Source organism: Lates calcarifer, linkage group LG14 (assembly GCF_001640805.2).
Source record: "Lates calcarifer isolate ASB-BC8 linkage group LG14, TLL_Latcal_v3, whole genome shotgun sequence".
In the NCBI taxonomy this organism is placed as follows: Eukaryota; Metazoa; Chordata; class Actinopteri; family Centropomidae; genus Lates; species Lates calcarifer.
In genome coordinates this window covers 134486-278664 of record NC_066846.1, presented here as the reverse complement: position 1 = coordinate 278664, position 144179 = coordinate 134486, and the positions used below count along the sequence as shown (strand labels likewise).

The window sequence follows — 144179 nt, the reverse complement described above, 5'->3', positions numbered from 1 at the left end:
TCACAATTTCCTTATCACTTTCAATATGATGTGGTTATTTACAGCATAACAAGCAGTACAATTATGACTTGGCACTGTGTACCATAAAACAATATGATTTTTGTCTTCATTTGTTGAGTGCAGTTATTGTCATGTATCACTGTGATTGGTTCAGCTGTTTCAGAGCAATGAGATTAATGTGGCTGGCTGAGAGTATATTTATTGATCACCACAACCCTTGATCTGTTTTCCACTTTATCCAGTCCTTTTGCACATTGAGCTTTTGCACATACATGAACAACCAACAACAGATGAGGACCCAAGACCTGCAGTGCATTCAGAAAGTATTCAAATCCCTTCTTTTGTACATTTTCACAGGATATTTCTGTGCTTTGCTCAGTCCAGCTTTCCCTGAACCCTGACCAGTCTCCCTGTCCCTGCTGCGGCATTATGCTGCCTCCACCATGCTTCACTGCTCGGGTGGTGTTGGGCAGGTGATGAGCAGTGCCTGGTTCCATCCAGACATGATGCTTACAACTGAGGTCAAACAGTTCAACCTTGGTTTTATTAGACCAGAGAATCTTGTTTCTCACAGTCTGACAATCCTTTACGTGTTTTTTTTTTTTTTTTTGCAAAGTGGGCTTTAATGTGTCTTTCACTGGCCAATCCGCCATAAAGCCTGGATCTATGGAGTGTAGCAGTGATGGCTGTCCTTTGGGAAGTTTCTCCCATCTACACACAGGATCTCTGAAGCTCCGACAGTGACCATCAGGTTCTTGGTCACCCCTTTTACCAAGGCCATATCCCCTTATTACTCAGTTTAGCCAGATGACCAGCTCTAGGAACAGTCCCGGTTGTTCTAAACTTCTTTCTTGTAAGAATTATGGGAACTTTTTAAAGCAGCAGCAAGTTATTTGTAGCCCTCCCCAGACCTGTACCTCAACACAGTCCTGTCTCTGAGCTCTGCAGACAGTTCCTTGACTTCATGTCTTGGTTTTTGCTCTGATATGCACTGTCAGCTGTGAGACCTTATATAGACAGTTTGTGTCTCTTGAAATCATGTCCAATGTTTCTACACAAGGTGTAGAAACATCTCAAAGACAATCCAGAGAAAGGGGAGGAACCTGACCTAAATTTCAAGTGTTGTAGTAAAGGGTCTGAATACTTATGTAAATCTGATATTTCAGTTTTTCCTTTTTTATAAATTTGGAGGAAAAAAATCTTTATTCTGTTTTTGCTTTGTCACTATGGGGTATTGATTGTAGACTGATGAGAGAAAGATTAAATTACTTCAGCATAAAGCTGCATCAACTATAGAGGCTAAGATTTATACTGCAACATCACTTTTTTTGTGAAAAAATTGAAGGTGTCTGAATACTTTCTGAATGCACTGCACTTTCTTTGCAAAGGTCCCAGGGTGTTTTCAGAGGTTTTTTATTTGTGACACATTAAATTAAACCTGTACAGCTAGATCAAGCAATAAATCAGAAAAAACATGTTAAGCAATTAAACAAAAAACATACATTTCCACATGAGTTCAGCTTGACAACTCCTACCTGTTTAGTCATCTGCCACACACAGTCAATGAATTGAACAAAGATGGGTGATCTGTCCTGATCTGCATGGTTCTTGTCACCGTGACCTATCCTCTGCACACACACACATACACAAACAAACAAACAACAAAACAATTTTTTTTTAAACAATTTTTATCTGTCAACTGAGGGACTTCTTGTAAACTGAACGGTTTTAAAATCACTTTAAAATACAGGACAGTGGTGAATATGGAGTCATATCACAACACACAAAGCTGAAGTACATAATTCTGAAGGTATGGGTTGTAAAAATGTTACTTACTGAGGCAAATTTGTGCCCAAAGCTGATCCATTCCTTTTCAATCAGCACCTAAAGCAGCACAAAAAATATTCATTACATCAGGTTAATTGAAATCTTAATTTTAAGTATAGTAAAACCACTGCGAAGGTCCAACTGAAGCTTTGTGTTTTTGGTTTAAATTTAAGAACTCAACAACCATGTGTTGGAGGGGTTTCATAATCTTGTCTGTTCAGCTACTGACCTGGAATCCTCGCAGTGTGCGGTAATGACTGTCCAGCATCAGCATGGCCAGAGAGGTGAGCTGAGCAGTTCGGTCCCAGCCATCACTACAGTGAACCACCACTGAGTTTCCACTGGAAACCTTGTCTGCTACTTGGATGGCTCCTGACAACACCAGCTACAGAAACAGACAGGATTCAGACAAGACTTTTAGAAAATGAGTCATGAAAGTTTTTAGAAAGGTGCAACCTCAAATAAAAATATGATATGTTCACCTACATGAATTAACAGTTTTTATGTGTTTACAAACTCTTTACCTTAACATGTTCTAGCCAGTGCGTAGACTCTAGACTGGACAGCCAGTGTGATTCCTCCACATTAGGGTAGACAATGTCTTTGAGTTTCTTCAGAGATTCCCTCATGACGTGAATATTCTGGATGTCCAAGAACATGAGCTCTGCGTTTTGATACTCATCACCCTCATAACCTCCTCCGGTGGCCTGGCAATTGCAAAGATATGAATATAAAAAATGAGGCAAAATGAAATCTTGACTTTCAGTTCTATCACAGTAACATGAAATGTGTGCTCATTCATGCCACTCATAGAGGGCGGCTGTGGCTTAGGAGGTAGAGCAGTCGTCCACCAATCAGAAGGTCGGTGGTTCGATTCCCGGCTCCTCCAGTCTGCATGCCGAAGTATCCTTGGGCAAGATACTGAACCCCAAATTGCCTCCGATGTGTGTGTTTCACATCGGTGTGTGAATGTGTGTGAATGTGTTTAGAAAAAAGCACATTAAATATATAGAATATGTGCTGTATGAATGTGTGTGAATGGGGTGAATGTGATCTGTAGTGTAAAGCGCTTTGAGTGGTCGAAAAGACTAGAAAAGCGCTATATAAGTACAGTCCATTTAGAGGCATTACAGGAAAACATCTGGCCAACAAAAACACCAGGATTCATTGTCTAGAGGACTGACTTAGAACAAATTTATTAAAAGAGGTTTTAGAGAAACTTGTCTAGGAATCTTTTGGCCTGGTGTTGGTGCTACACAATGGTTGGCCATCAATATCATTAGGAATCATCCTCTGGGGACAATAAGTACCCATACAAATATCATGATGGTCTGGCCAGTGGTTGACACGATTATGATTTTGGCCGCCCACAATTGGATGAATGTGATCGAATATTTGCATTTAAAATATAATGTAATGTGCTGCACATCAAATCAGTCAGCCTCCATCAACAGGCCAGGCCATCATCCTTTTTTTGGAAGTATTTCTGATTTAGGAGTGAAGTTAATGTATGAAGGCCAAGCTGAATGATGTCACTACTATTACCTCACTGAATCCTTGTCCAGTGTTAAATAAAACCAATAATAATCTAGGCTTAGTCAAACCTGAAAATCACTAGCTGCTGCTCTAAGCTTTAATTTTGGGTGACTGAGCTGCCTCCCTCTGCTGAATGAAAAAGGGTTACAACAAAGGCTGCAACATTTTGGCCAAAATGATTATCACAATTATTTTTGATAAATATTGAGATCATGATTTTTAATTGTGATAATTCATTGATTTTGGGGACAAAATATATGTATTGCAATTCCACATTTAAATAAACAGCACTTCTTTCACTTCCATGTTGTGCTACATTCCTGCTGATGTACCCAAATCTTTCCATCAAATTATGACTGGTCCTTATTCATCTCCTAGAAGCAAAATATAAATAAAATTCTACCATAACTTTTTTTAAATCTAAAATTAAAACAACAGAGCATGCCTATACAGCACTGTTGTGAGGTAACATGAGTGATGTTATTTGTCTTGGCCTTCATGCATTCATCCTGCTGCAGTTTGCAGTGTTTTTTTCAGGTGGTTGAAAAAGCTGGTTGTGTCGCAGACAGAATTTTACACAACGATTTGTCCTGGTTTAACACCAATAAATCCAACATACTTCCAAACAAAGGATGATGATGTTTTGTCTGTCTGTTCTCTGCTGTTACTCTTCTCCTATGAACTGTCACTGCAGGGTGCACACACAGCAGCTTGACAGCTCTCTATAAGCAGAGCCCACATTATAAACATTAGCTGTTGACCATGTAAATTAAATTGTGGGAAGCCAAATCATGATTGAGATTAAAATTGGATTGACTGTGCAACCCAATCAGAAATGTCATTTTTGTAATAATGATTCATTCAGATTTGTCTGAAGTTTTGGATATTAAAAGATTTGTGCATACTTTGTTTATGACTAAAAGATGACTTATTCATGATCCTATTTATAATGTTGATATTACATAACAGAATCTGATGGTGGCAGGTGACAACACTGTCTTGTTGAATATTGTGATAAAAGTCGAGTTTCCATCCAAATGTAGCACAAACCTTAACTGAATTTCCAGAAAATCTGAATCTGAATATCTGTAATCTGAAAATTTGCAGATGAGTGCATTGAGATAAACGGGTGGTGGTGCTAATTCTCTGGTCAGATGCCATAGAATAAGAGGGCGCAACAAGATAATGTGAATGAAACACCAGTAAAATCTAAAAGACTACAAATGAATGTGGAAACTGTGGTGAAAACATGACATTTTGTGTTTGTTCTCATGTATCAATTTAAAGAATGTCTCAGTCACATCATCATCTAAATCATCATCAAATGATTTATATTGTCTGCAACTAAAAGAGAATAGTAGACAAGAAACCTTGCTCTGTTTCCAGTGTCTCTCTTTATTCTCTATCTATATATTGTAAACTGAATATGCTCAGGTCTCACAAAACAAGACATCTAAAGATGTTGTCTTTAGTTCTGAGAAATGGTGCTGGTCTTTTTTTTTTCCAATTTGTTTTCTAGCTGAACAGTTGACTGATAAAAAGGCAAATTAGTTGATAATGGAAATAATCCTCATTTGTAGCTCTATATCTCACCCTTTTAAAGGGGAAACCATCACACCATAATATCTACACCATTTCAGAACTATCAAATGTCTTGCATGCTAAAAGTAACTGAAAGCTTCCTCAAGGGTTAACATTTCACAGGAACATTACAGTCTCCATCTGCTAACACCATCTGCTTTCTATTTTCCTCTTATCACTGCTAACTACTATTTCAGATTAACTGATGCTGATGTGGTGTTGCACATGAGATGGTAACCTGCTCTACATCCTCCCCTGTCTGTCAAATCAACCATCTGACCCCTAACACTAGCTCCCTTTCCCCTCTGACCTTGTTGGCCACTGCGTTGACATTGGGCCTGGCATCATATATGGTGAGCTTGATAGTGTCGTTTGCCTCTCTGATCAGGTCCAGGTAGCGCTCATCATCCTTGTTCCTTTTACCAGACATGCCAACCAGAGGCTGACTGCAGCGGACTATCACTGCCTGGTTCTCCCTGTGGATCCATGATAGAACCTAGTGCACAAAGACAATGAAACATTTGCAGATGCCAGGCAGTACTGTAGGACATGGAGTCAGGGTCAGGTAGCTTTTAACGGCAACAAAGTCTTTCAGGGCAACAGTTGTGAAAAATTGAATAAAAACAAATAGCAAAGAAGGCAGCTTCATTCCAACTGGCACTAGGGCAACATGTAAACTCATTTTACAAGACAACAATGTCGGCAAGAAATTGTAGTAGTTCTGTAGTAACAGTTCAGTAATGATAGCCAAGAAAAAGAGGAAATGTCACACGACCACATTTCAAACCCTGTGTTACAACAGAGGGGAGTTTGACTCCTTCAGTTTATTTCTGCTCCATGCTTATTATTGCTTAATATTTTAGCATTTTAATATTTCTATGATGTAAAACACAATTCAATACATCTTACTCAGATGGATAATGCTAGTGTTATTATATATCTTTTCAAGAATTCCTATGAACAGACCAAAACATTAATGTATATATCCTTCTAACAAGTAATATCTGTGAATTCAAAGCCTGATGTGTCTTGTATCTCTATGCCAGAAGAATTTAAATGTTGTAATGATAATTAGACATTTTTGGTCAAACTGACAAATTCTATACTCATGCATAATATCAGTTTTCAGTTTTCTATAGATCAGTCTTGTGCTCACCGGTATGCGTCCTCTTGACCTGAAGGCAGCGACTCTCCTGAGGTCCTCCTCTTTACTTTTAAAAGGTACAGCCAGTACAGTGGGGTAGGTGTCACACAGCTCATAGTTCTTATTGATAAATGTAATACGCCACTTGTTATTGGGTAAGCCCTACAAAAGACAATAATCATCATTAGATACGGACTGAGACGCTGTAATGATCTTTTTGAAGGATTATTCAGATTCTACATTGAATTCTGAACCTCTACTGACTTCACCTAGTTCTGTTTACACAACACACCCACATTATACAATTATGTACAATAGTAGCAATAATAGCATGACAGGTATTGGTATCAAAAAGTAGCAGCAGTACTACAACGGTTAAGTGCTAACACTGTGCTTCTCCTCCTTACCTGGCGTCTGAACTCCTCTATGGGTTTGTAGACATTCCAGCCGTTCTCCTCGTACTTCTCTTGAGTCACATATGCAAACAGAAGCTGGACAGAGGGAAGAATGGGAGACTTATCATTTATGGAATACAATGATATTATAGCAGCAGCACAAACACATAGACACAAGCCTCTTTTAAACAGAGATCCTGCTACATTGCTCTTAAGAAGATCCAACAGCCAGCATAACACGGCCCCTGTGTGTGTGGTTTAAAGAAGAATGCAAGAATGCAAGCATGCCACGGGACATCATTTTATCGTGATCTAGACTGAACAGGTGTTCTTCGTCGTTTATCCAACCAATGAGGATCTATTTATCTCAGGGAAATGGGGCTTTAGCCAACTGAGCCAAAACTCACATCTACTTTTTTTCAAGACAGAAAACAGGCAGCCATCAGTCATTAGAAGGTGGTAGGAGTCAGAGGCTGACATACCAGACCATGTGAGAGGGGGAAGGCATGTCTGAAGAGGAGGTCAAAGATATCTCGTCTGCTGTGGCCCTCCTGCTTCAAGGCAAACCTCAAATTCCTCATGTCCTGAGGACAAAGAAAATCAACATATTTACTATCCATACACACACAGAAACACACACACACACACATACACATATACACAGATTTAGCATTGCACTTGTGTAGCACTTCTCTCACATATCCAGGTCTCTTTTAGTTTCCCTCCAATTTATTGGCTTCAAAATGAGCTTATGTACAATTAGTCAGTGTGAATTATTGAACACTGTTTTATAGTGGTATGGTTTTAGTTTTAAGGAAGACAAACATGAGGAGGGAAACATAACAACACCTCATTCTACACAAAACACACTTAACAAAAACTTGTAAAAAGTGTGTACATAGCAGTAAATGAAAAATAAATAGATATACAAGCAATGATTGACCAACTCGAGGCAGAGGGAGAGGAGTTAAACAGCTCTTGTTAATGTGCACGTGCAGTTGAATGGTTATACAGACAGTTTCAGGCTGATAACTTCTGTGGTATGTTGGGTTCAGGTTAATTAAAAGTTGCAAGTCAGCACCATCTCAGAAAATAGTACACAGCAACGATGATGTCATCATAACTGTCAATATGGTGACCCCTGACCTCCTCTCCATCTTGGGGAAGAGGTAGTAGTTTGTGGGGACAAACCAGGAGAATATCGCAGGCATTGGACAAGTTCAAATCCACATTTGCTTATTGACTGCACAAAGGCCAGTGTTGTCCAGAGCTGACAGCTTGACTCTGATGGTTTCTGTAAATAACTAAGTGACTATTGAATATATAATAAAATTCTCTCTCTCTCCCTCTCTCTCACACACACAAACATACACACACCTTGCAGGTGATATCCAGGCCATAGGAGTTTTCGCCTCTGCTTGATGCCCCGCCCATCTTTTCCACCCGACTGATGGCACCCAAAGGAACATCCAGTGTCACCGTCACATCCTACAACACACAGACCAAGCATGCTGTTGTACTCACACACAAAAAAGCACAAATGCTTACAACTACATCAGCCATTCAAATACTCTTATCAGTAAAATGCTTTGAATATTAACTAGAATTGTTCCCCTGCATGTGTTTTTGTGAGAAAAAAATACACAACTTTGGAACACCCTGGGAGCTAAACCCCAGATACCCTCAGAGCTACAAAACTGAACCAGTCTAACTCCTGCTTAATAGAGGAGTCACTGAAATGTTTTTTTGGTTAAAATTATGCCATCAACAATCAACATAGAGTGCTACAACGCTTCACTCTGGGTCCCTACTTTTTAGTCTGTGGATGTCCAATTCTAATTTCATTACCATGCAGCTCCTGATAATGTTGTGCACAGTTTGAAATCTGCATGTCTGCAAATGTGTCAAAGAGACAAAAAACATTCTGGTACCAAGCAAGTTTTGAATGTGTGAGGAAATTTAATGGTAAACTGCTGGTCTTCAATTACTTATAGGAATTCACATGGATAAAAAAAATCACACACATCACACACAAATCACATCCAGTCAAGTGCTGTAGCTCAAAACGACAAGCCCACTGTACACTACCTAGTCAGCACCAAATAGCTGACAGACTACCTGGTAAGGAAAGTAGAACATTTAGTAGATAACTAGCCAGATATGTTTCTCAGAAGTTGGTGGATACCAAAACAGAACTAGAAGGTGGAGAGAATATTGTACTTACATTGAAATGAACGTGTGTAAATGACAGCAAATGTTGCTGTGTGTGTGTGTGTATTATTAAGTCCCCCCCACTTAACCCAACCGGTCGAGGCAGATGGCCGCCCACCCTCCGGTTCTACTCGAGGTTTCTGCCTCTTAAAAGGAAGTTTTTCCTTGCCACTGTCTCCTAGTGCTGCTCTTGGTGGGATTTGTTGGGTCTCTCTCTGTAAATACCTATTTTAAAGAGTACGGTCTAGACCTGCTCTATATGAAAAGTGCCTTGAGATGACTATTGTTGTGATATGGCGCTATATAAATAACATTGAATTGAATTGAATTGAATTATCAACTTTATAGGTCAGTTTTGTGTTTACAGCTGAATAATTCCAAGGCAAACAGAGTGCTGGTGTTGGGGATATGTGGCAGTCCACAGAGAAAAAAAATCACTGTTCTACATTAATACATGTTACATGGGACACGTGGTACAGAACAAAGTACCATGTTAAAATCACCACTTGGGCTCACAGAGAGATGTGACACAGAGATGTTGTTGCTGTTGTTGTTTTGGACGATATGTTAACCCAGCTGCTGACAGATTAATGGCTTTCACCCGTCACATGTGCATACAGACGCACACATGGGCAGATGCACACACACACGCTCACACTCACAAACACACACACACACACACACACACACACACACACACTTCACTTACAGCATCTGAGCTCTTGAAGTAGAGTCTGTAGTTAGTGATCAACACTTTTCCTTTCACAGCTCCACTGAATGGACAGATGTATATTATGTCCTTATCTGAAAACAGATACATATAAACATTACTTTCATTACACATTGCTCACCCATCTTCTCTTATATCTGATCTTACCCAAGCCTTATTGGCTTAGAAGAGGTTCCCTTTTTCACATTAGTGCTCTAGTTCAGTTATTGTTATTGTAAGCAGTGAGTACTGTAAGGGAAGAAATCACCACAGGTGCAGAGAAGAGGAAGCAAAAAAACAGAAGAGAAATGTGCAGCAAAGGTAAACTATAAATACCATCTCCTCATGAGTATAAGAGACTAACAAGGACAGACCAAGTCAACACATATGTGTGACTGTGACAGGAAGCACCAGAAGATACTGATGAGCTAAGTCACGTGTAAAACTAAGTGACCAAAAAGGAGTAGAAAATGACCAGTAAACTTGTTCACAGTGGGAAGTTTGGGAATTTTCTCAGATGGAGGTTTTTTCCTCCAACCCCAGCATCATACTCTATTGCCTATACAGATATTCACTGGATTATTTTAGCTGCAGCAGCTGGTCAAATCTGTCACAGCAGGTAGCTGCCATTGCAACTCAAAGTATCAAGCACTTGTTGCCAAAAAATGGATAGAAAACCCATTTTAGCTGTCCACATTCCACAAAGTGTATGCAGTTCTCAGCAGTTGATCACTTTCTTCTAGACCACGCTTCAGTTCTTTGTTGTTATGGTTTATATACAGACATATAATATTTGGAGCCTATCCCAGCTGACATTGGGCGAGAGGCAGGGTACACCCTGGGCAGATCACCAGTCAACTGTAGGGGTCAACACATATAGACAAACAACCATTCACACTCACAGTCACACCTATGGGCAATTTATTCCGTCCATCTTGCTGACTGCTGATGATGGGATTTCTGATAGCACCACACCTTGTACTTTCCCGAGAGTTGGTAGCTGTCTGCTGAAGTACCTGACTATGATGTAGCATGTAGAAGCCATATGCCTTTTATCAAGCCACACCACATGTACAGCACTGCTTGAAAGTATGTGAATTTGATTGATTGATTTTCTCATTTTATCATCATGTAACTGCACAATGGGCACTTATCCCCCCTCCCAAACCACTGAGAGAGGTTGCAAGGGTATGGAAGGGTGTCATACACTGCCCAAATATCAAGGTGTAGGGTGATTATTACATTAACTCCACATACAAACATGGGAAGGAAAACCTTGGAAAATTAGTTAAATCATTTTACATATCAGCCTAACATGAGAAATAGACATTAACAGATTCCTTGATCGACAAGCATGTTGTGTCAGTTGTGTTAGTTCAGTTCAGTTCTTTATTGTGAAAGTTGATTTGCAGTAGGACAGTAGCAAGACATGAATGCAACATAACACACAAAAGGATATAGGACAATCACAGTAAAACAACCATGAGGATAAAAAGAATATGATCTTTCTGTTCAAGTCACTGTTCAAGTCGAGACTCAGTGCAAATTGTGTGCACAGTGTGACACACTCACCTATAATTCTGTCCTCTCCTGGCAGCAGACACACATCTGCTAACAGCTCCATCCTCAGAGACTCTCTGGAGGTCTACAAATACGCCGCATGCGCACGCGCGCACACAAACACACACACACACACGCACACACACACACACACAAAAAACAAAAAGTAATATATATATATATATATGCATATATATACATAAAAAATAAAACATAAATATAGCCACAAACTTTGATCAGGCAATTCTGGGTTTAATTACCTTTTGTGCTCAAAGAGCAGGAAGGTCCAATCGATGAACAATTTTGGAGTTGTAGGTTAGAGCTACTTTGAACTATCAAACATTCAACACAAACATTTTGAGTTTGTTTGTTTGAGTTCACAGGATGCATCTACTGATATGAACCAGGCCTCACAAATAAGAAATAGCAGAGGGCATCAATCAAGAACTGGTGATTTGCATAAAGCTGGAAAGGCTCACAAAGCAATCTGAAAAAGCCAGGATTGCTCCAAAGGCATAATGCAGAATTCTCAATGAGGTAAAGAAAGAGAGGACAGAAGAGGAGGAGCCAGTCTCTGGGCCTAGACAGGTTGTCATCATCTGATGGAAATGAATTCCCAGGTTTATCCAAGTATCCTACAGAATAATGTCCGGGTGTCTGTCCACCAGCTGAAGATCAGTATAAGTTGGGTGATGCAGCAGGACAATGACTGTAAACACTGCAGTAAATCTGACTACAGTAAAAGAAAATCCAAATTTTGGAGCAGCCCAGTTAGAGCCCAGACCATCACCCAAAAGAGATCCTGTAAAATGAGCTCAAGAAACCAGTTTACACCAGACATCCTTGAATACTGCTGAGCTAAAGCTACTCTGTAAGGATGAATGGTCCAAGATTCAACCTGAATGTTGCACAGGTCTGATCTGCTACTGAAAGGGCAAGTTACGTTTTCCACCAGCACTCTGAATGTTGTTCAATGTGTGTTCAAGACAAGATTCTAACTGATTGTGTGTTATTAGCTAGTTAGTGTTAGTTATAAGCACATTGTGTTTGTTTATACATGTGATTTTGATGAAAATCAGACCATATTTTACAGACAATAAATATATAAATATATATAAACATATACACATCAAATCAGATTTATTGGCCAAGTATGTTAACACACATGCAAGAAATTTAGTTCATGGCCTTAAACTTATGGCCCTTAACTTCCACCACAAGCTATCGTTAACCTTAAAATCAAATATTAACCCTCAAACAGCCCTTTGAGAGTTGTGAGGACTGGCCAAAATATCCTCACAATGGCCAGCTGTCTCTGCACCCTGAGCAACCACTGGACACTGCTAGTCCAGTAGTGATGGTGTGATCTCTTGCCATATAAATACTGAACCCCTGACTCTGCAGGAGTGTGAGAGTGCTTTTACCAGTATGCCCATGTAAGATTTGAATATTTCAGCCTTAACTGGCTGACACAAGTACATAGTCCCACTACAGACACACCTGATACAGAAACAGACAAAGCAGGTATATACATACAGTGACTTCAGAAAGTATTCTGACCCTCTCACCTTTTGCACACATTGAAAACTAGATTTTTGCAAATGATTGCAAATTTATTTAAAATCAAAAAGTGAAATCTCTCTTGAAAAAGTATTCAGACCATAGTCAGACCCTAAGTCCCCCTGGCAGCAATTACAGCTTTGAGTCTTTGCTGCTAAGAAGCTCCCCCACAGCATGATGCCACCACCACGGGCTGGTATTAGCCAGGTGATGAGCAGTGCCTGGTGGTCGCCAAAAATAGTGCTTGGAGTTCTGCCCAAAAGGTTCAAATTGTGTCTCATCAGACCAGGGAGATCTTTTTCCTTGTGCTCTTGGATTTGTTTCCTTCCTTCCTCCCTTCCTTTCCATCAAGCTACTCTATCATAAAGGCCAGATTGATGGAGCGCTGTTGAGATGGTCGTCCTTCAAGTGGGTTCTCACATCTCTGCAGAGGACTCCTGAAAACTCTGTTAGAGTGACTGTTTGGGTCTTGGTCGGACAACATTTTTATCACAGAGGTCTACAGCACTCCTTGGATTTCATGGCCTGGTTTTTGTCCTGACATACAGTGTGAATTGTGGGACCTTATATACACAGGTGTGTGCCTTTCTAGATTAGGCCCAATCAATCCAGTTTGCTTTAAATATCCTTGAGGAGTCCACTCTGTGGCAAACAGGATACACCTGACCACAATTTGGACCACATCAAAGGGCCTGATGAGCGGGTAAACGGAGATTTTAGTTTCTGATGTCTAATAAATTTGCAAAAATTTCCAAAAACATGTTTTTATTTTGACATTCTGGCTTACTGATTATAGACTGATGGAGGAAAATGCCCATCAATGGACAACACAAACCAGTGTGCAGGTAGTCTGAATGCTCAACTTGTCACTGTAAAGACACTTACACTGGAGATGTGTGTGTCCAAGGCACTGGAGTTGTAGACTGAGACTGGTGAGGCCATTGCTCAGGGAGGGGGCTTCCACAGGCTGAGAAAGAGATACAGAGACTGTTAACTGTCATTTATGGGCAGTCTAATTATGTTTCACCTGGGAGCGTCGACCCAGTCAAGTATGACATCTAGAGGTAAAATATGGTGTACTGGTCCATTCTGGAGTTTGGCTTAATATCAAACTGCTTTGAAATTTTTTACAGACCCAACCCTACTCCAGTGATTTAGCTTTGCACTTTCATGAGGTCAAGGGACTCACAAGAGACACATTTAAAGCTAAATAGTCAAAGTGAAAGCAGCAGAGGCCCACATGTCCTCACTGTTATAGGTCATTTCCTATAATGCAACTCCGTACCATCTTTTCCTGTTATCTTTCAAACTTGCATTTGATGACGAGTGTACTGCGTTATGTTGTCTTTTTATTACACTTGTGATGTGGGTCCAGCATTTCCCATACTTTAATTTATTTATGGCAGCTCTGATGGCATCTGTACTGATAATAATAATAATAATAATAATAATAAAGTTTCATTTATTATTATTATTATTATTATTATTATTATTATTACAATTATGTTCTTTTACTCAGGACAACATCCAGGTTGCTCTTGAGCATTTATAAAGAGTGGATGAAAGGGCTGAGATGAGAAAGGAGACAATGCTGCAGCATGGGGTCATGGAAAATTTTAATGATCTGCCATGAAACAAAGTTGCTGTAGTTCACATTAACACTGTCTAATCTGCTCCAATCTTCATGCCAATATTCAGGTATAGTCATAGCTTCTACTGGCAACAGGAAATTACAGTGGTGGAAAAACGTTTTCGGACACCCCATGCATTTGTGAAATATTGCATTAAGAATCACTCTTAGGTCTTCAAATGCAATTTCTTTGAGTACAGTCACAGCCAAAATACTAAACAAATCCTAAAAAAAGCCATTAAAAACTTAAAATTGATTGGTTCCATAAAAATACATAAGAAATTTTGAGTATTGGGTCATTTTGGTACCAGTGATCCACTAATGAAGGTTGTGCTTTTTATTAAAAGACACAATTTTTGTTGCCGTGCTTTGTGTGTATATAAAGCCAGCACATTTGAAAGTTCTTCAAAGACAAAAATGGCTAAAACAAGGAACCTAATGCAGGAAACACGCCTGAAGATACAGATTCTCAGTGAGGAAGGGTACAGCTGCCGCCAGATAGCCAGGAAGTGCAGATGCAGTCCTTCAGCAGTTGGATACACTCTGCAGAAATACAGACGAACCAACAGCTTGGAAGACAAACCAAGATCTGGGTGTTCAGCAAGAGATGACCACGTCCTGATCCGCATGTGCAGGGAAAACCGCCGAATGACATCACAAGAGCTTCAGCAGCAGTGGTCAAACCAAACTGGTGTCCAGTGTTCCACCCGCACTGTACGTGGCTGACTTTTAGATCATGGCTTAAGGTCCTACAAGGCTGCCCAGATGAGTCCAGCTTCCAGCTTTATCCTCCTCCTGATAATGTGAGGGTACGCAGAAGGCCAGGTGAAGCTTTATCTCCAGCATGTACAGTACCTACTGTCAAGCATGGTGGAGGCAGTATCATGGTTTGGGGATGCAGGAGTCATCTCACTGTCTGTGATGGCACATTGAACTCTGTATAAAGTATTGTGCCATTCTTGAAACCCACATGCTCCCTTCTGCACGTGCACTGTTCCATTGAGGTCAAAACTGGATGTTTCAACAAGATAATGCCCCTTGCCACATATCCAGGGCCAGGAGAACTTGGCTGCAGGAGCACTGTATCCAGGTCTTAGAGTGGCCAGTTCAATCCCTGGACATGAGCCCCATTGAAAATCTGTGGTGGATTATCAAAAGGTCTGTTTCAAAGCGTAAACCAAAGAATTTAGAAGAATTCAAAGCAGTAATTCAAGAAGAATGGGACAAGATTACCCCTCTTGTAAACAATAAACACAAAAATATCATTTGTATTTGTTTGTGTCTGTCTAATGCAGCCACACCTTTTGAAACACAAAAAAGATTTTTTCCCAAATATTTCATGATAATATTTGAGATCGTGTAAAATTAAAAAAAAAAAAAAATTCCACCACTGTATGTTTTATACTTTGATGTCCTTCTCCTAGCAAGTTGACCAGATCTACCTCAAATTTGGTCAGAAAAGTCTTGAGACCTTTGTGATGCCTTTACGTTGTCCAATCTGCCCCAAACTTCACATTTTATAAGAATCCCAGCCTGAAGATGTCAACGTGCCAATTTTCAGGCATACTCATAGCGTCATCTGCTGGCAATAAGAAGTAAGCCTCATCTGATAATCATCACTTAATTTACATGACATGGGCTTAATGCTACTTGCAACTTTAATTACTTTTATGTTAATCACCTAATTTATATACACTCATTTCATCTCCGTGTGAAAGTCTCTACTGCATTTTGTCGTCATTTTGCTCCCCAAATTTCTCCAGATTCAGTCAAAATTTGTGCTACATTTGGATGGAAACACACCTACTGAGAATCACTGTATCAGCTGAGAAAGCCTCATAAAATCCCATTAGTCCTGTCAAAGATTAGTCTGTTCAACTTCAGCACTGATGGCCAAATAGCCGCCACAAACATGTTGACCTGCACATCAGTAAGATCCCTTTGCTTGCTGGGGACAGGTGAGCAGTATCTGTAGGCAGCTGACCTGAGTGACTGGCTGTAAGAAGAACTGAACACCCTACTGTGACAGAGAAAGCTCAAACACAGAGGCATCAATACTCACATTAAAGACATGAAACTACCAGTAGTGAATACTTCCTCTTTCTGTGAAAGTCTATGACAGCAGGGTGCAGTGTGAAGACCTGTGTGTAATATTTATAGTCTTGTTTAACCGGGGTTTCACAGAAATAGAAAATTACCACCATATTACAGCTTCCTATATCTCAGGTTATTTTATTGGTGGGTATAAAACCTAAAGAATGTACCATCTTAGTAAGAAAAGCCAATGTTTGAAATGATAATTTACTGAGGAAAGATTAGTACTGAGGAATGATTAGTACTACAGTAAACAGGTAAACAATGTCCTTCCTGCTAACCTCACAAAAGACGAGACCAACACCCTTACCATGGTAACTACACATTAAAGAAGGCAACAGATGTCGCCATAGAATGCTTAAAAGAGGGTACAAAACTTAAGGAAGGAGACAAACCACTTAGAGAATCTTGACTAGAATAGTCTGTAACACCAAAGATGGCAGTTATATGACACATGTTCCGTCACTCCCCCAAAACAACCACCGTACATCGTAGCTGTATTTTGAGGCAAAACCTTTTTAACCTGGTTTTCTCAGGTTAGACTGGTGATTCTATACATGCAGTTTTTTACAACCTGGTGAGCTTTGAAAGTCAAGTTATGGCTCTCTCCCCATTCACAGGAGCCTGGTCTTGTCAGCCCACCATAACTGCTCAGATGGCTGCAGAGTGGTGAGACTTACAAGGTAATATGACAAAAATGACACTAAAGGTTAACTGACTAAAAGTTAACTGACAAAACTTTAGTTCAATTTGTTGACAGAAATTATTTTAAAACTAAACAGTGGTATGCCTCCACCATCCAGTTGTAGTTAATTAGCATGTGAATTCTTGAATTACAGCCAAAAATTTGTTTTGTGTGGTCAAAGTGACCATTACCTTTGACCACCAAAATCTACAATCTAGTACATCTTTGAGTCTACCTGAACATTTGTGCCACAGTTGAAGAAATACCCTCAAGGTGTTACTGAGATATTGTGTTCAGCAGGCGTTTTGTGAGGTCACAGTGACCTTAACCTTTGACCTTCAAATATTAACCAGATCATCCTTGATTTGAAGTGAATGTTTGTGCCAGATGTAAAGACATTCCCCATGAGCATTCCTGACATATCATGTTGACAAGAACACGAGGTCACCGTAACCTTGACCTTAGACGATCAAAACCTGATCAGTTCATCTTTGAGTCCAAGTGAACATTTGCATCAAATTTCAAGAAATTCCCTCACAATGTTACTGAGATATTGCGTTCACGAGAATGGTAGATATGGATGGACAATCCAAAAAACATAACATTTATAGCCATGGTTGTCACCAGGGCAAAGGCGTAACAAGTGTTCATCAAATAGTTAAAATGTGTCCAAAAATGGATGTACATTTTTATCAAAAGACAAAGACGAAATCAAAATGAGGTGTTCTGTACAGCAATGTCTAATAGTATATGCAGTAGATCTGTACTGGCTTATATGTGACAAACTAAAATTTGTCAATAATATTTACCATACTGATGTATCGATCTGGCTCCAGTAAACAGAAGCTGGCACAGTATCTAAGTGGTTTGCAAAGATGTTTGGCATTAATATATTATATAACTGTTCATCTACCGGCATATATCTCCCCAGTTTTATTGGAACAAGTGCACAAGGTTGTTCACCACCAGCTTTGTTTGACCAACTTGAGCACTGCCTCTGACCTGCTGACCTAAACATCAGTAGCTGAGCGGCGATGCTACATCTGTATGAAGCAACAAAGCAGGAACACTTTCACCTCGACAACAGAGTATGAGCAAATACTTGAGTTGTGAGCACAAAGGGATAAAATCATAATATCGCGTAAAACGACTGAGGAGCAGAGATTCCGCATATTTGTTCTATGTAAAAGTTATTAAAAGTCATGTTACAATTCATAATTCAGGGTGAACCGATTACCTAGTATTTTCCACAGACAAAACCTGACAGCTAAGGAGCAGTTTGCGGTGTGGACACCCAGCTCTAAGCTATGAATACACAGCCAAAGGGTGGCTTTCAGTCTTTTCACCATCGACGATACAAGCGTCTGGACCGGGTAGTATACATGACAAATTCTGAAAACACAAAACACTTACAACCGGGGTAGAGAAGAACAAAGGTCCTCCAAAACCCGTAAACTGAACTTTTCCAACTTGGCCATTCCAATAGGTACAGCTGTGGAGTTGCACCAGGAAATAGCGAAGGCCTTGACGGTACGGTAGCTTGTTCCACCCGAAATTCTGGCTATTCCTAAACCACAGTGCACAGAGTCCTCCAGCAACCAACCTCCAAGAACACTTACTGAGGACTCAGGGGACCTCGTCGGGGCCAAATGTCTTTACTTACCCGCAAACTGCGATTCTCCCGTGGCTGAATGTCGATCTGCTTCCCTCAAGCCACAGCAGGAACTTACTCTACATCACGTGCCAGGCTGTCATGGCGTGGATTGGCTGGTTGTCAAACTAGAGCTTGCAAGGAATGGAGGGAGATGTAGTCTTCAAAAGGGTTGTAGTTTTCCATGTGTGCCACATGAAGCAGTTTTTAGTGATTTTTTTCATATGACTATCTGCCATTTTTTGTAAGATTACACGTTGTAAGAAGGAATTTGCAATGGTCAAATGAGACCATGAGACACTAAATGGTACATGTGGCAGAAAAACAATACAGCTCACCATCCAATGAACACTATATCTATGGTAAAACACAGTGGGGTAGCATCCTGCTGGTCCTGGGGGTATCTCTCTGGGCCTGGGGCACTTGTCGGGCTAGAGGGGAAAATGCCAGAAAGCAGAAGACAATGACTCAAAGCTCACAGCCAAATTGTCCACACAGTGGCTGAAATAAAAGTCAAATCAAATTATTGGACATTTTTATTTTTTGCTACTTTTCACAGCTCTTGCTATGTTTTCTTTCAACTGTCATTTGCATTTATTAAATAGAGATGTAATAATTCAGATTTTTGTTTTTCCATTTCAGGCTGTGAAGCAACATATGAATGTTTTGAATGTTTATTTTTTATGCCCACTGTATACTGGTGTCAGTCTCTAAGTAAGAGATGTTTCAAGTAAGAGCTACCTAATGGCTTACTCTGCAGTTGATCCAAAAATGGTGCAGCACCATTACTGACAGGAACTAGGAAAAGAGACCATATTTCTCCTGTGTTAGCCTCTCTACATTGACTCCCAGTCAAATCCAGAGTAGAATTCAAAATCCTCCTCCTCACTTACAAAGCCCTTAATGGTCAGGCTCCATCTTACCTTAAAGATCTCATAGTCCCCTACAATCCCACCAGGACTCTGTGCTCCCAGAATGCTGGTTTACTGGTGGTTCCCAGAGTTTCCAAGAGTAGAATGGGAGGCAGAGCCTTCAGTTATCAGGCTCCTCTACTGTGGAACCTTCTCCCAGTTTCAGTCCAGGAGGCAGAAACACCCTCTGTACCTTTAAGAGTAGGCTTAAAACTTTCCTCTTTGATAAAGCTTATAGTTAGGGTTTGCTCAGGCTTGAACCATCCCTTAGTTATGCTGCTATAGGCCTAGACTGCCGGGAGATCTCCCATGATGCACTGAGCTCCTCTCTCTCTCTCTCTCTCTCTCTCCCCCCCTTCTCTCTCTCTCCACAGTATGTATTCATATCCCATAATTAACTCAATATGTCCCCTTTCCTGTAGTATTGTGCTCTCCCGTCTCTGTCTCCTCTTCTGTCTCTTTCTGCAGGTATTTCTGCCTCTGGAGCTGTAGAGTCTGATCTGTGATGACAAGTCTCCTGCTGCTCCTACAACTCCACTCAACACCTGCTGTTATATTCAATAGTTATAGTAGTATAGTAGTAGTATAGTACTACTTATAGAATTACTTGCTCATGGCAGGAACTGTTGGGTCTCTCTCTGTAATTATAAAAATCTAAAGAGTACTATAGAGAGCTCTATATGAAAAGTGAGTGAGATAACTTCTGTTTTGATTCTATGCTATAGAAATAAGATTTAATTGAATTATTTGGTAGTAATGCTGTTAAAAATATTGTCTAATTCATTATCAGTGCTTGCGAGATTCACCCTTTCTAAAAATCTCTTAAGTTTACAGTTAGTTACAGTTGTTAATGACTGGATTTGATCTGAACTCTCTCTTCTTCTCAGTAGTTCGCAACCTCCAGGTACGGAAAGCTTCAAGGGGTCACAAGATAAATCTGAGGATGATAAATCTGACTTTCCCTGATCTTTGCGCATCAGCATCACCAGACCCTTTTTATTGGGGCATGTGCCCCAGTATAAATGAGCTGTGTCCCAGTATAAATGAGCTGTGCCCCAGTATACATGAGCTGTGTCCCAGTATAAATGAGCTGTGTCCCAGTATAAATGAGCTGTGTCCCAGTATAAATGAGCTGTGTCCCAGTATACATGAGCTGTGCCCCAGTATACATGAGCTGTGTCCCAGTATAAATGAGCTGTGTCCCAGTATAAATGAGCTGTGCCCCAGTATAAATGCCATGATTATTTTTTACAACAATACATGTTTATAATTGCATTAATTCAGATAATTACAACATATTGGTGGGGAGAGAATAATGTATTTCTACTCAAATGTGTAGCAAGAGTGTCAACTCAAACAGGAAAACAGAAGTCATAAAAATAAAAGTGATGGTCTATACGCACACTGTGCTTTTGAGCAGCAGGTGAACTACAATACACACGCAGCTTCTGACACTGAGTGCAGTTTGAGCCCCCAGTAGAGCTTTATGCCAAGCAGCGCCTCTGTTGTTGACTCAGTTGAAATAACATCAGGAGTGAAATATGAAATCAGGTACTTATGATTAAGCACCTGTGAGGGATACTTTTATATATGTACCGATTTTAGAAACATTGAGGTTAATGTGCAGAAATCCAGACATTTGTGGTCTCCTAAATAAAGAGTGTAGATCAGAGCCTGATACTGACTTCTCTGCTGGAAGTTATTTTAAAAAATTCCCTTTGTTTTCAGCAAAAAGACATGTATTGCAAATTTAACTACACTAGGATGATTTTGAAACAGCCAATCTTCTTGGCTCCAAATGTGGAATTCACAAAACTGGATCTGGAGAGTATGGAGCTATATAAACCCTGAAAAAGTGTTGAAATCAACTCTGTGGGAATTAATTCAACACTGGACTTTTTGCTGTGTAAGACTGAGAATGTTCATGTATGTTAAAATGAATATGTTCATTCAGTCAGTAATATCTCTACATTTTTACTTTTACCAGCATTAGTTTCAGTAGGAGCTCTACAGTGCCCCAGTAGAGCTTAATGCCAAACAACACCCCGGTCTTTGTCTTTTTCTCTTGAAAAATTCTGGATGGTTTTATCTCTCCAGGCTTCTCACAGTTATTGAAAATCTCTGGGAATTTCCAGAGGAATATCACCTCTTGGTTGACCTGCTCACAATTCATTCAACTTTGCAAATAGGCACTGCTCTATTGTGAGAGGTCACCAGCCAAAAAGGTTGGAAATAGTTGATTACCAGTTCTTCCTGATGAAGTAGACAGCATAAAAGACAGCTGTTCTGCTCCAGGTGGACATTTTTTTTTCAAGCTGACAATCCAAACGTTTTCAATCATTTCTTTCAATGGCCATCTCCAGATTCACCAAGCCCCATGATCATCTTCACAGGATTTCAAGCTTGTTGGCAAGAAAACCCTCTGCAGTATTAAAGCCAAATTCAAAGTGAAACTTGTTTTTGCTAAGAAATCAGTATACTGCACAAACTAGCACCATTTTTACTTTTACCAGTAGTGGTTTCAGTAGGAGTCCTTGGTATTAGTTTTCTCTTCAGTTAGAAGTACACATAAGCTTACAGGCTGTTTTCTGACAGCTGTTACTGTATAACTGCAGAACTCTGGAAAATAAACAGATCAGTTCATTTGTGAAATTTTACAGCTGTGGTTGTCATGCTACTTTTAAAACTGACTTAAAAACTCACATTGATGATGCCAACAAATGAAATTCTTATTCTTATAGAATAATAATATGGCATTAAAATGATTATTTAACAATAACAATCTAAATTCTCCCTGTTTCTTTCTGACAAATCAACATGAATTGTCGCTGTTTGATACACATTAATAGTTTGTACATAATATTACATAATTTTAACATCTGGCCTCTGTTCAAGTTTTTCTTAACTTTTGTTGGAACATTTCTTCAAAACGATTCCCACCATTCTTTAAGGCCTGGGATCACAGCAGCCCCACCTCTTCCGGACGGTAATTTTTTAAATTTCCCAAAATGCTACGAGAAAGAAAAAATTAAGCACATGTTGTTATAACATGTATATTACACATGCCTGTCCTATTTGTATATCACCATCCTAGATTGATCATCACAGAGTGTTGCCCCTGTGGAGCTATAGGAGGACACAGTCCATGATGAAGGTATGGAATGATATTGTTTTAACCACACCAATCATTAATATCAAGGTGTCTTTCTGTTTCTCTTATTGTGTATGTACTGTTGTGTTCTACCATGTACAGAGAAGAAGGTTATTTAGGTTATTTCATAAAAATGAACTTTTGAACAATGAACAATGGAGCAATGGCAATGCCTCTCCATTGTACTGTATCTGGGAGGACATCTCCTGAGACACCATCCCAGCATGCCCAGACATTGTTGGGAGTCACATTATGAATTACTGTGATAAAATTCACACAAGTTGGATCAGCCTGTGGTTCAGGGCATTGGTTAGCTCCTGGACAATCTGTGGTGGTACTTGGTGGCATCAGATATACAGATACTGCCTGCTGGAGATCATTTAGGGTTCTGGTAGTGCTCCTTCTGCTCCTCCTTGCATAAAAGAGATACTGGTCCTGCTGCTAGGTTGATGCCCTTCTAAGGTCTTATCCAGCTCTCCTCGTGTAATGGCCAGTCTGGGGATGGAAACACATAGGCCTGTCACCAACTGCTCTAAATCACCTCTCATCTCAAAAAATATATTCATATGATTAAGCATAGACTGAGTGAATCAATGAGTGAACAAATAAATAATGGAGGTCAAATGCAGTGTAGCATTGAAAAGTTCATTTTTATGAGATAACCTAAATCAAAGTGATGACTGCAGGGATTAAATGAGGGACATGGATAGTGTTGCCCTGTCTTTGTACTGTTTATGCGGCCATGTTACTAGATTTGCTGTAAATTAGTGTAAAAGCAGGTAGGTCGGGGTACAGGATGACCACTGTGTTGTAGGTAAACACGATGCGTTCCATATCCCTTTGGGTTGTCTGCTGTTGATGGGCCACATTCCATTTTGAATTGCCCCCAGTCTGCTGCAGTCTAAAAACTACCATCTCTGTTAACAAATGCTAACCTGTAGCCTGTGACTGTAACATGAGAAATGGCTGATGGAAATTTCTGTTTTCAAGAGTTTGGTGGCATAGGCAATATTAAATCATTAAAGTGGACGCGCTGCTTCTCCCTAGCAAAAACACTGAGGGTTATGGGTATTGTTGAGTCCAAAACAAAACTGATATAAATCACAGAAATGTAAGACAGAAGTCACCAATAGAATCTACAGATGTAAACATACATTAAAAATACATTTTGTGTGACAAACACTTAAAAAATAGCAAACATATGAGAAAAAACAAAACAGTTTCCGTGCTGCAGAGTCCCAAGTAACAGAAAAAAATATGTGGCGAGGACAGGAAAGTTATTTCCAATTGAAATACATTAGTCTGAAAGTCGTGCTGAGAGGCACGAAAATAAAAGGTAAATTTGCGTCTGTGGGTGTGTAATCAATAGATTACAGTTTGTTACTATTTCACGAACTGCCCTGAGACCGGGTTGGATATTTTTCATCTGTAACTACATTTCTTTTTAATGTTGTAGGGACTGCTGCACTGCCTTCAAGGTCCTTGGGTCTCAGGAACATCTCTTGTGGGACTGCTGGAGGACCACAGAGGCTATTGTGGCAGAAGTGACCTCTGGACACCTGGTTAACAACAGTGCCTCAAGGACAAAGTTTAACAAGGACCTAGCTATCAAATGAGACCTGTTTCACTGAATGCAGAGCTTTACCAGAGTGTGTGTCTCAGAGCATCACCCTCTGTACAGCTCTTTCTGCCAGTGCCTCTCAGCAGCGTTTGTTGTGGTGGACCAGGGTGATCGCCAGCTCAAGGAGGCGTACACCTTTTGTGGAATCTTTCCTGCAAATCCCACCAAGCAGAATATAAGAGAACACTGTTGGACAAAGGTGCGTCAGCCCGGAGAACTGCTGCAGAGAGTAGAGGCTCTCTTGCATCATTTCTACCAGTTAAAGGATGTGAATGCCTTGCTCCTCTTTAAGCCCTCCATGCTAAAGGTGTGGAGAATCCAACGTGTCTGGCTGCCTGAGCGATCCTGTGGTGCAGGAAGGGATCCTTTATAGATATGGTGCAGCTTAATTACACCAAGTGCAAGGGAGCTGCTGTGCCTGTTTGGATTCCTATGAGAGGCACCTCTCAGCAGGAGGGATTCCACTTTCATTCCAGGCAAAGTGTGTGACTGGCAACTGGGTGTCTAATGAACTTTTCCAGGCCCAGGCCATGATGGGAGTGGTGCACTGGAACTTCCAGAGGCTGGTGGACCATCACAGTTTATAACATACATCACAGTTTACAACACGCTTGACACTCTGATTGGAATAAATTATAATCATTAATATTTTTCCATTAAGAATAATTACCATAATATAACTAGTTTATGCAAAATGTAAAAACTACTGAAAAGATGATGAATGTAACAAACTGAATCATTTATTTATAATTCCAAAACAATCTTTACATAGGCCAAATATATCACTTCAGCCTAAGATTTTCATTTGCCATGTGGCAGTATTATCATAATATAATTCCTCTGAAATTTGATGGGAAACAATATAATAAACATGTTTTATTCTTTTGACCTGAAAGTGATAGCTCTGCTGCCTACATCGTCGTCCCCCTGAGCCTATTAAGAATCCATGAGAGCTGTTATTGATGGTCCTCTGGTTAAACACTGTGGAGCTGTCTTCTCATAGATTGCTTGGTTTCTAGTGGTATTTTCATTGGTTGGTTGGTTTCTAGCTTCATTGTCATTGGTTGGTTTGTTCGCTCCTTTCTCTCTCTCTCTCTCTCTCTCTCTCTCTCCCTCTCTCTCTCTCTCTCTCCATCAGTATGGATTCATATCCCATGTTACATGTTACTAACTCAGTATCTTGTCTTTCCTGTAGTATTGTGCTCTCCCGTCTCTGTCTCCTCTTCTGTCTCTTTCTGCAGGTATTTCTGCCTCTGGAGCTGTAGAGTCTGATCTGTGATGACAAGTCTCCTGCTGCTCCTACAACTCCACTCAACACCTGCTGCTAGAATTAGAAATTACTTACACTGCTATTAGTTGTATTGCTGTGTTAGCAGTTAATACTTTAATTATCACTACTATCATTACTACTGCTGTATTACTGGCCTCACCTTACATCTGATATGGAACCTGTGTTATGCTATGTTCTTCTTTCGCCCCACCCCACCCTTCTTAACCCAACCGGTCGAGGCAGATGGCCGCCCACCCTGAGTCCGGTTCTGCTCGAGGTTTCTGCCTCTTAAAAGGAAGTTTTTCCTTGCCACTGTCGCCTAGTGCTGCTCATGGTGGGATTTGTTGGGTCTCTCTCTGTTAATACCTATTTTAAAGAGTACGGTCTAGACCTGCTCTATATGAAAAGTGCCTTGAGATGACTGTTGTTGTGATATGGCGCTATATAAATAAAAATTGAATTGAACTGAATTGTAGCTCTATTCTCATTGGTTGGTTCATCTGGAGTGTTGCTCTCATTGGTTGGTTGGTTGAATTGGTTGTAGCTTTATTCTCAATGGTTGATTGGTTTGCAACTGTATTCTCCTAGAGCAACCAGATCATTAGCAAAAAGACTCAAAAAAACAACAGGCTGAAAGGACAATTCATAAAATAAGGGACGAGATCATAAATCAAATACTTTAGGAGCCCAACAAGATTGAAACCAACTTTATGAACTATTATATAGAAATTTGCATAGCCAACCTCCATTTGCTGTTATTGACCACATGAAAGCTTTAGAGATACAGGATCTGCCAGCAAAAAAACAGAAAATCAGAATGATGACATCAAACCCACGATATCAGGTGAACCTTACACATCATTCAACATGTTAGACTGAAAAAGCATTTGATAGTGTTAATTGGACATTTTTGTATCAGATACTTGAGAAATCATCAAAACACTATCAAAGATGAGCTGCAAGGATAAAGATAAATGGCAACTTGTCAGATAGTATAACACTGGAAAAGTCTACTAGACAGGATTGTTGTCTTTCACTGATCTTGTTTGCAATTTTATTGAACACCTGGCCCAAGCAATTAGGAAATATAAAGATCTTAAAGGGATATAGCTTGGGAATGAAGCACTGATTTACTTGAGTTGTTTGGCTTCTATTCTGGTTATAGGTTGAATTTGACTAAAACACAGATTTTTAGCATTGAACCATCTCCCATCCAAAGATATTCAACAAAACTAAATTTTAAAAAAGTTGAATTGGAATTCATCAAAAATGAAGTACCCTGGGGTTACTACAACAAGGAAAGGGAGGAACTGTGCTAAAGCTAACTGCAGCAAAGTGGATCAGAACATTAGCAATGATATTGAGAGATGGACCTCACTGGACCGTATGAATAGATACCATAAAAGTGAATGTTCTCCCATGATTTCTCTACTTATGCCAGGCACTACCCATTGAGATACCTAAGAAACAATTCAGAATATGGGATAAATTTGTCTCAATGTTTATATGTGTGGCGAGTGGAGGGATGAAAGCGGGGAATGTGTTGCCCGACAACACCTGGGGAGTTTCACCCCAGGAAATAGATCAAGAATTATAGGTCGCGCCAGGTTCAAAAATCACCACAAGGCAAGAGATGGTTAAAAATGGGCTACACAAATCAAATTTATTCAACAAATAACAAAGAAAATATAGAAATGTACAAAATTCAATGGACCAAAATCAGGGGAAGAGGAGAAACTAAACTTAACCACCCGTGGCACCATACACTCACACACTGGATTGTGAAGAACCCACCACCAGGGATTGGGTCGCCGCCGTGGGCCCGCAGGACCTGTCCACAAAGAGGAGGATTAAAACTGGGCTCGGTGATCAGCACAGCTGACGTCACACACCTTCACACACATACATGGAGGCTCCCTCCCGCGCGCGCACACACACACACAAACAATATATAATAAGGAGCAAAAGACACAAAACGAATCAAATCACCAAACTAATATTAAACAAGAAAAGAAGAAAATAATAAAGAAAGAACTAATAGAAAAGGAATCAAAAACTTATTCCGCAGCTTCAGGTCGGCGGCAAACCGCAAATAGCCAAATGGCGCTGCGTGCCGGCAGCAAGAGGAAGCCAGAACTGCAGCGCCCCTTCAAAGGAGATGGCAGAGGACACAAGTAAGTCCTGGCGCCGCATCACACCGGGCCGTAATAGTAATAGTAATAATAGGCCAACACTATCAACTACTACTATCAACACTGCCGATTCAGAAATGCAAAGGGGGAATGGCATTGCCAGTATTTTCATGCAGCTCAAATTAGACCAATTATTTATTGGTGTGCTGAGGACTATGAAGCAAAATTAAAAAAAGAAATCAATGGATTCAATGGATAGCCAGTGACAGATATTTCATCCCAAACACTTTAGATCAGAGGTTTAAACAATGGATTCCAAGTGGTATAACAGCACTATGTACTATAATAAAAGATGGTAATGTCATGAGTTTCCAGGAATTGATTTAAAGAACCAAGACCACTTTAAATATCTACAGTTAAGGGACTACTATTAAAGAGAAATAAAGTATAACAGCATACATTTAAATAAAAATGGAATAATTAGAGTCACAATAGGAGTATATAATTCAAAGAAATACTGACTAACATATACACTATATCAACATGGGGTTGTACAGCTTTGGGAAAATGTTATTGTTAAAATTCTGGGCTATGATATACTGTATTAGGACAAGACTAATATTTACTGGAAATCTTATCAGGAGCTTGCAAAAAGGCCATCACAAGCAAATGGGGTAGGGCAGAATCACCAACACAAGACAAATGGATGAAAATTGTGAATGAAATACTTGTTGTGGAATCTCTGACTCATAGGATACGAACACAAGAGGAACAATGTCAAGAGAAATGGGAGAAATGGGCAATATTTACATGTCAATGAGAACATAATGATTGAAACAGAGAATGAGTAACAGATAATTATGTTTTATAGCAACAAAGCAATCCAGATCTTTTGTTATTGTTGTTAATGTTATTTTGTGTTTGTTATAGTAAAAAACAATTAAAATAGTTTAAATAATAACAATAATAATAATAATAATAATAATAATAATAATAAAGCTTCATTAACTTGTGTACTTATGACTTTTTAAGAATGCCTTACGCTAGTAAGTGATATAAATATAATGTGTAATAATTTTAATAATTCTATATAATTTATAAGAAGCTGGAAATTAGGTGTTTTGTAGCCTAATGGTTAGACACATTGTTATACCCTTCTCTCTAACCCCATATTTATCTATATTGCAAGATATCTGGTACAGACAAAATGCAAAAAAAACCAAAAAAAAAAAACAAAAACAAAAACAAAACAAAACAAAACAAAACAAAGCAAAACTGTGACCTAGGAGGTTACAAGCAGCCTATGATGGGAACTGGAAAAGCACCAATGAACTAAATTACTTTTTGAATCAATGTGAATCAGTGTAGTGGACAAGCATAGGCATTGATTCCTTGTATGGGAACATCTCTCCATGTAAATACATTACCTCACACAATAGTCCACTAGTGACACTCTGAGCTGTGTTATTAAACTGAGATACTATGCATTGCTGCTGTGCCACAGAAGACATTTTTTAAAAATGGTTTGCCTGTGGCAATAAACAGACTCACCTGCACTGAGACAAAACCAAGCTGCTGGGCCTCTGCTAGCCCTCCACTCTCTGAGTACTGTGTACAGTTTTTCTGTCTGGTCTTTATATTTAATACATGTGTTTAATTTGAAAAGTCCAGCCTTATTTTGTGTTTGCAGACCACATTAGAGAGCAAGAGCATTGAATTGTTTTGATTTTCTGGATTTGAGCTCATGCAGGGACAGATTTATAATGGATGGACAAGGCTCATGTAAATCCAAATAAATGTGTTTTTGCATCATCTAGTGCCCCCACATAAAGAGAGGCATGTTAAATGAGGCTACTGAGCCTGAGCAAGCATCAGACTATTTAAACAGTACATGGTGGTGACATTAAGTCCAACAAACCAGATGAATAACACTGGTAAACAATCAAGTTCATTTAAATGAGACAAGTACCCTAATTTGCAGTTTGTTAACTAGAACAGATTTGTGTAATTTGTGGCAGCTCTCATCCCTCACATTTTAATTGCTCTTGAGAGACCAGGAACTCTATAACACATAAATAGATTAAGAAACAATACTTCCTCCTTTCATTGCAGGTTAGAACAATACCACTTCCAAAGAAACAACTATAGGATAACTATATTTTTTTGTACACCTCAATCAATCTTCACTGCAACACCTCACACTTATGTAGACCTAAATGAAGCCCTAACCCCAGCCAGCAATATGGGACAGTGGTGGCAGTGACTCTTTTTTAGTAGAAAAAAGTTGAAATATCATTAATGCATTACATGTAATCAGTGTTTTTATGCAGCTGGTCAAGGTAGAGGTAATTTTGAGAACATTAGTATAATGATGTATTGGATTTTTCATATATGTTTCATTCATAAAATTGCAGAGTGCCTAGTTAGTAGATACATGTACAGATAAATGTACAAGATTAAAAGGTGCAGTATTCCCCACTGAAATGTAGTTGAATAGAAGCAGAAAATAGTGTGAAATGGAAAAACTCAAGAACCTCAAAAGTGTACTTAAGTGCAGTATTTGATTACTTAAGTAATTAAGTACTTTTCACCACTGCTCAGGCAAAGACCAATTCAAGGAGAAATCAAGTTTGCCACTGACTGGCAGAATGGAGTCAGTAACAAACATTATATTAAGTTAAGTTTCACCTTAGTCTTCTTTTCTATGTGTACACATCTGTTCTCTTGGATGATTATGGAGTCTTGATTGTGCCACTGATATATTTAAAAAATATATTTAAAATGTAATTAAAATGATTGTAACAGTTACACATGACATGTTTAAAATAATGAATAATTTGTTTACTGTTGTTGATATGTTGATTTCTAAATTTGCCTGCCCACCAGTTTCTATCTTTTGTGCCCTGCTTTAGCATTTCTAGTTTCCATTTAATTTGTAACAGTAACAGGAGCTCTGATTGGCCAGCTGTCACTTTTTGCTGTGAGCAGGAACAGGTGGCAGGATCCACGGGGTCAGAGAGCAACAGCTGGTCAGTTTTACATTGGTATCAATTAAAAATAGAACAAGTAAATGTAAGAATTAATTAGAAATTGCTATTTTTTTCTCCATGATTCTTGTTAGCATGTGCTTTTGTGTTTTGATTTGTAAATATAAAAATATTATAAATCACTGAAATGATCTATTTATTAATAAAGTCCAGGAAAACACTGAAAAAGCCAACACTGTCTCTGATGAGACACTCCAGGCTTCTCAAGACATTTGATCCCCCAGTTCATATTGTTCTATAAAGATTGTATTTTCCAACTTGAGGGTCTGATTCCAACCTGAGAGTCTTATCTTGAGTAAGAGAGTAAAATCATGGTACTACAATGGTAAACAAACTCACAGAAGCAAATTGAACAGGTCTCCCCAACAGAATTCCCTCTGTTGTCTGTGACAGAAGCCCTAAGGGCACCTACAGCTGCAACTCAGTCCTTGGTTCTTATCTTGCTGGACCAATCAGCAGCCTTTGACACAGTGAACTACTGACGGACGAACATCCTTTATCCCATCCCTTCCAAACAGGGGTGCCCCAATGATTAGTACTGGGGCCCCTTCTCAAAATATACAAAAATACACCCCCTCCCTGAGTCCAATTATCCACTTGCAATGCTTCTCATGTTACTGCCAAACAGACAAACACCCAACTAACCCCAACAGTCTCTGCATATATCCCAGCATGTCTCTCAGACATATCCAAATGCATGAAGGAATGACACCAGTCAAAACATTATGGCAGTAGACATACAGTAATAAAGCTTAATGGATATATGCAGGGGTAAAGGGTAAGCAACACAAAAGAAAGAATGAATCAACAAAAGTAGATGGTATTATACTTTTGAAACTGTTTCAGAGAGAAGAAGTATAATCAAAAACTTAGACGCAAGAGTATGACTGAAACCTAAACATAACTAATGAGTAGGCTCCTAGCAAATACTTATATTGAATTAAAATGCTCTTGTTAAGGTTTGTAGCATCATCAAACAATATTCCATCACAGCTGAATGCCTAACCCTAACCCAAAGCTAATTCTATTATATAACCCTAAAACCAAGCATTAACCCTCAAACCACTTTAAACTGTTTATTGTCCAGCATTTTGGACCCCATGAAGTATAGCAATACAGGCCCACACACACACACACACACACACACACACACACACACACACACACACTGATAGCGGAGGGGGAGGGCTGCAGTGATGCTGAGCCGCTCCAGTGAGTCCAGTACGATGGTTTGACGTAGGAACTGGGAGGGGCGGGGCTTGTGATTCGTATTGAGTCTCCAGTGAATCACCGACAGAGCCGGTCTGTCTTTCATTCATCACCGGAACTGTGCAGCTCGCACATCAGCCGTGACACCGTTCACCATCCTGTCTCCTCCGACCACCGACACCAAGGACACTACCACCGGTCATCATCCGCGGTAAGACCCGCACAGCATACGGTTGGAGAGCGTTAGATAGCGGATGGCTCGGTGCGGTCCTATAGGTTGTCTGAGGGAAAATTACCATCCTATATCATTATAGCGGCTACGGAGCGCGCGGTTCTCAGTGGAGCTTAGCAGGCCCTCTGGGTTCATTGTGACGTATCGGATTTTATGGTATTGTTTGAGTTTAATCTCCGATGGTGTTATGCAATATTATAAAAATGTGTTGTAGGCTTCTCCACAATGGCAGGATAGTGACCTTGTTGAATTATTTCAGCTCTGTTTTATCCTCCTCGCTCAGTTATCTCAGTGGTATCACTAATGACGACACACACCACTGCTGAGTATGTAGCTTAAACCTTAAAAAATTCTTACAGCGTGAGAAATGTTCTTTTAAAAAGCAGTTTTCCCGTCGTTGCCGTCTGAACTCACTGCTAAACATATAATACCTCATGACATGGCATAAAGGTCATTATGGTCATATTTCCCTCTGATCCATCCATCCTATTCGCTTAGCTATTCCTGATACAACATGACGGAATATGATCAGGTACACGCACAAACCGATTCAGCTCGAAACATAGAAAAGCTGACATGCAATATAATACTTGTAACAATGCAAAAAACGTGAAAAATAATTGTCTTTCTAGAGGTTCTACTATTTTTGTTTATTTCATCTTTGATATTTATTGTAATTGTGTTAGATAGGGGTCTATTACTGCTGCAGTGCCTTACATTGGATAAGGTCTTGTGTTTCTGTAATTTGGACTGGATGACAGAATTAATTAATCAAAAACAGATGAATTAATTCATTAATCTGATCAATCAGACCATTGATCAGATTAACCCATACTAATTTTGGATGGAGAAAATGAACTCAGCAGCTGTGTTACTAAATCACTTTTCAAGCAAAGATGTGAACCATCAGAACCAGAGTTGTAAATCTGTTTTCTGTTTTTACTAATACTCAGTATAATTAAAAGTTGCAGCCTTAATAATGCAATGATTATTTTTCACATTAATGCATTAATCACCAATCTTTACATTTAAAATAGTGGAAAATACCCATCACATTTCCCAAAGCTGGCACTTATGATTTTGACTTTGTGTGATGAATGTTCCAAAACTAAACCCAGAGGTATTCAGTTTACTGTGATAAAATACAGAAAAGCAGCAAATCCTCATATTAGAGAAGCTGTAAGGAGAATGTTTAGCATTTTGCTAGCTAAATTACTTGAACATCAAAAGTTGATTGCTTTTCTCTTGAAAGCATAAAACTTACAACTTGTTTTTGTTGATATAGCCCCCTGATTCCCTTATCACTGATGTCAGGTAATGACAATGCAGTCTGCAGTTATTTGGGATATTTTAAATCAGTCAGCCGAGACTCAGAGTAGGATCAACACCTATTTTGCAGGATTGGACATTCCTAAGTTAGGCTGTGAGCTAAATGTTATCTGGTTATTATTTTATCAGATTTATTGATGAATCATCCAGTCTATAAAATGTTGGTAGTGCCCAACCATTCCAAAAAAAATAATAAGATATCCAGATATCCTCCTTATTGTTTATTTTTTCCTGGAGAGAAGCAGCTAATCCCCATGTATTGAATAATTTGACTGCGTCACTGTCAGTTTGTATCAAAATAACAGAAACATCCATTATTGAGAGATGATAGTGATAGTCTACAACTATGTGAAATAATTTCAAGGCTCTCATTTACAAACTATATTAACCCAATCCAGAACCCCCCAGATTGGGATTGTTACCTGATGGGGCAGAATTTTCCAGCCCTGTCAAAGTAGGGCTGATTGTTCATTTTCTCTTGATTAACTGATTCATTTACTAATTCATTCATTGTTTCAAGCTCTAGACAATATAACACTTGTAACTAAATGCCATAACCACTCAATATTTTTATTCAGAGACACATACATTTTTTTTACATGTTTTGGTACAGTAAGGTTTTGATTGAGGCTGTAGTTTGGATTTGATCATATGTTGTGTTTATGACAATTTGGACAAAATAATAGAAATACTTAATGGTTGATGGCAGGCAAGGACAAAGCATACATCTGTTTGCAGTAATACAGTGTCTTTAGGGTTTTCCCTTTTAAAGGACCAGTATGTAACATTTATTGAGAGATCAATTGGCAGAAATGGAATATAATACAAATATACAAACATGTGTATTTATTAGTGTATAATCCCCTAGAAACTAATGATTGCCCAGGTGATTGTGCAGTCTTACAATAGCTATATTAAGAATGTAAGTAGATATATGAGACATTAACAGCCGTGAGCCCTATCTCGTTACTACCCCTGTAACTCTATCACTGTCTCAAAGTGCTCTTGACTGGGGGAGCAACAAGTGCCAGTGGTGTCAATCTGCAAGTTTGAATTGGGATGCCAGTTGCAGTAATGAACAACAGAAACTACTGTTGTAGGTATTGGAGTTATGAAGAACCTGTAGTCATTTGCCAAGTGCATTCATGGTATCTGCCATTGACATAATGCAGTAACTGTCAGGTGCTTATCATCAAGAATCAGTAACGTACTGTAATCCACTGCATGTGTGTAATATTTGCCGTCTGATTTGACATTTTTTACATATCATGACGATCATTGGCTACATCTCCAGTTGCAGTGAATTCTGGAAAAATTCTTCTTTCACTTGATGTGACTGAGCATGTGGAAATATGTAATTTAGTGGACAATCTGAAATTTACACTAGAATGCACAAAATGGAAGGACAGGGTAATCCCTGCCTCCTAGAAGTTGTGATGATATACTACTTAACTGGATTATGTTTAGAGACAACATTTTTTTTAATGAATGAAGCAAGCGTTAATACCTCTACTGTATTAATGGTATATAAAGCACACAACTGTCACAGCTAGAATCTAGGGTTTGCATTCATAGTTCTGTCTGTAGTAGCAGATGTATATAACAAAAGCACTTTGGTTAAGGTTTAGGGAAAGATCATGGTTTTGGCTAAATGTAAATAAAGTTGTTACATCTGAAGTCTCTGTGAACTTTTCTGTATTAAATCAGACCACAATCTCTCCCCAACCTTAACCAAGTGCTGTTAGCACTTAAATATGGCCACAAAAAGTCTAATGATATTGTAATTACTACTAGTGAATATTGTGCTATGAGATCAGATATTTTGGTGAAAAACGAAATGAACATTTAACTATTATGTTCAGTATCAACATATTTGTGACCTGCAAAATATGTAAATCAACAACATATCCTCATTACATTAACTGAAAATGTAACCTGGTAGAAATTATATTTCCTTCCAAATGTATTTTGCTGTTGCAAATAAGTTTTATATTGATGTCTCCAGGACATCAACAGGGTGGGTCAGGGCCAAGGACATATTGAGACAGGGCCAAGAAATGTCAGTACCAATACCTAGGTCATGAAAATGGATCTGTTTCAATGATAATCATCTCTGTAGAAAAGTATATCAACACAGATAAGAGACTTTTGACTTTTGCCTTATTTGTATTGAGATTAAACTAGAAAGTGACATTAATATAACATGATGTGACATTCAATGCATGGATGTTATGATAAGTCTCTTGATGTATGAATGTGTAGTTTTAGTTTGCATGCAGGCTGTAGCAGTGTGTTGGGAGCTGTAGTGTTTGTAGTTGCAATGGTTATTTACACATCCAGCAGCCCTGTGACAGACTGGTGACCTGTTCAGGTTATACCCCAGCCTCTCATCCAGTGTCAGCTGGGAAAGGCTCCAGCCCCCCATGACCCTTAAGGATGAGCACTATAGATAAAGGATGGATGGATGAACACATCCAGCAGACACAGAGCAACATGGCTCTCTTGTGATGTTTCTATCTGATGAATCCCAGCTGAGGTGAGAGCTGAGTACACCCTGGACATGTTGTCAGTCAGTCATAGGGCCAACATACAGAGGTGAGGAAGCATTCATGCTCAAATTCACACCTCATGGCTGAGAGGAAGCTGCAGCGCTGATGATGATTCTCTATGACTGTCATTATAAATTACCTCTTTAACATTACAGATAGCTATTTGATCCATTGTTAATATAAAACAATATTGAGTGCAGCTTTAAATAATAATGGAACAGATGTGTTGGTGATGATGATGATCCCCTATCATCACCATCATCATACTTATCCATCTTTCTTTACATGGTGACTCACAAATGAAATACTTTCTGTTGTCATGCTTGCTCTTATAGCTGCTGGAGGGAGAGAGAGTGAGAGAGAGAGGTAGAAAGACAGAGTGAGAGAAGTGTGGATGTGATCTGATGTCTTTTGACAGTTTGGTATTTCGAATTGAAAGCATAGAGGCATTATTGTATTAATCATGGAAGGGAGAGAAAAAATAGGAAAGCACAACATGGAGATCCTCTTCTTTCCACTTTTGTCAACACATTTACTCAGAGAGTCCAGTCTCTCTGTCTCCCTCTCCCCATGCAAACACTGTCAGGATAACAAGCAGCGGAAGTCTATGAAGACAGGGGACAAAGACATGGTTCTGTACATATTGTCTACATTTGGTGTAGTTTGTCATGTGTGTTGTCATGCACAATCCTAAAGTCTTATTGTGTCTCAACAGTATAAAAGTATTAAAAGCTTAATATACCTAGAAGTTTGAGGTGTTATCATGACTGATGCTTCCATACTTTTAGCTAAGGTGATCAGTTGGCTGATAAACATACGATATATACTTACTGAGCACTTTATTAGGAACACCACTCTAATACTGGATAGTTCCTGCCTTTGCTTTTAAAACAGACCTCAGTTCTTCATGGCATGGATTCCACAAGATGTTGGAAACATTCCTTTGAGATTCTGCTCCATGTTGTCATGACTGTATCACAACATTTCTGCAGATTTGTCTTTCATGCTGCCAATCTCCTGTCACATTGAAAAGGTTTTCCATTGCATTCAGATCTGGTGTTTGGGAGGCCACACAGAACTCATTGGCATGTTCATGAAACCAGTTTGAGAACTTTTGCTTTGGGGATGGGTAAACTGTAGCCATAAGGGATGTACATGGTCAGCAACAGTATGTAGATAGTGGCACTCAAACCAGGTACTCAGGTGTACCAAGAATACACTCTCCACACCATTAAACCACTACCACCCTCCTGAACTATTGACACAAGGCAGGTTGTGTCCATGCAGTTGATGACAAATGACCCTACCATCTGCTGCCTCAGCAGAAATACAGATCCATCAGACCAGGCTACGTGTTTCCAGTCCTCAACAGTCCTCAACAGTTTGGTGCCTGTGCCCACTGCAGCCTCAGATTTCTGCTCCTGGCTGACAGGAGAGGAACCTGATGTGGTCCTCTGCTGTTGTAGTCCACCCACCTCAAGGTTGGAGGTGTTGTTCATTCTGGGATGATTTTCTGTTAGCCACAGTTGTAAAGAGCTTATCTGAGTTACTCTAGCCATTCTGTCAGCTGCAGCACCAGTCTGACCATCCTCATCTGACCCTCAGACCTTACCTATGATGTTTTTCATTTTTGGCTCCATTCTGAGTAAAAACTCTAGAGACTGCTGTGGGTGAAAATCCCAGGGGATCAGCAGAAATACTCAAACCAGCCTGTCTGAAACCAACAACCATTTCAGTCAAAGTCACTGAGATCACATTATTTCCCCATTCTGATGTTTGATGTGAACATTAACTGAAGCTCCTGACTTGTCTCTGCATGATGTTATGCATTTCACTGCTCTCACATAATTAGCTGATTGTGGATAATTGCACGAATAAGCAGGTGTAGAGGTGTTCCTGATTAAGTGCTCAGTGAATGCATAATTTAAAATTCTGCACATGGAGGATGAGAAATAGAAATCCGCACCGATCAACTACCCATCGTTAATGACTTACTAACATTTATACCTGCAGACTTAGTTACTTGGATGGGGTCCCTCTGGTAACCCAAAAGTTATTTAAAGCCTCAACTGACCAGGTGGTTTAATGTTGTGGCTGATTGGTGTATGCCCACCACTTATAATATGTTATAAACCTTGTTATAAGTTGTGCATGAGTGGTACCCTATATCCTAATAAACACAATGACAGCAGTAAAACACACGTCTTCAGCTTGATTTGCAGGACAAGTGACAAAATAGAATTGAATTGTAGATTGTTTGAAGCCTACTTGTGTTAAGTTAGCAGCTGTCGTCAGGTTTACCCAGTGTGCCTTTTAGAGTTTGTCAGCACTAGAAATATTATACAGTATAACCTGCTATAACATGTTTTGGAGGAAGTCCACTCCTGACACATGAAATTAAGTCAAAAACATCTCAACATCTTCACTACAGAAATGCACCAGGGACACAATGGATTTTCAAACAGCCCAGAATTATCACTGAGGAGCTGAAAAGTTAGGAAATTATTCTGACCACTTTAAGACTCTCAGGATGACTGACAAGCTACACAAATATCTGATTTATATCCTTCTTCAATTGAAAGAAGAAGGACAGAGTCCTCATCTTCAAAGATGAGGACTCTGTGAGGAATGGTGGCAGTGTCACATTTTATAGATGACTGTCACTTGGAAATGGTCCTGCTGGACTCTCAGATGCTCATGCATGGGTCATGAGTATGGCATTAGAGAAACATTGACATTAACTTCAGATGAAATGATCTCATGCTTTAGATCATGGTTTGCATATTGCAGATTTGATGAAATTGACCCCTGGATAACAACTTGGGAAATAATACAAATCTTTTTTATTATGCAGAATTTCAGCATGAAACAAAAACTGACATCCCACTGACTGTAACAAACATGAACATATAAAGTATAAATCTGCCTTTAGAAGCACATGTTACTTTTCAAGGTTGTGTGAAGTGCAACATTGTGATACACCCATACACTGACACATGCACACATTGTGTAGCACTTAAAGGGCCTTGAAGATTAATGATTGTGTAGGTGCTGCAGTACAGAGGGGAGGCCAGGGGAGGACAAGAGAGCCTAAAGAGGGAGGGACAGATTTAGGAGAGGAGGAGAGGCACAGGAGGAGGGGGATGGTAGAGAGGCTGGGAAGATCAGAGGAGGAGGGGGAGGTTTAGGAGGGAGCTCGGGGGAGTTGGTAGTGTGAATGAGAGTAGGAGGAAGCTCGAATATGAGGAGAAAGATTAGGATTAAAATAGAGGGAAACAACTGAGAGGTGAAAAGTCACAAGGAGGCTAGGAAGAAACCAGGAGGATGTGGAGGAGAATGTTATCTGCCTGAGCAGTTTTATTGGTCCCAGAACTGGCCTCACTTGTAATGAACTACTGCAAAGTCAAATAGGGCTTAGTGAAAGTCTGTGTGTGTATGTGTGTGTAGAATGATGCATTGCCTTGCTTACTGTCCCTCCCTGAAATTGGACGGAGCAGACAAAAAAATACAAATTGCAAAGCTGTAATGTCAGCTGCTCTCTTACCTCTCCCCTTCAGTTTCAACGTCTTTATTACACCTGCAGCTGTCTTTGGGTGTCACATACACAATCTCCACCCATCCCCCACAACCATCCTCTCCTCCCTATGATCCTCATTCATTTTATAGCAGAGGCATTAGGGCCACTGGCATTCACTGTGTTTACATGCATTTGTCTCGCATCAAATAAGGAGCCCTGGTTTAAGAAAACCTGGTTTGTACATTTATGTCTCTGATAGTGAAATCTGACTACTTGAACATATGCTCAAAAGATCTTTAGAATATATTTCTACTGTCTGCTTGTGCATGATGAGGACCTACAAAAAAACAAAAGCAATGCAGGATTATAACAAATCAATCACTGCCTGCAAAGGTGCGTAGTTTTTCAATATTTTTATTGTCAGTAAATCCTATGTGCAGAGCTAGATCAATGATAAGTGTTGTGTTTGTCCAAAGTTTGATATAGCTTACTTCTCTGTGCCCTAGAACTCCAAAACATACAGTGTTGCAGTGGATGACATGTTCCCTCATTACCATGAACACACACACTATAGTTAATTTTGAGTCCCACACACTGCTGCCCCAAATACTCACTGAGCACTGAATGTGGATTAATTTGCAGTTGAAAATAGTCCTTAACAAATGCACTGTTTCCACCTGTTTGAGTAACATGTGTTAAAACTTTGGTCACCAGCTATTTGAGTTAGAAGAGATGAGTCTTCAACAGATTCTTGAAGGTAGGCGGGAGCTGGTTCCAACATCAGGAAAGCACAAACCAAAACAGAGTAGATGGTGCAGACCCAGAAGTCTCTCTTGAATTTGATTCAGGTGACCACTGGTTGTCAGTGGAGGTCAATGAGCAGCGGAGTGAAGTGCCATTTTAGGCTGGTTGAACACCAGACCACCTCATTTTGGACCATTTACAAGAGTTTCACTGTTTGTGAAGGGACAGCACATGTTATGATGATACTACAGTGATACCACAGTCATATTTGTTTGCTAATTGAAAATGAAATGAAACTGGAGCCAGGAAATGACTTGCTTAGCTTAGCATAAAAGCCTAGCCAAGAAACAGTTCACAACACATAACCCTGCACAAATCCACAGATTGTTTCATTCTTAATAATGGCTTAGTCTGTATTCAGACCCAGATGCAGACTCTGAGACAGTGAGAAGATTATTATAGGTTTAATGTATATTTGGAATGAAGATGAGGGAGGAAATGAAGAGGCCTGATGAAGGTAGGGGAGCTGGCTGGCAGACAAGGGAGACAGGTTTTACAGAAATCAGACCACTGAGGCACATGTACCTCACCTCATTTGAAAAATCAGCCTAAACCTGATTATTGGAGGAGGAATAACATGAATAACATCTGTGCTATTTAGAAAATGAGGATTCACGGTATCCTTTCAGTGTTAATAATTTTGCTCATTATATTGATTCAGTACAGGTGGAATTTTGAAAGTTTCTGACTTTTGGCATTTTCAGGGACAAAGGACTCAAAGTCAAACCAATTTTATGATTTTTTTTTATGATAAAAACATTTAATAAAAAGAAAATCACAAAGATAACAACATATTGTAAAGTGCAGAAAAAATGAAATTGAAAACAAAATTATTGGCAGCTTTACTGTTGTGGTTTGTAGCTCAGAGGAGCACTCAAGTGTAGTACATTATTGTGTCAAATGCTCATTATGGAATTGCAGGTTACAAGAAAGCAACTGCAGCAACTGGTAAGCCTATACTATCCTACCCTAAATTATGCATACTCCTTCAGTTAACGCATTATTCATGACCAATGCTACATTGTACAGGTGGCAGTATTAAACCATAAAGCACATTTGCTGAAGTGGTTCAGTGAATGCTTGGAGAAAGTAATGCTTCAGTGAGTGGCTTAATGCTTCGTCAGATGGCAGTTGACAGACGCTTTAGCTCCTGCCAAGGTAAGAGCAACATGAATAAATTGTTGTTACGCAGCATGTTTCTCAATTTTCAGGAAAAACATCCCTCACCCATCTTAACTGTCATCATTCTTTCCCTGGCAGGTCCGTCACCAGCCAAAGGCACAGACTGGGCTTTTCCCTTCAAAAATGAACCCAGGTGACACGGATGCAATACAGAGAGAGGAACTGTGAATGAGCATGAAAACTTTGCAATACCATGCTCTAAAAATAAAAACAAAAAATAAAGCAAAATGCTTTTTGCGTCTTTCATATGCTCTTTGGTTCAACCAGTTATTGCGAACAACTATCTTTGTAATTGTTTGTATCATCTGGTTGCTGGGGGGATGTTGCGCAGTTTGCATGTACTGCACAGGCAGTGATGATGCTGATGCTGACAGGTTGTTTGGGTGCTTCCTGAATTTGTTGAGCATATGTGCTTCCACTGGCTGGCGCCCTGCTCTGATCTGAAAAACAACACTACTACTAGACACTAACTAGACTACCAACTACTAGCTGGTACATTGTAATTTGGTCTCTATAAATTCATCAGCCCACTGGTTATACGTAGGCTCTCAGCTGTGGTCCTGGGAAGCCATTGTCATTGGAGATGTTCAATGTTACACCTTGAGTTCCTCTTAATTAACTGTATTAATGCTTGGTCATACCATCTTTGAAGTGGCAAAATGTTGCAGTTAAATCACTTTATTCCTGTGGATTAGCCACAATCAGTGGATTTGCTTGAGAGGTCAAAAATCTGTATAAGTGTAACTTAAGTGAACTTTCACACGTGTATTTGCACCATTGACCATTATTAAGCTGTTATAATAGTGCTGACCTATTAGGGAACAGAAATGCAAAATGCATGTAGCCATTGGCTTTCTAGCTGTGTTGCTTTTATTAAACTTACTCTATTGAAGTCTAGCATTGAGACAAGTGGTACAAATATCTCTTTTGAGTGAACTGGTTGTCCTTTCAGCTAACAAGCTGGCTAAAGCAGTTAGAAAGCTTGGTAGCTCTGAGAGATCCTCTCTGAGATATGGGAGTTGTGGGTGAATTCAACTCATGCTACCACGAAGTTCTGCATCAAACCCCACCAGTGTGTTGATGCAGTTGTATCATTTGCTGTTTACCAAAGCTTTCTTGTTCTCACTTGAACTTGTGATACATGCATGTGCCATCTCTGACTCCAACCATCATAGGGAAAATTTTGTATAATTGAAGCTTTTCCCCAAAAAACTCAAGGGGGTCGATTTAAATTCTACATACCTTAGTTCAATATGTGGAGCTATTGGAAAAATTATTGGTGTGTTGATACCTTGCTGTTACGTGGCTGCAGTAGTCCCAAATCATCCACATTGCTAAACATTGCTAAACACAACAATCGCTAAACATGGTAAAACAGCTGGTCCCAAGTCACATCAGCAACAATGAGCCTTGTCTCTCAAAATGGTAATGCCTTACTAAGTGCTTGTCATTTCACAATTACAAAATGCAACTTGAGTTAAAAAAAAAAAAAAAGTCCAATCCAGCACATAGTGGCTTTAAATCTGAGCATATAAATCAGAAGAAATGTGATATAGAACTTTCAGTATTCATCTCATCTTTAAGTGAAGCCCCAAATGTTCTTTTTAGCAGTTTCATAAACACAAGCTCTGATTTCCTGTAGATATAAACACAGTTAATGATGATAGCAGAGTGGATGTTACTGAATCTCTATGAATAAGCGAACCACAGCATATTTCATAAGAAGGCACTATGTTGGTGCTTGGAGGGAAAGTGGATAATGGCAGTGGAAACTTATAATTCAACAATGATTGAACAGTAAATTAAGAACAGCTTAAGGCCTTTACACACTGTGGGTGTGTAAGTAATAAACATGAAACAGCAAAATATTCACCTATGTATATATGCAGGAGGTGAAGCCCCACCATGGCTGGTTCCAGACATAAATTAGGATGTTGGTGGGACAGTTTGAGGTCCTGCTGGGATGTGAGTGCTGCATCTGAGGAGGGAGAGGACCAACTGCTGGGATCCTTTGACCCAGAGCCTACCAGTCTCTGGTAGTCTATGTGATTGTGATGCCTTTATTAGCGGTGCATAAGCTCATAAAAATTGGGATTAGATGTTATTCCTTTAACATCTCTTAACAATTTAGGCTTCAGTCAAAGCCAAATGTCACAGTGAAGCTAAAATACAACATAAAAAACAATAGTGGATAATGGAAACAGACGTTTTAAAGTTCCTGTCATCAGTCAATGTTTGTGTGACATATTTATTTTGGTTAGATTTTCTGTGGCATTTAAATGTCATTTGACTTAAAGATGCAGTATATTGTTCATTTAAATGAAGGAATAATTTTAAAATTGGATAACTTTATTAGACTTTGTTTTAGCAGAAGGGACTCTCTACACTATGACCTATTAAACAGTCTGCTGCAGAATGAGATCCAGTATTGGCTGGCATGCCTCTGTCAACATGGAAGGTATTGATTTTTAGATGGCACATTGAGGTCATTTTCATTAGGACTTAATGGGGATTTATTTTAACTGCATATTAATATAATCTAATTGTTTGGAAATAAAGAAAAATGTCACATTGTTTTGTTGGAGGGCCAGGTATGGACTCTATGAGGCATTCACAAACATTCAGTGCCATGAAAAATGCATGTATGTGCATGGATCTTATGGGGAATAAGTAAATAGTTGAATGCATTTTAGATTTTACTTTACTTTTTACTTTTAGACTTTTACTATTTAATATCTAAGGCTAATCCACATCTTGTAATGAAATCTCCTCAATAAGAAATCAATGACAGTTCATTCATTAATGATCAGTCATTCAACATACGTATCTGAACAAATAGCCCAAAATGTTAGATAAAACAACTAACATCTAAAATAAGTAGAGTAATTAATCCAGACCATGGAGCTTCATTCCATTTTGCAGAATTCTATTAACAATTGCAGGTCACCTTTAGGAAAGGGAGAGACTCTTGCAATGCCAATAAATCTATTGCCATACTGGATGTCACCTAATACACTAAATAACGTAAATACACCTAAATAATTTCTCTGTTTATTTTAGGAGTTAGAATTCAGTGTTCTCTATTTACAGTCACATGTTAAGATATAATAGAGGTGGTTCTGTAGGTCACTTACTCACACTGACCTACAGGACCACACTCTTAACTTCTAACTACACCTAAGGCTCTTAGGCAGTTTTTAAATTGAAAGTTCATTGATGATCATTTATTTCAATGAATACATTTTAGAAGAATCTTGTATTAGACACAAACTTTGTGATGTTAAGTCCATCACATCTCACAGGTTGGCCTCTGATGTTAGAGGTCATTGATTTCATGAGATTGCTTGGCCAGAATGCATTATTTAGCCACCATACCATTACCTCAGTTAATAATATGAGCAAAATGTATTATATAAGATTACACATCGGAACATGTTAGTAGTGGTTGTGATTTTCTGTAATAAAAGTAATACTCAAACTTGGCACGTACTTAAGTCAAAAGCTTACCGCAAAGTATCACTTGAAGTTTGGACTATGATGCATAGAAACAACTTTGTAGCAGTTCTTTGCATATGCACTTTATTAGCATAAGTAATCCACACAGAACCAAACAGTGTAGGTGACAGTCTCGAAGTATATCGTACAGTTGTCTTATTTTAATGGCAACAAGCACAGAGTGATGATTGACAGATTTACCAACTAATAATTTTCTGGTGCCTCTGTGTCACTGGTTTGTTTCATGTATAGGCGGGGCTGCGTGGGAAAAATGACATGGAGCCTGCTATCGTGCAACAGGGTGGTATGCTTATGTGTTTGCGTCAGCATGGAGCCTACTGGCATGAAGCACTGGAGCCAAGGATCTACCCAGGAGACATGAATGATTTTGGTGTCCATGTTCTCATCACTTGACCAACAGGAAAATCTACTGAAGACATGGTGTGTTCCTTTGAGTTTCGTATTATTCAGGTGCTCAAGAGACCTGTTATTTTCAGTATTATGGTCTTACTATATCTGTTCTGTGTGGAAGTGGGAGGAGACAAAGAGAAGAGCTGGTAGCATACTCCAAATAAATAGTGTAACAGTTGGTGTGTTAACAAAGAGTAAATGTATGTTCATGAGGAATGTGTGTCATATTTGGCTTTTGTGTTGTGGCTATAATACCAATTGACCTCTCTTCACATGCAGAGTTCTGCTTCTTATGATAAATCATTAAATAAATAATCTTTTTGGCGATAAAGTGTATAATTCCTATAATGTTACCCCTTGAGATTGGAGGTTTTCTCACAATATGCATGTATTATTAAAACTTGGGACCAAGTATGTAGCTCTATGGCAACCTTATTCTTACCTCTGTCAAAACAGTGTGTGTAGTAATTGATGATAATCCCAACTGTTGTTCATGTGAGCAAAATACAGAATGCTTACATTTTCTTAGTGCCAAAGTATTTCCACAACTTTGTTGACTGCCACCCTTGTCCCCCATGACTTGGTCAAATCACCAACAAAGCCATTTGATGGAGTTTTTGTATGCATCCTTTGGGTTACTGTGTTTTTTACACACTACTGATCCAAAGCTCCACCATGTGGCGTGGATGTCATTAAATGACCAGACCCTAATATGCAGGAAGCATACTGGCATTTGCTCACAGTGGAGTATCTGATAGCCAGCTCAACAGTCTTTACAAATGTGCCAAACTCCATTTTGTTTGGAGTATACTGCCAGCCAAAGAGAGGAAGAAAACTAGAGCATGAGCGTGTATAGGGGAAGAACAAATCAATGAGTGTGTGAGAGAGAGTGGGAGACAGAAACACAAAAACAAAACAGCATCGCTCTCATTGGCAGGACCAGACTACCCAGCCAAGCCTGACAGCTCATCTCAAAGCATCAAAGCATGATGGAAAAATACCAGTGTCCACGATGTGTACGTGTGTGTCTGCTGTGACCAGACAGTGTTTTCACTACAAATACCCTTACAGTTCACATGGCTGATTAATAGATTATTGGAACATGTCTAGCATTTCTGTGTCAGCCTCTACAAACCAACAGCTCCCCTAAGGGAATGACTGCCCCCCTCCAAACCCCTCTCTTAATGCCATCAAAAGACGGTCCTTAAACAAACACAAACTAACAGGTGATTAAAAAGAGCTGATAATAAACTGAGTACAGCCACAATAACAAAGTAGGAATGAACATCAGTATGATATCCTTGAGTTTGTGTTCCACCAATGCAAACACTGTCACAGTGTACACTTGTAGACGACTGTAAAAAATGACAAAAACGTGTTCAGCATCGACAGGTTGTTTGACTTGCATTCTGCTGAACTTGCTCAGTGAGGCCATCTTAAAGGCCAGTCTGTTCTGCTTTGGAGTGCAGCAGCACTCTATCTCCTGTAGCATTTAGCAGTGCCTAGTGTTATAGCCTGTAGATGTGTCTCATGTATTCACAAATAGGAGGTAAAAGCTGTGCTTTGAAATGTAAAGGCTGCGAGATCTTTAAATAAATGCCATTTTCAAAACCTTTCATTATTTTGTGACTTTTTTGGGGTCAGCATATCTAAGTATCTGTATGCTTTTTGTGGAAAAGCTGTGCTCTAACAATGGACAAATTGATCATCATGACTGTCATTATCTAACTATGATTTCCTTCATGGTTTGGATATCTGAAGGCAGCACAACCTTCTCACAGTTAGAAGGTCCCGTGTTTGGATCCTGGTTCTGCCAGAGGCTTTTCTGCATGGACTTCCCTGTACCTGTGGGGGTTCTCTCTGGGCTTCCTCCCACAGTCATGCAGGACATGCAGACATGCAGGTTAATTGATGACTCTAAATCACCTGTAGGTGTGAAAGTCAGTGTGCTGTTTGTCTCTGTTAACAGCCTTGTGCTCTGTGCCCTGTGATAGACCGGCAGTCTGTCCAGGGTGTACCCCACCTCTCGCTCTCTCATGGTATTTTGACCATAGCCGGGTTGGCCAGAAGTCCCTTTCATATTTTTTTTTTCACAAATTGATTTCTTTTGTATTGCTCTTTTCTTCTGAAGAAAGATGAAACGAGGCTGTGGGCTGTGTACAGATAATCAGATATGAAAGATTGCAGGCTGCTTCATTTTTATAAAACTACAGCAATGTATGGCTCATGTATGTCTTCCTAATGCTAGGATTCTCAGACAAAAGGTCTCGGCATGTGGAGGTTCTGTGCAATATACTTGCAGTTCTCTGATTTTCTGAAGTTTTCTGATCAGTCTTTCTGCACATGGTTCCTGGAACTGCCTGGGCCACTGCACTTATTTGGGAACAGCCCTGAGTGCTCCTTCCACCACTGGGACCACTGTTGTCCTCACATTCTGCATTTTTACAAGTTTTTGTCTTCACCCCCTTGTATTTCCCAAACTACTCATATTCTATTTGATCTTGATATCGCTTGTTATTGCTACCCTGCAGTAACATTCTCAAACTGCTTTATCCACTCTTTCTACCATTTGTACTTGGAGGAGACAACTGTATGGTACAGACATTGCTCTATACTATTTTTACAACTTTGTCCTGCCACTGTATGCTGAATTATCTATGCAGTCTGGACCTTGGGGTCTTTGTGGTGCTGTACCCTGTCTGTGGTGACCTTGCCTTATCCCTGGCAGGTTTTTCAAATATCAACCACCTCTTCTATCTGTCAGTGCAACATTCTAGACCCATTGCTCCCTTGCTCTTCCTTAGTCCCTACCTGCTGCACTGATATCAGTTCATCCTTGGATGTCATCCTATAGATCTACCCATAGGTGGTTTGCATTTGGCTCAGGACACTGACCTTGACAGTCAGGCTCTGGCCCTCTTTCAGGGCGTTCACAGTCTTGGGGTGCTGGACATGAGGTGCAGTCCTTTCTTCTTTCTTTGTTGGGAGTTTCTGGGTCTTGATATTTTCAGATGCCAAGTCCCACTTTGGTCATCTCACTATACAAATGTATGACTGGTATATCTTGTATATTGATGACACATAGTTCTTTCTGTTTAAGTGGCTCTTCAGTACAGTCCTATTCTTTCCTATGTCTTTCTTGCCTCATGGCTCCCATGTGATTATGAAACCCTTAAGTATAAAGCTGCCCTCAGTGTCTATGTGGCCATCTGTTAGTTCAACCCCTTCAGTCTCATTAATCCTCTCTCTTTGCAACCATCCATCCACAGTGGAGCAAATATGGTCCATGCGTAGGGGGACCAATTGGCAAGGCAGAAGCTAATGCAGAACAGCCACACTTGATGGTCTCATAGCTCATATCTGTTGGTCTTTGGTGTTCTTTATGCTTCATAGATGGCATGAATAGACTGAGTGAGAGACCATGGTCAAATTTTATGGTGACCATGGCTGGATATGTATTGTATTGAATTCACTTTGTCAGCCAAGGCAGTACTCAGATTTGTGTGCTTGGTCTTACAGACCTTAGGAACTGCCCTGTCTGTTGTTATCTGGCTCGTTGAGTCCCTCGTATTGTTACCTCATATATTGATACATACTATTTGTCCACTTGGTGGCTGCGATGCCAAATAATTCCATGCTGTGGAGAGGGAAGTAATAGTTCAATAACTGGATGATGCCATCGTCTTGTGACTTTTGGGCCTGTGCTTCTGTGGTGTGCTGTTTAAGTTTGTATTGCTTCAGTAGTTAGGACAGGTCTTACTAAGCTTTGTGTTGGACTCTCCTGGTTATTATACTTGCATCAACATCTACTTTAATGCCACCCATAGCTAGGGCTGAGTATTGTTTATCATCAGTGCCAATACAAAACCTGAGTGTATCACCTGAGTGGTTGGATTCCTTCCTAAACGTAAAATTGTTGGCCAGTGAAAAGAAGTTTCTGGGTATTTGCTGATGTAGCCCATGTGTGGAAGACAAAGACTGCAGTACATTGGCAACCCAACAATCAAAACTGAGAAAACTGTGAAAATCTGCAAAAAGAGATTTTTTAAAACAAACTAACTAACAAAAAAAAATAGAGAAACACATTAAGAATGTGTTTTTGTAAACATATTTTATCAATGGGTGCAACTTTAAGTACTTGACAACTTTGAAACTATGAACACAGTTTGAGTAATATTCAAAAACAATTGAGATTCAATACCCAGCCCTACCTACTGCATATGTTTGTTGTATCTGATCATTTTGTATCACTTCTCTTTTGCATGGTATTCTTTTGTTGCATATTTTCTTTTCGCGCAACCAATATTTTATTTGCCCACACTATACTGCATCATTTGTTAATACATTGTATTGTAGTCTAATTAAATGCAGAACTCTTGAGAGCAAGCCCCTCGTTTTGTTTTCTTTAGTGGAGAGACTGAACACATGGCACCTGTATGCTTGGATGGTTTGTGTCGCTCATTTTTAAATGTATTTATCAGTATTATTTGTGTTTTGCTTGGTCCCACAACACTGCTGCCAGAACACTTATGGAATTTTGTGTGCCTACTCCAATTACCCTCGCCCATCTGGAGTACCTAACACACAAGTAGTATCTTATCCTTATCTGGATGAAGCAACAATAATGTGAGCAAACTGGAGGACTCTAAAGGCATAACTTTGTGATGAAACAATTTTGTTCACAGCTGTCTCGATTGCGTTTTGTGTGTTTAATTCTGTGAATTCTTTAGGTAAGCTATGAACAAATGCCCATGTTTGTAATGTGGAGTGGGTATCAGAGAGTATTAGTGTGGGGATTAGGGGGGTGAGGGTATGGATTTACAGGATTTATGGGAAAGACATAGGGATAAAATAGGTGCCAGTCTTCCACTTCCTGTGTCTTTTGTCATTTATCTGTTTTGTCCCATCTTTCTGTCTGTTTCTGTTGGTTCCCCTTTGGTCAGTGCTTTGGAACTATAGCCCCTTTTACATAGAGATCACGCTATATTGGAGTTAAGAGGACCCATCATTATGCCACCTTTGCTTGTTTACGCTGAATCACGCAAAGCCAGCATAATGCTGCCCTGGTGTGTGATCTTATACAGCATGCCGGCATGGCAGAATCAGAGGCGTGATGTGTAACACAGCAATGTCGGTGCTGGCTCTGTGACTATCCTCTGCTGCCAGCTTAAATGTGGGACAATGCCCCCCCCCACACACACACCTCTCTACCTTTTATACAGAATGGCAAGGCAATATTTCTGTCTCCTGCCTGTGTAAAAGGGGCTTATGACTGTTGTTTTTGTTGTTTGTTAATTCAAAGTGTGGTATTCAGCAGTTGTAGTAGTTGAGAGGGTGATGATGTTTTGTTCCCTGTGGCATGCATAGTCTGATGCAGGCTTGACTTCCTGTATTAAATGTTTTTTGGTCATTCTTGGTAGAGTCACTTTGCAGCATGATTTACTTTCTGTCCTGCCTGTCACACAATGCTCTTTTTGTAACTTTCTCCCACATTTCTTTTTCAGTTAATGTTGGCCATCATAAAGCTTACTGATGGGTTAATGCTTAAGTTTCAATATACAATGTCCCTAGTCTGTTTTTTGTAATTCATGAAATAAGGCCTATTTTCAAAATTTACTTTGTACAAACAGTCACACAGTATAACCCCAAGCTGAAAAGGAATATTGAATACAGATTCTTCCAAAACTCTCAACCAAGGCTTTGTCCTATCTCAGTCCTGGCTACTCAGTGTTTTTTTCCTCCCTGTGGAATCCAACAGAATTCAGTCTCTAATACAGAGCAGATAGTGTAGGCTACTTTGAGAAGTGTGTGGTTGCTGTCAATGTTGTGTTGCTGACAATGGGTGCAGTAATGTTGATCAATACCGATGCACTTGGAATGTTTTTTCCTTTGAGCTTAGAGCCGCTAATTTAATTATTCTATCCATTATTATCACTTTAATTGGCAGAGAAATGATTGAATGTCTTATATTTGATTAAGATGTTCCTTTTGTGTGGAGTGGACACAGTTGTTTTCTGTTGGGGTGATTACATCATGAACAAAATCAGATACAAACATACATACAGACATATCTTTGAAGGTTGTTGTTGCTTTGAATCAAAAGATGTACGTTCTGTTTTTCTACACCAACCACAATTTGCCACCAAGAACTCCTAGGGAAGGACTGGTTGAAAATGACATCCTGCTTTGAGACACATGATGACTACAATTCACAATAATCTTTCTTCCACTTTTTATCTCAGCAGTTGTTTCGAGATGAAGATTGATACCAGCCTGACTATGCCCCAACTCCCAGAGGCCCTATCCCAGGCAGGTCTTCAGTTTGCTGTGGCCACTGAGGAGGACTTTGATGAGATCATGGCTATGAGCCAGGACATCTATGGAGGCCTTGACTACTTGCCCACTAGATACACCAGCTGGTTGCAGGAGACCAACCGCACAGTCATATTGGCCCGCAAACAGGGAAAAGTGGTAAGTTCAACGAAGAGTATGAAAATATTTCAAAATTAGGAATTAAGAAAAGGTGGAATTATATTCTCATTTTATTTATTCTTATATCCCAGAGACAAAATCAGAACCAAGAATAATAACTTATTATACTTGTGTGTAATAACCACTGATTTGCAGTGTGTCTTCCATCCAAATATGGACATGTTTGTAAAGTGTATGCCTCTTTTTTGGCATATTAAGTAGATGGAATATAGACATTGGCAATAGACCATTTTAGTTTACCAGTTAATCTTTTTGCATTATAATACTAAAAATGCCATATGGTGCTAGAATTCAAAAACCAAAGCCAACCAGAAAAATCACCTGAGTTGCAAAGGATGTATTTTAGGATGAATGGATTTAGGAGGCCTGCATTCCATGCTCAAATTGATATGTCCCTGTTTTCCAAATCTCCCAAACAGCAGAAAGAAAAAAAAAAATCAGTTATATTTTTATGCCTAAGTTTCAGGAACAGACAATATCAATGTGATCAATGTGATCATCATTTGCTGTCTTCTTCCTCTGTGATGCTTGACAGATTGCTCTGGAATCAGGTGTGTGTCATTGACGATGGTGAGACCATGCTAGTGGAAGGTCTCCGTGTTGCCCCTCAGGAAAGGGGCAAGGGTGTCGCAGGAGTTCTTCTACGTTTTTGCTGTGAACTGGTCAAATCCAAGTATCCAGAGGTCAAAGTGAGCCGCCTGACCCGTGATGACCAGCTTGGACCCAAGGACTTTCAGAAGTATCGCATCATAACCAAACAGGTATTAGCAGCAAAATAATAATAAAGCCCTGGTGTTTGTCTTGATCTGGGCTTATTGGTAATGATCAACATGCTTCATTCACAATGCTGTTAGGCTTGCTTTCAGTCATTGTATTTACTGTTGTAGTTCTTGGTCAGTTCACACATTGGCTTTCTTCTACAGGGTATTCTGCTGGTGCGGTTCAGAGCTGAAGATCTCAAGCTCCGTCTATCTGAGCTTGGTCTGGGTGGAGACATCCAATCCTCTTTGTCCACCAGCTCAAACTCTCCTCCAGTGCGTCTTGACCATACAGCTATCCACCGTCTGTATCTGACCACTGACCTGATGCAGGGGGTCCTTCCTAATTCCACCATCATTCAAGACTGGCAGCCATTCAAACCTTTGCCCAGTAATATGGCCATCCTACTGAAGAAGGACATTGACTGGATGGTGGATGATGTGTCCAACCCTACTGTGGCCAGCCTCTGTACTTTCCCTTTCAGGGTGCCCATTGGAGATGACTGGTAACTGTCCTTTCTTTATGTATTCATAATGCCAAGCAGATATTATTAGTCAAGCCAAGCACAACTGCTGTTAATAAGTAAGTGTACAACAATATAGTATAGTCATTAGATACTACACATAATGGCTGTGAGATACTCATGACATTTTTAGGACACAACTTGTTCATTTTAGAATAAGCCATTCTTTTTACCCAGTCAGCTAATACCTTATCCTTTGAACAGGTATTACCTGAATATTGACATGTTTGGAAAAGACCTGGACCTGGCTCGGCAGCAGTTCTTATGCCACCTGCAGCGCCACACCACCATCCTGAAGGGTCATGTGATGTGCCAGATGTTCCTGGACCCACCACTGTGGAAGCCCATGGCCGAATTCTGCCGCAACACCTTGAGCGTGGAGCTGGTGAAGGAGTACACTGAGCAGTGCGTGGTGGAGTCAGACATCATCTAGTTAAAGAAGGTGGATGGAAAGGAGTAGAAGATGAGGAAGCCAGAAAAGAATGAAGATTAGGGTCTAGACAACTACGAATGGACACAACTCAATTACACTTAACAAAAAACACAACCCACTTTACTGAAAAGACAGAAACCATGCAAACAAAATGGAGTTTCTACAAAACAAAACTTTTAACAATTCAGTGAGTTTGACTTAAAAGTACACAAACAAATACTTGGTGTGGACATAAAATCACTAACATAGGTCTGTTACAAATACTAAATTTGTAATGATTCTAAAATTCAATCAGTGTTAGAAATGTGGTGACACTACTACTACCATTTTTAAGGCTGTAATTTTGAGGTCTAGTTAACATTTCATGCCCCTGGCATATATAAATCATGGATCAAAAACAGACAAGTGGGAAACATACTACAACCCATTGTTTACAATTTAATTTTGAACTGAATGGAGCCTAAGGGCAGCAAAATCCAGTTTAATAGTTAAAAATATGGGAGTCAGAGCTGCGTGAAAGCCCCTGCAAGTGAGTCTGGAGTCCCAAAATCTAATTGATGGATCATTGTTATAAATGCTGATGTGACTGGATACTAATGCAGTCCAAAGCAAGAACACTACAAACTGTAGCCTCAAAAATGACCACAGAGTTGAATCATCATCTTATTAGTTTAGCTTAAATTTAAGTTTTATTGAAATGATTACAGGTGTTTTTGATATTATGTTCACCACCTATATGTCTCATGACATGTCTCATGACATGTAATAAGAGTAATGAGCCTGGGGAAGCTTTCTCACACTGGTATCAGTGATGAAACCTGAAACCCAAAAACAGTCAACATGCAAATTATATTCTTTGAGGAAAAAAATGAAGTACCCGTAGTTCATCTCAAATCATTCATCTCGGTTCTCTCTGTAAATATGGAACTTCTAAATATGTACACAGGCTGAGTTGGGTTTATAAATCTGCACAACTCTGAGGGCACTTTATTAAAACTACACAGACAGGTTGTGTTCAGGTCACAATGAAAAGGAATGGTTCAGGATCAAATAGGGGTAATAAACAGATCCCATCACTCTAATGCTGATGGGTGGATCTGTTAACTAGCATTACTTCAGGAACATCAACATCACATCTCTGCAGAAACAACAAACAAGCCTGTTAATGAAATGAACATGCTTAGTCACAAAATGGCTTACAATTAACCCTTTGTTATGGTTAACTTTATGTCTTAGGTTTTATCTTTTTTTGTTGTTGTTAATTATTATTATTAAGTTACTAATTTAATATTTATACTTAAATGTTGCAATAAAACATTAACAGAAATTATCAACTTCTCAAGCTGTAAGTTTAATCAGGCTTACTTTTGTAAATTGCTAGCATAATGCCAAACAAAATGCTAATGCTTGAAAATGTTTCACACACTACTGTGCAGTTTACTAATAGCTTCAGCTAATGCAGGGAAAGGGAGTAGAATGAAAAATAACTGTGTTAGAATTAACAGAACTATAATGTTGTATATTTAACCATCGCTAATATTAGCTGGCAAAATCCTTGTGAATAATAATATTCCCTATGTGACTATACAAGACCAGCGTTAAGAGGAGGTTCAGCAGTGTTATACCATGGCCAAGGGCGATGCACTTCTGCACAACTGGCATTTATCCATTAAAATCAGAACACCTAAAACATGAGTGAATGTAAGTGTATGGAGCTCTGATGGAGTGATAAACAACACTTTACCAATTTTTAAAAATCTAATTTACTGTTTTGATTATGGTGGTGGAAAGCACTGTCTAACATGAAAACATAGAGTATGATTCAGATAATTTTCATACCCATCAGGTAATTCAGTGAGCCACTGTGCCCTGTATGGAAGCATCCATTTGTCCACTTACTGGTTCATGCTTTTCTGTTTATTTGTCATCTGTCTGTATATGAAAATGGAAGCAACCATTGCAACAATAATGATTCTCTACACTATATTAGCAATTATTTCAGCTGTGAATATAACTCACAGATGAAACTTGGATGGATTGTCAGGAAATTGGGTACATTCAGTCCAGAGAATGAACCCAACTGACTTAGTTTTCTTAGTGCCACCAGTAGTTCAGGTTTTAGGTTTAACTTATCCCACACACTGACATCTATGAAACAAATTTGCCTAAAGTTTTGTTCACACATTTATGTTTCCTTCAGGACATACCATAATAACATTAGTGATCCTCTGTCTTTTCATCTAACACCATTAGCAGGTCAGTATTTCAGTTGGTCTAATACTTTATGCAAAACCAATGACCTTCCCATCAGCCTCAGCTGTCATTTTTGTTTTGTGCTGATTAGTAAATGAAAACATGCTAGCATGGTAAACTAAGATGACAAATGTGGTAAACATTATACCTACCAAACACCAACATGTTACACTGTCATTGTGTACAGCCTCACTTATCAAAACTTATGTCTTTGATAAGTGGCCATGGTATAAGCACAATACTATACACTGATGTCACCATATACAAAATAATATACACCCGTAAAATAACACCCCACTTTATATTCTTTGACCTCTGCCTACCCGTAGTCCATTATTTTCTTATACCAGGATACCCATAGTATCTCCTACATAATTAGTCTCCACTAGGAACATCATAGCAGGCCTAAACATGTTCTTAACACAGCAGACACACTTTACACTCCCTAAATCTCCCTTTAAATGTCCAAATAGAGTGTATAAGGCAGGACCAGTTTGTATGGAACTATTTTACCTTCCCATTGCCTTGAGCAGTTTTTAGCTTGACTTTGACCACCTTCTTCTGGTATGCAATTTTCTAGGAGTGAAGATGACCGGGCCTATTTTTTAAAGAAAGATTAATTATGAGCCAGCCTTTCAAAGGTTTTACAAGACAGAAATTAATGATTAAACAGACATACTTTTTTAAATGATGAATATTTAGTGTGGCCGCACTCTTTGACATATTCCAGGGACCATGGCAAAAGAGAAGTCATTTTTACCCTATTGTTTGTAACCAAAGAAAGTCACCACTCATCTAAAATGATGCCCTATTATTTGCTGCCCGGAATGAATGTGACAATATGCAAGGTTGGAGAGGCCATGGGTTTAATTATTTAAACAATTTGTTTTCTCATGATTATGATATAATGTTGTTATCTTTGCATACCACAACCCAAATTGAGTTACCATTGATTTTCTGACATGATCCCTCCTGGAGAGACTGTCGGAAAATAGTATCAAGGAGGGGCTGGACTAACACAGGGCCCCTGGTTTGGTGTGCGGCAACTTGTTTATTGTTAAAATCACTTGATATTGTGTATTGGTAGCAACACACACACACACACACACACACATTCAAGATAATACAAACCACACAGTAATTCTTGGGGGACCTCACCTAGGGCAGTGAACTGGTTGGTAATCCAGCCTTAAGTAATAGTGTGCCCTTAGGCTAGTTTTCTGATCATTATTATTATTAGTGGTTATTAATAATATAGATAGCTATCTTGTGGTAGGGAACGGTTGGTTTGATGCTGATGCCGATACTGATTTTAGGAGCTAAAAAATGCAAAAGGTCAAAGGTATATATATATATATATATATATATATATATATATATAAAATCCCACATTCCATCCATCTGCCTGTCTTGTAAACAAGACTCCAAGATACTTGAACTTGGGTTTCTTGTTGGCAGCTACTCACTCCTAATTCACTATACTCCAGAGTATCTGTACATCCACAGATGTAGAGGTACTACTACAAGTTGAATGAATTTTGTCAATTTTTGTCCAATGATCATGAGAATCATCTTAACCCATGTGTAGAAGATAAAGATTTTAAAAGCCCTTGTTCAGTGATGAAGAACTACAGATACATATGCAACACCCCCCCCCCCCCCACCCCCCCCCCCCCCCCCCAACACCCCGCCCCCCCCCCCCCCAACACACACACACACACACTGCCATTTAGTAAAGTAAACTCTAATCAGTCTGGTTATCCTTGCAACATACTGTGTACAATTAGTTTGATGTTTTCCTCATCAATCAATTACACCCTCTGTGAAGTTTCACATAACACCAGCCCTAACATAGCAAGTAGGGGTATGCTTTACGAGTTTCATCAATTAATTATATTTTTGTTGTTGTTGTTCTCTTGTCGTAATAATATGTAATCTATGTAAATACTGTACATCGTGCTGAAAAGCTACTGAAGCCTGTGATTTCAGAATGAAGACTTAATGTTAACACATGAATGGCCTAAAACTTTCTGACCATCATTCTGAGGAAACAAATAGTGGCCAGTTGTGAATATATCTCAGAAAATCTGTCAACCTATCACTGATTACCTTACTTTTTAAAAAATAAAACTTTCTGTTTGCTACTTCACTTTTAGCACCATTTCAGTGTGGTCTGCTTGCAGCAGGCAAGAGGGATTAGAGATCTGTTGTTTGTCCACTAAGCTGGTGAATGGTTCAGGTCTTCAGTGGGAAAGTTTTTTTCTTCCCATCGTCTGATCAATAATCCCTTGTAAAACATATATGGTTCTTCATCCATCAAAAGGCCTCACTAAGCTGTAAACAAAGCACATTCTATGACTTTTTTTTTTCAAACAACATATAGAGGCAACACATAGAGCCAAAAGCATTATAATCCCACTCCCTCAATGATCTCTTTTCAAGAATTCTGTGTCTTTTGCATGTCTTCACATTGTAGATGTAATGAATTGTAGAAATGGAGATGAAGGGATTCCAGACACTTAGAAAAAGTACTTTGTTTAAGCATACTAAGGCCAGGTTCAGTTTTGACCTGTAACCTAAGTTTTTTTGTGCCAACAAACTCAACTTCCAATGTAAAACCTTTTTTTTATTACTTCTTGAGTTGCTTGGGTCGTGGCAACTTCAATAAATTAACCTGGTCAATTCCAAACATTTTAGGGCTGCCATTTTGAGTTTTGTCAAAAACAACTTTGTTCCTCTTCTACAAACCTGATTGAACAACTAAAACAAATCATCTCTGACATTCTTTTTTTATGTCTTGTCAGCAAAAAGGGAGGCGTATCTTGCCCTCTTTACCTGTGTGTGCAGATTAACAATAATCCCAATAAGACCTCTAAATCAATCACCAGACTTTACTGAATCGAGACAACTACAACAAGACATTTTTTTATGTAACACAATTAATTTGGGTACTGGCTCTCCCATAAAGTTGACCAAATCATCATCACATACGAAAAAAAGAATCTTTGGATGCTTCTATTATAACTTACAAACAAATTGACATTAATGTGCAAATGAATCTGACAGAGGTTGTGTTTCTGTGTTTCTTTGCCTTGTTAATGATCCCTGTTCATTACATTGGAGTATTCAGTGAGCGTGATAGCAAATGTTAATAATTCCCTCTAACACCACCACCAGAGGTGGAGAGATTCCTAGAAACCTTCCTGGTCTATGATGTGAAGTGCTTCACTTACTGAGTTTCTGCCTCCATTTTAAATGTTAATTATTATAAATAGCAACAAATGGCTTTGTTAATATTCATAATTTCATTAACATAGGTAGTAAGCCATTAATAAGGGTGACATTTATTCGGTTTTATATATTTGCTGGAAAGGGACTGCAGACTGTTTAACAAATTGTTAAGCTTTAAGATGCAGACTTGATAGCTTATAGAGACTCAGGCTGGAACATGCTTCTCTTTGTTAGTTTTTCTTTCTTACTTTTGTGGGCACAACATCAAACATTTTTACCTTTCTGTTTCAATGGTGACACTCTTCAGTGTGTCTTTAATGTGTCTCTAATGAACTATGATTCCAGCCTAAGGTTCATGAGTTCCCACTTATTCACTGGAAATCAGCATATCCTCCTAAAAACAACTAATAGTTTTTCTAATCTTTCTTTTTCTTTTCTTTTTTTCTTTGTTTTGGGTTAAAAACAACTATTTTGTCCAGGAAGCAAACTATCATCAAGAGAATTTAGGTTTAGAGAAAGAAACTTTGACTGTCGGTAGGAGAAAGAAAATGAACAGTATTCACCTGCGTCAAAGATGGGCACTTGTCAACCCATCCTCTTTCCTGTCCTCTGACCTATGAGGTTTTAAAGTAAATAGAACAATGTTATAGCTACTGCAACTTTGCCTCTGACAAATGAGTCATAATTCTTGCTAGATAAATGTAGCATTTGAACAAACAACTTATGCGGCATATGACAGTCTCACTGATGAATTAAATAAACTACAAAAGCAACTTACATTTGGAAGGTCATATACACCATCCTGAGGGATTTTTCACAAGCTGATAATCCAAAAGTCCTTTGCACAAATGCTTTATTACTGCTCTGTCCAATGAATTATTAACCATTAACAAAGCCATTAGTTAAAGCTGCTATTGTGTAAGTAAGTCACATTTATAAAGGGTCGATGATACCATATTGCTAATGTGGGCATGCATCACTACTAAGTCAAGGATACTTTCACAAAGGATGTATTGACAATGAGGAAAATAAGAACGAAACATTAGATGTTGAAGGTGAAAAATCTGTGTCTCCAGTTCCATTAATCAGGTTGAAGTATGTTCAGCTGTCTCAGATGTGTTTCCAGGTTTTCAGAGCTTGATTCTTGCGTTTACTTCAGACTTGTGGTTACAGAAAATAATGCTCAAATACACTGTACAATATTTTCAGAAGACACTTTTATTCATAGTACTTCTTCACTGGACGTGGATGCACTGTGTGCTTAAAGGGAAACTCAAAGAAGTGCCAAATTTCTGAATGCTAATCTCCTACATTTGTAAGTTTGCTTATAAAATTGAAAAAAGCAGCAGTTTTCTCTCAGCCTTAGCTTCAGTTGAATACGTATCTATGAGTTAAATGTGTGTGCGTTTTTTTCTTTATGCAGAACCCCCACAGCACACAAACAAAAAATTAGAGGTGATCGCATCAGTGGTCGGATGTGACACTGAATTGAATTATTGAGAGGTTTTTTTTATTTGGTTACTTAAAGCACTTTGTTTGAAAAATGTGATGATGGTATACTTTGTATACAAGTGAATAAAATGCATATACATTGTGCTGCAAACCCTATAAGTCTTATGGGGTTGAGTATTATATTAATGTATGTTTTATGAATTACTGTACAAGCCATTGAGTTAGTGGGTTAAGCAGCATGCACTTTAGTTGTCTTTGGCAATAATAGATATGCTCCTACGTCCTGTAAAGTAGCATCAACTTCAGTGAAAAACAAATGTTCTTGTTGCACATCGTGATGTCCAGAAACAATCACACAGTTTCATGTAAAATAAGCCTTTCTCTGTCAGTTTGACGATGTTTCTTCAAAGCTGAACCATTTCACAAAAGACATGAAGAGAAGTTTGTACGTCAGTATACAGTGGTATTGAAATTAAGGCTATCTATATTTGATTCTCAACAACTACAAGGTTAACACAAAAAGGTTGAAATGGTTGTGTTGTCAAAGAGTAATGCGGGTTGGCTTAGTTAAGTTAGTCAAGTAACTAAGTACATTTAGTACACTAGTTTTTAAGCAGTTTACTTTATGTGAGTAATTCCATTTTGTGAGACCTCATACTTTTACATTTCATAGGGAATTATTGTCCTGTTTATTCCATTACATTAACCTCACAGCTGTAGTTAGTAGTAATTTGAAGACTAACGTTGTTACATGCAAAATATAAATAAGATGCACTGCTAGAGTTTTAACCACCCAGTGTGATGAAAGAAATGTGTAGGCTTCAAAGATAATTTTATTTTAATATGCACTCAGTAATGCAATCCTATCTCTGTACATTAAATCTTTCTCTGTGCTTGATTTGTAGTGACTGCTTTATCATGGCTTGATAGGTAATGCCTTGGACCTCCAGAAGGGGGAACATGGATTAACCTGACTCATTTGTTGTATTTTAAGTAAAGACAAGCAACCAGTCTGTGTGATCTCTCATATTATTTTCCTTCTGTTAAAGGAATTGTTCAACATTTTTGGAAATCCTTGTATTTGCTTTCTCAGCAAATAAGTTAGTGAGAATATTGATATCAAGCTTATGTCTGTGTGTTAAGTACACAGCTGGAGTGAGAATGTGTCTAGCCTAGCTTAGCATAAAGACTATAAAGAGCAGCTAGCCTGTCTCTGCCAGCATCTCTACAGTTCTTTTTATAACACTGTATTTAGCCTAGTTCAACTCTCTAGACAAAAGTCTAGAAATGAGCATTTGTAGGGAAGATATGTGACAAAGAACAGGTTATTCAGTTGATGAGCACAGGTTTTGGTTTTTCTCTCTGTATAGGCACAATGGTACAAAACCTTGCTGTGATGCCAACATTATGGGAAACTACACAGAGTCACTGCCCTTTTGCTCAACAAACTTTTTTAACATTTGTGTTTCTGTGCAAATTTTCAACTTGTCAGTAAGTGAGCTTTAGAGGTTTTGGTTGGTTTTTGAATGTAAAACAGAGCCAGACTACCTGTTTCCACCTGCCTCTGTGGTAAGCCAGGCTGACCATGTCCTGAATGCAGCTCTGTGCTCAACACACAGACATGAGATTGATGCCCATCTCAACATCTCACTCACAAAAGAATGTAGCTACTCTTTAAAGGTAAAGAATCTGGAGTTGGACATGGTAAAGAATAGCGTAAAGACTGGGTTAGTAGTCCAGCTCTCACCAGTATAACCAGTTTAACACCAGCAGTTTGTGGAGAAATGAGGTATTTACCACATTACACATTAGTCATATTGCAACAGTTATCTAACAATGTGAAAACCTCAATGAGTACATGTACCTCTGATACTTCACTACATTAGACTTAAAGATTATTGATACTTTTATTTACAGAGTACTACATGCAGCATTATCCCATTCTGGTACTGATAGCTTTACTTAAAATTATGTCAGTGGTTACTGTCTGTAAATCACTCTGTGGCTACGTATAATAGTTTCTCATTATTAGTTTGATGAGAGTATTGTGCAAAATATTCTCAGAAGTGTAGAAGAGAAAACTACGTAGATATTTGTGAGAGTAGAATGTATTATCTAGACAAATACCCATGGACAAAAATACCCACTGACACTGAGAGGACAGCCACGAGCTGCCACACAAACACTGCACCATCCAGCTAACGTCTGGATGTTAGTACAGCACAGGATGTTTGGGACAATTAAACACAAATGATGCAGGAGCCAAAGTCAGGTGAGTGATGCATGGCAAAAACTGACTTCACTCTACATTTGCAGGGATTTGCTGCTTCTGGCTGGTCTGACTGACCTGAGGCCTGTACTACGAAGCCAGTTCAACACACCCAGGATATATTATCGTTATCTGGCTTCACTAAACCTATACTGAGTTACTCTGAATGTGTGATGCAGATAAACAGTGACAGTAATGTCAGACTGAGAGAGTTCACGTCTGAGGTCGAGCTGACTGAAGTGTTCATTTAGAATCATGGGAAATATTCAGCAGTGTGAGGATCAACAGTCAGTCTGTGATCATGTAGTCTGATAAACTCTCTCTCTGTTTGTTAGAAGCTCTGTTGTGGACATATTGAAAGACTGGAACGAAATGATTCCACTGAGCTATAAAAATATCTGTTGATCTTTATTATTCGTCACTTTGTTGTAAAGTCTCTTGTCCCTGTCAGTGATGACGCCAGTTTTCCAGTGATCTGATTGGTCCGTAGTTGGGCTGTTGACAGCTTCTGATCTGATCCTCTGAAGTTAACCTGCCCCGGAGCAGGTTAGCCGTGCAGTATCAGTTACCATGGTGATTTACCACAATGAGAAGTGAACCACTGTTGTAAGACTGAAAACACAGAGTTAAACCTGAAGTTACCTCGCTAACCGCAAATCCTGCTTCATAGTACAGGCCTCAGGTGTCCTGGATGATGGCAAAAACAACAACAAAGAGTCATCTTTTTCATTTCCCCTACATCATTCTAGTGACAAAATCAAATAGTTAAAATGTTTCGATTATCTGATGATCAGATTATCTGTAACAGTGGACCAGCATCATCTGTCTCATTCACAGGCTCAAAGGTAGAATCCCTTGTTTTCAGCCGAAAAGCAGAAACAAAGCAATATTTCAAGACCTTGAAATAAAATAAGGTAAGGTACAAGTTAACATGTTGCATGCTAAAGGACATTTTCTCTGAAAGTTACAGAAACATTAAAAATGAATTAACAGTGGACTGGGAAGTGAAAGAAAACGGAACCATGACTGTTAAAGTGAGGGCTGGTATATTTCAGTGAACTACTTCTGAGAATGCTGTTCAGACAAGGTCCACCTAAAAATGTGAACTCAGATAAATTATGGCAACAAAGTAACATGTAATATTATTGAATAGACTGAAAGTACTAAGTGCTGGAGACTCACTTAATTGTCTAGTTGAAACTGATGAATTAACTACTAACTACTGATTTAACATTTTCATCAGTATCAAATGGTTTCAGGTTTGTTCAGTGGTATTAACGTTGTTACCATCAGTTTGTGATTCACAGTCTTTTCAAAATGATGTCTCTTTTTTTGGCTGGAGTTACATAATTAGCTGTTAGCATTCCATGCTTGGTGCTCCTCTTCAGAGAAGCCTTTGTGTGTTCCTTTTGCCTCTTAGCACCAAATGTAGCCACAAACTGACATTAATTTCATTTACATTAAAATAGCTCCAAATCTTTTGTGCTAGAAGGCAAGTGAATTTGACCTGATTTATATGATGGGGAACATAAGTACCTGAGCTTAATACAGTATGTGCTAATGAGCTTTTCTGAGCATACTGATTTTATAACTCGACATTTTGATTGGCTGTTTTAAGATGGTCCTGCTTTCAGAATTTTGTTTTATTTTATTATTACTCCACTATCGAACATGTTATCTAGATTTCCCTAACAATATATGGAATTTGCTTCCAGAGAATTTACACATACACACACACACTTCTAGAACAAATAAACTTACACCTATAGAGACAGTAAAACTAGGTCATGTGTTTTTGATCCACAAGTTAAAATATCACCTCCAGTCTTCATTCACAAAGGAATTTTATCACTGGACAAGAACTCTGATTCTAATTTGGTGAGCATCAGAACATTTCATTATTTGTTCTGTACTTTGAGGTTGTAATCTCAGTTTGAGGTGTCAACAGGGAACTTAAGTCCCAAGCCAGGCATTTTAATGTTGCATGCAAGGCCATCTAGCAGCTTCCTAGTGAGTATGTGGTATGATACAGAAGCTGATGACTTTAAAGTTGTATAGTATTAGTTACATTATTGGTAGCCCTACATAATGAAGCTGTTGTAACTTGAAATTAACTGAGACACTGTGGTAAAATAAATACATACATAAATAAAATAGCTGAAGTCAAGTCAAAAATGTGAGAGGGTTGTTATTCACATATCCACATAATCAGAGTTTACATGTTACAGAACAGATGATTGTGATTTTCACTGGATGAATTTCTGTGACACACATAGTTTTATAATGAAGTTGAAATCAAGTTGTTAATGAGTATATGATTTAAAAATAAATTCATCAAAGTCAATCTTTCAGAAATGTGGAGACACACTAAAATAACACATTTTATGTCCAACTGAATTCACAAGTAATCTCTTTTTGCATTAAAAATCAATGAATTCTGAATTGACTTTTAATATTTCTAAATCATTGAAAGGATGAAAAAATATGAGTATTTAAGAATATATCAGAAATGTCTCTGAGTGTGTGCCACTGACTGACATCTGAGCAAAACAATCTTGCTCTTAAAGTTACAGGAACAGCTCTGTGTATTTTTGTGCCATTCATGTGTGTAGACAGTCACCAGGAAGTCAGTCCTGAGAGGAGAAAGACTAATGGTCTATAAGCCATATAATGCAGAAACCTGAGGAAGCCTTAAGGAAATTTTGGTTGACGTGTCTGGTGTCTGCATTTGGCTCCTTTCTTAATGAGCTGCCATCGTGGAACATGGTCTTCAGGTTACTAAATACATGCATTCTGGCATCTGTAGTTCATGAGTTAAGAGGCAGAAAGTATTTGGTTAGCAGTAGTGTGAAAGAATAAAGAGAACATCATTTTGTATCTAGGGGTGCAACTGATGATTATTTTCATTTCCTATAAATCTGCAGATAATTTTATTGAAAAATGATTCACTGGTTGATAAAATGTAAGGAAACAGTGAAACATGTACATTACATTCTACCATGTCCAAAACTGAAGGATATTCAGTTTGCAATGATTTAAAACAGAGAAACCAGCAAAGGCTTACTAACTAAATACTAACTATTGACTAAAAAAGTTGCTGATGAAGTTTCTGTAATCAATTAATTGACAAGTGTTTTTTTTGTCAAAAAGTATCTGGAAATGACATCTCTTAGATACACTCCTAGGTACCTCCTGAGGTCATATAAATTTTACACTTAAAATTCCGACACTCTGGACTCAAGGGTTGTGGTTTAGAGTGTGTCCAGGTTTTAGAGTTTTGAACGCAGGGATCCAACCACAGGCTTGTCTGAGCAGAACTCTTTCCACCAGGAGGGACGGTTCACCACCTCGCTGCCCTGCATCACTGTTGACCACAGGTTCCTGTAAAGCTATGTGGAGGAGAAACAGGGTGATGAGTCAGAAATAAACTTGATGAATCCTAAAGATGACACAAAGTGACAGACTGACATCTCTTTCATTTCTAAGCCAGTTCAGCATTCTCATGATTTTTTTCTAAGCCAACACTAGACTTTGTGTGTTTCCCTGAATGAAGCAGAGACAGCAGCCAAAGCTCTGCAGTGGTCTTCCAGTAATGAGACTTAACCTGACTGACTAAGCTGTCCCCCAGTGGGAGTACAAGGTTTATCAGTGAAATACTATTTTGAGTTGGTTTGAGTGCAAAGCTGTGAGTTGACCATAAAAGCACACACATTCAATTCATTAACATTTTATACTATATATATATTATGTAACATTTCTGCCAATTCTGTTCTTACCTTTTATATTAAAACATGGAGAATTGAACTGACAAAAATGACATGCACACAGGAGGTTTGTGTGCATGTGTGTATCTGCACATTGGGTGTTTGCTGCTGTCCACAGTTGAGGGTTTGTGTGGATATTTCATATTTCTATATAATATTTGTAACTGTTTAAATACACTAAACAATTTGTACTGCATTACACAAACAGGTGCTTGTATTATTTAGTCCATGCTGTTAATATTAGTGAGGGTAGGTTAATAACAGACACCTCTCTGTCTGCCTTGAGATAATGTCTGTTGTGATTTGGCGATTTAAATAAAATTGAATTGAATTGAATTGAAATTGAATCGAATTGTATAATGCAATACATACAACTGCACCACAAACTGCATCCAAACAAAATGATCCATCAGTTGAATTAACAACACTTCAAAACAAGCTCAATAAGAACTAGTCATTAGAACTTTATGTTGTACTGTTACTGTTGTATTAGACTCATAGCTTTAGCTGGGTGTTCCTAATAAACTACCAACCCTAGTGATATAATCAGTTAAACTGAATAATATATACTAATTAATTTATACATGATTCATCATTTCATAATTAGCTTTCCTTATTTTATCATTAATAATTTCATTCTAAAATAAAACAGCAAAGCAAATTTTAAAGATTCAGTTTTTTGTCACAGCCCCTTCCTCTCACCCTGCCCCCCTTTTCCTACATGACTTAGGGACATTAAGACCTGAATGGCCAGCAATTTAATTTAAATACTACTGAACTCAGACAAGACTCAGATAAAGCTTATAGTTAGGGTTTGGCTCAGGCTTGAACCATCCCTTAGTTATGCTGCTATAGGCCTAGACTGCCGGGAGATCTCCCATGATGCAATGAGCTCCTCTCTCTCTCTCTCCTCTCCTCTCCTCTCCCCCCCCCCCCCTCCTCTCCCTCTCCTCTCCCTCTCTCTCCATCAGTATGGATTCATATCCCATGTTACATGTTACTAACTCAGTATCTCCCCTTTCCTGTAGTATTGTGCTCTCCCGTCTCTGTCTCCTCTTCTGTCTCTTTCTGCAGGTATTTCTTCCTCTGGAGCTGTAGAGTCTGATCTGTGATGACAAGTCTCCTGCTGCTCCTACAACTCCACTCAACACCTGCTGTTATATTCAATAGTTATTAGTACTCCTTTTTGTACAACTGCTACTTTTGCAATTACCTCTTTAATTGTCAATACTATTATTACCACTAGTGTATTATTGATATCACCTTTTTACCTGGAATCTACGTTATGCTATATTCTCCTGTCCCTACTCTCTGAACAATAGATTATAATATGACACTAAAAGTCTGTAATTTTTTAAGTTTGACATGTAGGCACCCAAGCGACATAACAACATTATTATTTTTTATTTTGGTTTGCATCGTTTAATATACTATCATACAATATGTATTCATTTTTTGTAATTCTCTCTTCAGACTCACATATGGGCCCAGTTCAAGTCAAAAGTGCAAAAATCTATAGTAAATATTTACCAGTGGACATTAAATAATACTATGTATTATACTGTGATAACTGTGTACACTAATACTGTTTTTCTCCAAAAACAGAACTTCTCCTCTTTTCTCCTGGTAAACATTCTGTAGTCTTTTTGTTATATTTCAGTGCAGACTGGAAACTTGTGCTCTTTAGATACTGTGTTACTGTATTGTTTTACTGTGACTGTACTGTGAGTGTAAAGAGTAACTGGTTGGCAAAGATCTGGAAAACACTGTAAATGTTCAGGCTCACTGTTTATTGTGACAGTTGACCGCTTCAAGCTGTCATCAGCTTTAGGATAAAAGATGTGGCATCCTCTACATGTGTGTGTGCTCTCAGCACAGGTTTTTATTCAAGAATAATCAGTTTGTATTTGTGCCACACATTGACCTAAAGAACGGATGTGCCCACAGCTGTCACAGCACTCACAATGTGACATTTCTTGTATTATTTAACACATCAAAAAACAAGTTTTTATCCAGGTATAATTAGGTTTACGTGTTTGTATGTGCATTACCTGTCCATCAGCATTGCCAATAGGTGAGTTGAGGATGAAATCAGTGGGTGCAAAAACATCCACCAATGCTACTGCATCGTCTTTCAGCTGGAGAAGAGAGAGAGCAGATTTGATTGACTTTAAAGTCAGATGAGTGAGCAGCATCTGCCAGAAGTGTAACCTCATCATTCAAAGGAGCTAATAAAACAAAATGCTATACTAGACTATACTAATATGAATAAACAATATACAGAGAATCTTCAGCAAATACTCACAACTTTGTGTTGTAGATTTAATTGTAAATGTAATTTTGCCCATGAATCTATACTCAATAATCCATAATAACAAAATGAAAACCTGTTCTTAGACATTTTTGAGAATTTATTAAAAATCAAAAACTGAAATCTCTCATTTATAAAAGTATTCAGACCCTTAGTTCAGTACTTTGTAGAAGACCCTTTGGCAGCAGTTACAGCTCCCAGTCTTATTGGGTAAGTCTCTACAAACTTTGCATAACTTTGGGCAGTTTATCCCATTCTTCCTGGCAGATCAGACCTCTCGAGCTCTGTCAGATCGAGAGGCATCTGAGAACTGCCATCTTAAGATCTCTCTGGCTGTGCTTTTGCTGGGCCCTCAAGGACAGTCAGAGTCTTGACCATTCCAGCGCTGTCGGTTGTGGGTTTGAACCCTTGTTCACCCAGGGCTTTTTTGTGTGGAGTTTGCATGTTCTCCCTGTCCCTGTGTGAGTTCTCTCCAGGTACTCCAGCTTCCTCCCACAGTCCAACGACATGCAGGTTAGTGGGTGCCTATAGATTTCCCGTAGGTGTGAACGTGAGTGTGAATGGTTTTGTTTTTCTCTACGTCAGCCGGCCCCTCACCCAATGTCAGCTGGAATAGGCTTTAGCCCCCCCACGACCCTTACGGATAAGTGCTAGATAACTGATGGATGGTGAGATGACTGGGAACATTTACAATGCCTCTCAGTGTATCTACTTCTGATAAGAAATAACTAGTTTGAGTGAGGCAAATGAGAAGTAAATGGACGTGGACAAAGACTGAGACAGACAGGAAGACAAAGAGACAGATGGTCCTGTACCTGGGAGCAGAGAGCGAGAATGGCCATCTGCACCAACTCTGCTGGCTTCCTTCCATTCAAGTAATTACCTGGAACGGAACAGAGATATCTGATATCACCACAATGGAATGTGTCATTTACATTTTTATGTATGCATGCAGCATAAAGAGTACGATACACACCCTGGTACAATGTGGCCATGTGTTTGCTGAGGCTCCACAACCCATACAAGGCACACAGCTTGCTTAGTACTGGTCTGAGAGAAGTTGGTGTGTCTTGATCAGTAGTCTGCTCATGAAATCTCTGGAGGCAGTTGTGTTCGATGTAGGCAATGGCTAAGGAACGGCAATAGTAAACCTGAAAAAAACACACACAACATAAAGCTGCTATAAAAATGCACAGTTAATGGGTTAAGTGGTACCTGTGTATGAAGTGAGAGGATATCACTTTCATCTCTGTGTATCCTGGGTTAATGTAAATGACTACAGATACAGTAGTCAGTTTGGAACATAACCTCGCTCAACAGTAAGTTGCAAGGTTCACTTCATTTGTCTGTACAGGGGATGAAATTAAATACAGTCCCTTCAGCAGGTATTCAAACCCTTTCACTTTACTTTGTACACTGTATTGTGTTGTAGATTTCATTTTAAATGATCCGATGGCGATCTGTCCAGGGTGTAACCCACCTCTTGCCCAATGTCAGCTGGGATTGGCTCTGGCCCCTCTACAACCCTTAGTATAGATAATGGATGGATGGATGGATGGATGATAGAGAAGCCATTTTTGTCCATCAATCTACAAAAATGTTTAAAACATTTTGCTAATTTATTCAGAATTAAAAACTTAAATCTCTAATTTTCAGACCCTTTGCAGGGGCACTCCAAACTGCATCCTCTTTGCATTTACTATCCTTGCGATGTGTTTAGAAATTGGTTGGAGTAATTTAGAGAGGCACACACCTGTGTCCCACAATTTACACTTCATGTCAGGACAAAACCAAGCCATGAAGCCCAAGGAACTCTATAGACCTCTGAGATAAAACTGGTCAGGCATCGATCTGTTAAGGCTATATAGCCATTATTTAAAGCAGGAGCACAGTGGCCTCTAACACTGTGAAACTGCTTTAGTTTGGAAGCACCTGGTTTCTTCCTTGAGTTGACTGTCCAGCCAAACTGGGTAAATGGGCAAGAGAAGCTTTGGTCAAGGAGGTGACCAAGAACCAAACAGTCAGTCTAACAGAGCTTCAGAAGTCCTCTGCAGAGATGGAAGAACCTGTTGGAAAAACGATCATCTCAGCAGCACTCCATTAGCAGCCTCTATGGTAGAGGGGCAAGACAGAGGCCACTTTGGATAAAAGGCATATGTCTGCCTGCTTGGAGTTTGCCAAACAGCATGACAGCATGAGGAACAAGATACTCTGGTCTGATGATAAAAAAAAATTGAACCTGACAATCCTACCCTTCTGGTTTTAGGTCTAAAATGCAGAGTAGCAACTTTGTACCAAGTACTTTGTTGAAGATTGTTATTATATTTTCCTTTGAGTCCCCAGTCATTTCACATTCATACAGCATATATACGCATGTGCTCTCATCTGCTTCTTATTCACTAACCTCTATAAATAATACTATGAGTAATTAACTGAGTCTGCTTTTCCCTTCATGATCCTCCTCCCGAGCTCTTTGAGACCACTGAATTTCGGTGGGTGAGACTGTCTCCTAAGATATAAATCTTTGGCTGACCAGTTGCCCAATTTGTAATGGATTTATAAATGTTATTTCTCCCTGTTTGTAATATTAAAGCTGGGTGGGAAAAGGTTCTGGAAGTTCTTTTTCAACTGAGACCCACCCTGAAGCTTGATCCTCTGCAGTACGTATTTTGGATAGAAAGAAAAAGCAGAGTGGTACCAGTCCACTCTTGGCTGACCAAGACCCCCCCATCCTCACTCATCGCACATCATTTTGTTCTGTTAAAAGAAGCCCACAGAAAAGAATTTACAGCCTTGCTGAACTCAAAGGTAAGAGATATGTAATCTAGTCAATTTGTGGAACCAATATAATTGTTTTGGATATTTATTTTGCCCAACAAGGACAAGCCCAATTTTCTGTATAAGGAGGAGCAGGTTTTCTGTTATGTTTGTTTAGACCTGATCTAGCCCAGAAGAAGGCCATTTAAACTGTTCATTTTGGTTAACAGTTGCAGTAACAGTTGGTGTGGATACTCCCAACAAAGGCATTGCCTGTGATTTTTGAGGAGCCTAATCTAAACCTGTGTAATGCCCTTCACAAGTACAATTCTACTCAGTTAATGCTTTCTCAGTGTTGAGAATGTGATCATCAGAAAGAACCTGATTCCAGAAAGGTCTACATCTATAGCCACTCATCTGCCTGTTTATGAGTAATAATGTCAAGATTTTTATGAATTAAGATGCTGACACCCCACTTTGAATGAATAGGCACTGAAAAATAATTTACCAACCCAGTCTCTCTGTAGTTTAGTTGTAGTTTAGACTACCATCTAAGTGAGGTCCACTTTCTTTTATTTCAAATATTTAAAAAACCCTCTCTCTCTTAATGGCAAGATTGGCCCCCTAATGGGACATTTAGCATTTCTACCATAAAGCTCTATTACTTCTGTTTTCTACATCTAGACATATGGCATGATCCCACATTATATTTGAGCATACACACAATAAAGAGCTATGTCCTGACTTTGATGCTTTCCTGTGTTATAAACATACACAAATAAAACATGAACATAAATCTAAATATTAACACCTCTGGTAACTACTGAAGAACAAGATGGTTCACCATAAACTTTATTCCTGAACAAACCAATAGAATAATGCATCCATGAAACACAAAGTCCCAAACCTGCTTGCTACACTGCCTCCCTGGCTCTAAATCCTAGGAAACACACCAGAATATGTTGATCTATGCTGCCTCATTGGCTGGTTCTGTGGAAGTGCTCAATTTCAAAATCCTGGTTTACCTCAAAATCCAGTGCTTCAGAGATATTCTTGTGTATTCTTGTTCATATTCTGAGGCCGACTGAGTTACGCACATTTGGTTTCTTACATCTTTTTCTGTGATTAAAACATATTTGGTGGCAGCTGCTGGATTTTGCACATTTACTTGTATGCACACATGCACAGATTACAATTTGTACTGATTATACTGAGGGTTCATGATTGTTTTTCTTCCGTTACGTGGTTTTAATCATGGTTTTCACTCTAGGTTGTCCTGGACACGTCAGGAGAGACATCTGACTGCCCCAACTGTTACAGTGCATGAGTGTGTCTGCAGTGGTGGGTGTGTGTGTGTGTGTGTGTGTGTGTGTCTGTGTCTCACCTGGCTGTTGTTACTAGCCTCAAAGTCATCCTTGTACAAGGCCCTCTGCTGTTCCAGCCTCTTCTGACTCTCCTCCAACAAGAAACACACCAGCCACTTATAGGCTGCCAATGGCACTGATATGAAAGACAACAAGGAGTATACAGACTAGGTTAAACTGAGAAAGACAGAGAGAAAATATAACTATCTTCATGGCAATGAATCATTAAAAAGCTACAAATGTAGTACTATGGCTTTAACATCAGCTTTTCAGAGGCAGATGTGTTCCCCAAAACCCATGGAATTTTGGCCCATTGTGCTAACACACACCTGAATGCTCCAGACCAGCAACCTGCCAAGACTTCTTCAGTTAATCAAGGGCATTCGACCAGCAGCACCTGGTGCTACTTACCCTCTTAATTCCTATGGAAGCAGTAAGGGTGTACTTCATTTTTCACAGTTTTTGTTAAATTAACAATGACACAGTGTAATATGTCATGTGTTGTTCATCTGAGGTTGTATTCACCTAATTGTAAGACCTGCTGATTTTTTTTTTATTATGCCATGATACGTAAAACAATAGAATTCAGGGTGTCCTTTCATTTTCACATGCCTGAGTTTACATGTGCCTTTTTGTTTCATTTTGCATATGCATTAAAAGAGGATTGCACAACTAATAGGAAAGCAAGGGAGGCTGATTATTTAGTCCACTGAATTAACTAAGATTAGATTATTAGCAATAATCAGCTCTGTATGGAAAGCAGTCTACCCTTGAGAAAAAATAGCACAAAATAGAATTAACACAATTCTACAGAAATCAGACGCAGAGTGACCACAGCATAAAAATATCCACTGTTACAGTTAAAAATAAATAAACTGGTGAAAACTAAAAATAACTAAAAACCAGCCAATTCCATTGTTGTTCCAGCATAGTGACAGGGTGCTGGGGTTGTGTTCATCAAACCTGAATTTGAACCTGAAGATCATGACCTGTGAAATCACTTCAAATATTCTTCTATAGTTCAGACATATACCGTAAGCATTTGGCTAAATTCAAATGTGTGCTAATGAGAGACCAGCCATATCATAACACCTCCCCCCTCCACCTACTGTTTCACAGCCAAATTTCATTGAATTTGAATATACTGACAATTAAGGCTTTCGTCTTCTTCTTCTTGTCCTTATTTCATTTGTCATATTATATTTTTCCTAAAACCTACGTAATTTCCCCGAGGGAGTCATCCCAAAGGGATCAATAAAGTCTGTCTAAGTCTAAACAGATTTTCTTGTCAATAATTTTACTTTCTAGTTTTAGCAGATAAGGTTTGGAAACAACATTTGGAATGAATCCAATCTAGACCTGCTGAAATACTGGAATACCTGCAGCGTCCATACACTCCTCCATTGTTGTTGCTGTAAACTCGCTTCCCAGAATCTTGTGGAAATCTTCCAGGAAATCCACGCTGTGAAATGGAGACTCGATCCGCACACCATCTGAAAGCAGACAACACAGCAGCTGATGATTTAGAGACTAATTACATTCCTGTACTCACCTTAAAGCTCTAGGCTGCAGTCAGAATGTCAAAAAAATCTCCTTTCCCAACCATCCAAGGAAAGATGTGAAGGAGAATTCATTAGGACTTAGGACATAAGGCAAGGCTGTTTTTCAATGAATGCTGGATTTAAAATACAAAAAACCTGGCATCACAAATGTTTTATGAGCAAGGATATGCACCCAGCATGTCTGTAATGGATAACAAACTGGACTGGACAACACACACCAGCCACCTGTATGGGAAGACACAAAGCAGGCTGTACTTCCTAAGGAGACTGAGGTCTTTCAATGTCTGCAGCAAACTGCTGTGGATGTTCTACCAGTCTGTGGTTGCCAGTGTCCTCTGTTACACTGTGGTGTGCTGGGGGGGCAGCATATCCAGGAAGGACACGTACAGACTGGAGAAACTGATCAGGCGGGCCGGCTCTGTGGTCGGCATGAAGCTGGACTCTCTGGTGACGGTGGCAGAGATGAGGACACTGGACAAACTGCTGGATATTATGGACAATGCCAGCCACCCTCTGCACACTGTCATCAGCAACCAGAGGAGCCTGTTCAGTGAAAGACTGCTCCTGCCCAAGTGTAGGACCAACAGACTGAAGAACTCCTTTGTCCACCATGCCATCCACGCTCTACAACTCCTCACTTGGGGGAGGAGGAGATAGGGTATGGAGGACAGAAGGGAGTGGTAGCCACTTAAAGTGCAATAACCCACCTGGACACTCAATAACCTCATCCTCCCCCAGCCATATACAGTTCAGTATATTTATTTATCTTAATGCCATACACAGTCCAGTATACTCAGTATATTTATCTTAATTCATTCTTATTCTACTCTATTTATATTCTGTGTCGTTTGCAACTGTCCTGTGTGCTGTGTCCACCTGGCACCTTTAATGCTGTAATACATCACTAGCGCTCCTAAATCCCATCAGAGTGAAGAATAGGGTTCAGTTATGTAGGGCATCAGCCCTGTCCCCTTAGTGTAAAATCTACCCCAGGACTCATGGTCACCAAGTCAACAAATCCAGCTGTTCTAATCTCTTCTTTGTCTCCTCCTCACTGCTCTTCACTACAGCAGAGGTTTTGGACTTTTTCCTCAGATTTTGAACAGTGAACAAGTAATTTAGCACCAGGAGGTACAACACAAAGTCTGCCAGCTGATCTTTACAAGTTACCGGGGCCACAAAGCAGAGTTAGCATCCAAGTTAGCCAAGACCTGTGACCTCAGGACACAGGAAAGGATCCCCCAGGAAAGAACTTGGTAAAGCAAATGGGCCTTATCTCACTTTGCACAGCAAGGCTAAACACAGGACTGTTCAACTTGCCAGTGTATTGTATTGATTTGGTCCACTGTTTTCACAAAGCTTTGTTGTCATGTGTGTTTATAGTTAACTTATTGGTTGACGTTAGTATGTTAACAAAGCTCTTATCCCTTGGACAACTAGCAGGGTGCACTTACTTGACGAGACCAGCATTCTTGAAAAATGCAAATAATCCAGCAGAGGGCAGCAGTCGACCACAAATAAAATGAAAACGTCATCAAGAAAAGAACTGTCTAAGAGCTGGCATTTGGCTGATGTGGATAAAATTTGACATGCAACATCTGGAGTATTCACTGAATGTGCAGTATGGATATGGTGAAATTTGAAAACGAAATCTTTAATTAAAAAAAAACACAAAGAGGAACTGCTGACTGAGCACAAGCTAACAGAAATTAGAAAAGATGTGAGTGTGAGGACTGCTGTAAACTGTCCATCGTAACTGCAGCTTTTCATTGCTGCCATCTGCTGCTTGCTCTTGATCAATTTCCAGGTGAGGTGCAGCTCATCTCAAATGCAGTTTTTATCATGGACTGACAAACAGACTAATTGCTGAATAAATGATTTGATGTCACTCAGAAATGTTGCAGTTTGAAAGGCTGGGGGCCTGGTCTCAACTGTTGTTGTAAAAGCACTAGCAATTGGAGAACATCATGTCAATCACCATTATAATTGCCAACTGGCCTCTCACCACTCGTAACAGACAGCAGGAACTTTTAGAGGACTGACCATGGTGCTTGGCGTGGAGCCAGCTAAGCAGGTAGTTACTGGTCTGCTGCAGCAGCACATTGTTGTCTCCTTCATATGTGCAGTTCGGGTCATTATCATCACGCAGGACACCCAGCCGGTTCACTGAAAGAGAGAGAAAATCACAGCAGTTACATTTCTGAGAGAGGGTGTGTGTGTGTGTGTGTGTGTGTGTGTGTGTGTGTGTGTGTGTGTGTGTGTGTGTGTGTGTGTGTGTGTGTGTGTGTTCAAAGGGCTGTTTGAGGGTTAAGACTTGCTTTTAGGGTTAAAGTTCCAGCTAGGGTTAAGTTAAAGGTTGGAGTTGGGCATTTAGTTGTTATGGGTAAAGTTAGGCTAGGGACTATGGAATGCATTATGTCAATGAGTGGCATCGCAACCACAGAAAGGCTGATGTGTGTGTGTGAATATCTGTGTGCTTGAGACTGACTAGCCAGGTATCCATGGCCACCGCAGGCCTCCCTGCATTCTTGGATCCCACTCTGAGCAGTCCACGAGCCCAGTGGTTTACTGGAACAGCCTATTGCATGGATCTCCCTGCCCATCTCTGCCTAGGAAACACATACAGACATACAGTATACAGTCCTGACTGCAGATATTTGGACAGTTGCACATTTTTGCTGTTCAGGCTCTGTGCTTCAGCACAATCAGTTCGAAATAATATAGGGTATACTGTATTAAGCAACATTATGTATCAATTAGGATAGACCGATTATCGGCCAGGCCGATTATTGGTGCCGATATTCGGCATTTTGACGTATATCAGGCATTTAGGTGATCATTTTTTTATTTTCTGATGCAGCGGCTCTGCTGCATACTTAGCAGCACCATCTGATACACACAGTAACAGTATCAGCATGATGTGATCAGTTCACACTGAAATCTTTTTGCACAATCTTTGTACTGTATTGTTTGAATACATTTCTTATTTTATTTACTTGTTTATGATTATAACTTTAGGAGCTGTTTATTTATTTTTTAATTTCAGTTAATTTATAAGAGATGCTGCTGACCTGGGAACTCCTGCACTTTTGTTTTGTTTGAATTAAACAAAATAATGAAGATAAATAACATTTCATTATATTGAAATTTTGGAAACGTTATTTACTGTAGAAAACTTTAGGAGCTATTTATTTGTTTAAGTTTTCATTTAACTTTATAAGACATGCTGCTGAGCCTGGGAGCTCCCTGCACTTTTGTTGTTGTTTAATAAACATCTGCTTAAAGGTATTTAAACAAAGTTAAGTGTAATTTTGACACCAATATTTTCACTTTTACTGCAAATAAATATCGGCTCCAAATATCTGTTATTGGCCTCCTTGACTACTAATAATCGGTATCTGTATGGGCCCTGAAAAAACCAGGTGTACTCTAGTATCAATTTTACTTTAAAATAACAGCATCAAAATCATTTTGATGGTACACTGACCTGTAATAGGGAGACTGGTGCCTCTGTCATTTGCCCTCTGCGCCCTGAATACCTGTTCTTGCTATATGTAACTCTGGTTGTCTGAGTACAATGTTCAGTGAGGGGGGTGTAACTGAGTAAGAGTCAGCTGCTCAAACTGCAATAATCAGGCCCAAGTTTAAGAGTAATGCTGAACTGTAGATCAGTTAAATTAAAATCCAGCATTCACCTTCAATATTTGACGAGGAGACATTTAAAATATCAACAATCATAAACAGAGTATAGTGTGTTTTTCACAGCGACAGAACTTATGGAAGCCAGGGACCATAGCTGTGTTTCAGTTCAGTGAGTGGGACTACACAGTCAGAGCTTTGTTTAAGCAGTTGATAGGCTTTGTTTCTCATACATGAACAGTTAGCGTCTAGGTGTATGTTATTTACAGTACCCTTAACTGCTTGTAATTTTATATCATATAAATTGCGACCTTTAGGAATTCTTAAATTATTTTTAGCTAGGAGTATTTTAGAGACTGTTCCTTGTGCAATTAACTTGCTAAATTTGCACATGAAATTTTATTTTATATAAACTGTGCAACCTTCAGCAATTCTTAAATTATTTTTTAGCATTTTGGAGACTGTTTTGTCATTTCTGCACCTTGCACTCAAGTTATTTTGGGTAATATTTATGTATTTATGTGTATACTTTTGTATTGTGTTCTTTCTGTACTGTGTTATTGTCTTTTATTGTTGTTACCTGACTGCAAGGTTTCCCATCTGGGATAAATAAAGGACTGAACTAAACTGAACTTAGGGCCCAACAGTAGTAGTACATAGTGTCACATAGGTTTACATCAATATATAAAGAACTGTGTGTGAGATATATCCATCATTTCATTTAGAATTGAATGTGATAAAGCACAGAGACTGAAGAATAAATAATTAGTAATTGTTCAACTTAAAGAATGGCACTCGAGTTTTCACAGTAGGATACTTCTGGATATAAAGACATACAGTACATGCCCATTGTCTTTACTTACTTGTCTGTCACTGTTGTTTCTCATTATCTGCCCAATCTGGAACTCAACAAAGTTCATAAAGATGGATTTGGAGAAGTGTTCAAGAGCATAGGCTGTTGCCAGGTACGGGATCAGACGCCATTGCTGGAAGAACACACAATACATAAAGATCAGTATCCATGGGTGCCCTGATAGCTGAATGGTTAGGGTGCGTACCACATAGGCCTCAGTGCTCTGAGCAGTGAGCCCTCGGCTTGACTCCTGATCCAGAACTTTACTGCATGTCACTCCCCTACTCTCTCTCACCATTTCCTGTCCCTCTGCACTGTACTGTCAATGTTTTCTGTATGTCCTGCACATAGAGATAACTGACAATAAAAAAGTCTTGAATCTTGAAAAGGCAAAAAAAAAATAATAAAAAAATCAAGAAGATCAAAAGATCAATATCCACATTGAAAAATGAGAAATATACATAAATATAGATATTCATATATACACTAGTTGCCTTTATTTCAAAATCAAATCTTCATTATCTTGTTATCTGGAGAAACAAGTGTTTTCTTTAATTATGACTTATCTGATTTTCTTAATATTACAAATTGCTCTTGTAAACCACAGTTGTCTTTTTAGGTCCAATATGTGTAAAAAAAAAAAAGTATTATTTTGATGTAGGTTTCCATTTAATGATCATTTTCTTATTAATACATTCATCATCATCTGTCCAGTATAGTTTCCCCAAACATTTGGCATATTTAAAATCTTTTTTTTGTCCAACAATAGGAAAAAAGATTTTGTACTATCATAGACAGAGGCTTCAGAAAATATAAGATAAGATAAATGTACTTTATTGATCCCGTGAGGGAAATTCTTGATTCTTGAAATATTCAGACCTTTGAATTGTTTTTATAAACTTAATTAAATAATTAATTAATAATTTTACAGCTTTCAAGTCTCTACAAGCTTTGCACACTTGGATTCTTGTTCTTCAATCCCATTCTACCTGGCAGACGCTCAAAATCCATCAGATTGGATGGGAAGTGTCAACAGATTCTAAGGGGTTTTAGTCATATCTTATGATTTACCATGAAGCCACCTCAGTGTTTTCTTGGCTACTGCCCTTCCAAATTCAATTCAAATTCAAGAGGCTCTGGCTAATTAATTTATCACTCACCCCAAGGCAGGTAAATGATCCCTTTTCAATGTTAGACACCTCCTTAACACCATATAGACATCTCCTAGAGAGACCAGCAGAGCAGCAATAATACCCTTGGATGCACAGAAAGCTTTTGATCAGTCAGCATGGCCCTAAATGTTTGAGTCCCCTGACATATTTGTGGTTGGTCAATATTTCATCTGGAGTCAAAATTATTTATGGTAGTCCAGGATGCTCCATCCTAACCAATGGTGACTAGTCAGCTACATTCTCTCTCCACTGGCCAGTCCAGCAGGGTTGTCAGCTCTCACCCACCACTTGCCCAGATATTGGAGGCTTAACAGTAAGAGGCATAAGTGAGTTCCACTCCGATTGATCTAATAATCACTTCTAATCACCAATCTAATCACTTAGTTTGGTAGGCTGTCAGGCCATACAATCAACTGGGCAAAACGTGACTTCATGCCTCTGTCATCTGCACTTCTGGTTTCCTTGAAGATATACTATTTAATATTGTCAATGAACTAACTGACCCTTCTTTGTCTAGGCATAAGGCATTAATGCCATTAAAATGGTGCCCTACAGCTGTACAACAATTATTGAAGTCCTCTTCATTATGTTTTCAAAGATGGCATGGCTGACATGGTTTCTATCACAAAGATTGAAAAATTGAGGTTTAAAAAAATACATTAAAACAAGCAAATTCCTGAAAAAAAAAAATAATAATAATCTCTGGAGCCTACCCCAGTGTTGGAACTAGTGACTGTGAATTTGACTTTGTGTTTTTCCTGTTGTAGGGTGGGACTTCATTGTTGCTCTATATAAGCACAGGTAATTCCACACAGCCATTTTTTTGAAAACAGTTTCTCACTTCTCAGTGAGTGGGGATTTACTGTATGTTGTACTTGCATATCTTATTGTCTTTGTCTATTATCTATTCCCACCATTCTGACCTGTAACTGGTACTCCAAAACAGGAATCTCCTCTGCGTCTTTGGGTCCAAACTGTCTCCTGGTGGCTGAGAAGCGGATGGCCACAACTAGTGCCAGCTTCAGATTGACCAGAGCCATCCTGGTGATGGACACCCTTCCACCCGACAGGGCACCAAGAGATGCCCCAAAACGCTTGTTGGGATCCTGAAGGAGACAAAAGACACAAAGGAGAGACATGGGAAACCACAGAGTGAAAGTAGAAATAATATACTGTATATACACTGTGAACCAAAGGATTCACCATGGTACACAACTGTGACATGCATCATTAGATTTCTTTATTTCTCATATCTTTCAGTTATCTTGTGTAAATAGTGCAGGAATCCCAACCAGAATGGCTGCATTTCACAGGATTTCAACAATAAATCTCACTGCTTCTCTTTGTCCAAAAACCAATCTTACAAGCCCAGGTGTGCTGTACTCACTATTTGCACCTCTCATGGGCAACCAGAGGACATTTTCAGGCCTGGTTCTCATCACCAGTCATCTCACCATGTCCATGTGGATTTGACCCCAGAAGGCCATTTAAACACTGCAGCAGCAGTGAAAAGCAACTAGAATGTGAAGACAGTGTTTGACACCACCTGAGCTGTTAAAACTGGAGCATGCCTAGAGACTTGACCTTTGTTTATCCAGATCTGCCTCTGCATGCATTTTAAATTTGGAGTTTTGCGAGGTCTGTAATTGGAGGAGCGGTCCTTATGGGATTTTAGGGCTGTCCCCTAAAAGTTGATAAGTTCCATCAGTTGAAAAAATCAGTTGACTCACATTTTGTGATTCACTAAATTAAGACAAACCAGGTCTTGTCTTAAAATGACTGAACCAACAACTAATTGTGATGGAAGCAGAGAATGATACAACAACACTGAACAGCATGAGGCTGGGCAGTGCAACCATTGGCTGTGCCGATACTCGCAGCTGTGGTGTCCAGCTAACAACACTGTCAGCAATCTGACAGGAGAAAAACTCCTGTAGTAGGATTTCATAACCTGAGCTATGGCTAAGACACCGGCTTTTACTTTCTCTGACTGTGTGGAAATCTGATGTTTTCACATTCTAGATGATGAACAAAGACATTAAAGCAGGAGTTTGTTGGTAAGAGATATCTGTACAGCAATATGCTGTGGATCGTGTACAAAGTGAGTGAATGGTGATGTTATAATCCTCCTATTTGTAGATGAAATGTAATTAAGAAAAGACATAAGTAATAATGTTGAGTTGTTATAGTATTGAAAAAGAAAAAGCATGAACCAACAAACTACAAGCACTTGACTATTTAATACACTGAAGATGACACCCCCTCTGCTATGGGTACTAAATTTAGTCAGTTCACCAGAATGATAGTAGTGTTTAGTGTTGGTTTTGGTTTTATGTGTTCAGGTGTCAATCTCTGAGATTTCTGCCCTGGCTGAGTCAGGCAGCTGTGGCTCAAGTAGTAGGGTTGGTAGGGTTCAGGTGTCCATTAGATAGAGATGTTCCATGTTGATCCTGAGTACCATATCTGGGTTATTTAGGTCAAAATTAAACTTGTCTGTTGTCTGGTTTGTGTACTCTTTGTATGAGAGTCTCTGTACTCTGAAGCCCAAAATGAGAGAAGCTTTCACCTTCCTAAACCTTTTTAGTTTTACATGTTACTACACTAACTGTTAGTTGTGTAAATGGAAGCGTATACAACCTTAAACAGTGTTCTAAACTTACTTGAATACTGTGTGAAAATGTTGAGCTTACTGTAGTTTTATACATCTGTTCAGTACTACAAATTCATACTCTAGACTGGGCTGCTGCTGGTACCAGCTCTTGGACAAACTGCATGCCCTCGACGCCTGTACATGGCAATTTGAAGCTGACAAACTTTGGGATGCACCAGAGTCATTCAAGCACTCAGTACTTGTTAGCTTGTTATCCTTTACATTTAGAGGTCTACACCTGGCATATACCATACAGAGTAAAAATGATGCTTGAACCACCCAAGCCTAACCTGAAATGTCAGTGGTGTACACACTTTTAATGCTAGTGGAAATCTTACTAACCTTGAATGGTGTAACATATCTGCCATCAGGGGTAACATCTCCCGTCTTATTCAGAAGGTTCTCCCTTGGGATCTTCACATTGTGGAACAAGGCAAACCTAACAGAGAGAGAAGAAATGCAGTCAAAAATAATCTATGGTTATCTATGGTTAATCTATGGTTACAAAGGCTACGTGTCATGCGTTTATATAAGATGTAGCTGAAAGCACTTCACACGGACAAAAGCAGGAATAAGAACTATTGCAAACTATGCAAACAGAAAAAACAAGTTTTAGCAACAAAATACTAAGAAAATGTATATCAGATTATATCAAAACAAAGACTGAGAATGATTTTTTTCAAAGATTCAACCCATTACCCATTATCCAGTCCATTCTGGCCCAGCTTCTTGCCAATGTCTCCAACCAGCACACCAGGCAGAGTCAGCAGGGTCTTGGGATCTCTCACCTGCAGTGCAATGATATATAGACAAGTTGGTTGTGTTGCCACCTTTAGCTGTGACTGTTTTCTTGCAAACCTTGCAGAAAATTGCGGCTTGCTGGAGGTCTGTCCTCTCAAAGCCAAACCACTTCCACAGGGTTCCATAATGCATACAATGTCCAGCTGCCAGACAGAAGAAGTTGGCTTGACTTCACTGTTAAAAACTCATACATTTCACTGCGTCTCATTTGTAGGTTAAGATTCCTTCAGTGCTCATAGTTCAGGAGGTTTTTACTAGGAGCTAAATTATTCCTAAAACAAACAGACCCGATAATTAAAACTGGAAAAAAATCTGGATCAAAATCAGAAACAGAATCCTTTATTAATCCCTGATGAACACTGTTGAATTTAAATAGTAAAATAAAATAGAAAAGAAGTAGAAGTAGGAGTGACTGCAACAGGATGCACATGAGTTGACGCATGCATACTAAAAACACCGAATAAAGTAGTTACATTAGTAGTTACATTAAGAATCTGTGTTTTTCCAGCACTCAGGGCGTCAGTAAGGGGCTGTTAGTTGAGTTGTGGCTACTGTTAGCTCAGCTTGTTTTTAGGTTAGGATTCTGAGAGCTGAATTATCCACACAGGTCTCCTCCTGTCCAAAACTAATGGACCAAGTAAAAAAAAACAAACAAAAACACTTTCACATAAAAAAATTATGGAAAACCCTGCAACAACGTGTCTCTCCATTTAGGGACCAATTCCTCATACAGATGCACTGCACTGGCTTTCTGTATGGACTAGATTGTACACTAAGGTATATGACACTTTTTTCATGTATCGTTATTATTGTGAATAATATGATATGGCACAGCCCTAATTCAAACCTAGAAAGCGCTTTGCCTGAGATGCCTCTATCACAGCGCAGATTACAGATAGCAGGATGCGGTGGTTCACTGCGTCAAAGACTTCTGATAGGTTCAGCATGATTAATACGGAGGACTGAGCTGCTCCTTAGGGCTTCTGTCTCAGACAATGGGACCACTTCAGTGGAGTGGCTGCTCTTAAAGCCCGACTGATTTGGTTCAAGCATGGTGATCCATGATAGGAATTTGACAAGCAAAAAAATGAACACAAAATGATTTTCAGAAATTTTCAGAAGCTAAGACTTAGCAAATGCATAATTTCAACTGTGTGCAAAAACATATTCTTATTTTCATTTACATTTCCCTGCACTCCAGAAATGTCAGAACAACTTTCAAGATAAACGACTTCGGTAATACTACATTTTCTGAGATGCAACTGTGTGACATCACATCATAGAACAGCATCTGATAATAAAACCAACTGTAACTTGGTCAAGGTTCAAAGGTCAGAGTCCTACCGGGACAATAAAAGAGTGCAAGCCATGGCACACATGGTCAGGTGTGTAGAGCTGAGCAAAAACCACAGCGTGGGTGGCAGTCTTTCCAAGGTTCCCCACCCAAAACTTGGCAGCCTCAAAGTCTGGAGAGTTGATCACAAACTCCTGCAGACAGGAAAGAGATGGAGCCACGATTTTAGAAATACTGAGGTCATGACTCCTAATTTCCCTGAACATTTTCTTGTTAAATCTTAGATGATAAAATTACCAATAAACCAGCAAAATTAGCAGCAGAATTTTACCAGATAAAGGTCTGAGGACTGGATTGTTGGTACGGTGACTAAAAGTGGACAGTGTACAGGCTTTTGTTGATTAGTTTTATTTTGCTTTTTGAAGTGAATTACAAGTAAAAAAAAATTTCTGACTTAAAATTATTCAAACGAAACAGAGAGAAAAAAAACCCTGTAGTTGGTCTTAACTAAGAGTAATGGTTTCCATCCTGGGGACTAGTATTTCCCCAAGAGGGGATTTGGAAATAACAAATTCTCCTATACAATGTTATATTAGTTTTCCAGTTTTGTTTTGTTTTTCCTAATCAATGCTTTTTGCTTGCAAATTACTGCATAATTTTCCATATTTAAGACCCTGGAAATCTTGGAAAGATTCATTCTTCGGTTAGACATTTTACCACCCAGCGACATTTACTGTGATGAGGGGTAGCTTTATTTAAAGATCACAAACAGCCAAACAGTTTGGGAGCCACTGGTGTAAAGGCTTCTTCCATAACGAACTGTAATATTTGAAGATGTCAGGTCTGAAATGTTAGACTCATTCTCAAAAAATCTATTTGGTGGGCTCCAGACTGGCTCTATTTAGTTGTATTATGTGACCATTTCTGGAGACAGAGCAGCTAAATTCTATAACTAGAAGCACCAGTGCGACTTGCAAATATCCTGTTGTCAAGTTGGGTCGAGTCCAGCATAAATTGCCTATTTATTGCCTAAAGTAAAACAAAAATATGAATATGGGATGTAGCATGTTGATATAAGTGGTGCTCCTAAATTTTGTGCTGGTGCTCCTCAAATTTTTCCTTAGATTGAGCTATGTTGTCATTAGAATATATTGCCTTGACATATTTTATGTGTGTGATATGAGTGTATGTGCTGACCTGGGTGGAGGGGTCATACGTGGCTGTGGTCCTCATGGCTCTGGTGTTGCTGCCATGACTCAGTTCAGTCAGAGCAAAGCATCCAAATGTCTACACACAGATACAGGCAAATACAAGTTCACAGTTCATGATGAAGACCCTTTAGTATTCTTGGCAACTGAAGCCTGCACTGACACCTCTGTAGGTCAGCAAAATCTGTGGAGCAATAATTTGAAGTTACCAGGGCAGTAGTTAGATGCTATGGAGATAGTTCAGTGTTGATATTCTTCTTAGTTCTACAAAAGCAATTCTGATGAAATGCCCATGTTCTTGGGAGCAGATTTGTTATGTGACGGACTGAATTCAAAATAACTGAACAAACTTTCAAACAAAAACATAAAATGAACAAAAATTATTTAAAAACTAAAAAAAATATCTCAAAGCAAAATACAATAAAACTATATGACATGATACATGAAGACAATATTCTCCACTTTTCTGTTAGTGATCAGATTTCTCTTTACGTGCCATTTCTCTCAGTCTCAAATTTTTCAGTCTTACAGTTCTGACACAGCTCTCGTGTGGGTGGGTGTTGAATGGGTGCATTACATTGGTTAACAGCTTTTCAAATGATAGCCAGTGTTGTGTCACTCTGTTTATTTTGTCAGGAGGACCCTGATTCAACTTACAAAATATCAGTCAACAACTAATTAAACATTTTTAGCTGCCTCACCATTCACACACAGGGTAATGTAGGAGCAGTGTGTCAGAGTGTAAACTTCTTCAAAACTAACAGTGATGGAAGGAGAGACATGTTGGAAATGGAGGGCAGAGAGAGACACCAGACAACATAAGCAGGGCAGTGTGACTTGTTTCTGTTGGTCGCCCCAATACTCTCAGCTCCAGTGTTGTAATTACACAAATCAGCAGGGACTTTCATTTAAAACAACGGTTACAGGAAGTAGAGACAATGATGACACATGGTCGAGGTGAAAGGGAGAGAGAGAGAAGAGAAAAAGATGAGAATAGAGAAAGGTAGATTTAACCAGCACTCTTGTAAAGTTTTATTGTTGATCTCAAACTCTTACCGTCATGTTTTCCGTGCTTTCAACATATGTGCCATGTCTCCCTGATCCTGAGTTGGCAATAGTTGCTCCAAACATCTAAAACAAAACATTTTTTTTTACATCTTTTACTAGAATGAGACAACAAGAAATGCAGTCTACAGCAATACTAGCAGCCATGTTGAGGCTTTAATGCTCATTACACATGGGCAAACATGTAGAGACAGCCATCCCAGCTCTGTGAGGCTGTACATTAAGTGCTGCTTTTAGCAAAATGGTAATATTAGCATGCTAACCTGCTGATGTTTAGCAGGCAATTTTTAACAGGTCCACTTAGCTTAGTGTGTAGCAGGCTGGGCTCAACTCAACAGTAAATCATTATTTTGTACAGTACAGGTGAGGCTGATGGGAATGGCATGAATTTTGCTGGTATTTACTCATTCAAGATTCACAGTCATGAAGAAATTTTGATTTAGACTTTTCCTGGCATGACTAAAATCTACTTGGTAAAGTAGACGTGACAGTGGGTGTTTTAAAAGGCAACTGCAAATGACCAGTTTTATTACTGTTGGAGGAATATTTGCCTATTGAGGAATAGTAATGGGTTGAGTAAAGGCACTAGAACAGACAATGGATGGCAACCTGGTTTCCATCTAGTCCAACTAGTTGTGCACTAGGGCACTGGTGACTGGTGTGAGTGCAATCTAAGATTATGAATGATGCCGAATAGAATATGTATGTATGTAAAATGTATGTTATTGCTGGAGAGCAAGCTCTCAGTGTTGAGTTATTTTTGGAAAGATGACTTGACCTCGGGCGGCTGTGGCTCAGGAGGTAGAGGCAGTCACTGATTTGATTCCCGGCTCCCTCAGTCTGTATGCTGAAGTATCCTCGGGCAAGATACTGAAATTGCCTCTGATGTGTGTCATCGGTGTGTGAATGTGTGTGTCTGTGTTAGAAAGCACTTGTATTGTATAGAACAAGTGCTGTGTGAATGTGATCTGTAGTGTGAAGCTTTGAGTGTAAGTGACAAGTACAGTCCATTTCCATTTACCTTGAGTAAAGTAACTTTACAGTGACAGTAAAACAGAGCAGAGTAAGGTAGTGTAGAGAAAAGTGGAGTAGAAATGTCTTTGTCCCACCACTCACTCCAACACAACATGATCTTTTGAACATTTGATACTTTCATAACACACACCTCCCAACATCCACCCATGGACACTCACCCCTTTGTTGAGGAAGAACTTGGCGCTCATGGCCCAGTCATACATGCCCAGACAGTCACTGAGGACCACAGTCTTCCAGGGATTTGCCATTGTCTCTTCTTTTGTTATGAAGTCATAGCGGAAGAGCTGCTTTACCCTGTGGATTTTCACTTGAAGCTGTATTTAATTTTTTTATGTACAGTATAGATTACATTTAACAGACATAATAACATATTGTTACATTGATTTCTTTTATAATATATCAATTCATATGTTATATTATTTTATACAGTTATCTTGATACCTGAGGAAGGTCAGCTCTCTCATTTTCTCGACAGGGATGTCTTCACCGGGCTGACGAGCAAACAGAGGATCATTCTCCAGCGTCTTGAACACATGTTGCTGCAGCAGAGAAGAAGAGGAATATTTAGATGACAAAGAAAAATATTGTGTCATTATTGAAAGTCAAAAAAAAAAAAGCTTTGAGAGAATTCAAAGTCCAAGAAAGAATCAAAGTAAAAAATGTTGAAATCAGATGAAACTAAAAATTTCAGAGTAAAGTTGAAGCCCTGTAGGTAACTGTCCACTTTTACTGCTGTGTCTAAGGTCAAAACTTAGACACAGAACTTTGATCTTAAGAACGGACGAAATAATAAAAAAATAAAATTAAGCATCCATACAGTGGAGCTAGATGGAGTCTGACAACTGGGCAGACTCAGTTCACTCAAGAAGAAAATCATTTGATGTGATTAAAAGTTCATGAACACCTACTAAATGGATCTTGTGGTGAGACTATTTTCTCACCGGCAATGGTCAATGAGTGACGAACACCCCCCACACAGTTTTTGACTCAGTCCCACATACAGTGAATTCTATGGTTTTATATATCAGGACACAATAAAAAAAATCATCTGGTCCTAAGCAGGTCTTAAAATTAGGTAAATACAACCTCAGATGAACAACACGACATATTACACTGTGTCATTGTTTAACAAAAACTGGGTCAAAATGCAGAAGTGTGAAAAATGAAGTACACCCTTACTGCTTCCATGAATTAAGAGGGTAAGTAGCACCAGGTGCTGCTGGTCAAATGCCCTTGATTAAGTGATCATCAGGAAGTGTGATCACCTCTATAAAAGCAGAAGTTTTGGCAGGTTGCTGGTCTGAAGCATCCAGGTGCCATGGAGTAACATCAGCTATGATCTTAGAGAAACAATTGTTGCTACCCATCAATCTGGGTAGGGTTAGAAGGCCATTTCCAAACTATTTGAAGTCCATCACTCTACAGTGAGAAAGTTTTTCACAAGTGGATAATATTCAAGACAGTTGCCAATCTTCCCAGGAGTGGACATCCCAGCAAGTTCACACCAAGGTCAGACATGCAGTGATCAAAAAAACAGCAAAAAAAGAGATACATCTCAGACTCTACAGACCTGAATTAGCATGTTAAATACATAAGTTCATGCCAGCACAATTAGAAAAAGACTGAACGAGTATGGCTTGTTTGGAAGGGTTGCCAAGAGAAAGCCTCTTCTCTCATGGCAGCATGGCTTAGGTTTGCAAAGTTGCATCTGAACAAACCACAGGGCTTCTGGAACAATGTCCTTTGGACAGACAAGACCAAAGTGGAGATGATTGGCCATGATGCACAGCGCCATGTTTGGTGAAAACCAAACACAGCATATCAGCACACCTGATACCAAGTGTCAAGCACGGTGGTGGAGGGCTGATGATTTGGGCTGCTAAGGCAGGCACAGGACCTGGGCTCTTTGCAGTCACTGAGTTGACCATGAACTCCTCTGTATACCAAAGTATTCTAGAGTCAAACATGAGGCCATCTGTCTGACAGCTAAAGCTCGGTCGTCATGCAACAGGACAATGATCCCAAGCACACCAGCAGCACCAGAATGGCTGAAGCAGAAAAGAATAAAGGTGTTGCAATGGCCCAGTCAAAGTCCAGACCTCAACCTGATTGAAATGCTGTGGTGGAACCTTAAGGGAGTTGTGCCTAAACGAATGCCCACAAACCTCAATAAACTGAAGCGACATTGTAAAGAAGAGTCGGTCAACATTCCTCTATAACAATGTGAGAGACTGATAAAGTCAGACAGAAAACCATTACTTCAAGTTACTGCTGTTAAAGGTGGTTCTACAAGCTATTGAATCATGGGATGTACTTAGTTTTTCACACATGGCTTCTCCATTTTGGCTTCATTTTTGTTAAATAAATAATGACACAGTGGAATTTGTTTAGAGTTGTTTTACACCTAAGGTTAAATTTAAATCATTTTAGAACCTGGTAAGGACCAGATGGTTTTCTATCATGTCCTGATATATAAACCATAGAATTCAAAGAAGGTGTACTTTTTCACATGACTGTACATTGTCCTGCTGCCCAATATTCTCACTAAAACACCAAATGTGGATTCATCTGCCGCTGACATTTTTATAATGAAACTGGGTTTGGGGTCAACTACTACTGTACCTACTGTAATAGTTTTGAAAGTGTTTTCATTGGTGAGTAAGTGCCAGTTTTATTTACATATGCTTAATAACAATAAATATAACATTAAGTTGAATGACATTAAATATGAATATAAAAGTATTTGACCATTTTCAACCATTCATCATTAGCTGAAACCCAATTTCTTTCTCATTAAAAGTATATTTATCCACTTGTTTCTTTGGTTAAATTAACAATTTCATCACAAGTTTCATCATGATACTATATTATATTGATTAATTGGACAACGATTCAATGTTTGCTGATATCACAATGTTTACTACAATTACAAAGGAGAGGAGAGACAATATCTTCACTTTTTTTTCCCTAGCAGCTTGCTACAGTGCCGCTCGCATTTTGTTTGGAGGTGTGTGCACTCAGGCGGATAAAGACGTGCTGTGGGGAATTTCAAAATAAAAGGCACATCTTACAAATGATTATATTGTGAGAGTGTGATGTGGTTTGTTATATTAGTGTTGGGTTAGTGAAGAAACGCTGTTCAACTGTTCCATTGAAGTACTGCTATTCCAGGGTTAATCAACGTGTTGCTAGCTTAGACACAGTGAAGCCTGTCTGTTATCTCAGCTGCCTGTAATCAGTTTCTGGGTCTTTCCACAGAAAAAGGAGCTGAAAGTGAGTCGATGTATGTAGTTTGGGGTTGGCCTTGGCTACACAGTAGCCCACAATCACCTGTGCTATTGTGCTTAATAAAAGTTGTCACTGAATCAATGAATCAATGTATGGATGTAGATCGATGTATCGTTACACCCCTACTTCTGCAAAGTATTTTTTGTCCAAACTACAGAGAGAATCTCATGCTACCTTGAATGCCAGCACTTCCGCTCCATCAATGAAGTGGAGCATGTCCTTCCAGTTGAAAGAGGCTTTTTTCCTATAGATATCAAGGGGGCCGCTAGGGAGGTCAGCCACTTCATGGTCCATCATCTTGTGTTCAGACTGGAGGGGTAGCCATGCAGGGTCAGAAATCACTTTGTTCTCTCTGAGAAGAAACAAGGGAGAAAATTAAGATTAGGAGGTAAGACTGGACTAACATAGAGCAAATATGTTTCCATTAACAATGGCATGTGGTCGGACCAAACAAATTAATCATTTTGTCAGCATCACAATCTTAAGTAAGTGACAGTGTCTTACCATGATGTAGGACACTGAAGTTTCAGTGTGTGACTACTGATTTTGCTGGCTACAGTTCCAACTACTGCTGAATACTCTGTGGTATATTAATTCAGTGAGTTGACAAAATAGTGCACTGTCTGTAGTATTTGTTCTCAGCCTAAGATGTTTTGATCACAGAAAGCACAACTATGATGTAACTGTTACACTGTCTTTCTGCAGTTACAAAAATTGTGACACTAATGTTAATGTTAACTTATGCAGCTGAAATTCTGCACTGTTGTCCCTTGGAATAGTTTAACGACAAAGGTTATTTTATCTGATTCTATTAATGTAGAAACAGATACAATTCTGTTTTTAGCTGGTATTTTTGTCTAACCACTAAAAATACAGGCCAAAGCTTTGGAAGCATCCTTCATAGCACTCCTTTTAAAAGCTCTATGTCTCCTGTCTCATTTATAACCATTGCCTATGCACAAAATGGGGCCTGAAAGAGGCGTACGAAGGATTGGAGAATGGTGTCTCTGGTGAAGAGTTAAAACTGTGGGTCACAAATACAAGCCTGGTGTTTTAAAATTCACAGAAAGTAATCACAATTTAAATAGCAATATTGACCAGAAAAATAACAAGCTGATATTTTCCTGAGGTCTTTCAGTCCTGGTCTGTGGTCACAGTGTACCTGTGATGTAATAGATGTGATATTGTTTGATTGTAGTTTAACTGATTGCATATTTATTATCGAAGTGATCAATATTACACTGTGTGCCAAAGAAGAGCCCTTACCCTGAACAGATTCTGATGTGGTACTGTGACCATATACTGTATAAACTATAAGTATACTAACATACAGTATATAATTGAGAATACTGTTGTTGAGGCATGGGAGCATCTGATTATCCTCCACCCATCTTACAAACACTGTGCTCTCATCTGACAGGTCCCTTTTTCACATTATGTTATGTTAAAAGCCTTATGCAAAAAAAGCAAAATAAAAAGAGAAAATTAGCAAATTGAAAAACTGAAATATCACATACAGTAAGTATTCAGACCATTTACTTAGTTTTTAGTTGAGGCACCTTTGGCAGCCATTATAGCTTCAAGTTTTCTTGGATTTGGTATGACAAACTATGTAAGCCTGGATTTGGGTGTTTTCAGCAACCGTCTCCAGCTCTGTCAGGTTGGATGGGGAAAGATGTTCAATTGGTTTCAAGTCAGAGATCTGGCTGAACCATTCAGGTACATTAACAGAGTTGTCCCTAAACCACCCCTGCGCTGTCTCAGCTAAGTGCTCAGGGTCATTGTCCTATTGAAAGGTAAACCTCTGGCCCAGTCTGAGGGCCTGAGCACTCTGGACCAGGTTTTCATGATATCTCTGTAATTTGCTCTGTCCACCTTTCTCTAAATCCTGACCAGTCTCCTTGTCCCTGCTGATGAAAAACACCCCCAGCATGATACTGCCATCATCATCCCTCACTGCTGGGCTGGTATTGGGCAGGTGATGAGTGGTGTCTGGTTTCCTTCAGGTATGATGCTTAGAATTGAGGCCAAACTTAGTCATTTAGTTGTTTTTTTTTCCAAACACCTCTCATGTTTCTTTCACTGGCCCCTTTTACACAAAGATCATTCAATCATTGGCGTTACGCATTCCCTTGAATTCCCCCTTACAGAAGTCAATCTACCTCTATGATGCTATCTCTCACGCTGGCTTAAAGGTGGGGCGATACAGATCCACCTCCATTCCTTTTATACAGAATGGCTAGCGGAATAACAACACAATATTCCTGCCTTGAAAAGGCTGTGTAAAGGGGGCTACTGAGGAGGGGCTTCTGTCTGGCCACTCTGCCATAAAGCCTGGATCCATGGAGTGTAGCAGTGATGGTTGTCCTTTTGGAAGTTTCCATCTCCACACAGGATCTCTGAAGCTCTGACAGTGACCATCAGGTTCTTGGCCACCTCTCTTACCAAAGCCCTTCTACCCTGATTGCTCAGTTTGGCTAGGCGGCCAGCTCTACAAAGACTCCTGGTTGTTCATCAGCTGACCACCTGTTTTGTCCAGCTGAATATAACACATAAAGTGATCTTTGTGTGTAAAGGTGTCTGCCACTTCCACTTCTACATGGCCCCAGGCCTATCAGGAAATTAAAAGCCCCAGTTTCACTGTGTGGTGTTTGGTTTTCAATAATTTTGCTAATTGTAATTTTGCTTGAGAATATAGGAAACATGCACTGCTAAAGCACAAAAACGCAGGACATGCTCCATTTCCTCATCTTGTGGATGTGTCTTAAAATGTTGACATTTCCTTGCAAGGTGATCATTATTTCAGATGATATTGTGCTTACATGTTGCATATTCGTATATGAATCTCAGTTTAATTGAATCACCCCATAGGAATTCTGAGGCCATATAATGTTCCAGCATCAGACAGTGCTTGAACATAGTCCCAAGGAACCCAGCACCATAGATACCGAACACTGATTCTATGAGATCACATATTGATATATCCAGCCTTTACCCTCTTGTACCTTTCCTGTGTATAGGTATGACAGCGATTTTATTATTCACTATGCCAGACGTGATAAAACTAGAATTTTAACTATCCAAACAGATGCATGTAAGCACAGCATTTTTCATTCGAAATAACCTTTGCTTAGCTCAGCTGGTAAAAGTACAGAGCAGAGTTCAAGGCTAAACATTTCGGTGTGTGTCGGTTCACGTAACTTACAAACACGAACTACACAGCTGTGTGTTTCACTGGATAATGTCCACATGAAGTGACTGTTATCAAACCCTGCGTTGTCTCACTGTCACACGCACCCTGTTGTTTGGTATCTAACGTGAAAAATGTTAATGTTTAGTTTAGTTAGTTAAATGCGCTGAATTCTTTTCTATTCACTATCACACAAGCTATTCAGGTTACTGTTGTCAAAGCGCTACTAGGAAAGAGGCTCTAGCATTTTCGTAAACAGCATTGAATAATTGTGTAGTTATGTCTTACCTTACGTTACTTTCCCCGTTAATGTCGCTGTCTCTTCCTCGTCACTTATCAAAATGACCTGTGCACAGTTGATATTTCTGGACCAGAGGTAACTCCGGCACGTTTAGTTCCACTAGCAGCAACAACAGTAATATTTCCGGTTTGTATCCTTAGCAACAAGAGCGCCGTCTCCACAAGTCAATTTAATTAAGAACTTGAATCGCTGATTAGCTCCCACATTGACAAATGATGCATATTACACCATCTTATGACACGAATTAATAACCTGCACAGTAGCTATGAAGGTTAAACAATAAATTACCGAGAAATATTCTAAACCATTTTAAAATATTTGTGCTTTTATTCTGAAGGCCAAAAGCGAGTACTAAGAGACTTCTCCGCCTACAGCCGGTCTGTTTTCATTCGGTGTTGCCTACAACCTGTCAAAGAAACGCTTTGCCATAGGTCTAAATAAAATGAAATAAAACTTCAGTCAACAGCTGTCAAAAACTAATGTGTGCTGTATAAAAACAAAAAGCTGTGTACTGTCATTACTTGAACAAATGTTTGTGTATTAACATGCTGAAAGACAATATTAACATCTAGTGTTGACAGGAAAGGTAGTAAACTGGTAAGGCTGCATGGCCAGGTACCAACGCGGTAGTCTGCTGTTGGTGCCCTTCATCCTCTGCAACCTCTTCAGTGCTTTATGTTCAGTCTCCAGGTCAAAGTCCCAAGGAGGTGGACAGACATTCTTTCTCCTTAGAGTAGCACAGCTCTCTGCTTATGAAAGCCACTGGACAGCGGCCCCCGGAAGGGCCCTGGATGTGTACTGCACCCAGGTCACCCATGGTCTGAAGCATCAGTTTGCAGAACAAACTGTTTCTCAAAGTCAGAGCAATCCAACAATGTGTCTGTGCTTAGTGTTTGCTGGATGTCCATGAAAGCATTCTTTGCTCCCTCTGTCCAGAGCAGCTGGTTGGGGTGCACTGGGGCTGGTCACATCTGTAAGCAGAGCTGCCCATGCAGAGTAATTAGGTATGAACCTGTGGAATCAACTTGGCATGCCAAAGAATGACCTCAGCTGGCTTCTGGTCTGGGGTAAAGGGCAGGATTGAATAGCCTGGATCTTCTGAACTTAATGACACCATTCCCAGTGACATAGCCATGGTACTCAGTCTCTGCTCTGGCCAGCATACACATGGCAGTTTGATGGTAAGACCTGCTTTGCGGAGACACTAAAGCACAACTCTGAGATGCTCCAAGTGCTCCTCCCAGGAGTTACTATAAACAACTCCATCATCAAGGTAGGCAGAAGCAAAATTTGATACACACATGGTCAATTAGCCAGAGCTCTGGGTAACCCAAAAAGCATGGCTGTGAACTGAGAAAGTCCCCATGGAGTCAGGCAGGCAGTCAGCTCATGGGACTGTTGTGTCAGAGAGACCTGTCAATAGCCTTTAGAAAGGTCAGTGATGGTACTTGTGGTGGTACTTGGCCCTGCCCAGCTGGTCTACGAGGACATCAATGGGGGGTGTCGGATGCGAGTCAAACTTAGAAACTGCATTCAGAGATCATAAATTCACAATCAAATACAGAATTTGATTGTGCCGTCTTTCTTAGTTACTAGAACAATGGGATTACACTTTTCACTATAGGAGACAACATCAAATCAATCTCCTTTTTCAGTGGACCAACAACACGTTCAGGAATTCAGTAACTAATCATTTTCCTTCAAAGCAATATGATGCTGCATGACATTAAGGACCACCTTTGTGCACATCAGGTGAACAAAGGGCTCTCACCTGTGACTGCCTGGCTTCAGACAAATGGTCCAGCTCAGTGGTTGAGGGAAGTGGCAGATACTGCTCCTCCAAACCCTCATCCAATGATAGTGGTGGTGATGTATCAAAGCAGATTCTGTGTGTTAAGAGGATGAAATATGGAAAGCCCAAGAAAAAAACAAAACAAAACATTTTGCTATTTGGTGTCTGTTACAGCCAATCGTAATTAGGGGACCCAAACGCAGAACACAAACCCAGGAGGGTAACAAGGAATTAGAGCAGGTAAGTTGTAGACTTGAAAAGTGAATGAGCAGCGAGCAGATGAAGAGAGCCAGAGTGGTGAGTCTGTAGATGGAGATGTCTGGCCTTGAAATGAGCAATGGGCAAGAAGGCAGACAGGAGCACAGAAGAAAATGATTGATAAGAAGCAGTTCACGAGGAAACTCAGCTAGAGACCACAAAACACTCAAGAGCCTTGACATGGTACCACATAAGTAGACTGAACAATAAGTGAGTGGAAAGCTGGGGTTTAAATGCTGTCGAGCTGATGAGCTGAAGAGACACAGGTGCACTGGCTGCCTTCAGGAAGAGGGGTTGATTGGAGCAGGTGAGGGGCTGGGAGTATCACCACACTCACACACACATAGAGGAAGAGAGAGAAGAGAAGAGAGGGAGGGCACAAGGGAAGGGGTAACAGGAGAAACACAAGGACAAAAGGCTTATCACCAGTCGACACCAGTACAAGTGCTCCAGCTCTCCTCTCATTCTTAGCCAGCTTGTTCCACCTCATATGTCGTATTCAACCATCACCTATCAGTCTGACTTCATTTTAGTGAGTGTCTCTTCCCAGAGGGGAATTTTTCTGCTCAAATTTTGCTCTTCTACTGCTTGTGAGACAAAAGTGTCATTCTCACTTCAGCCTCATTTTAGTTTCTGTTTTGTCTGTTTGTTTCTCATACTTTTCTCTTAAAATTCACTGGGAGAAATAGGTGAGACAGGACAAATAGCAAGGACAGTTCCTGGATTTTGCCAACTTCTGCCATTGCTCCCCTCATCCAACTCTCCCCTACCTCCAGACCTTTTGCCTGGTCCCTGGCCCCTCCAGTGCAGACTTTGCTGTGTTGAAGAAGCCCTTTACTTCAGCCCTGGTCCTCATCCACCCTGACCCCGCTCTGCAGTTTGTGAATGCCTCCAACTCTGGGATGGGGGCTCTCCCACAGACCAAAAGCTGTATCCTTGTGCCTTTTTCTACCACTGCCTTTCCCTGGCTGAGAAGAACTATGATGTAGGAAACCAGAAGTTGGTGGCATTGGTGCCAGGCAGGCTTTATTCCCAGGGAGGTTCAACTGATCTCACCTACTGCCCTGGCTACCCAAACAACGTGACCAATTCCCTCTCTGAGCCAGCATGACCCAGGTAATGGCCCAGTTAAGTCTTTTGCTGACTCTCTCAGGTCTTAGGTCGTCTAAGGAGGACAGTACTCCAAACTCATGACAGTTTATCATATGCTAGACTTTATCATGCAGCTATTCTGGTGTCCCCCTATGTTGCCAGTAGCAAGTCCATCAGCCGGCCTCCAGCGACCGCTACCCATTTCCAGACACTTACGGTCACACATCATATGGATTTTGTAACTGGCCTTTCAGCTTCTGCAGTAATGCTGCTATTTTCACAACCATTGAAGGCTGTTCATTTCATGCCTCTCCAGAAGTTGCCCTCTGCCTCAGAGACTGTGGATTTCCTGGTCCAGTATTTGCTCAGGCTGCACAAGATCCCCCTGGATAATAGTGAGGTCCACAGTTCACCTGCCAGGTATGGAAGGCTTTTTGTTGGGCTCTGGGACCCTCTGCCAACAAGACCTGGAGGCTGAGCTAATTCTGAGCTATTGAAATACTTAATAAAAAAAGGAAATGTGCGAGGGTCCAGAGTAAATTATATTCAGACAGAAGTGCATAGACTTTCCTGTCATGGATCGTGTTACAAACATAAATCTGTTGTGTCTACATGTACGTGGGACTGATGTGACGCGTCGCTTTAAATGCTGCTGCAAGGAAATCTCTTCTTTCCTTTCCTTCTTTCCTTTCGCATAGGAAGGCCCAGTGTCTCCTCTGCTAAAGGAGATAAGATAGGAAGCACTGAAGCTCCTTTAGAGAATTTGCCCAGCTCTTATCATGGCTGCCACTGAGATACTTCTGGGTCATTTCACTCAGTTAGGAACCTCCCTAAGCAAAAAGGAAGCAAACTATTCCACTTCAGCCAAGGAAGGCAATGGCAAAATAAAACAGGAGGTATGAACCACAAGAGGAGAGTGATTTATGAAATAAATAACAGGAAGTAAAAGTCACACAGGGGACTTGTAGTGCCAGTAAGATGGGCCACCACAAGAAGTTGAACAGGGCTGCGGTGGAACAGTAAAAAAAAAAGAAAATCTCCTTTCCTAACCACTTTTCCTTGACCTTGATGGAGGACATCGTGAGGAAACAGCAGCGAAGGTGAATCCTTTCTTGAGGCTGAACAAGAGGATGGTGGATGGAGAGAGAGCAGGAGTCGACATGAAACTGAAAACCAATGATGTTGAAAAAATACTGACACTATGACAGAAAAGAGAAGATAAGAGAAAATCTGCAGATTGACACAGAAAAACACATCATAATGCAAAACATGTCCAAATAAAATAAGATTGTTTAATTTTTTTTTTTCTGTGAAACTCTTTTCAGTGCCAATACAACTTTTTCCAATACAAATATTTCAATGGCCAAACTTTCCTTTTTCAGTTCAGGTTTTGTTTACAATGTCAAAATTTTACTATCACTGTTTTAGCCCCATGAACATGTACCTGTGGCACATACAAACTGTGTGTGTGTGTGTGTGTGTGTGTGTGTGTGTGTGTGCATGTGTTTGTGCACAAAGAGTATTTCCAGTGACAACTGATGTATTTAAATGTGTCTTGTGTGTAGTGTGGAAATGTCACAAGGTTGTACTAAGTATTAAAATCCACAGCCATAACAACACAGACACCAGAGGGCAGAGGTAGGCTCAAACATAAATTCATTTAATACACAAACAAAATATAGGACAAGAATAAATAGACATGAAACAGAACACATCCTCTTGTCGAGAAAAAACCCCAAATGTCCAGATCAGATAGAGTCTGACATGCCCAAGGAAGAAGGAGGTAAGTTCTGCCAGTTGTTATAGCAGGACAGGCTGCCCAGCTTGGAAACAGTTAGAGCAGAGGGGACTGCAAGGGGGAAGCCACCATGTGCAACTTTCCAGAATGTATACAATGATTTGAGCCATGCAAAACGCCACTCTGGTAATACTGTACTGCAAAAAAAGTACTTTTGAACAACAAAGTAAACACACACATTAAAGGGGATTAAAAGGGAAATGAGTAAGGGAAAAAACAACACACCATAAAATCCATAAACCACAGCAGACTTCTGAAACCATCCCATGGCCCTCACCACCCCCATGACATGTTGGTGGAAAAGGTATATCAATGTCTACTGAGTGAGACATGGCTTCAGCTGGGAGACGCCCCTTGAACTCAGGCCTACCAGTTAAACACTGTAACTCCTATCACCTAACTTATTCAATTAATGTAGATTAATATTATTATACACTACCAGTCAAAGGTTTTAGAATACATCAATGTCTTAGTGTACTCATAGCCTAGAACAAATAAATACAAATGTCAAATCATCAAGTCTTAAAACCCTGGATTTCATCTAAACATATAACTGACATTGCATTCTTTCTACAATGGAAATAGGACACTGTTTTTCCCACCGATGTGTTTGTTGCTTTGCTTTCTCCTTCTGTTCAGACAACCAGCTTCATGTGGTGTGGAGTGTAGTCCTACCTCCTGCAGTACAGTAACACAGTTTGTTCCACTGCCTTTGTACAGACAGAGGGTTGTAGGAATTGTTTGCACTGACTTTCAAGGCTTCAGTGCTGTAGGAGTGTTTACAGGAGTGTGTTACTGTCCTCAGAGGACAGTAACACCTGGTGCCTACACTGCCAAAAACCACAAAAGAAGAATTCCTACAGAGCTTTCACTAATTCAGCATCAAATCAAGATATTTTTAGGAAATACAAAAGAAATACATGATTAAGTGTATTGTACACTTTACAAAAATCAAGGAACGTTAACAAATAGTTTCTGCAACACCCGAGTAATCGAATAAGGCATAAATTAGATCAATACTAATGTCTTCTTTTCATGAAACCTCTTTGTGTTTCACTTATTTAACTTGGTTTTTGTTCCAAATTCATTGCATAACTAATAAGTTATAATAAATGTCTCCCGATAAATTGAATATGAGGGTCAAAAACGAAAAGCTACGTTTAAAAACATACTCAGTGTGTGACGCCATTGCTGCGCGACGGACTTACAGTTGACATAAGACCGAAAAATCTGCAGTGATCCGGTTCGGGGCACCCTTCGTCTCCCGATAGACCTTTTAAATAAATTCTTACTCTCGATTTCACATACATCGTCGATTGTAAGTCACCGTTTCAGTTAGGTATTTGCGTTTTTCTTTGAACCGGAAGACCTAAAAGAAATCAAAGTTCGCTAGGAGGTGACATCTGGCTGTTCCACACCTGACTTCATTGAATGAGGTTTAAAACAATTAGCATTTGTTTTGGTTCGATACCCATACAATACTAAACACGCCTTACTTTCAGTCAGAAGCAGCTGGGCACATACTCATATAAATCTGCAGGTCAACGGTAAGCACACAAATGCCACACCTAGCTATGTAAAGAAAACATATGCCGGGCGTTTTATTTTGTTGTTAGTAACATGGTATCTGCCTATCGCTTAGCTAGCTGACGACAACATGGCTAACCAGCTAATATGTTAGCACTGATAGACAAGAGTGCACCGAAGAAGTCTGGTCATTCCGGATTGTTCTTAGTGGTGGTGCAATGGCTTTGACTATCCATACAAACTGACAAGGGAAGATTTGCAGTCGTGGTGAAAATAGTTTATGTTTAAATGGTGAAACTAAGACGGCGATGTCGCTAGCGCTCACCGCGCACAGGCTAGCCCTGGTGAGGACTATTTCCTGCATCGAAAAGAATTCTCATCAAAGTGCAGGTTTTCTGAAAGATTGTATCCAGTACTAGACACGGCCCGCATTTAATTATTCACTATTGTGTATCTTAATTTACCCAACTGCTCAGTTATTCTCATAGCTGGGCGTTGGTACAGTAAACCCACTCAGTCTAGCTAGCAAGCAGGCTAAGTTACATATCCGCACTGTGACCAGGTGCACATGGTAACAAGAATCCCGTTGTTGTTGAACTGTATTCTCAATAGCTAGTCAGAACAGACGATGTTATCTCCCTATCTTTAAGCAGCCTCTTGGTTTTGTGATTTAACACATCAATATTATGTTGGAAGGTTATAGGTCATTAATACTGCCTGGTGTATATGCCATGGAAAGTGATGCTTTTTCCCGCTAGTTGTGCCAGTTGCAGTATTGTCATTGGAAAGCATGAGTGCTGCTTTGATGAGGTGTGTTTTGTATACCAACTGCACTGTGTAGTTCAGTAAGTATTGCGAGATTAGTACTATTGCATCTTCAGAGGGACTTTGATCCTCTCACAGCTTATTCTGTTCTTCAGAGTGATAACATTTTGTCCTTGGGTGAAACAAATTAAAGATATTTTCATATTATGCCACTCCACTCTTCCTCTTTGCCGGACGTTCTGCTGGCCAAACCTGTGGAGGGCCATGGCAGAGGCTGGTGCAGTCCTATTGAAATTTTGAATATACATGTTGGTTTTGACTTAGGTTAGACATGTTGTCTTTCCAGGCAGACAGTAAACATCTTGCACATTACAAAATATATTTGCGTTAACGTTTAGAGTGCTGAGGTCATTAGGTCATTATTATTTTAGGAAAAAACATGACTGGTGTCAGGGCCTCACCTATCCTATTAATTAATGCAGCTTGGGTAATTGTTTTCACATGACCTTCTGTTTTATTAAATGATATTTTGTTCAGTAAGACATGTGATATTTCACAGTACAGCAAGGCAGCCATAAACATTGTGGATTAGAAATATGGTTTGTGGAGGGAGAGTAGAGCACTGAGGAATAGGGCTGAAAAATTAATTGAAATATTATATAATGTTGAAAATGCAATATGACCAAGTTCAATGTCCAAAATGCAGGAGCTGCAAGTTTTTGATATATATAAGATGTGTCACAAGATAAATAGTGTGTGTGGTGTTACAGAGATATCATCATCATTTTTCTATTTATCTGTCAAAATAACTGCAATATGATTTTTTCAATGACATTTTTTTGCATGTTGTTCAGCCCCACTGCAGAGCAGCTGTGTTCAAATTAGTGTGCTCTCTCACTGTAAGATAACTAGGAAGCTGCATTTAGAAAGTGGCTTGCTCTGACCTGAGGAGGTTTTCACAACACTGGTCAAGTTCCTGGCAGACCCTGCTGTGACAGCAAGCAGATACTGTGTGATGCATCAGACTAATTTCAAACTTGCAACAAAATTCAGTTTCTCAAACCAGTTTGTGAAGTGACCGTATGGTTACACACTACCACACTTTTTTTGTAGGTGACGAGCTGGCGCAGGTTGTGGGTTGTCCGTGGATAATGCGAGACAGTGGCGGTAGCCTGGCCCAGAACTGCTGGCAGGGAGACCTGGGTCTGACCGCTGTGGGACAGGGCGACACAGGAGGAGGTAGGTGTTTTACTTCTGGTTAATAATATGTTTACTTTTTGACAAGCTAGGTCAAGTGATCGTGGGTGCCTTCACATGAAGCATTTTGGCAGCACTAACGAGCATTTATTTTTTCAGCTCAGTTGTTTTTGATCAGGTACAAACAATGCTTAAATATGTGGTTTCATCCTCTTATCTGTGAACACCATTGAATATTTTGCTTTCTTGCAGTATTTTATGCATCACTGTGGAGGGTGTGTGTGTTTTTGTGTGTTTTTAAATTCTAGACCTTGGGAGTGAGGACATTTTGGCAGGTCCTCACAACCTGAGGTTGAGGTTTTAAGGTTTTAAAACGTGGTTTTAGGATTCAGGTTAGAATGAGGTTTAGGCTAAGGTAAGGGTTGGGATTAGTCATTTAGCTGTGATGGATGAGGGAGGGGAAAGGTGCTAGGGAATGCATTATGTGATTGAGTGTCAACAAAAGATATTAAGATAGAGGTACGTGTGTGAGTGAGTGAGAGAGAGAGATATCATAATAATAACATCAGTGAAGCTCAAGCTTTAACAAATTGACCGCAGCATTTTATTTTCTGATGTTATTATTTATATTGATTTACTTTCTTTACCAGCCATGGACGTATGGCCATAATTAACAGATATTTTTTTGCTAGCCTTCATCTCAACTAGCAATCATTGATTGACGTTAAATGCTAACATTCCTGTTACCTTGTACTGGGTCTGCTCTGTGGACTGGATGTGTACACTGGATGCTTTTAAATTGGCACACTGTAGAGTTTTTTTTTTTCAGCTTGAAATGATCTGAAACCTCTGATATTTTTATCTCCTCGCCTATCACTATTTTCTCGCTCTTTCTCCATTTTGCAGTCCACGCCATCAAATTACATCTTCTTAACATCACGTGTCCACAGCCATGGATTGGTCGACAGTAGTGATTAGTTACATAGATTAAACAAAGCTTCAATAAAAAGATTTTTCATTCATCAATTTTCAATCAATTCAGCCCTCATCCCCTTGAATTAATTTTGCTCACTTTAACTGTTACCGTCTTAACTGCTGCATACATTTATCTGTTTATTCCAGTTATTGTAATATTAGAAAATCCAAGTCCAGTATTGCCTCTTTGTACTGAATTTGGATCCTTTCAAAGTCCTTATCAAAGTTAATTAGGCTTAGGTTCCAGAATTTAAGTAACAAAAGAAGAATTTAAGTGATCAGTACATTAATCATTTAGTCTATCATCACAATAATAATCTTCTTTTTGTTTGTTTGGTTTTTTTTTTTTTACAACTAATTAAGTTGTTTTACAAGAAAATATGCTAAACATTTTCTAGTTCCAGTTTTTCAGTTATGCTAATTTACTCTTCTCATGTAGTCTGTGAACCCTCTGCGCTGTGATGTCAAAGCCAGTCTCTTCATTTGTATCCTAATTTAACATCGTACATGTGTTGAGTGAAATGATGAGGTATGGTAATATTTTGTTAGAATGAAAACATGACTCTTGATTGAACACAGCTGATGAAGTAAATCACTGCTCATGCTTCTGTTTAGGTGGGATTCCTGGGGACCACCTCATAGTCCCAGTGTCGGGCCACAGCGTACCCAGCCCCATGCACCTCAGACTGGGGCAGAAAGAGAAAGTGTGGACACGCGAGTATGTCGACGAGGAGGAAGAGGATGGGATGGGTGAGATTGAGGCAATAGGTGACGAGGAAGAAGAAAACAATCTGGATGGGGAGGACAAGGGTGAGATTGAGGGTGAAGATTGGGATAACAATGAGGAGGAGGAGGAGGAGGAAGAAGATGAGGAGGAGGCAGAGGTGGAGGAGGAAGGAGACCAAGCAGAGGTAGAGTGGGAGATCCCAGACTTTCCCTTCCAGTCCACCCAGTACCGCCATTCACAACAACATCAACACTGTGGACCACAACAGAAGGCAGAAGAACGTGCTGATGTTGCTGTAGAGGAAACTCTCTCCCAGGCTGAAGCAGGGGACTTGTTCAGGTCCCACCTCAGCAAGACCAGGGCTCTGAGGAGGCTCAGGCGCTGGCAGCGTTTGCGATCCCATGGAGGCCTTGGATTTCGGCTCACTCAGCACTGGAAGAGCTGGCGCCAGCGAGCCCAGTGGGTGTGCTTTCTAGGGCAGCGGTGGAGTCGGAGAGGGCAAAGGTACAATCTGTATGGCAAGCAGAGGAGGATAAAAAGGTATCACCAGTCATCATACACCGATGGAGCAGATGACAGCAACGATGACAGGTTCACAGAGTCTGACAGAGGTACTAATGCACACTATATTCTCTAAAGAAGGCTAGTTGATGAAGATAAAGTTGGCAAAGTTTTTCTTATAACAAGGAAATAAATCAAAAACCCCACACTTCCTATCCACAAACCAAATCAGATCACGTGACTAGATAAAACAATGTATGTATTTTTCTGATTTGTCTACCCAGACTGTGGCTCTTGTTCCTACTGAGGATCTTTAAAAAAAAACACATAAATATATTCTTTTATTTTTGAAACAGCTGGGCACCTGTAGTCCTGTGTTACTCCAACCAGGATTAAATAGAGCATTTGTCCGGGAAGTGGTGGAAAACTTAATATTTGATGCCCTTGTCCTGCTGGAGCAGCAGCAGGATGGTGTGTGTGGGACTGAGTCAAAATAAACTACAGTGTGTGTGTTCATGGTAATGAAAGAACCACCACCCAGTGAATCAATCGTGCTTTCAATAATAACAATGGAATAATAATGGAACTGGCACACACCTGGCTAACGCCTGTTGTGTATTTGTTTGTTATTTGTTAAAAATAAATATAAGATATTTATTTACTTCTTTCAACAAAACTACAATGAAAATGTTACATCCAAGTCCTTCCTCTCAGCCCCCCAGTGCTTTCAATATATTGAGTTGCAGCTTAGCAGAGTTAGTATACCATTATGCAATATTTTTCCTTCAGTGGATTGCTTTTTTTGGAATAAGGTTGAAAATATTAACTAAGTCTAAGAATCTGCATAAAAATGATGTATGCACCTGTGTGTGTGTGTGTGTGTGTGTGTGTGTGTGTGTGTGTGTGTGTGTGTACACATGTATGTAATGTTTTTCCTTTTTTCTGGCAGATAAGAAGGTAAATGGCTGCTCTCCAGACAAGCAAGAGGACAGAGGGAGACGGGAAGTGGAGGTCAAACCAGTGGAACTGGCCCTTACTGAGGAACACATGAGCTGTGTGACTGGTATGGATCAGAGACTTAAGCTGTTAGCTCATGTTCACTGTAGGTCTGCCACACACACACAAATATGTCTTTAACTAGAGTTTATCGTTATTATCACAGTATAACTAATTCTTAGCGTGGGGAATTTTTTTCCTGTTATATTGCAAACGATACTATATTGCCCATCCCTTACAGACACCAGAGCATGCTTGTCTGACCTGTGATGAAGATGATGATGTCTTATGGTTTTCTTCTGTCTTGAGGTATTCTCGAGGAGTCTCTACAGCAGTATGGCAGTTTAATCCCCATCCATGTGGATGACATTGTGGAGAAGCTTCAGGACATCTTCAGTGAGAACTTCTCACAGCCACACAGGTCAGACACAGTCTATCCATCCATTATCTATACCACTTATCCTTAAGGGGGGGGCTGGAGCCTATCCCAGCTGACACTGGTCGAGAGGCAGGGTACACCCTGTACAGATGCCTGCCAGGGTGTGATGCCTGTCAATGTTTAGTCATATGGTTTGTAAGTAGTGGACTTGGACTTGAATAACATGATTTACCATGGTTCTAAAACAACACTGACTAGTGCAATGAAGAATGTCATTATGGATTATTTTCTCTGTTCTTTTCTTGATTGATTTCTTTACAATTGTATAAAACCAAGAGATTGACCTCATAACCATCTGTCCTTATCACTGATGTTGCCATATTGCTATTATTGGCAGTATTATTTGCCTATTATTTGCAAAATTGTTCAAACAGCATTATATGACTTACGATATACTAATATAGATTGAAAATGTACTTTTTCATTCCGCTTAGCTTGGGATTGGGTCAAAGAAGCAAGGCAATATTTGCATAGTTAGTAGCTTACAGTATTTAGGCTTTAAGGCTGGTCATTTTTGTGATTGACTTTTTCTCTGTTGTCACTCAGAGATAATAATTGTCATTTCTCAATTTTGACTCAAGTTATTGTGAAAAAAGCTGTGAGTACTGTGAATGAGCCAATATCAGGTTGTGCAGGAGGCCCTTCAAATGTCACATAAATCCTTAAAAATCAGTTGTCATGTTTTTCCAGTCATAGTCCAAATTAAAAGAGGAAGAAATCATCCCTCGAAAACCACAGTAATCATCAGACATTCAGTCCTCCTAATCCTAACTGCCACAAGCATTCAGTGTAATTATCCATAAAAATGTTTGTGAACAGGAGTACCATACCACCTAATGTCTGGTCATTTGGCACTGTTAGATTGTCCATCTCAGAATTCATGACATTTGTTAGACTATCTAGAGAGTTGATTAAACTAATAGGGATGTTTTATTACCTCTGCAGTGATTCTTTGTTTGATTTATTCTTCACTAGGAAAGCAGTGGTCCAGCACCTAATACAATCCTTCCAGCGTTCTTCAGGATCAGCCCTGGCTAAAACATTCAGAGTCAACTACAAACGCCATGTTCTGACTATGGATGACCTGGGCACTCTGTATGGACAGAACTGGCTCAATGACCAGGTACACCATTACAAACTTATAACTCTTTGGGCATAAGATGATAGACCTGAAAAAGGTGTATGGTTTTTTAACCATAGAAGAAAAAGCACAGGTGAAAGAAAATTCTTTTACATGGTACATAGTTGGACAGTACGAGGTGTCTGTTCACTGGTACGTTTGTGTGTGGTTTTTATGAAGAAAACTACAACTGTGATAGTCTGTCAACAATTTGGATTTGAAGCTAATAAAAGAGGTGAGCTGAAAAACATAGACTCTGTATCATGTAAAACACTGCAGGGAGGAAGTCATGGCCAAAGGGTATAATGCATCTAATTTTCATGCCCACCTGCGAAAATATCATGCCTCCATTGCTTCACAGATGGGCCCCAAAGTGAAACAGAGTTAGTGAAAATTAAGTAGAAAGGTTGCTCTGAGAAATAAACACAATATGTCGCTCAGGTGTTCAGCTTCACTCGCTGCTGCTTCTTATTTAGTATTTATTGGCAGTTGGCAAACCAGCCTAAAGATGCATTACCGCCACCTAGTGGTCTGCAGTTGGCTTAAATATCAAACCAGTTTGAGAATTTTTACACTGGCCTAAACCTAAGGATGATGAGTCCCGGCTGATCTTCAGGACTGTTAAAAATGTGCCTTATACTTGTCTGGAAAGCAATTAAGTGTCAAAAAACATACCATCAGCTCCTTGCATTACAAAAGGTCAGTCTTAACACTTGAGCATAAAATACTGGGTGTCTCTCCTGTAGTAGTAAAAATTGCCAGGTTAAGTAAAAATTAAATACACAGGATATTGTTTTACGCTCCACCCTTGGGTGACCTTATGAGGAGTACAACACCTTTAAAACAATCAAATTCATTGAATTTATTCACAAAGATATACAAACATATCCAAGAGACTAAGTCAAGACTACCAAAGACACACAAACCAAAATAAAACCTCAGTATGAGAGCTTTTTGACTCTTTTGTCTTGTTTTGTGAATTGTAACTTCATTCAGTACAGCTTGCAGCACATCCCAAATCCCTTGTTTGATACCCCCTTGCTTAGATTTAGATTGTGCTTGTCCACTGTCATGACAGACTTTTCAGAACTGTATAAGCATACACAGAGAAGTCTGTCGCCAAAGCAACACATAGTTGATCACTTATTCCAGTCAGTCACATAGGACTGAAGATCCATGTGCACTGGATAGAAAACATAATTTTAACTCCCTAAAACATTTGTGCCGTTATTACTTCAAAGTACAAGAAATTTTCATCGTAATTAGGATTATTAAATAATTAAGTAGCATTAGCAGCACAAAATAATTACAAGATTTAAAAAAATACATTGCTGCCAGTAGAAACGGCTTGTGTGTCAGTGTCCAAGTCTACCTATAAACTGTTGTTGAACAGATCTGTAGGCTAGACAGTATAGGCAGGTTGACAGAACATGATGGAAGAAATGTGCAGATGCTTAGAGTTAAAGGTGAAATGTGCAGAGAGACTTTAAACACTGCTACTGCCTTTAGTATTGTTTGGACAGTATGTATATTGGTAAATACTGTCAGTCAGAAACTGATGTTGCTTCAGATGACTGATGATGGATAAAGGGCATCTCAATGTGTTTCCCTAATCTCTCTGTCCTTGCATCTCTGCTCACATCTTCGCTGGGAAGGGCAATGATGAGGAAAAACTTAAGGGATTTTTTTTGTTTGCCTGCCTACCAGAGTGGCAGGATTCCTCCCAGTGCTCCCTAAGGCCTGACAGACTATGACAAATGGGTCGTTAAGAAAAAACACAGAACACTGTTTTTGATATCTTTCATATTGTTATGAGAAGTTTGAAACTATTTTTGGTTCATTATAAAACTGTGGCAGGAAAAATGAGACAGACTGCGGAAACACTGGGCTCGACAATGTCACATTGATTTGCCCAGTGTAGCTAACGTTAGCAGTGTTCCTTTCTTGCAGGTTAAGTCCTCACACCTGTGCTGAATGTGGTTGTGCATTGCTCTGGTCATGTAGTTATATGCCAGTTTATTCTGACACAGCTCATATACAACCTTATTTTCATTTTCTGGATCAAAATGCTGCTAACTTGGTTTACACAGAATCATCTGTCCCACTTTCCACTTGCTTATTTGCAACAAAGTGGCATTAGCGCAGGGAGTTTGGGGGCTGCTGGGGCTGCAGCCCTGTATAGTGGCAGGCAACTGCATAACAACAGTTAGCAGTGCTGTTCATTAATAAAATATTAATATTGGATTAACTGAGTAGTATTTCTTTAACTAAATACCTGTATTCTGGGAAAACTTACCTCTCTGCCCAAAGTATTAAAATTTTCAGCATTTGGAGGCAGACTGCAACATGAAGCAGTTACCTGCTCTGCATTCTGACACATCCTCTAACAAAAATGGCAAGTGCTGAGCCACAGCAGCAGTTCTCCTTCCTTCAATTACAGTTAGATTTCTTGCCAAATTCATACAAAATGTAGTGTATTCAGTCACTACAAATACAAGAAGGAATTCCAGATGGCAGAGATTTATCTTTTGGTTAAATACCATCTGCTGTAATCACTATTCACTGATCAGAAAAGGTCCTGTGTCCTTAAAGATGTTTGTTTACATATTACATCTTCCTTGGTTTCTGTTTTTCCAGGTTATGAACATGTATGGTGACCTGGTCATGGACTCTGTGCCAGAGAGGGTAAGGAATTAAATAATAACCATGTTATTAAAGGGGCTCTCCACTGATTTGATGTGCATCATATGCAGTGATACACCAATCACAAGTGGTCACAGGACATTCTAATGTCAGGTGTTTGTATACTCAAGAGCTGTCTGCTTGTTAAGGCCAAAAGTGTATCCTTGAGTATTCTGTATTCAGAAGATAAATGGGATTACTTAGTTGATTTCCATCTCATTGCCATGTTCCTGTTCTGCTTTTGTCAGTGACTGAACCAGTTCAATTTTGACTCTCAGTGAGTATCAGAAGATAAGTAATGTTACAAGAGAAGAGAGTGACAGCATGAGAATTAAACAGAAACTAATAGGAGAAAGAGTTGGAGGTAGTTATTGATCTCACTGAAAATCATCATGTGCATTACAGGAAGGATCTTACCTTCCAGGTCAAAGCACTGCTGTGTCTAAGTGAACCCTCAGAGCTGCCAGCATCACTCTTGTTAATGTGTTTATTTTATTACAAATAATTGTAGCATGTATCCTTTCCAGGCTACAGTTAGCTATTTTTGTAATGTTTTAAGAAACTTGGGTAGCCCAGAAAAAAACCACATGTGGTTCCTCTGCAGGTTTTATTGTTTTGTAAATGAGCAGTTACATAACACATGTCAGTGGTTGTCCTATGCCTTGTAGAGTACACTGTTATAAACAAAATGTTGTTCATTTGATGGTCAGCCAGTCTCAGCTGCAGTTCAATTGAAATTTGAATGACAGCCGTGCTTACAACCTAATTTATATTTAGTTGTCTTTATATTGGAAACATGAATATGTTTGTAGACATTTCTAAAATCATTTGAAACACAGTAAGAAGGGTGTTTGGAAAAGTGAGACACAATTGGAACATCTGGTTAACTTACTAAGTTATGCGGGCCTGTTTGTATGAAAAAGTAGGCTATGCACAACTCACAAAGTATATTTTAAAATCATGAAGAAATAAATCATTACAACTACAGTAAATAGTGAAACACTTTGTGACTTTGTGAAACTCTGCCTTAAAACCAATTCTCGACTGTTCATATAAAATGGAAATTGAAAGTAATACATCATGGTTCAGTTATTTCTAGAGATGCCATCTTCAGATGTTCATCTCTTTATTTTTATTTCAGAATGCTCACCAATAGACATTGATGAGCTGTGCAGGACTAACATGTTTATCACATAAGCCACAAGAGTGTGATGATGAAATATTTATATTTTGTCAGAATATAAATATTACAACATGAACATCATCCCTCATGAAAACTTTTTTTTACTTTGCTCCATTCTCTTCCTCAGGTTCACTTTTTCAACAGCTTCTTTTATGATAAGCTAAGGACAAAAGGCTATGATGGAGTCAAACGGTGGACAAAAAATGTAAGTAGGTGTCATAACTCTCTGTCTTTGAATGGTTTTTCATTTAAGTTGTGTTTAAGTTAAGGTTGTGCTTGACAAGGTGTCCCATCCTTTTTAACTGTGACCCCCTGTTTGCCAAGCAGTTAAATCTCTGCATTATCAGTTGATAGTTGATAGCTTCTTGTCATCCAGGCATTATAAATACTGTGCAATTGTTCATATTTTGTTCCAAACATCTCATTCCATTCACACAACTCACAATCACACACAAGACAGAGAGATAGTGACAGGTTTACACCTTGACTGAGACATCCTTCTCCTCAGTCGTATCTTCCATTCTCTTCCTGTGGATTCCTGAGGTCTTACAAGGTTAGATGACATAATCCCTCAAGCAGGTTTTGGGTCTGCTGCAGAGTCTCAATAAACTTGGATGTGAGTACCTCCATGGGAAGGAAGAGTGATTAATTCTTTGTTCTAAACAATAAACAGAAACTAACATGAGTGACATTCATCCTCATGTATGGTTATTTTACACAGTGGTGTATAGGGGTAGTTTATGATAGCATGTTCTGTTTTGGATCCAGTTCCAAGTTGGATACTTTCAGCTCTAAGGGCAACAAATCAATTTTTAAAGTCACAATCTGTCTTTTCTTTGACATGTGCATCTGCAAAGAATGGTGATGCATAAATATGTATTAACGCAGCAACACAGTTGTTGACAAGACTCACTGACTGACCCTGGTGGGCTGCCTTAAGTTAAAGTTTTTAAAGTGTGGATGCACTTCACTAAAGTCAACTAAATTAACTGTGTAATGCAATATAACACACTGCTGCATCTGAAATGATCTGCCTCAGCCTCCACAGTTTGAGGGCAGACTCAGTACAGCTACAGGACCTGCAGCTAACGCTGGGGTTAACTTATATTCTGACTGTATCTCAACTGAACTCTGCTTGGCTCTCGAGGAGCTGTAGCTTTCACTGAATGTTTGCTGTTGCTACTCTGATGGTCAGCATCTGCCTCTCCCTACCACACATACACTGACTAAGCAGCGCTGCCATTTTCCCTCAGAATTTACATTTGGTTTAGTTTTGGTCTGTATTGTGTTGCCTGAGAACAAAGTGTTCCCACATGACCAACACAGCATCTATACTCTCTCTTTCTCATCTGCATGGTTAATTAGAACGTTCACAACTGGTAGGCAGGACAATGCTGTGTCCTAAAGTGTCCTAAACTGTAGCATCCTGAAGTATACAGAATTGTATTCACATCTGTTACCTCATCCCCTCTTCCTGTCTTCTTCCCTTATTTGACTTTTATCAGGTTGACATCTTTCAGAAGGATCTGTTGTTGATCCCCATCCACTTAGAGGTTCACTGGTCACTGGTCAGTGTTGACATTCCTCGTCGAGCCATCACTTACTTCGACTCTCAGCGAACCCTCAACAGACGCTGCCCAAAGGTAGGGGTAGACATCAACACCAGGTCCTTACACTGCCAGATCTTTTTTTAAATGAAAAAAATGTACAAGTCCATTAGAGCCCTTAGTGACCACTGTCATCTGAGATACAGGTAAGGTCTCTACACAGGCAGTGCCCAGGCTGCAGTCTGCCTTTATAGAACAGATCTGATGGTGGCAGGTGTGCTCTATTCTGACACACCTACTGTAGCTCTGCATTACATATAATGTCTTGAATGATGTGTGCAGTTAACAATCAACCTTTTGGTTCACAATACCTTTATTGGGTAATTGACTGGAAATTGCTTTGTTGTTAGTGTATATGATACTAGGCAGTGTGTTAAATGGTTTAACATTTCATAATTGGGATTCTTCTTCTTCCTCTTCTTTATTTATTATTTATTATTGAGACCTGTGTTGGTTGCTTTATGCCTGCAGTCTTTTCACTCAATCTTTTGTTGTTTCCAGCACATTTTTAAGTATCTGCAAGCAGAGGCCATCAAAAAAGACCAACAAGACTTTCTGACGGGATGGAAAGGCTTTTTTAAAATGGTGAGATGCTCTGTTATTTTTTGTTTTTTCCAAACTGACTGACTGATTGATACAGATCTAGGTTGCTCATTTCACAAAACCCTCAAAAAATGATATAAAAAATGTGCAATCACTTTGGGAAACGTGACCTGTTGTTGCTGCTGGTCATACATAACATCACTATGTCTTTGTATGTGTATGGAGTTGTTGTGTTAATGTTTTGAGGATTTTATTTTGCAGAATGTGGGTCGTCAGAACAACGACAGTGACTGTGGGGCTTTTGTGCTACAGGTGCGTGTCTCCTGTTTTAGCCCATATCAACACATGCAGATGAATGTGACATCCTGTCGTATTAGCCTTAAAGGCACATTAGGGGAGGCACAGTTAGCTGTATGAGCATCTCAGTCTCGATTCAGGCCTATCTGCAATCTCCTCTCTATCACCCAAGCACACCAACATGTGTCTATCCATCGCGGGAGCTTTAAAAAGACCAAATAGGCTATGGCTTTTAGAGTGATGATGGTATAGCAAGCTCAGTCAGTCTTGATGTGCCTAATTAAGGAAGTAGGCTGTCTGTTCATAAAGGATTGCCACGTTTCCACAATGCTCACTGTAGAAATGGCTGACTTGCTGTGACTTGAGCATTGATGGAACTGGTCTCACGGCATCATAGAACACATACATTACCAGTCAAAAGTTTGGATATACCTTCTCAGTCAAGGGTTTTTCTTTATTTTTATTACGTTCTACATTATTCTACACGTCCTCCTCCATGCTTTACAGTGGGAACCACATATGTAGAAACCATCTGCTCACCTTTCCTGCTTCTCATGACAGGTGGAACCAAAAATCTCACATTTGGACTCATCAGACCAAAGTACAGGTTTCCACTGGTCGAATGTCTATTCCTTGTGTTTTTGGCCCAAGCAGTTCTCTTCTTGTTGTTCTTCCTCAGTAGTGGTTTCTTTGCAGCTAAACAGTTGATGTTGAGACGTGTCTGCTACTTGAACTCTGTGAAGCATTTATGTGGGTTCTAATCTGAGGTGCTGTTCATTTGTGGTTTCTGTAACTCTGATGAACTGATCCTCTGCAGCAGAGGTAACTCTTCCATACATCCAAAGTTCTTTACATTTTCTGGATTGACTGACCTTCATGTCCTAAAGTAATGATGGACTGTAGGTTTTCTTTACTTAGTTGAGTGGTTCTTGCCATACCATGGATTAGAACAGTAGTTGATTAGGGCTATTCAGTGTTTAGAACTATGTACCAACCCTACCTCTACACAACACACCTGTAACCTGAACACCATTCCAGGTGACTACCTCATGAATCTGACTGAGAGAATGACAAGAGTGTGTAAAGCTTTCATCAAAGCAAAAAGTGGCTACTCTGAAGAATCTAAAATATAAAACACATTCTGGTTTGTTTAACACTTTTTTGTTTACTACATAATTCCAAATGTCTTCCTTTGTAGTTTTGATGTCTTCAGTATTAATCTACAATGTAAACAGTAAGAAAAAACATTGAATGAGAAGGTGTGTCCAAACTTTTGACTGGTACTGTAGTTACTGGCCTATGCTGCATGCAGTGTAAATGTACCATTACAACGGTGTTGTTGTGAATCTGTGATTCCTGCAGGCCAATAACTTGTTTTTCCCCCCATTCCCCCTCCACCATCCTGCAGTACTGCAAGTGTCTGGCACTAGGGCAGCCATTCAGCTTTGGCCAGCAAGACATGCCCCGCCTGAGGAGGCAAATGTACAAAGAACTATGTCACTGCAAACTCATCCTGTGACCAACCACCCCAACCCGAGCCAACCATCTCCACCTGCTCCCACCCCTAACCCCAACAAGATGGAGGGACAATAGTCTAACGAGAAGAGGACAAGAGGAGCAAATGATTGACTGGAAAAAGAGAAACTTTTCAAAAACTTTATTTTTCTCTGCCAATTTCCAGATAAATTACTTCTACTGTAGGTGATGTCATTGTTTTGCTTTGTTTTGTCTCTCTTTGCTTCCCTCTCTCCTCCCTTTGAAAACTTTGAAAAACTGTTCTGGTTATTCCTTTGTGGTTGACAGAGGCCAAGACTATCTTCCATTTTGGAAATGTGCTAATCTTCCATTCTGTTGTAGTCCATATGTATTTTTCAGTTGAAAAAGATCATGGAGATATTCAAAGAATTCAGTCCAGATGAAGTCTGGTCCTTCATAGTTAGTCCAACATGACTTGCACCATTGTAAGACGCCTGAATAATGAGTGCAAAGGTAGCCTGAAACAGCAGAACAGTTTGAACCAGTCCGTGTAAGCTTGTGGTTTAATAGTACCATTGGATTTTCATAACTGACATCCATCCAGTCCACACATTCAGTTGTGTTCCATTCCAAATCAAGTCAGAAGTGTAAAACTCTCAGCTCACACCTTTGGTAAAACAACATATAATACACCCCCCCACATGCTTCAGCCAGTGTTATGTTGACGATGCTATCTAGTCAGCATGTACTGTTTGCCACTTGAATGCAACGTGACATTTCTGATGTATAATATTTGTTTCCTACAAGATATTTAGATGGGTTTAAACTGATGCTGAAATGGAACTTAAATACATAGTTGATACCATGTTGACATTAGAAAACAGCATTTTTCTGAGGAAAATCTCAATTTACACAACATCCATGGAACACAACACATATTGACGCCTTTACCAGAAACTGCCTCCATCACTCTTCCCAGTAATACAAATAGAACATCTTCACATGGGAGACTGGATCTGCATCTGTCGATCGTCCCCCAGACAAGCCAGAATGACATTGGCCTAAAAAGAAGGGGTAGCTTTACATTGCATTTATCTCTTTCCGTGTTTTATCTCTGTCAGTGAATGTGTTGATATGCTTATTGCTTTAAACAAACGGTGTTAAAAGGAGGACTACTAATTTGTGTTATTTTAAGTGTAGGTGCAAAAGAGATCCTCTGGTTAGTATTTCTTTGAAAGTTTGAGAGCCATTTTGGTGAGGACCATGACAGCTACATAATAGATTAAGCATGTCCACCATGAAGTACCCTCCTCTTCTTTTTATAACGAAAGACAAATTTGTTGATAGCTGTGTTTTTTTTTCTTTTTCTTTTTTCTTTTATTCGTCTTTTTTTTCAAACGAGTTGATGGCAGCAGAGTTGACAGTTTTATATATCTTCTACAATGCATTATGGTTGCTAAAAATAAAAATACGTGTCAAACGAGACTGTGCTTTTTATTAACACTACTGTGTAGGTATCAGCTAGGTATGATGTCATAATCTACAATCCTGAGTCTAATGTTGGAGATGTTATGCAGGTGAAAGAAGGCAGTCCTAGAAGTTTGTTTTATGTGTGAGTTAAAGGACATATCCTGGTCAAAGATGACTCCCAGATTCTTTACAGTGGAGCTGGGAGCCAGGCCAATGCTGTCTAGTGTAACCATATCATTAGAAAATGTTTGCCTGAGGCGTCCTGAGCTGAGTACAATAACTTTGGTTTTGTCTGAGTTTAATTACATAAAATTGCATGTCCTTAAGGCATGCTTGAAATTTAGTGAACTGATTGGTTTCATCAGGCTTCATTGACAAGTATATCAGAATCAGAATCCTTTATTAATCCCAGGCAGGAAATTGTTGCATTGCAGTGCTCCATTTCACAGGTACAGATAAATAAAGAGGAATAAAATAACATGATAAGATAAAAAATAAAATTAAATAGTGATATGACCAGTCTTCAAAATATAAAGAACTATACCCCTTCAAAATGGACACCATATACATTGTTAATAGTTACAAACATTTAAATAAAATTGTGCAGATAACATTATATACAGATATATATATATATATATGGAGTGTTTCCTGATAACATTGCTTAAAGGAAGCATATATAAGGTGAACAGAGTTGTGAAACTAACTTTTGTGTACATTGCAGATTCAACAGGTTACTGGACAATACATCTGTGCCAGCTGTGGGAAAGAGAATTTTATTTTCTCTGATAGTTACAATTTTATTTGTAAATCATAAAGTAGTTACTGCTGATTTTACAGGAATACATGGCTCAATAGAGCTGTGACTCTGTCAGCCTGGCTACAGTGCTGAAAAGAACCCTGGGGCTGTTTTTATCTTCCTCTTTTAATGATGAATAATAGGTGGTTCTGACAGTACAGAGGGTTAGACTATCCTATCCTATACTAGACTGGTGGAATACCGCCTTCTTTCCAGCTTTTGTGATGTCTGCTTTAAAGCGCGCTTTTGTAAAACCATATTTTTTGGTTTGCAGAATTTCTACTACCTTCTTGTTTGTTGCCTTTCTGAGTCACAACAGCAGCAGCAGCATCAACAGCACTTTAGCAGTCGGTTATGTATTTGGGTTGTTGCAGCATGACTTTACTGGCCATTGTTTTCATGGCTAACTTTGTGTTTGCTCTGAGAGGAGGCAGTGTGTAGTCAGTGTAGTGTGTAAAAATCTGCATTATCAACTGAAGACCATACAAACCAGTAATAAGCCTTTGACACTCCACTGGGATCACACCATGTCTGAGTCCCTCAGCCCTAACCCGTCTTTAGGCTTGCCACTGAGCTTTGGAAGAGAGGTTTGGTTTATACCTCAGCACAGGACACTTCGTGCACTCTTATACTTGAACATTGGTTTGTTTGTGTCGCTCTGCAGTTACAGGCGGTGGTGGGGTTTCTGTGCCACTGTGTTGAGTTTCTTCATGTACTTCATGTTGGAGTTGGAACTAATAAATGTTAAAGTTACTTTTAACAGATGAAAGTAGCTTACACTGCTACTACACTGCTACCGAGCATTTAAGAGGTCCAAAAGAAGGAACTAGAGGAGGAGAGGTGCATCTGCAAAAACTACTGGCAAAATGTACTGAAATGTTGAAAACTCAAATACTAGTGACTGACACTGTCCTGTAAGATTTGTAGTGTTATTTCTAAAATCTTTTTTTCTGATTCAACCCATTACTTTGCCATTTTAAAACATTTTAACCAAGACGACATTATGCTGTAGACACAGTATTTCTGAAACCCCGGCTCCCTGAACGCAGCCAATACTTAACAGTAGTCGTCATTCATCAGACTATCAGTATGGTCTGAATTAGGTCCAGTTTGAAGCAAAGGTATGTTGGGGCATGACTACTGTGTGACTCATCGTTACATCACTGTATATGAGTTGTGTCACTGCTGTACTTTTCCATTTTCGTACTCGCTAGATACGACAGACAACGAGGAAACACAGTTCTCGTGAAAAGACACTAAAAAAATGTTCTCCTAGAAATTGGTCTTTTGTCCGCGTTGACAAATGGCTGAACTGAGTATGAGGGACCTACAAACTGTATCCCAGGGTAGCCCGGGTGGTAGGAGCTTAGCTACCTCCCCGACAGTTTTCTTATAAAATGCAAGCTCCGCCCCTCTGCCGTACGAAGACTAAAAGAATCGTACACTGCTGAACACTCTACGGCCCGCCTACTTTTAACGTGACGTGTAAATCAGCCAATCACAAGTCTCTCTGGGCGGGAGTACAGCTAAATGACGGCGATCTGTTGCAATGAGAAAGCCTCTTTGTGTGTTGTCAAGGTATATAAGACATTTCTGCCGCAGTTTCTTTCTTTGGAATAATGTCGGCTGAATATGATAATAGGTAAGGCAAAGTTTTTGGTCCCATTACGATGCAGTGTTTCTGAATTTCAGTTAGTCGTTAACGTCGCTACGTTAGTTATTGTTATTGATGACTCTTCGTGATGTACACGACATTGCGTGAAACATCATGGTGTTTTCCGTGTTAGACTAACGTTAAGGCCTGCCGATAGCCTCAGACTAACGTCACAGGTCCTCACATTTTATCAACCAGTACTGTAAAGTAAGATGTTAGGTTTAGGTATTTAAAGTAAAAAATCAATGTTGTGCTTCCTCATTTATGGTTTACAAGATAAATTTACGTGGCAGGAATGATGGGGATCGCTGTTGGTTCTGAACGTAGCGGAATCAAAAGAAATGGCAGCCGGCGCCCAGGGTAGCACGTGAATAAGCCTGGTCTAGGCCTCGACATTTCCTATTTCACACGGCTCTGTCATTTTTAGTCCGATGTTAAATGTAAAGATGTATTGGAGCTGCGAAACTCCCGGTTTGTCATTCAGCGGATGCTCTCGGAGTTGGCGGTGCAAATTTAAAGATCTTTGTTCTCGTTGTACGATGGGCGCACATGGTCGTAGTGCTAACCGGCGGCTCGGACAATGCCGGCAGTGTAGGCCGCTAAGTGCAGTTGGACGCGATTCCCCTTACGCTGCTGTTGGTGATATGCTGCCATGGTGGAACAAATGTCTGTTTTTTGTCGATGTATGCTGTCCTTAATGGATTTCGCTGACTAGACAATTCAAATAAAAGGCAACATAAAGACGAGTTGGGCCTGTTGGCAGTGGCTTTAGCGGGCCGGGGCTACACATAGCTAAGCTTTTCTTTATTACCACTCATTTTGATGTAGAGCCACGTCTTAAAACTCACCATCAACCAAAGGTTGATGTCAAATCAAAATTAAGTCGCAGTTTGTAAACTAGCTGTCTGTATTCGACGTGGCGCCTTGTGGCCGCTCTTCTGTCGCGTCGCTTCCGACCCTTTCTGCCTAGACTGGAGAAACGACCATCTTGAATGTATGTAGTAGAAATGGCGGACTCCCGAAAAGGCGTTTACTTTCACGCGCAAGGCATAAAAGCGCAGAAAGGTTATTAAGAGTCTCAACGTAGCATCTGAGGAAACCGTACCTGTCGTGCTTAAGAGATGAAATATCACCACGAAATTGCTAGTTAATTACGCCGGTTACTCGACAAGTAACGGAAAAGATGAACACAAACGCATGTATTTTTGTTTTTTTCCTTCCTTTTGTCTGTGAAGAGTGAAATGCAGAGTTGGGCTCTCAAGAGAAATATCACTCTTTAAAAAAATAAAATAAATACAGGATAATGACAGTATCCATGGACTTGTAGGAAACTGCTTTTTTCCCCCACTTCTCTCTCTCTCTCTCTCTCTCTCTCTCTCTCTCTCTCTCTCTCTCTCTCTCTCTCTCTGTGTGTGTGTTTTTTTTTTCATATTTTCCCCTCCCTCATGCAGTGTTAAATTGTGTTCTGATGTTATACATAAGCATGCAAGGAATAATACCAATGATTTTTTTTTTTGCTTGGTCATTTCCAGAGACAATGGCCCAGAGGGCATGGAGCCAGATGGGATCATTGAGGTGAGTTTATATATGGTAATTAAGATACACCCCCCACACCCCAGGCAGTGAAATTTTCCAAATTCCCAGTCCAGTCTCATGGCCCCAGGATGTAAATTAGAGCAAGCTGTGTAATAACTTTGGCAAAACATAATGCATATATAATCATACTTATCAACAATTTACATCTGACTTTTTTCTTTGTTGCTCCTTGTTTTCTTACCTCTCCAGAGCAACTGGAACCAGATCGTGGACAGTTTTGATGAGATGAACCTGCGTGAGGCTCTGCTCAGGGGAATTTATGCCTATGGTTTTGAGAAGCCTTCCGCTATCCAGCAGAGAGCCATTATCCCTTGTATCAAGGGTAAGTACAGTGTTTTTCCCTCCCTTCTTCCCCATCAATACACCTTAACTAGAGTTAGGAGAAATACTGTAGTATTCACTCCTCTGCCCAGGAACAGCACACCTGCTCAAATTCCAACACCTTTTGTTGATTTTGTTCTTTTTTTAAACATTTAAAAATTTATTTATTTTTTTTAACTAAAACAACAAAGATGTGGCGTTGAGGGAGGCTCAGCACCCTAATAAACAATAGAGGAAGAACAATACAACAACAATACAGCAAGAGAAGTAGTGATAAGCACATGGAGAGGAGGAGATGCCCTGAGACTTCCATTTACAGAAACAACTGGACAGATTAATATTGTTGTTTAATGGCAAAGACTACCTGCTGAATTGACAACATGCAGACATCAGGCATGCGTCTGCCTGTGAACCAGTGTCTGAGGTATAAGTAGGTGCATTACATGTAGGTGGTGGTGGCTGATAGGTATCACCTGTGAAGTTCTTCAGTGTGTCAGTGTATACAACATGAATATGTATTTTAGTAACTTTTTGAATTTGTTTGTTCAGTGTCAAGTCACTGTCCATTTTCATTTGGGCTTAGGAAACAGTAAAATAGCAGCTGATCAAGTCAGTGACTACTGTTAGGCTCATCCCTTTGCTGGACATTGATTGAATCTGAAATGCATGAGAGAGCCATGATTGTGCTGATCTCTGGGTGTACTGCCGTAGTTGAGTCTGGGAGGGTTTTTAAAATTTTTTTTAAAACCCATTCCCATGTCTATTTTGTCCCCTCAGGTTACGATGTGATTGCTCAGGCCCAGTCTGGCACTGGAAAGACTGCCACCTTTGCCATTTCCATCCTCCAGCAAATTGATGTGGAGCTCAAAGGCACCCAGGCTCTGGTCCTGGCTCCTACCAGGGAGCTGGCTCAGCAGGTAGGTTCACTCTAAAGCAGTGTGAGAAACATGCACTGAAACTGTACTTTTAAAGCTTTATTTGGTTTGGAGGTCTTTGGTGTCCAATCCAAACTCTTGATCAGTTTCATGATTCTGAGACAAAGGGCCTTCAGTGTGCATGTACTTGAGGTATTGGCCTCCGATTACTGACATGTTAACATAAAGGGAAAACTGTTAGCCATGTGATTATCACTGCCATCTCAAGCTGGTGCAGTTGTGTTCTGTTATGCTGCATGTCACTACAGATTGTGCAATGATTATAAGTTTGAAACTTTTTTCAAAAGGCAGTTTCTAGTTGGGTATTTGAAAATGACAAACTTTTCATAGTTTTCATGTTGAATTGAAAGAATCCACAAAGGGCATTATTCAGTTCCCTTTAGTGGGTAAGAGTCCAGCTTTTCTCCCTGCTAAGTCTGATTCAGTACAGCCAGTTGCATAATCGGGGGTTTCACCGGATTTTACAGTTAAGCTAAGCACAGTGAAGTCTTTTAGGAAATTCCTCTCAAAACAGGGATTTAATTACTGGATTACTGACCCAAGTCACAGTAAACATTATTTGTAAAATACCATAATTACTCATGTAGTCCCTCGATTCAAAAGGAGCATCTGATGTAATGGTTGTCTTCAAGTATAAGATGAACCTACTTCACTGAAGAACCAGCTTATATTTGACTCAGTATGGTATCATTTCATTCTCACTGAAATTCACTGAACTCAGTCATGTTCAAGAAAACCAGTTTGAGGCTACTTTTGCTTTGTGACAAGGTTTTTGGCAGCGTTCTGTGCATGAAGCACCACTGCTACAGTCAGTCAGGACTGCTGTATGATGATGAAACCCATGCGTGTCAGCTGACTCTGTAAACCCCTGGTGTGTTGCTGCTCTGGTTGGCGTTCTGCTGGCTCGAGTTGTCAGGACAGCAGGGATCCAGAGACATGATCATACATCATTACTTCTGAATACAGCACCATCAGCCTTCTGAAAGAGCCATTAGCAAGTGTTGACGGTCGACTCTGTATAACATCTATGCAGAAATTGGCAGGAGGTTGTAATTCCAATAGGGCTCCTGTCATTGGTTGCTGAAATTGCTGATGTCAGCAGTGACGTCAGTTTTTTTAAACTGATGCAGTGTTTCACATGTTTGTTTGTGGATTTCTGCCACAATATCAAGACTGACCACCATATCCTGATTTTCTAACTTGTCATTTATGGTCATGTGGCTTCTGTCCTCTCTGCCTGAGACAGGGCTGTTCCACACACAAGTTAACTGCAGTTTAATACCGTTAATTTCCTGTCACCAAGAAGGGTGGAGTGATACATGGTGTGTTTCTAAACGTTTTTGAGTGTTAAGTCTTTGCATTCTCTGGATATCTTTCCATTGAAGTTTCAAAGTTAAACTTACAGCATGTGCTTTACTGGGGTTTAAATGACTTTGAATTTCATTGTGTTTGATATATTTAGGATTCTATCAAACGTTACAATATATATTTTTTTGTAAATGGCAGATATGTACTCACTTGCCAGGAAGTGATTTGGTTTAACCTCAGTCAAAATCCAACATGTAGCCTACAACATGCCTGGTTTGAATGTTTACTGATTTTAATGTCTTAAAACCTGAATTAACAAACTATCATGTCTCTGACCTTTTTATTTAGATCCAGAAGGTGGTACTGGCCCTGGGTGACTACATGGGAGCCAGTTGCTATGCCTGTATTGGAGGGACCAGCATCCGCAGCGAAGTCCAGAAGCTGCAGGCTGAAGCCCCTCACATTGTGGTGGGAACCCCTGGCCGAGTCTTCGACATGTTAACTCGCAAAAACCTTTGTAAGTCATCGTAGGAATTCAGTGACGAGTGCCTCTTACCGAGCTGGTTTCTCAAATGAAGTCCAGTGATGTTGTTTATGCTATAAATTTAATGACAGTATAGAATTGTTTATCTAGAGGATTTTGTGCACACTTGGCTGCATTTGGACTTCACTAAAGTGTGGAGCTGGGAGATCGACTTGCTAAATGTGATCAGTTTGCCACTCTGCGAGACATTGATGAAACCAGTTTAGTGAACTTCAGATCTTTTTATTCCTGCTGCTGTGGTGCTGGTTATTAATATTGTTGTAGTTCACGGGCAGGTACAGTCAGGACTGCTGTATGATGATGAAACCCATGCGTGTCAGCTGACTCTGTAAACCCCTGGTGTGTTGCTGCTCTGGTTGGCGTTCTGCTGGCTCGAGTTGTCAGGACAGCAGGGATCCAGAGACATGATCATACATCACTACTTCTGAATACAGCACCATCAGCCTTCTGAAAGAGCCATTAGCAAGTGTTGACATTTAAGTCTTACTCACAGAATATGTTCTAGAAAAATGACTAAAAAGCACAGAAAACGTGTCTGTGTCAGAATCCCCACTCTACGCTCACATTTTCTGAAATGGACAAGCTGACATGATCACCCACTTCTTACTAATTCTCCAACTGTGCAGTGGGAGAAGAGCCAGATGTTCTTCTGTCTCACTCTGTTCATTTAAGCAACTAGTATCCCTTTTAATGTGATCAACCCAAATAAAACACGTAATGTCTTTAAGGAGAGACTGAAAGTATGCACCACTATTCTAGTTTTGACATGATATTGTCCTCACCAGCCATCCAGAACATTAGCACAGTGGCTGCAGTTAACAGCTAAAGCTCCTCTGCAGTTCAGAGAGCTGCTTGTTGTTGAGATAATGGTTTGACACATTCATCTGAGTAGAGCTTGTCACATAGGCAACCACACATTCCTGTCAGATTACTTAATGACGTTGAATACTGCATTTCTTTTGCTTGCGCAACAGTCTGTTACAACATTTTAAAATGGTTGCTGCCATGATAAATGAGATTGACTATGTAGTGTTATTTTGTAAGGGAACTTAATAAATCCCAAAGGAAACTCTTGTGCTAGACACAGCTCCAAAAACCATAAATAGAAGTGAAAAGATAAAGACTAAAATATAAAGTGTGTGTGTGTGTGTGTATACAAACACAGTGTATAAACAATAGATGTATGTAACTGTTACTTTCAGTGACATTGAAAATTGTCAGTGAATAAACATGATGTAAAGTAATGCTGCACATGATACTGAATATCAGACAACTATACTAACTATCCAACTTGGATCATTGACTGTCTCACCAGAACCACAGACAACAAACCTCTACCACTGTGGCTCCATGCATTTGGTTTTTGTTTATTTATGGGGCAGTTTTTTGTCATTTATTAGGTCAGTGTGGATTTAGGCAGCAAACAAGGGAAGGCATGTAACACAAGGCCTTAGATGAAATCAAAATGTAGATGCAGCTGTTATGTGACCTGCACCCTAATCATTCACTGCCAAGTCAGAGTCAGAACTACACCATAGATCCCAGCACCTTCCCTGTCTCACATTGTGTACTGTATTTTTGATGAGTAACTGAGTTAAGATTCATTCCCAGTATTCTGTCCAGGCTTGAAATACCATGCCAGGATTATGAGGATATTAAAAGGAAAAACATGTCCCTTATTTTATTTGCAGCTTCTAAGCACATCAAAATGTTTGTGCTGGACGAGGCAGACGAGATGCTCAGCCGAGGGTTCAAGGACCAGATCTATGAGATTTTCCAGAAACTGTCAAGCAGCACACAGGTAAGAGCTGAACCTCTTACTGAACTGGTCAAGAGAAATGGTTAAGTTCTCAAATTATCACAAGTCAAGCCATTTAACATTGCATGCACCCTGCCAAATTTTCAGTTGCATTCTGTAAGAGCATGCATGTGAGCAGTTTTAATAGTAATGCAAAGCTGCTGCAGATATCAAGCTACCAGCACTAAAGGATGAAAGATGTCTAAGTTAGGACTGCAGGAAATGATTTTTTTTTGGGGGGGGGTTGTGTTTAGGTTGTCCTTCTGTCAGCCACCATGCCAGCCGACGTTTTGGAGGTCACAAAGAAGTTCATGCGTGAACCTGTCCGCATCCTGGTGAAAAAGGAGGAGCTGACCCTAGAGGGTATCCGCCAGTTCTACATCAATGTGGAGAAAGAGGTGAAGAAATATTTTCCAGTTGAGATGAAGTTTATTGAAGAGAGTAGACATAGAATTTAAAGATTGTGTATATGATAATCAAGATGAGCTGTAGTCACATATGGAAGAGGTAAACATCAAGTACACTAGTTGAAGTACACCTAGCCAAAACTAATGCTGTCAAATCAGTCAGGTTTACTACAACATCTTACTTTTATTGAGTTTTTCTAGAAAGTGAAGTATATTGCATTATTCCATTACACTCCACCTCATTGATGGCAGATAAGAAAATGCCTCTGTATAGTTTAGCAGAACCACACAATACACCCTTAACTACACCACACAGCACATCTCAAACAGTCAGAACACAAACTGACAGTATAACCTGAATGAAGGAGGATTTATTGCACTGTTGAAGACTGCATTACTTTTAGCAAGGTGGATCTACTAAAGTATCACTGAGAGTAATGTATGTAAATGATTGAGGAGCTGTGTACAGAACGTGAGCCTGCTTGAGCTGACTGTATCTGACATGGTGTTGTTAGGAGTGGAAGCTGGACACGCTGTGTGACCTGTACGAAACCCTGACCATCACACAAGCTGTCATCTTCATCAACACAAGGAGGAAAGTAGACTGGCTCACTGAGAAGATGCACGCCAGAGACTTCACTGTGTCTGCTCTGGTAAGAGCCTCCATGTAGACTGAGTCCTTGTATCATCTCTTCATGGCAAATTGTTTGAAAATGTATCCAACTGCCATTAGTTTGCTGGTGATCCAGCAGTGGAATGTTGGAAAGTAAACCCAGAAATGATTGATGCAACAGAATCTTGTGGTACAGTTTTTGTTGGTAGCCTCACTGGTAAGCTTTGTTTGCCAGCTGGGCCAGGGTTTTAATCTGGCAGGCATTATGAAGAACCTCACTCTGTTCATCACTGAGATTGTTAGATGAATGCTGCATTGCTTTGTCTTGCCTCACAAAGTATTCTTCTAATACAGCTGGGCTGTAGATTTGTCTTCACTTGAGCCTTGTCTCAACTTGTAATCTTCCAACTTGTCTTTCAGCATGGTGACATGGACCAGAAAGAGAGAGACTTGATCATGAGGGAGTTCCGTTCTGGCTCCAGTCGAGTTCTTATTACCACTGACCTGCTGGTATGTACACTAACAGCCATGTGCACCAGGGGGGTTTGAACAGAGTGCTGATAAAAGCATGTGCTGCAACGTGAGCTGCTAACAGTGTCACATGTTCACTGAGCTATGCCTCTCCTTAAGGGTGTAGCATACAATAGCCTCCAAATATAATACTTATAGGGTTATTTTTATTTAATTCTTTTGTTGATTGGCTGTCAGCCAGACACCAGCACTGCCTTTGGTAAAACCCAAAAGCAGACTAACAAATGTGGATTTACTTTGATGATGAAGTATGTGCTGCCCAAGGATCCCTCTCCTCCCATCTGCAGTGTTGGTGAAGGACTGAAAGTTCCTTGGTAGAGAAGCCTATCTGCTCTCCACTGTGGCTGAGTTTAAGTCTTTGACTCACAACTAAATGGCAGATTACACTATTTTACTTTAGGGTTCCATCAGCTCAGGAACTAAGGTGGAAATTAGCTTCTTTTTTAATATAATGTTTTATTGTGCACAGGATGTGACCATCTTGTTTCTCCACTTGTTTATTTTAAACTTTTTGTCACCAGTTTCTGCTTCAGAATGACTTTTGTCCACAAACTATTTGACTCCGAGCCCAGTGATTAACTGAAACAGTGACAGATATTAATATACAGGTTTCAAGCTTCAGTAAATGAATCTCCGATGTAATGTTAATGCATTGTTGACTTCAGAGGATTCAGTTGGTGTGGATGATGACCTGAAACCAAAGCAGAAAGTTGGTGCTTGGCCTCAGGCGTATCAACGTGTTGGTTCTACATGGATGTGATTGACTGGGTGTTATGTAACCAATGATTTTGCTCTTCCTCAGGCCAGGGGTATTGATGTCCAGCAGGTGTCCCTAGTCATCAACTATGACCTGCCAACCAACAGGGAAAACTACATCCACAGGTAACAACACTAAGAAAGTATCAAATTACAAATTGGCTTGAACAATGGAGGTGTTAGGGAAGCGGTGATGTTTTTCTGGAACACTAGTCCATAAGTTGGTGACTGAACGTGAGATGTAAATTGCCTCTGGTTATTAATAATGAGCAAAATATACCTATTTGTTTTCCCCCTCCTTATCAGGATTGGTCGGGGTGGTCGTTTTGGCAGGAAGGGAGTAGCCATCAACATGGTGACTGAGGATGACAAGCGAACCCTAAGGGACATTGAGACGTTCTACAACACCACCATTGAGGAGATGCCCATGAATGTGGCTGATCTTATCTAGAAGAATCCACACGCCCTTCGTCCACCCCCACCCTGCTTATTTTAGAAGTCAAACCTTGTTTCTTATATGATCTGACCGTGACTCTGCCCTCTACATTCTAAGGGAAGGAAGAATGCAGCTGTTATTCCTTCTTAAACTTTGAAATAGTCTATGGCCATCTTGAAAGGATGAATTACTGACCAGTTTCATCTGCTCTGCATTGTCCGTTACTCCATATCAGCACCTAAAGTCTTCATAAAGCATTAATTTGAAAATTGTCAAATGGCAACCCAACACAACGAGTCCGTTTGTAACTGGGTTTCAGAAGTGTCCAACAGCCACTTTTCCAAAAGCACATTAAAACATGACAAAGTTGATGTTAAAGGGATTCTAGCTTTGATTGTTGGCAGAAGCTGAACATTAACTAAATAACTTGGCTCAATTGGTAACTTGCACATTGGAAACACAGCATCAGTTGGTGCTGTGCTGCTGGTAACTGATGGCTGGGTGGTTTAGACTGCAGTTTAGTTTGGACTCCACACAACAATGATCGAAATGACATGGAAAGTGCTGCATTTATCCAGATCAGTATTTAAACAACCTTCAGTGTACTTAAAACAGCCTTTAACACACATCCATGATCATGTTAAGAACAGAGGTTTTGGGGGGTCTAGATTACACAGGGCATATTCAATAAAAAGACCTGTATAGTAAAATCTATCATGAATGAGTTGTTTACCGTTTTGATCCTTTTACTGCTGTTTCATACCTATATTTTTTATTGCTATTGTACATACTGCTTGACTTGTACAGTCATTTGTCCAGTAGCATTCAGTTGAAGACTGACTGGCGGCCACAAACATTGGGAGGCAAAAGCAACGGTGAGTTCTGTGGAGACTCTGCCTCTCACCCCTGGTTGGATTTTCATCTCTAACTCTTTGACATTATTGTTTATTTAGATTTTATTTTTTAACAAAACATTGGGCTTTTGATAAGGTGGTGGTCAATTTTGTAACCTGCCTTGCCAAAATGCTGGGAGGTGGGGCATCTGACATGAAAGGACCAAACAAGATGATTGAGTGTATGGAGACGACCCCCACCCCCCACCCTCACCCCCCGCTCATTAAAATGCCTCTCATCATGGGCTGTGGTGTCTGGTTTAAGAGAACCATCATGTTTTGCGGTGTATGGTCAGTGCTATTTTTTAAAATGAATTTATGGAGTTGTTAACCTTTTTGAGACAGAAACCGTGTATCAAGTTTTTTACATTGGATTCTGTATAGTATTTATTTTAATGGTCTTAAAAAAAATAAAGGTTTCTCCTTTAACAGTGTAAACTGGCCTCTGCATTGTTGAATAGCATGAAAGCTGTTTGGGCCAAATCCTGTGTGGAAAGGATAGTAGGCTATTTCACAGAAAGGTGATAACCCATGCTCTGGTTCTGCTGGACAGACACACACACACACACACACACACTCGTGCTGCAAATCTGACTGGCTGCTGGGCTGCTCTTATACCTCAGCACTGCAGGCTGGTTCATCTACCGCCACCTACTGACAAATAACTGTACCTTCTAATGTATAATATTTATTACCACGATGCGTCTGAACGACCATACACCAACCTGATCGCCCTTTGTTTAGCTGCATGTTCTCAGTGATGGCAGCTGTCTCCAGCCTGGGCGTCATTTAGAACATGTTAGCATGTCATCACTGATTGTTGTCTCTGCAATAAACATTCAGTTTTATAACAGTGGTACAGCCACACGTGTCCCTCTATTATTAACATACAATCACAGTACCTGTGCAAATACAGTACAGTCTGAAGACTGAGAAGGGAATTTGTTTTGTGCTTGCAACAGTACACTTCACCTCTGTATTAATGCCATTCTCCAATCAGCCAATCATGTGGCCAGCAGTGAAATGCATAACATCATGCAGAGACAAGTCAGGAGCTTCAGTTAATGTTCACATCAAACATCAGAATGGGGAAATAATGTGATCTCAGTGACTTTGACTGAAATGGTTGTTGGTTTCAGACAGGCTGGTTTGAGTATTTCTGCTGATCCCCTGGGATTTTCACCCACAGCAGTCTCTAGAGTTTTTACTCAGAATGGAGCCAAAAATGAAAAACATCATAGGTAAGGTTTGAGGGTCAGATGAGGATGGTCAGACTGGTGCTGCAGCTGACAGAATGGCTAGAGTAACTCAGATAAGCTCTTTACAACTGTGGCTAACAGAAAATCATCCCAGAATGAACAACACCTCCAACCTTGAGGTGGGTGGACTACAACAGCAGAGGACCACATCAGGTTCCTCTCCTGTCAGCCAGGAGCAGAAATCTGAGGCTGCAGTGGGCACAGGCACCAAACTGTTGAGGACTGTTGAGGACTGGAAACACGTAGCCTGGTCTGATGGATCTGTATTTCTGCTGAGGCAGCAGATGGTAGGGTCAGACTTTGGCTTCAACAGCATGAATGCATGGAGCCACCCTGCCTTGTGCCAACAGTCCAGGCTGCTGCTGGTGTGATGGTGTGGGAAATGTTTTCTTGGCTCACTTTGGGCCCTTAATACCAACCAGCCATGGTTTGAATGTCACAGTCTGAGTGTTGTTGCTGACCATTCACATTCCTTATGTTTACCATCAGTTTACCATCTTCTAATGGCCACTTCCAGCAGGATAATGCTCCAATGTCACAGGAGAAAAAGTCCAATAGAATCCAGTAGAACACCTTTGGGATGTGGTAGAACAGGAGATCGGCAGCATGAATGTGCAGCTGATGAATCAGCAGAAATGATGTGATGCAGTGTGTCAACAGGGAGCAGAATCTCAGAGGAAAGTTTCAGCATCTTGTGGAATCCACGTCAGGAGGAATTGAGCAGGGGCCGATCTAGGATCTAAGAATAAAATACTTTTCAGGATCTTGCTGGCATGGGACAGCACCAGCTTGGAATTAGACAGAACTACAAGGATCTGGATCAGGATGTTCCAGCTGAGTTCAGATATGATGCTTTTTAAAACCTTAGTGACAAAGTGTCCTAAAGACTCTGATATCACCCCAAACAAGGAATTACAACAAAATAACATACAGTTGAACTTTCAACATAAGAGACAAACAGGTGATAATATATTCAAGTGGAGCCATCAGCTCGAGCCTTCAAGATGATTATGTCTTTTGTGGAGAGCAAGAGAAAGTTAAAGGTGATAGCATAGATCTGCTGTACTGAGCCTCTAAAGCTCAGTGTATTATTAAACTCCATGGAAGAAGGTACATTGCTTCTCCACTATCAAATCAACCTTGCAGTAATAGTGGATTCCATATAATTACTGCATGACCTAATATTCAATACACTGCCAACAATAAGTAGGCCAGGCTGTTAAAATACTGTCTCTCTTTGTCCTAAAGGCTGGACTATTTTTGGTTACTGAGACACATGATAAATATGAAAGAAAAAACACTGTCACTCCACTAGAGGGAAACATTGTTCTTTCCTCACTCTGCCAGGCCTGTTGAGTGAACAGGCAGGATCACAGTCTGAAGGCATCTCAAACTGGAGTAACAGTCTCCCTCCTGTCAAATATCAGCCATCCTCTCTATCAGGAGGTTTTAAATCTGATGGAGCTCTTATCATTTCACATCCTGAGAGCATGTCAACTCAAACAGGATCCTTCTTTCCCAACAATAAACAAAGAAGCCCATTTTTTTTCAAACACTACAGACTCTCTCTATAAAATACATGTGCTGACAGTCGGACACTGTTTGACAGAAAATGCTCTCTTCTCTCCCTCCTGTCAGAAGTTTCTCTGGTGACTCTGTCAAAGCAGAGTTTTTACATTTCGTTGATACTGAGAGTTTTTGACACATCAGATCTATATATATATATATATATATATATATGTCCAGACAGTGACAGCAGCTCACAGCTCTCTCATTACCACCGCAGAGCTGCCGTTGAACGAGGCCTAAGCTGCTGTAATTAAAAAGGTGGTTATACTGGGCAGCTTGTGGCTGTGAATGTGAAGGCCACCCACTCTGTTACAGATGTCACTGGTTTAGAGCAGTCCCACATGGACTCAGAGTTCACACGTTTGTGTAATTCATTTCTTTTCATTTGCCCATCCCACAGATACTTTAACTCTGAAACTTGAGTGGCAGTTACAGTACAGTTGGGGGTGAAGCCAAAGACAACAGAAAATCCCAGACAACAGAAATGTGTCTCTGTAAAACATTTTATCTGATGAACACATCAGTCAGGTAGAGGGGGAGTGGTACTGCATAAAGTGCTTCGTCAAGGCTATACTGAGCGGCAGAAAACTCCTGCGGCAGGTAGACACAACACAGCAAATACAGGAATAGAAATACAAACTCCAATCACAACAGACAGATCATTCGTTTAGTAACACAAAATGCATTCATTGCAACCACCCAGTCTGTCTACTTCTTCACGTAGACAGACACAGAATGAAGAGTGCATGAGATCCAAGACACTCTAACATGTAGTTGACAGAACAGGCGTTTTTTAAAATCCAGTTTTTGGCATCATGGGAGATAATATTAAAACCTACACTTTTTCACATTGTTAGTGAGAATGTTCTGTTCCTTAATGTCCTGAAATGAATGAGCAGATTTTTAAAGGCTCTGGTCATTGGAGCAGGGTTGTGCAGATTTTTCCAGTGGTGGAGGTGCTATGAGTTATATTAAACACTACGGATTATCCAAATGCAAGTTTCAATTCTCAACATATTGTATTTAGTTCAAATATCTCATTGTGCTGTCCCAGGCTTTTAAGGCTCGTTTGTAAAGTAAAGTGTAACCTGTATGGTTTGGCTCATCGTCATGCTGAGAGGTGAAACGTTGCTGCAGTCTCAGGTCATATGGAGCCCAGAGAAGGTTTTCCTCCAGCATGATGCTGGGGTTGGTATAAGCCAGGTGATGAGCAGTGTCTGATATTTGCCAGACATGTGTTCATGTGACATGCGCTTCTGCCAAGCCACTCTACCATAAAGGCCTTATATACACAAGTGTGTGCTTTTCTAAATGATGGCCAATCAAAGTTTGCCACAGGAAAGGATCTGAATACTTTTGTAAATATGTTTTGGATTTTTAACTAATTTGCAAAAAATTCTAAAACCATGAATTAACTTTATTGTAATGGGCCTTTGGGTATAGATTAAGATAACAGTTTTATATATTCAAAATGCAAAAAGTGAGGGAATCTGAATACTCTCTAGGGCCACTGTATATCTACCTCCTCTGAATGTGACATATAGGTGAAGCATCCACATCTGCATTGTGATACACAGTTAATATGAATATGGACCCTGCCTCAGCATGCACTCCCTCCCACCCACACACACCACACACACACACAAGCCACATCCCGAGCAGGTTAACCCCTCCTAACCTTCCCAGGTGTCCCAATATGACGTCCATCAGCCTCAAAACATGTTATGTCTCTCTGCTTTTCTCTCCTGCTCTCAGCCTTGGTGGCCTGTCTTCCAAAGGCACTTTCTGTGGCAGAGATACCCTGTGCCCATCCCCCAACTGCCCAACACACACATACTCCTGTTACCCACTCCACCCCCCATTGGGTGCTGGATAGTGGGGTTGAGAGATGGTGGGGGGCGGGGGTGGGGGATTATGCGAATGTGAGGCTCGTAAAAGGCCTGCCATGGTCTTTCTGTTGTGTGACGGATGGCTGGGAGGCTGAACAGGCCTGTTTTGCATGAGAAGAGAAGCCAGCAGAGGGGAGAATAGAGGTCTATTCAATGAGGCCTGTCACCCAAAACCACCCTCCTGCTCCGTACCCTCACACCCCACCCCTTCATCATCCATCCCTTCATCCTTTCATCCCTCCTCCTCCTCCCTTGTACTCCCTCTCCATCTCCCTCTCCCTTTCTTCCTTCATTTTGTGGTTTTCATTTGCCTGTCTTCACTGCTTCTTTCTCACCCTATAATCTATACCCCACCCCCACTCCACTGCCCTCCTTACTTCTTCTTATTTCATCCACTTAATTTCTGTTCATTCAGATTTTCCCTCCTTTCCATCAAGCTGTTTTTACCTTGGTGAGTTCCACAACATTTGAATCCTCTCATTATTGTGTGGGTATTGTGAGTGAAAAGCTATAATGGAATGTCATAGTCAAAGCTCTTTAACACTAAAAGAAGTCATGTGACTTGATGCTCTGACATGCTGACTGAGTCCACATTTGAGTCAGCAGGAGATATTATGGCATAATTAGGTTATAAATGTATTCAACAGTTTTTAGCCAATGGGGAGCAGAAAAATCCAAAACAAGATGGACATTGATCCACAAGCCTGCCACAGTTTGTAAAGCTGATATAACTAACATATAACATGTTAGACCCATCCAGCAGTAGCAATAATTTGGAGCTGTGTTTATGTCCACCTGATGAAGATAATACCAATGTTTGCTCTTTTTGGTTTTGTTTCCTTGTTTATAGCACACTTACAGGAACGACCTTGCTGTGGTTGCATTCAAATCAAACAGTGAGCTAAAAGAAGCTGGGTGTTAATTCTTGACACTGTGAAGGACCCATTCTCCCTTAACCATGGTGTTAATGTATGAAGAACGTCACAGCTGAAATCTCAGTTATGTATTTTAAATGATTATGTAGCTCTGAGTTATGTTTTTAGATGAATTCAAACACAGTGATCATTTTAAGGTAGATCACCTCGTGTCGAAGGAGGATGTCCAGGTTAATATTCCAGGTGAGAGGTGAGACGTTGCTGGACCAAATCTTGAAAGCAACTAATTAACAAAGGAGAACGTCCCTGGCATGTTCCCGGGCCCCTGTCTAGCTGTGGACTGTTTCCACGCTGTTCTACCTCAGTAGCAGCAACAATAAGTATGTCCCATCTGCAGTCCTCAACCTGAAAGCTGCTGCAGGTATTTCACATACTGATGACACAGCAGCAGGAACTTCATTCATTATTTCAATCTCCTGACATGCTGACAGGATGGTTTAGTATTGTTGACTGATGTTCAGCTTTTTCTATACATCAGACAGTTGATGTTTAGATTAAAAGATTGATAATGAGCATTTTGCAGTAGCTGGCCATCTCTTTGAGGAGGTGCACTCAAGGTCTACTAAACTATAGCTGTTAAATACAGCAGGGCCTTCAAACCTTTCCTTCAGTGTGCTCTCCATCTCTTTCCCCTGCTTCAGTGGCTGAAGCTCTTAATACAGTTGACACCAAGAGAGCAACAGGAGAAGATCTCTGACACCCATTCTTTCATAAAATCTAAGCTCTAAGCATTTAAAACTTGTTTTAAATGCAGATAAAACTAAATTTATGTTCCTCTCAAGGATTAGAAAGAGGTGCTAGTCTACAAATCAACACTTTATGTGATATCCCAATACAAAAAGGTCCCCACTCTGGATACCTATGTATTTTGATCGACGATAAAATTTACCTTCAAATCCACAAAAACAACTTAACTTGCAAATTAAAGATGCAACTTAGTTTATGGCACCCAGTGGCACCCAGTGGCACCCAATATTGTGTCCTGTATCAGAAGGTGTGCTGGCCCTCCCTCTCGGTCAAGTGAGATAAACATTTTTCTTCATTAATTTATGAAGAACTACCCCAAAAACGACCTCTGTGTCCATCATCTCTCCTGTTCCCAAGATATTCTAGCTTTAATATCAACTCTCAGGACTGGCTTACATTATATGTTCCTGCAGTAAATACTTCCCTTAGAAAGACAGTCTTCAGATATTACACCCCATCTGTCTGGAATCAGTTACAGACTGAAACCTGACACATTGAAACCAATAGGCCAGTTCAAAAACTTGTGTCATGGCTTTACCGAACTTGAGGTGTGACTGTTTTACACAATATACATGTCTGTGGTGGGTATATAATCATATGTGTGTGTGTGTGTGTGTGTATGTCTGCATAAAGTGTGTATCTACATGTGTTCTTGTGTATCTGTGTGTGTAAATATACACATATATGTGTAGGGGTGAATTTGTGCGCACATGTATGTGTATGTGTACATGTATATTTGAGAACTTTCATATATGTTTTTTATACTTCCAATATTCCATATTTTAAAACTCTGCCTTCTCACTATCTTATTCCTCAGTGCTCCAATCTCAAAATGATCCCCTAATTGAATCCAGTAGATATAGATGCAGTGGAGTTTGAAGTCCTCACAGATTTGATGGAGCACCAGATGCTTGCTGCATGAACAGGCCTTTATCAAGCTATAAACTCAACATCATCAGTAATAGGTATCAGAGAGGAAATGAAGGCTTGTCACCTCTATTGGTAACTTCTGTGACTCTTTTCCACGTCAGACACAAATTCCATCTGCCTTTGTTCAGGCAGCGCTCAAACACTGTTCAGTAAGTGTTGAGTTTGTAGAGGCTCGAGTAATCTCCTTATAAATCTGCTTTCATTCCTGAATGTAGTGCTTCATTCAAAAAGTATGTTTCAGTGTTGCACTGAGAATTGCCAACAACAAGAGAAGACGCAGGCCTTACCTGAACCTCTGAGCTTGCCTTCTGTGGTCACCTCGCTCGTTCTTCTGCAGCGGAGGTTCAGTTGGAGCTTGGCCTTGCGTCCTCTCATATGTGTCACCAAATGTGTGCTGAGCACCTGAAAACCATGGCAAATAAACAGGATGAATTTCAATGTGACTGCTGCATTTGGAAGTCACTGTATTAGCTGTTGTGTGACTCCATGTTTGAAATATGAAATAAAAGGAGATGTACAGAAGTGGAGAAGGAACCTGAAAGCACCACAACCACTCTTTCTACACCTGCCTTTTAACTCTCCTGTGATCTGCATCCTGTCCACATGCTGCCCAGATGACAGGGAACAGATCTCTGCCACAAGTGATATACCTACACTGGTGGTGTTCTACAGAACGAGGGAACACACACCACTGTGGCATTATCAGCTATTACTGCTATTATCAGTCACAAGTTTGTGAATGAAGTCTAAATTTAGTGGAAAATGCTTATCAAAAAGTCACACTTCTCTGATTGGAAAGTATTTTCATGAGAAAGGTTGGACCAAAGATTGATCTGAAATTTCAGTAATGACTATGAATTGAAGTGGACTGCATCAACTGTAGAGAAAAAGAGTGATGGAGAGAGGGCAGACTCAAAACTGCGGCTGTCTTCACCTCACCTCTCCCAACCCACTGCCATGTTGGCTTTTTCTGTGCTTGATGTGACACACACTAATGCCACATGTGCACATAAGTGTAAATTAAGAGAGTGTAAGGAGACAGAGGGAGCTGAGAATCTCCACTGCTTTTCCATTCCATCTGAGGCCGAAGAGGAAGAAAGACAGATGAAGAAAAGCTGAGACTGTGAGTGTTGGTGAGTTGTTTTTGAAAGAGTAAAGCCAGGGGAGCAGAGAGGAGGAGGAGGGAGAGGGCAAGGTTTGGAAGGGATTCCACACAAGGTCGTCATGGAGATGGAAACGGGAGACTGGAGCCTCACAATTCCCAATTAGTCACAAACACATGGTCACAAACACACACCTGCAGCGTGCACACACACATCTGCATAATGCACTCTCCAACTGACTTAGGAAAACCCACTCTGACACCCACAGCTGGTAAGATGTCACACACACACTTGCACGACACAAGTCATATTTTCATTCTCTAACACAGTCATGTACACCACCACCTGTGCATCCTCATTCACTTGCTGGGTACTGGGAAGTCTCTAGAGCTGCTCTATATGAAGAATGCCCTGAGATAACTTCTGTTCTGATCTGTCATGGTAAACTGAATTGACTTTTACTGTCTCACCTAAACCATTACCATGCATTACCATGATTGCCCACTAACCTCACCATGTTTTAATGATTGTAACCATGGTGATGAAAGTCACCTAACCTTAAAGTAGTTAATCCAAACCCTTGGTGCATAAATAAAAGAGGTTTGCACTGGTTTTTGAAGGCACAGGCAAAATGATAGGAACGTCACCTCATTGGCTGGTTTGAATCAGATTTTTGGTCGACATTTTTACTCTTCAGGCAACTTTTTGCCAGACGTGCCACTTTTAATCGAAATCATTTTGTACATAAGATACTTAGCTCCTTTGTTTGGGTTTTCAGTTCATTCAAAAAAATTCCTGCTATGCTACATAGGCCTGAAGACATGGCCTTTCCTACCTCAGTGCAAGTTAGAAGCCAACGAACATAAAGTTGTCTTCACTCTCCTGAAAAAAAAAGATGACTGATGATGTACTAAGACCAATTTGCATGCATATTAATTTGTGCCAAAGGCCTATAGGCAAAAATTCTTAAACATGTCTTTGGGGCCAGACTGAAATCTGATATTATTCAACATAGCTGTAAATACCAGGTGTGCCAAGTAACTGGCAAACTAAATTAGGTCATTGCTGTTTGAAAGGGTGGTTGTTGATAGTGTGGTACCACTGCCTGAGAATAACACTGGGAATCAGTTTTTGCTGACTGTTATGTGTGCTTCACAAGGTTCCCACTACAACAGTCATTGCTCCAGTCATCACCAAGGCTGTGTGCCCAGGTACAGTTAGGCATTGATGGTAAATGGTAAATGGACTGTACTTATGTAGCACTTTTCTAGTCTTTTCGACCACTCAAAGCGCTTTACACTACAGATCACATTCACCCCATTCACACACATTCATACAGCACATATTCTATATATTTAATGTGCTTCTAAACACATTCACACACCGATGTGAAACATCACACATCGAGCAATTTGGGTTCAGTATCTTGCCCAAGGATACTTCGGCATGCAGACTGGAGGAGCCGGGAATCGAACCACCGACCTTCTGATTGGTGGACGACTGCTCTACCTCCTAAGCCACAGCCGCATTGATCAGACAACATCTAGCCCCTACCATCCTGAAAGCCAAGGGGCACTAGAAAGATTTCATCAGACTTTAAAATCAGTGCTACATACACACTGCTTTGACCAACAAAGGGATTTGGATGATTTGTTTTGATTGACACCAACAAAGCTGAACAAGATGCACTAGGTTTCAGACCTGTTGAGTTAGTGTTAAGACATGAAGTGAGTGGTCTTTTAATGTCTTCTATGAAGCAGCTCTATGATGAGAAGACATCCATGTATCTCAGTTGTGCTGTCAATCACCACTGGGTGGAAACACATGGAGCATAGAATGGCCACCAGAAACTGCTAACACCTCCCAAATTCAGCCACTTCTGGGTAGATTATGTTGGTCAATCCAGAATCAGTTCACTGCTGTCTGCGCTGTTGTTGCTGTTTACGTCCACAAATAAAGTGAATCACTTTAGGAGCTATATATGTCTATATATCTCATGTGTGATAATGGGCTGCAATTGACATTTATTTACAATATGTACAGCTTATCTCTGATGTGACTTCTTGAGGTGTTCCAGTGTTTAAAACCACTGGTTCTGTCAGTGACACTGATGATTCAGTATAGCCACTCCAGCTAGAAGCTTCAGTGCTGGAGACTTGTTTGTCTATGTACTGAACACCCCAATAAGACTGGTTGACCTATGTGCCAGGAGAAAATATCATTAAGCATATCTATTCATTTTTAAATGTTAAATGTTTAACATTTTTTCCCATTCCTAATTCCCTACGAGTCCTTACACAACACATTTAAAGGTGAACGAACAGTAAAAGAGTAAATGTCAGAGCTATAAAATAACAACAGAAACCATATAGACAATGCCTCTGGTCTACTAGTCCTGTCACACTGAGGCTTCAATGTAATATCAGTCTCTTTTGACTTTGTCCTGCTGCACAGCGCTGAGTTAACGTGATGCATACTGTTTAGAAATTTTGGCTGACTTTCACCAGTGCAGAATATCACCATGTCACATGACATTAAAAATTTGTGGGAGGCACTGCAGTTGCTTTCCTCCACCTGCACACTGGGAACCACCTGTGTAACAGCAGTATGTTTTTATTCTAAGAGCCTCAATCACCTTTGGTTCCAAAGATGATGTAATTTATTTGATTTCCTCTGTCAGGCAGCTCATTTTTACATATAGTTTTCATTCCCACATAGAAAGCTGTAAAGGTTTGCTTTGTTTTTGTTGTTCTAGAAGAGGTAATATTGTTATATATCATACTTTTAATCCTGTATACTAAATCTCTTTTAACCTCCTGGCAATATGGTGACTCCTGATTTTTATTTTTTTGGAAAGAGTATTCTCAAGTCTATAGTTCTCAATAAAATTTCTCTGAAAGTGTTGTTTTAGCAGGTTTTCCATATGTGATATATATAGGGTTAGGGGAGTGCTGGAGTGGTTTGCATTCAAAAGCTTGATTTCCAGAACTTGCATATTGTAGCTTAAAGCACAAAATAAAATGAAAGGGTAAGGTAGGTGCCATATTATGACCTAATCTTGAAGCTCTGTCATGTAGAGAGGGATGCTGTGTCAAAACAGATTGGTTTCTGGGTCTGTAGGCAGCTACCATGGAAGTCTGCTGTCTGCACTGCTCTTCCATCTCTCTCTCCTCTTGAAGGGTCTGATCTGTGCAGTGGTTATTGATATAAGTAATGATAGTGTATTTAAAGGCATTTTGAGCCATTACTAGATAGCAACAGTGGAAACAGGAAATTAGGGGAGAGAATGTGGAGAGACATGCACTGATGGCTCTGCCCAGTCAGGAGTAGAGCCAGGGACCAGCTGCTCAGGGCTTGCATCCATATGGTGTGCGCCAACGGGTCACCCTGGTCAGTGTTATAATTATATTGTGTTGTTTTAGCTTGTTTTTTTAAAATGTATTTTAAATTAATTCATATAACTCTAACTTTCTGGTTGTGTTTTGAATGTCTCATGCTGTGGTATCCTCTGAGGACAAAGGACATAAAAGACAAACATAAACAGAATTGTGCTTCAAATCCCGAAATACAACAAATACCAAAACTCATGCAAACAAGGGAAACACAAGTAGCAAGAATTTCATGGTCAACTCAAGTTGGCAGCATGACTAGCCATACTTTGAGGTGGGATCATGGGAATTACTGCACAAATGCTTCTTAAAAAATATATTGTCATATAATGACAATATATTATAAGTATCTTTGATTAAATAAATGGTCCTTTCCTGTTAACACCTTACCATTGTTAACCTGCAGCAAGAAGGACAAGAAGCTGTGCCAACAATGACTAGCTTTAAGCTAACAGCAAGTGCTACTGATGGGATACTCAGGTGAAGACGAACTCCCTCAAATGGAAGAGACGAGGTTATACTTAGTAATGATAAATAAAACATAGCAGAGATTCACAGAATGTACTTCCACTTCAAACACACCAGTGAAACAACAACATTGAGAAGGCAAAGCCTACTCAGAAAGAGAAAACACATCCCTGCAAAACCTTGATCAGTAAGCCAACATACTCTGAACTACAAAACACCATAATCACAACCATCATTGGGAAGATAAATGTAAGAGCAGACCAAACTACAACACAGGTCAAACACACAGTCACTGGATTACTGCCACTGTCACAAAAAACAAAGCGTGGGACTAAAAGACAAATGCGAACAGCTTCAAAAAAGCCTCTGAGATAAAGCTAAAAGTCAGTGAGGTTGATCATTAGACCTCCACTTACATGGCATTCATGAGAAAGAACGAGATGACATCAAATCAAAAGTCCAGGATATGAAGCAGTGCTACTTGTCAGTGAGTCTCAGATGGTTTGAACTGCAGCAGGTGTAGGTGTAGGTGCTGCAAACCTAAAGACAGTCAGTACGACCAGTAAGCGTCAGGTTCTTGTCTAGAACAGCCAGAGATTTGTTATGGACTGAATCCAAGAAGAACAACTATCTAAAGAGCAACCAGCTCCACTTCAAAGAGGATTTGACTTCAGTCATCCATTGTTGTTTATGGCCAGCAGTGGAGGCAGTGAGGAGAGGAGGCAGGGCCTACTTCATGGTGATAGGGCATTTATCAGTAAGAAAGAGATTATTAAGAGAAATAGGCTGAAAGAAAACTACAAAGGACAGAAATGTCCCTATTCTGAAGTAGTACACAATATCCATAAGGCAGGTAATACTCAACAGTGATCCAGTGATGCCTGCAATTATCCAAGAGAATTTTAGAGCTTAGAGAAAACAGCTGTTCTTCGTAAATGTTGGTTTCTGTTGCAGGATATTAGAAACCAGTTAAACAGAAAATGTTTATTCTTATATTATGAAAAGCAAAGGTGAGACTTAGAAACAGATAAGTCATTGGCTGTACTACAGTGAGAGTTTAAGGTCGTATTATTGATCATCAGGCAGATACGATTACTGCTAAATATCCATGCCTCCAATAACAGAAAGTCAAACGAATCACCCCTTTCCAAGGTCTCGTACTTGTTTTCTATCGAGTCCTTCCCTGGTCAAGCACCTGAGTATATCTCTGACCCTCTTATGTTACCAGTAGGTGTCTCAGGTCTGACCAGGGCCTGCTAGCTGTCCTGTGCTCTAGCCTGAAAACAAAAGGTGATCCTGCCTTCAAAGTAGTGCCTCCTACATTGTGGAAATCTCTTCCATTAGGCATCGAGCCTGCGGTCTCTGTAGAAGCTTTAAAAAGCAGCTGAAGACCCATCTGTTCAAACTGGTCTTTGTTTGACCCTGAGATCTCCAGTGTTTGTTCTTTGTGTTTTGGGGTCCTTGTTGCTTGTGTTCTTGAGACTAAGATGTTTTTATGGTCTTTTCTTTGACTTTGATTTTGTCACCTCAGTTTTCATTTTTATTGATTCTGTTTTATGATGTTTTTTTGGTGGAGCACTTTATGAATGCTAATCTGTCAAAGATGCTGCACCAAGAAGATGTATTACTATTATCATGATTATTATTATAAGGAATGTTATTACTGGGAATTCTTCCACATTCCCATTCCCAAGAGGAGATGGGCAGACTCTTTTTTTTTTTCTTTTTAAATCAGGAACTGCATT

At 39.8% G+C, this 144179-nt stretch overlaps 5 protein-coding genes and 2 non-coding genes across 10 annotated transcripts in view; 5 read left to right on the top strand and 2 right to left on the bottom strand.

Moving 5' to 3' along the window:
* The window catches only part of mtm1 (myotubularin 1), a 27440-nt gene extending 8747 nt beyond the window's left edge, over window positions 1-18693 (bottom strand). For both annotated transcript variants that reach the window (XM_018693932.2, XM_018693933.2), the window contains exons 1-13: window positions 18596-18693; window positions 13409-13490; window positions 10976-11048; window positions 9404-9498; window positions 7861-7971; window positions 6966-7067; window positions 6496-6579; window positions 6101-6250; window positions 5255-5440; window positions 2352-2534; window positions 2057-2212; window positions 1837-1884; window positions 1536-1628 (exon numbers count right to left, since the gene is read on the bottom strand). In XM_018693932.2, the coding sequence (XP_018549448.1) occupies window positions 1536-1628; window positions 1837-1884; window positions 2057-2212; window positions 2352-2534; window positions 5255-5440; window positions 6101-6250; window positions 6496-6579; window positions 6966-7067; window positions 7861-7971; window positions 9404-9498; window positions 10976-11048; window positions 13409-13465 (1338 nt within the window). In that variant the 5' untranslated portion in view covers window positions 13466-13490; window positions 18596-18693. The remainder of the gene's footprint in view (window positions 1-1535; window positions 1629-1836; window positions 1885-2056; window positions 2213-2351; window positions 2535-5254; window positions 5441-6100; window positions 6251-6495; window positions 6580-6965; window positions 7068-7860; window positions 7972-9403; window positions 9499-10975; window positions 11049-13408; window positions 13491-18595) is intronic.
* Window positions 18694-31908: 13215 nt separating this feature from the next.
* LOC108895248 (histidine N-acetyltransferase-like) lies at window positions 31909-54063 on the top strand. The gene is given in 7 exon segments (XM_018693936.2): window positions 31909-32135; window positions 45285-45473; window positions 51689-51914; window positions 52471-52491; window positions 52493-52696; window positions 52859-53199; window positions 53422-54063. Coding segments are annotated over 6 exon segments (1080 nt in total). The 5' UTR covers window positions 31909-32135; window positions 45285-45414; the 3' UTR covers window positions 53651-54063.
* A 10955-nt stretch (window positions 54064-65018) lies between these two features.
* acox3 (acyl-CoA oxidase 3, pristanoyl) lies at window positions 65019-97032 on the bottom strand. Its single transcript, XM_018693924.2, has 19 exons — window positions 96881-97032; window positions 91793-91970; window positions 88772-88869; window positions 88489-88624; window positions 87287-87361; window positions 86220-86309; window positions 85073-85216; window positions 83627-83715; window positions 83270-83366; window positions 81201-81383; window positions 79116-79238; window positions 77102-77222; window positions 76657-76779; window positions 74431-74544; window positions 73072-73187; window positions 69907-70081; window positions 69746-69813; window positions 68671-68757; window positions 65019-66244 (listed from the first exon to the last, which is right to left on the bottom strand). Exons 1-19 carry the CDS (start codon window positions 96958-96960, stop codon window positions 66125-66127), a joined length of 2217 nt encoding a protein of 738 aa, XP_018549440.1. The 5' UTR covers window positions 96961-97032; the 3' UTR covers window positions 65019-66124.
* Window positions 97033-101234: 4202 nt separating this feature from the next.
* On the top strand, window positions 101235-117569 carry senp3b (SUMO specific peptidase 3b). 3 transcript variants are annotated; one of them, XM_018693927.2, is made up of 12 exons: window positions 101235-101485; window positions 103455-103580; window positions 105129-105851; window positions 106691-106804; window positions 107047-107158; window positions 108152-108299; window positions 110934-110981; window positions 112289-112366; window positions 113667-113804; window positions 114270-114353; window positions 114573-114623; window positions 116017-117569. In XM_018693927.2, the coding sequence occupies exons 2-12, from the start codon at window positions 103493-103495 to the stop codon at window positions 116125-116127; spliced, it is 1695 nt and encodes a 564-aa protein (XP_018549443.1). In that variant the 5' UTR covers window positions 101235-101485; window positions 103455-103492; the 3' UTR covers window positions 116128-117569. The 3 variants fall into 3 exon arrangements, with proteins under 3 accessions (XP_018549443.1, XP_018549442.1, XP_018549445.1); XM_018693926.2 differs by having other exon boundaries at window positions 101236-101596; XM_018693929.2 differs by having other exon boundaries at window positions 101239-101367.
* A 2302-nt stretch (window positions 117570-119871) lies between these two features.
* On the top strand, window positions 119872-129966 carry LOC108895244 (eukaryotic initiation factor 4A-I). Its single transcript, XM_018693931.2, has 11 exons — window positions 119872-119995; window positions 121540-121582; window positions 121793-121925; window positions 122702-122841; window positions 124516-124684; window positions 126403-126512; window positions 126764-126907; window positions 127432-127569; window positions 127950-128039; window positions 128863-128942; window positions 129123-129966. Exons 1-11 carry the CDS (start codon window positions 119973-119975, stop codon window positions 129265-129267), a joined length of 1215 nt encoding a protein of 404 aa, XP_018549447.1. The 5' UTR covers window positions 119872-119972; the 3' UTR covers window positions 129268-129966.
* Window positions 123684-123823, top strand: LOC127143283 (small nucleolar RNA SNORD10). Its single transcript, XR_007814574.1, has one exon. It is a non-coding gene; the product is annotated as a small nucleolar RNA SNORD10 (small nucleolar RNA).
* LOC127143284 (small nucleolar RNA SNORD10) lies at window positions 125004-125143 on the top strand. Its single transcript, XR_007814575.1, has one exon. It is a non-coding gene; the product is annotated as a small nucleolar RNA SNORD10 (small nucleolar RNA).
* Window positions 129967-144179: the final 14213 nt, after the last annotated feature.

Coding starts and splice junctions, on each gene's coding strand:
- senp3b (XM_018693927.2), top strand. CDS start 103,493: ATGCGAGACAGTGGCGGTAGCCTGGCCCAGAACTGCTGGCAGGGAGAC. Junction 108,300..110,933: donor AGAACTGGCTCAATGACCAG/GTACACCATTAC, acceptor CTGTTTTTCCAG/GTTATGAACATGTATGGTGA. Junction 112,367..113,666: donor TCAAACGGTGGACAAAAAAT/GTAAGTAGGTGT, acceptor GACTTTTATCAG/GTTGACATCTTTCAGAAGGA.
- LOC108895244 (XM_018693931.2), top strand. CDS start 119,973: ATGTCGGCTGAATATGATAATAG. Junction 127,570..127,949: donor ACTTCACTGTGTCTGCTCTG/GTAAGAGCCTCC, acceptor CTTGTCTTTCAG/CATGGTGACATGGACCAGAA. Junction 128,040..128,862: donor TTATTACCACTGACCTGCTG/GTATGTACACTA, acceptor GCTCTTCCTCAG/GCCAGGGGTATTGATGTCCA.
- acox3 (XM_018693924.2), bottom strand. CDS start 96,960: ATGAGGGTTTGGAGGAGCAGTATCTGCCACTTCCCTCAACCACTGAGC. Junction 85,217..86,219: donor CGTATGACCCCTCCACCCAG/GTCAGCACATAC, acceptor TCCTGTCTGCAG/GAGTTTGTGATCAACTCTCC. Junction 69,814..69,906: donor CATGGCCACATTGTACCAGG/GTGTGTATCGTA, acceptor GTTCCGTTCCAG/GTAATTACTTGAATGGAAGG.